Below are 112,325 nucleotides of genomic sequence, written 5' to 3'. Positions count from 1 at the left end.
CCTTATGTATGCTCCAAATTCAATACCAGACCATTTAATGGAAAGAAGTGAGATATACTGCTATTTTTCTTGCATGTCAATTTCTGATGCATATGGATAGGGAACCTAATTTTTGATCTCAGTGGGAAGAAATTTCAGATTTATTGTCAGAGTACATACATGACATCACATATAACCCTGAGATTCTTTCTCCTGCAGGCAAGGCAGAATTACTACTTATTGGTAGAGGAAAAAAACCTCTGACTCCATGTCCATATGTGAAGAAATAAAGAAATATAAACAAACTAACTGTACAATACAGAGAGAAAAAAAATCAATAAAGTGCACAAGTCTGGATGGTAGAGGAGTCTGATGGTAGAGGGGTAGCAGCTGTACATAAACCTGGTGGTCTGAGTCTTTCTTGATGGAAGCAGTGAGAACAGGGCAGGTGCTGGGTGGTGTGGATCCTTGATGATTGCTGCTGTTCTTCAACACCAGCGTTCTCAGTAGATGTTCTCAATGGTGGGGAGGGTTTTGCCTGCGATGTTCTGGGCTCTGTCCACTACCTTTTGCAGGGCTCCCCATTCAGGGCTATTGGTGTCCCCATACCAAGAGGGGGTGAAATCAGAGGTGATGGAAATGGGAGAGTAGGAGCAGAAACCATGGTGGTGGAAGATACCTTGGAAGAAGTGGCATGAAGAGTACCAGCATCAGAATGTACACAAAGGAGGTGGACAAACCGGGGAAATATACTGAATCCTTAAAGGATGGTGCATGTGATAAGTTGTGGTCAAGGTAGTTATTCGATTCTGTGGACTTGTATTAGATATTGGTTGCTAGAGTAGGTGCAAGAATGTTGGTGAAGGGTAGTGTGGAGTCAAATGACCAACTAAGAGAAAAAGCACAGTTGAAACTAGCAGTAAGGTAATGATGCTTTTGATTTTGTATGACTGCAAGAAAGAGCACCGATACCATCATCAATGTGTGAAGAAAGGTCTTGAGTCAGATTGAAACCTATCCCACATCTTCTACTTACTGAGCAAGGATCAGCCAGCTAATGAGGTGTTGGGGTGGAGATGGACAGGTTGGTCATTTGTTCAAAGAGGAAGCAGAGGTCATTCAGACCCATCTGGTGTAGAATGGAGCATTAGATGATCAGGAAATGGTGGGCTAGGGGATGAGTTGGCTGGAAGTTGCAGTGGACAGTTTTCCCCAGAGAAAAAAGAAATAACTGACTGTCTGGGAGTCAACGACCTGAAGATCTCTGTTAGGACCACCTCCACTTGTGACATCCAGTCTTTCTTCCTGTCAAAGGTTTTCACTCATTTCTAACTGCGTCTCCCTGCCCTGCTTGGTGCTAACCTTCCCTGGTTCTGATGAAAGTTAACAACTCGAACCATTGATCATGTTTCTCTGCTCATTGACGCTACCTGAGCATATTCAGCATTTTCTGTTTTTATTTAATATATATTTGAAATTATGTAGGATTCTCACTACATTTTCAAAGCCAGTGAGAATACTACATCATCAATTTGACAGGCTAAAACAATTTTAAGCAAAAGGTATTTTCAACATCAAAAAGATGTATAAAATACAATTAGCCTTTAGGTTTGATAAACAAAATTTGGCTGGGGTCAGAATAAGCAAAAACTTGGAACTGTGTTTGGGTTTCTCTGTCATTGTTTGTATTTGGTTGAGTTTCTATGGGACTTGCATTATTTTTATTATTGAACCCCAACAAACAGTGAAAATGCTTCTGAAAACTAGGACTTAAATCTCCTATCGACTCCTATATCTGAAGAAGTATCAAGCAAAGATGTGTAGGAGTGACACATAAAATACACACTATATTCTTGTTAAGAAAACTACAAAAGTTATAACATATCCAAATAAATATTGATGACTTCTACTCCATCTCTTTCAAAAAGCATTTCTCCTGCAGATGAGGTTGCCAGTGGATAGGAGGACAGGTGAGTTTCAGAGTAGATCTGTTGCTTTCGTTGCCTGTTCCCAATGCATAGTTTTGAGGTTCTCATTATCATCCTGAAAAGGATCCATTTTGTAAAGTGTGGAATGAAGGAGGCTGGTCAGTTGCACCAGAAAAGTTATATCTCAAATAAATTTGCATGATTCAGCGGCAGACAAGTTGAAGCAGGTAATCTTGGGGTGTTTAGGTAGACTTTGATTGCATGGCCGTGTCCTGGGAATCTCTTCAGGATTAAATATGACTTTCTGGATAGATGAAAATGGAATCAGTTTTAAATCCATTAGAAGAGGATGACGTGGCTAACCATGTCAATAGCCAGTGGTAGGCTGAGAAAGAAGAAAAGGGAGACATTACCTTTCTCTTTATCACATGGGCTGCTGCTGTGATTTTGGTAAAATTATGTTTGTATTGTGGTAGAGGCAGTGTGGAGGATCGGTGTAGATCCTCAATCCAGGATCTCAATTGGTAATCAACTCTCCTTGAGGAATAAAGGGCTCAGACTCTTCTTCTGCCAATTTCTTTATTTTGTAGGGGTGGAGTTCCGCCACCCCTGCAGAGGATCAAGGAGTTTCCCAGGCATACGTGTAGGGGACTTAACACTGCCATGATCTGACTTAACTAATCACAAAACAGTCTTCTTCCATGTGACAGGCATTACTCTATCAGCATTAAGATACATGCCATTTAACTACAGATTGCGTCATTTTGTGAACCAGTCACTCAAATGGGTTCCCCCTCACAGGTCATTTGGTCTAGGAAACTCCAGGCTAGTGGAACTTTATTAGGTCAGATAGGGTTGCCCAGCAATGCATGTCATGATCACATTACTCAATTTATGTCCATCTTCAGACTCTTCCTTCCACACTTAGTTGGATGGATTTAAGGAAACAGGTTTGGAAGGCATGAACTTGGGAAGTTTAAGGACTTTGGAGAGGGAAGAGACTTTGCAGGTAGGTTATAGTTTATGTGGTTGAGATGGTTGAAATTGTTTTTGAAGAGAATTTGGGTGACAGCAAATGTGAAGGAGAAGAGGATAGTGCTTAAAGAGAGACATTAACAATATCAGAAGGGAAGTTGCGTGGTCAGCAAATTTTGTGGGAATTGGACTGAGGGAACAGGATGCAAATCTTGTAAATGAGATGAGCTGAAGCAGGAGAGAAGTCAAAAGAAAATGTAAGATTGAAACAATGGAGGAAGTTGGTCCATTGTCCTCTGGAGAGGAAGGGAAGAGGCAGATAATATTAACCTTGGTAACAAAGTGAACTTCAGACTTCAAACAGAAACATTAGATCAAGTCTCCATAAAATGGGAATGGAAATTAGAGACCAAGGTACTTGGAAAACTGAAGAACAAGAGAGAGAGAGAGAGAGAGCAGTACCTTGGAGCACAAACGTATGACTACAGTCTTTTTTTACATATGCTGATATGATTTTCTGATATGTTCTCCTGGTTCCAAGTTGAGCATATTTCTAATTAAACTAATTGCCATGATTTAACCATTGGTATTTATTAATTCAAAGGTAAAGAAACAATCTGCTTCAATCATATCATCCTCAATTTGACATTTTTTGTTTGCCTTCTTTTTTTAAAAACTTTATTTATTCGTTCAAAAAACAAATAATATATGGCATATACAGCAATTAAATATGAACATGAATATTTTTTTATATATATAAAAAAAGAAAAAAAGAAAGAGAACCCCCCCCCTTCAGCCAACTCTCCTAAGGAGAGCCAAGAAAAAAGAAAGGATATTTTAAAAAAGTTAAATATACATATTAAAATCTAATCAATGTAAATTGAAGTGTAAATATTACAAATATAACAGCTACTTATTAATAAAAAAATTATAATAATCTTGCAAAACATATGTAATTTTTTTCCATTATTAAACAATATTTCATCTCATTATGCCATCTATTAATATCAATCATATTTGTATCTTTCCACGTACTTATGAAGTGAATCTGGCTCTATCTGTAGAAACTTTTAAGGGCGGCACGGTTAGTGTAGCGGTTAGTGCAACACTGTTAGAGAGCCAGCGACCTTGAATCTGGCACTGTCTGTAAAGAGTTTTAATGTTCTCCCCATGTCTGAGTGGGTTTCCTTTGCATTCTCTGGGTTCCTCCCATTCTTTAAAGCATACAAGGGTTGTTGGTCAAGTGGATGGCATGGTTTCATGGGCTGGAAAGCCCTGATAACTTGCTTTATGTCTAAATTTAAATTTAAATTAAGCATGTTTGAGATTGAGACTGATAGAACCTTAAAATAATTTGAAGCTTATTATATTTCATCTCAAGGTAGACATAAAAACATAAGTTATCATTACATGCCTTTGGGAAATTATAATTTCACCATGTATTCTCCTACTGTCCATTTCTTCCAAGGGCCATCCAGTCAGCTGTCTATTGGAAAATACCCCACCAAATCCAAGCAACGTTTTGATTATCATTGTCCAATATCTTATATAATGTGAATATATGCTGACAAGCAGAAGCAACATTTGGAAAATGACAAAGCTCTGCTGAGAACATGCTCATTTCAATGTCTGAAAAAAAGTTCAGTAAGTTTTTTTTTAATTTTTTTATTTTTCACACCATAAATCACATTAGCCATGATATACACTATTTCTTTTTCACACATATACAGTGACTTTTTCTCCCCCCCCCCCCCTTTCCTCCCAAACCACCCCCCCACCCCCCCTCTCATCCATTTTAGGTATACAATCTAGGTTGCATTAAGCCAGTCAGACAATGTTGTCATTCAACAAAATTACACCAGAAATTCTACTGAGTCCATTCTTTTCTTTCCTTCTCCTTCCATCAACTTAGGTAATGTTTGTCCCCGGTAGGTTTTCGCTATTGTATTTAATGTAAGGCTCCTATACTTGTTCGAATATTTCAATATTATTTCTTAACCAATATGTTATTTTTTCTAATGGAGTACATTTATTCATTTAAATTTGGTAGTTTCTTCCTTTTAATTTGGTTATGTATTCCATTAATATTTAAAGACATATAGTTCAGCGTAGCCCTTTTACATTTTGTTTATCTTCTCTTTCCGTTTTTCCATCATTACCTTTCCTCCTTTTCCATTTCTGTTTTCTTATTTTCAACTCTTTATAAGACAACATTCCTACAACATCTAACATTTTCCTTATTCTCCTATTTCTATCTTAAAAAAAGTTCAGTAAGTTTGAGCATGGTGACATCCCCAGTTTAATCAATGGACTGGGACAGAGATCAGAGAGCGTTAATTAGGTGAAAAAGTCCCAACTTCAGAATTACAACAAATAAAATATATTCAATAATATCAAGCAGTTAAATAAGCTCCAAGAAATACAGTAGTCAGAGAGACCATTCTTGATGCAAATTTGAGAACAACCTCAAGGGATGGGTGCAGGTCAGTGGAACTAAGCAGAATAGTTGTTTGGCACAGATAGAAGGGCCAAAGGGCATGCGTTTTTGTTCTGTATTTTTCTTTGATTCTACAGTTTCTTAGGCCTATCAATGTACATTGATCACAAGCATATAAATACATCACTGGCAGCCAACAACAGATCCTTTCACCAATGAGGACCTTCCCAGACTGAGTATTAATATTCAGATCGTTGTGTGAGATCTAGCTAAATATTCACTCTAATATAATTAGATCTGTACCATGACTGTTAAAATGTTTGGAAAAACTTATATTTTGCTAGCAGGGTTGCCATTAACTTCATGCTCCTTCAGGCAAAATGAAGAATTTTCAATGGGTCGACATACTGCTCTCCCATTTAACTCTGGATATCTTCATGTCAACAAAGCACAGCGGTGATGTCCAAAGGCTTTTATGGATGAAGAAAGTGTACTGGGCACATATATCATGCTTCAAAAATGACAATACAGATAACTTTTAAAACAATGCTTTTATATTCTTTTGTGACCGAAAATGTTAATGACATCTATATAAAAAAACACTTGCATTCAATGCTAATAGATGTTATGCAAGAACATGCTTCTCATGTGGCAGATGATTTATTTTCAAACTGCAATTACATATGCATATTATTACTGTACTTGTGCAACTGAAATGAACTGTTCATATAAACAATATTGTATATGTATATATTTTTATATATGTATTGGGTATGTGTCGTTCATCTAAATGTGTGTTATGTCTGGACGTGTTTTTGCACTGACTAGAGAATGCTGCTTTGTCGGGTTGTACTTGTACAAATCAGATGAAAATAAACTTGAACTTGAACTCAAAGAAGAACTCATATATGACTTTGTCAATCACCAGGCTAAATATTTCCCAAAATGCACCCAAAGATCCCTTTAAATAAAATGCAATTTAGTCAAATATTCGGTAATCTTTTTTATTTTAAATTTCAAAGTTTAAATTTAATTTTCAATTTAGACATCCAGCACAGAAACAGACCGTTTGCCCTAGTCTGTGCCACCCAATTTATACCCAATTAACCTGCACACCCTGGTATGTTTTGAAAGGTGGGAGGAAACTGAGCCCCTGGGGAAAACCCATGCAGACACAGACAGTGTGGGATTCGAATCCTGGTCCTGATCACTGGAGCTGTCAAGGCCTTGTGCTAACTGCAATGGCCACTGTGCCACCCCAGGGGCAGTTTCTTGCTCCAGCTACCATAAAATTAAACCTAGCATCCAAGACAATTCCATGATATTATCCTTTACTGGGGCTTCCTCAAGTACATTATGTCTGTGATATTGTTCATCTCTAAGGTATGTATAGTTAGATTCATCCTCTTAATAACTATCTTCATGTTTCCAACTGAAACCTGTAACTACAATCTTAAACACACATCAGCAAATGGAAGCAACCACCCACATGGCATATCTGTAACTTTACATTTTCTGCACACAGAATCCAATATCAAGAAAAAAAATCCTTCAGAGTTCTTGAGTGAAGACTGCGATAGATTATGTTGTGCTTGTTTTGTGTGTGTGTGTATATATATATATATATATATATATGTATGTTTTTGGGAGATAAATTGGGGCTGCTTTCTTCGTGTTTTTTTTTGACTGTTGGCGCTCATCAAACGGAATAAACGATGATTTTGACAGATTGCGAGAATTGATATTAAGTGAGGAAATTAAAAGGTGTGTTCCGAATGAGATTAAATTATACCTGGATGAGAGAGATGTGGGGTCGTGGTGACAAACAGCTAGATTAGCGGACAAATTTGCCCTAATTCACAAAAATACATTTCAGAATAGTGAGCCTGTTCAGAGGGTTCGTTGGCTTGGCTTCGCGGACGAAGATTTATGGAGGGGTAAATGTCCACGTCAGCTGCAGGCTCGTTTGTGGCTGACAAGTCCGATGCGGGACAGGCAGACACGGTTGCAGCGGTTGCAGGGGAAAATTGGTGGGTTGGGGTTGGGTGTTGGGTTTTTCCTCCTTTGCCTTTTGTCACTGAGGTGGGCTCTGCGGTCTTCTTCAAAGGAGGTTGCTGCCCGCCGAACTGTGAGGCGCCAAGTTGCACGTAAGCCTGAAATTAAGTCTGGGGAGAATGTTAAGATAAAAGATGAAGGTAAGGTGGGAAAAGATAAACCTTCTGGATTTGGATGTCATTTTTATAAGAAACTTGGTCATGTTATTGCAAATTGTCTAGAGTTGAAAAAGAGATGAGAAAAGGAAGTTTTACCAGAAGTGTGTATTCAGACAGTTGAATTTAAGGAGAGCAGATGTTCCAAACTTTTTGTGTCAGAGGGCTTGGTTTCAGTCAAGGAGGGAGAATCACAGGTTCCAGTTAAAATTCTTAGAGATACTGGGGCTACTCCATCACTGTTGTTGGAAAATGTTTTAACTCTGGATCAGAAGACTGACACGGGGAGACAACTTTGATTAGAGGTGTTGGAGATGAGGTAGAGGCAATATCTCTTCACAACATAGTGCTGAATTCAGAATTAGTTAAGGGATCAGTTATAGTAGGAGTAATTTCAAAGCGTCTTCTTTTTATTAGGGAATGATTTGGGAGAGGATAAAGTTGGGTCAGTTTTGAGATTAACAAATCGGCCTAGTAAGGATGAGGTTGAAGAGGATTGCGAGATATATCCTGCAAATGCTGTTACAAGGTCTTTGTCTAAGAAAATGATGAGAGCTGAAGATCCAATTGATAGAGACTTGCCCAGTGCTTCTGAAATAGTTTTGAAAAAGCAGGGTAATTGTGAGAGTAGGGATTTCTCTTTGTCAAGGAAAGAGTTAATTCAGCAACAAGAGACAGATACAGAACTTAATGACTTAAGGGACAAAGCAGTAAGTGAACAGGAGATTAAGGAAATGGTTTGTGGATATTACTTGAAGGGTGAATTGTTAATGAAACCTTATTCAGAGGAAAAAGGTAGTGGAGAACATTCTGTATCAGAGGTGTTAGTTGTTGACAGGGTTGAGGAAGTTATGGATCATAACATTATGGAAACAGAATCTTGTGAGGGTAACCTTAAAGAAACCATGGTTCTTGTGCACTGTCTAACTCAGCAATTTTGGAAAATTTGGAGGAAAAGTTAGGCTATTTTAAGTCACAAGAACAGATGCAATTGAAAGAATTAATTTTGAAATATATAAATTTGTTCCATGATGTGCCAAAAAGGACATCAGTGATTTATCATGATGTGGACGTGGGAGAAGCAAGTCCCATAAAACAACACCCATTCAGAAGAGTAAAATCATGGAGAAGGAGGTGAATATATGTTGAAAAATGATACTATTATACCTTTGAACTCGGATTGGAGTTCTCCTTGTATTCTGGTACCGAAACCAGATTACAGGAAGGTTAATTCAGTAACTAAAACAGATGCTTATCCTATTCTGAGAATAGATGACTGTATTGATAAAATTGGCAAAGCTAAATTTCTTACTAAATTGGATTTGTTGAAGGGTGACTGGTATGTGCCTCTAACTGAGAGAGGAAAGAATATTTCAGCTTTTGTAACTCCATCGGGTTTATATGAGTATAATGTGTTACCTTTTGGCATGAAAAATCCCCCTGCAATATTCCAAAGGATGATTAATTTGGTAATCCAAGGATTAACACATACAGATGCATATATTGACGACATGGGAAGAACATCTAAGGGAAATGGACAAATTGTTTGCAAGATTATCCAAAGCAAGCATAACTGTTAATTTAGCAAAAAGTCAATTTGCAAATGCCACTGTAACATACTTAGGTCATGTAGTTGGTCACGGCAAACTTGCACCTATTCAAGCTAAGGTGAATTCAATTTCTGAGTTTTCTATTCCCAATGGCAAGAAAACAGAGACAAGGTTTTTAGGAATGGCAGGATATTCTAGGAAAATTTTCCAGAAATTTTGCTGAAGTGGCTCTTCCTTTAACCAACCTTTTGAAGAAAGGGGAGAAATTTGTGTGGACTAAAATTTGTCAGACAGCTTTAGAAAATTTAAAGGAGATGCTATGCCATTACCCTATGTTAAAATCTCCTGATTTTGACAAACCATTTTCTTTAGCAGTGGATGCCAGTGAGGGAGCAGCCACAGTTTTATTACAAAAACTTAATGATATTGACCATTCAGTTGACTACTTTTCAAAAAAATTCAATGTTCATCAAAGGAACTAATCCTCTATTGAGAAAGTACTGTTGTCTATAATATTTGCTATGCAGAATTTTGATGTATATCTCGGTACCTCTCATGCAACAATTTATCTGGTGTTTTTGAATAAAATGAAGAATAAAAACAGAAGATTGTTAAACTGGAGTTTAATATTACAAGAATATAATCTTCAAATTAATCATATCAGAGGTACAAATAATGTGATAGCAGATTGTTTGTCAAGATATTAAAATTGCTCATGTTTCGAAATATATACTCTCAACATTGGGTTACTTTATTATAACATGTTATATATTGTATATTGTTATCTCTTTAGTGATTTTTAAAGACAGCTTAGTTATAACTAAATTTTAACTCAAGAGTTAAAATTCCTTTGTAGGAGAAAGTGTGACAGATTATGTTGTATTTGTTTTGTGTATGGATATCAGGAATCAGTTTTTGGGAGATAAATTGGGGAAGATTTTTAGTGTAGGTCAGAACAAACACTTTAAAACAGACCTTATTTAAAATTCTGGAGCTCTGCTCATGCTAGAGCGGCCCCTGAGCCTTTGCAAAAGCTTTGGAGAGTGTCCAAGAGACTTCACTAATGAATTGTTGTTTACAAAAAGGCCAGAGATGAAAGAGGGTCATGTGGTTTTGCAAGTAGAGAGAGTCAAACAGACTTTCTCTCAGAGAGAGCAAGAGACACAGAGATCAGTTCTACAGTGATACAGTTGGCAACAGCAGCTAGGACTGGAACAGGATAAGCTGGCAAGCTTGTGGAAAACCCAATTTGGAAGACGGGTTGTGAATGCTTAGTTCAGCCTGGTCAAAGCCCTTGTGGTTTTTGCAAGAGGAGAGGACTGGTTGTCTAATATTTCACTTGAGATACGAGAAACAAAAGGGAACTTTGTGGCGACCTGAAAGAAAGAGGTTATCATCTGGAAAACCCCGAGGGGGGCAAGTTTCTTCAACAAGACACTGAAGTGGCTGGTTAAAAAGGAATCAGTTGTGGGTGTCCAGCATAAAACAAATATCTCCCTGAAAACCGACAAGAACCTTCCTGAGTGGTAACCATTTAACTTTCAAGCACCAAAGCCTGGTGAACTTTATAAATGTTCAATTCTGTGTATAGTATAAGAATTGCCTGCAACCAGTGAACTTGGAAGCAGTGAGATAGAATGTGAATCAAAGAACATTTTTGAACTTACACAGACATTACATACAAGTGCACTTAGAATGAGAAGGGGGTTAAGATAGGTTAATGAAGTCAATAGTGATAAGTTTAAGTGTGATTCTGTTTTCACGTTTAAAGATAATTAAAAGCAACTTTTGTTTAAGTGACCATTTGTCTTGGTGAATATCTACTGCTGCTGGGTTTTGGCGTCCTCCGGGCTCGTAGCAAGACTAACACTTCTATCATATGTTTGTGTTACATTTTAATTAGTAAAGCGGTTTATACTTCTAAATGTACAGCGAAGTTACGTAATTCTGCTTAACGATGTGCAAATAATGGTGAATGGCAGGAATTAGAATATGCCTCGATCATTAGAAGAAAAGATGACTAATCTTATTTCATTATCATCTTGCGTTACAAGATTTTAATTTTGATCACGAATGCTAGTGTGGGGAATTGACGACCTTTCAGATATTCTGTGTCGGTTCAGATTGCTGATTACAAAATAAAGCTCCCACCACTCTACTCCACACTCAGATGTGTACTCCATCAGTAAGAGTCATAATTTATTGCCAGATGATTGATTTCTAAAGGGGATCCACATGCTCTTTAGCATTCTCACAACATGCTGAGAAAGAGACTTTGGCTCCATTAACCTGCCTTGGATTTAAGCACAGGGCCCAGAGGAGAAAGAATTAGTTTGAAATGTTTTATTTCTCCACAAATTGGCTTTCAGGGCAAGTGGCAGTAGTTGGAATGAATTATTTAATTGTTATAAAAATTAGAATAAAGGATTAAAATTTCATTCTACATAATTCCTTCTAATGTATTAAAATTAATGAAACTCAGCTTCATTTACCTTTAATGGATTTTTTTTATGATCAGAATTGATAATGAAATAAAGTGTAAGGGGCACAAGATAACTGGTTCAACTATGATGTATCTTATGTTTGCTGGCTTTGGTTGGTTTTATTTTAACCTGTAGTTTCTGCGGTTAAATTTCTTATAGTTTTTCCTCCATTATTCGTCTATTTTGGCCTAAATATGTTATTTCTTTATTTGACAAGAATGTATTGATCTTGGACAAAAAACCTTTTTTAAACACTGCAATCTTTCTAGTGAAGGTGCATCCATAATTTTCTTGAACAGGATGTTCCAGGAGTTAGATCCAGTGAAAATGAAGGATTCACAATACATTTCCAAGTGGTGGAGGATTTGGAGGGAGCATGCAGAGACCAGTGAGTCAGGAAGAAGATAACCAGAGACACAATGTTGGAATCTTGAGCAACCAAAGAGGAGCTGGAGATACTCAGACAATTGAGGCAGTGATCAATGGAGAGAAATAGACAGTCACCGTTTGGGGTCTGAATCCTTTTTCAAGTCCCAACAAGATGAGGACTGTCCATTTCTCTCTATGGACACTGCCTGCCTTGTTGAGGCCTTCCAGCTTCTCTTCATTTGCAATCAGAAGATGACGCTGTTTTCCAATTCAGATACTGCAAGAATTTATTCTGGAAAGCTTGAAGTATATTCAGGAGACTATCAAAAATCATTAGAATGAAAGTAAATGAACTATTCGGGAATTAGAATTTGAATGCACCTTTTAACATCCAGTTATTAAAGTAATAAATCATGTCTCAAAGCCTGAAAGATGTCCACTAATGACTCTGTCCAGTCATCCTGTTGATGCCCTTGAGATCTTGCTCCCTGATAAGCCGTGAACACCAAGGTTAACAGTGTTCTCTCAAAGTCTATAGGTTTGAGCTGCCCACTGTAATTGGTGAGTCTGTAAGTAAACCTTCTGATGTCAGTAATGTTCCTGGGGATGATTGTATTAAAAATAGCATTGAACTTCTTTCCTGCCCTCATTGACGAGAACTCTTCATCCTTCAGAGAACATTTAAGGTTGTCTTCAATGTTCAACCCATCCAGAAGAAACTAGAAATGTAACAGAGATATAAAAATATGATTAAAACAACAGGTAAATAATGTCTTGTAAGTCATAAACAATGATGAAGCAGAGGTTTAAAATTTATGGGAACCAATCAAATTAGCTTTTGAAACTCTTAAACAGTAAGAGGTTCAGCCATATAAATATCACATGTGAGGCTGGAATCTTGGGAAGGATCAGAAAAAGGCCTGCTTCTGGTTTGGTGGGTTAATCAGCCATTATAATCTGAGGCACCTGCAAGCTCACACCAAGACACAAGAGCAACTTGTCCGTGAACTACTCTTTGCAGACGATGCCGCTTTAGTTGCCCATTCAGAGCCAGCTCTTCAGTGCTTGACGTCCTGTTTTGTGGAAACTGCCAAAATGTTTGGCCTGGAAGTCAGCCTGAAGAAAACTGAGGTCCTCCATCAGCCAGCTCCCCACCATGACTACCAGCCCCCCCACATCTCCATCGGGCACACAAAACTCAAAAGGGTCAATCAGTTTACCTATCTCAGCTGCACCATTTCATCGGATGCAAGGATCGACAACGAGATAGACAACAGACTCGCCAAAGCAAATAGCGCCTTTGGAAGACTACACAAAAGAGTCTGGAAAAACAACCAACTGAAAAACCTCACAAAGATTAGCATATACAGAGCCGTTGTCATACCCACACTCCTGTTCGGCTCCGAATCATGGGTCCTCTACCGGCATCACCTACGGCTCCTAGAACGCTTCCACCAGTGTTGTCTCCGCTCCATCCTCAACATTCATTGGAGCGACTTCATCACCAACATTGAAGTACTCGAGATGGCAGAGGCCGACAGCATCGAATCCACGCTGCTGAAGATCCAACTGCGCAGGGTAGGTCACGTCTCCAGAATGGAGGACCATAGCCTTCCCAAGATCGTGTTATATGGCGAGCTCTCCACTGGCCACCAAGACAGAGGTGCACCAAAGAAGAGGTACAAGGACTGCCGAAAGAAATCTCTTGGTGCCTGCCACATTGACCACCGCCAGTGGGCTGATATCGCCTCAAACCGTGCATCTTGGCGCCTCACAGTTGGGCGGGCAGCAACCTCCTTTGAAGAAGACTGCAGAGCCCACCTCACTGACAAAAGACAAGGAGGAAAAACCCAACACCCAACCCCAACCCACCAATTTTCCCTCGCAACCGCTGCAACCGTGTCTGCCTGTCCCGCATCGGACTTGTCAGCCACAAACGAGCCTGCAGCTGACGTGGACATTACCCCTCCATAAATCTTCATCCGCGAAGCCAAGCCAAAGAAAGAAAGAAAAGAATAATTTACCCTAGTGTAGGTAGGTGGTTGGAGAATCAGCATGGTAGAAGTGGGAATGGGTTTTAGAGTGATGAGATGCTCCGAAAACCAGCATAGATGGGAAGAAAGCCCTCCTTTTATGTCACAGAAAACACATGAAACATATTCATATTGGCGTCCTTGGATTAGATTCAGGAAAAGCATGAATATAATCAGGACTTTGCTGTTTTCGGTGTCTGTAATTTCTGCCAGTTTAAATGATTAAATTTGTACCAAGGGCAGGATTAAGTTCTGATGTAGAACTCTTAACAACTGACTCATCTGCTGCATGGTTTGGTCAAGCTCACATGTGAAGACTGGAGATCACCCAGAACCTGGGAAATATCTCCTTGGCAAGAACAACAGTGTAGATTCAATTAGAACACAAAATGGATAAAACCTAGAGATTGATAATCTCCATTTGTTCAAAAAACAACATCTTGGAGACAATGCCATGGTTTGGAGTGGTGGTGTTAATGTATGAATGATCTTATATTCTGGGTTTGGATTTAAGTGACTGTATACAGTATTGCGAATCATCTCAATGTTGATCCTTAGTGCACATTGTAAAACAGCATTATTCTACTTGGATAAAAACTAACTTGCCTCCCCCCCCCCCCCCACCCCTCACCGTAACTTCTGAGATCCATCTTTTCTACCCTTCAAACCCCACCCTGCCTCCCCACTTAATCCCATAAAAAGGAAGACAGGGATAGGATATTTGGACATGTACACACATCCACAACAATAAGGACCAGTAAACGACTCTTCTCCATGCAGTCAAACCATTAAAGCGGTCACACTAAAAATAAACAAAGTTCTGGGTGTGAAATACATGTAAAGTTGCAAGTAACAAGGAATAAGAGATAGGAAAATCAGACATGATATCGAGGAATAAAATTTGTTTTAGTAATGTCAGGCATAATGCTGAAAGATTTAAGCTTAAATTTTTTTGGTGTCACATACTTGTCCTGTTCTTTTAGCTACATCATTCTATTTAAAACAGGTTTATTACAGTCATATTGCTAATAAATAAAGAGCAAAGTTGTATAAAACTTAGTCAATAATGAAAACCACATGACAGATTATAAGAGCCAAGCTTTGAGGGACTATTAATCGTCACTTACTTTTACCATCAGCTACAGAGGAACAAGATGCACGGAAGGAAATTATTTTGAATGTTTATTGTAAGTGAGCCGCATGCCAGGAATAGTAATTTTGAGGAACGCCACTTAAAAAGGTTAGTGCAAGAATTTCATTTGAAGAGGAGCAATATTTCTTGATCTTGATTATTGGAGACACTGAGTAATGCCATTATGATGGAGTCAAGAATCTAGTCATTGAAGAGTATTTACCATGAGAGGTCTGCTCACTGTAAAGGGTTATTATTAGGTTCTGTCATTCGTGAGGAGCCAAGCAAGGAACTTAATTATCAAGTATTAAGCCAAGTCATTGAGCAAAAATTACACAAGTGTTCATTTAATGGAACAAGTTCATAAAATGCAGAGGTTACGGAAACAGAGCATTTGCCTATCCTATCTGTGTTGACAAATAGACCCCGCCTTAATTTGACTCCCTCTCAATTACTTTCCTCCTTTCATTTATTCACCTAACCTTGGAGGCTCATAAAGTTTCCACCTCAACCACCAGCCCTGGAAATAAATTCAAAAGCCTCAAAAAATCCCAGTAGGAATGTTCCTTCGGTCATCTGCTACTGGTCACTTAAATTTAACATGTCAGTCTTCTACCTTGGTACCTAAGAATTGAAAGCTCTCTGAGCTCTCCAGTTATTGGACAATATTAGAGATGAATAATATCAAAAACAACTGGAAATCCCAATATAGAATAGTATAGTGTATCGTTTGGCATTTCACAATCAATCATGATGGAAAGCTTGTATTTCCTCGTCATTTGAAAATCTCAAGGTAACTATTTTTGTCAAGTTGGGGAACAATATTTTGATCACAGTGGGAAAAATAATGGGTTGAATTATAGCTGCTCTTGTAATTGGTTACATGCTTAAGTTATGTATTCATTTTATTACTTCTTTTGACCTTTTTTTTGAGTTAGAGATGTTTAAAGAGAGTTCATTTTACTGGATTAAAGAAGTTAGGAGAAGAGATGTCGTAAGATTTTGAGTAACTGAACTTTGGTGAAATGGTAATGGTTAATACATTTTAAAAAGAATTTGGAAGAGTTATCTTAGCAATATCTTGCAAAAGTATTGATAATTATATAGATTCAGAAATGGAAGCTGTTCATTACTGAGATGATTATTTTTGAGGTAGGAAATAGATATCCTATATATATTTTTGAAAATATGGAACCTATATTTGTGTTTTTTGGATCCATGACTTGAGAAAATTCAAATTCAAATTTAAAAAAAAGTCATGGATCCAAAATTCATGCACAGTATATTAATATTGCATGTTGCATGATGGCTTTTAAAACCCAAATCTAATCTGCCCTCCCCCAAATAGAAAGAAGATAAAGAATTCCCCAAAAAGAAATAAGAAGAGAACACAGAAAGAAAAATAGAAAGAACTATCATCCAAACTAGAAGAATCTATTTTTTTTTACTTTACCAGGTCCAGGTACGAATTTCATCAATACAAATTATATTATATCTCATCATCATTGCGCTTGATTTGACAATATCCTGCAGTTGTGTCCGGGGTGTTTTCCTTTCCCGGTGCTCTGGATCGATCAATTCTCTTTTTTTTAAATTTGAATTTGAATTTTCTCAAGAGAATTGATCGATCCAGAGCACCGGGAAAGGAAAACACCCCGGACCCAACTGCAGGAGTATGTTTTCAGTGATTCATCAAAAGCAAGAGTGAGTGGGGTGGAAGTGCTGCCCTTCTGCTTCACCAGAGGGTGCTGTAAGATCAATTATTTCCAATGATGCAGTTGCTAAATACTTTTTAAAACTTTTTTATTTTTCACACTATGAACCATATTGACCAAAATACACATAAACCTTTGAATACACACAGTGTCAGTTGCTAAATACTTGAAGTGAGTTTCTTCCCCTCTTTGTCAGAAACCATTCGGCTATGTCGAGAAGATGGATCACGTTCCATGACATTTTTTTAAGGCACTAAGCAGAAACTATTTTGCCTGGAGTAGATCACGATAGAAATCATTGGTAAAATCGCACCAATCACAAAATTGGCAAGTATTACTGGATATGCCCCATGTTAGTATATCTAAGCTATGGTTACTGATGTTACAGGCTGTCCCTTTCTACCTTCACTGACATAAATTGGAGCCATGTATCTGCCATGAAAGAGCATAATTCAAGCAAGCAGCACTTTGATGTGGTTTGTGTTTTAGGAAAACTCCGCTGACGTAAAGCCAGATTGAAGGGCGGCATGACTGGTGTAGCAGTTAGAGCAATGCCTTTACAGAGCCAGCAATCGGGACCAGAATGGGGTTCAAGTCCCGCGTTGTCTGTAAGGAGTTTGTACGTTTTCCCCGTGTCCAGGGGCTCCGGTTTATTCCCACCCTTCAAAACATACCAGGGGTATGGGTTAATGGGATGTAAATTGGGCAGCACAGACTTGTGGGCCAAAATGGCCTGTTACCTTGCTGTACGTTTAAACAAAATTTTAATACTCATCTTCAGAACTGAAACACTCCAAAGTCTACTGTGCATGTTAACAGGAGGTCTTTTCTCCAGCATTTAGCTGCTGATAGATAGTCACTTTCCATGGCTGACTGAGCAGCAAAGCTTTTAAACCTATGAGCAAAAAATGAAGTTGTGTGTCTCTCAGTGGAACATAATCCCACAATCCTCAGAGACACCAGAACTTACCCGGGCCTCAGTGGTGAACAATGTGTTTGCAAGCTCAGATCTTTCAAGCACATGATCTCTGAGATACTGGGCAGTCTGCAGGTAGACCTTCAGCTGGGCTGTTTGCTCGATGGATTTAAAATCATGTTGACTCTTAGTTTCCTTGATAAAAGATTTTTCCACAAAGCCACAGCAGTTCTCTGCCTTTTCTCCCAATATACTGTTCACTGTTGCGTGAGAGAAGTCATGTAAGAAATTATTTCATCTAAGTGGATTTCAGTGGTGAGCTGACAGCATCCCATACACCTTTGTTGATTTTCATGGGTTCACTCAGCCAATCACTGCAGCCATGTGGGCTTCCATTCACAACACAAGCCCATTTGTGAACAGGAACATTTTCATTTCCTTTAATGTGTAGGGCGTTGTGAACTGTGTAGAGAGCTTCCTCATGGCAATGCAGTGTGTCTGAGAAGCTAGCAGTCTCAGAAATTTTGCAGACCTGGACAGCTTCAGTGCAGGCAGCCAATGGCTACCTTCCATGTCGAGTGTTCAGCGCTCCAATTCAGGATCCGACCACAGTGGCAGCATTTCTTTTCAATGAAGGGCAATATACAAGCAACAGAATTATTGGCCTTCCAAAAATTAGATGTTATTGCCTAAGTGATTAAAAGATTGCCCTACAGAATATATCAGTGAGTGCAAAGACTTCATCCTGAAACTGACAGGTAGTGGAGGATGAAAATTAAGCAGAAAACACAAAGGCTGAAGGCCAGGAGGCAGAACCCAAAGCACCGAGAGCAGGAGGCATATGAGGACAAGGAGAGTGATAAGGAGGAAGCTATAGCTGTAGACTCACAGCCTCGGCTCCCGCAGCCTCAGGTTCCACAGCCTCATGAAGAGAGAGGAATTGTGAAAAAAAAAGTCATTCATGTGAATAAAAATTTCTCTGAGAACAAATCTACAAGAATTTGTGAGTTTTGCGAACTTTTGAACAATGGTTCTGAACATAGAACAATAGTACAGGCCCTTCGGCCCTTGATGTTATACTGACTCTGAGTTTCAACACAAAAGATTTCTAAGACTGAACTTTAAAAATTGACTTTTCAGAATTGTGCCTGAACTGTAATGGTTTGGGACCTGCCGTGCATGCGCGTACACACGACGCACGCACGCACGCGCGCACACACACACACACACACACACACACACACACACACACACACACACACACATATCTGTACATAGTGGGGTTAAGCTTAGAGTTAAGTAATAAGTGTTATGTTATTAATAGTTATTAGTAAAAATGATTGTTTTAGAAGATACTATTGTCTTGGTGAATATCTGTTGCTGCTGGTCTTGGTCATCACATTGGCCACTGGGAGGTCCCCAATATTGCAGCAGACACAGTGAAGATCCTCAGCAAAACAATCTCCCAGTCTACATAAAGTCTGAGGGTTTTCACAGCACAGCACACCAGATCATTCTGGTTGGCTACAGTAAACAGTGCAAAAAAATTACATGGAGTTCATGTACTTCATGTATTTCTGCTGTGATTCCCTGGTTTCAGCTCATCCATATGATGATGTCATCAACTTGCCCAGTGCTCATTAATTACTTACTGCTAGAAATTGAATCAGGTTAAAACTATATCATCTTAACTTTAAACAGATCAAGAAATGCAGCCAGCAGCAATTCATGCCTCGGAAAGTGTTCCTGCTCTGGCGATGATTTAATATTTTAAATCCCACACCCCTCCTCCCACAACATTATTATGTATTTTAAATCTCTTCTGCAGCACTGAGCAGAGATCAAAGAACCCATGCATTATGTCCTCAATTCACAGAAACCTCAGTCTGTGGCCCTGATGTTCCCTCTGCTGACTGAGTCCCAGAGAAACATGTGGTTAGGGAGTGAGATCGCCCTGCTCCTTGTAAACCCAACCACTGCTGGATACTGCCCCTTACCCCTCCCCTGGTTTTTTCACAACCCCCACTATTTGACACGGTTCCACCTCTGCTCTGTTTCTTTCATCTCCATGGCATGGGGTGGAGAGAATTCTTTAACAGAATGGAGCCAATTCCTGTAACTCAGCAGGCCATTGAGTTGGCAACTGCTTGTCCTATTGTGCAGGGCAGCTTTAAACGAGGCTTAAAGGGATAAAAACACAATAATTTTTTTTAAAGGCAGGATGTCTCAAATTAGTGATTTATTTGGAGGGTGACATTAGTCTTAGGGTAGGGCAAAAGCAAAGAATCATTAAGTACGTCACATATGTGTAAAATGAATTTTCAGGCAAGAACTTTTAGTGGGTTCAGCTCACTTTAATGTATCGTGTGAAATCATGAAACTTTCTTTGTTATTTTCCCCATGGTGTGGAGTTTTTGGTGCCTGAGGACTGATGCCTTGCCAACTCCAGTAGGCCCTGTGGTAGTGAGGGAAGAAAAAAAATAACCACAGCCCTCGGCCCACCCTCAAGCACACAAGATTTCCCTGTTGTCTCTACCTGTAAATCAGTGTGAAATTCCCCTCACCACTTTCTCCGCATGGCAGTGTGATGCTTCTGACTGCATTCTGACACCCTTCTCTCAATAGGTGCTTTTAAGCTGCAGCCCCCAGGGTAGCCCTCCTGGGATCCAGGCACGATTAGTGGGGCAAAGGTGCCTCCAGCGCCTTTTAAGCTGAGAGGGGATAGCCCCAGTAAATCGCCAACCCTTGATGACATGGTAAGTGATGCATCACGCAAACTAGTCTCTCCCATCCCTCCACCAGCTGTCAGTTTCCCTCCCACCATCAATTGTGCTCAAACTCACCCCCACGGCAGCCAACCCATCGTCCCTCCTCTCTGCTCCTGCAGCAGCCGACACCTCTCCTCACTGCCCCCACGGCAGCGACCACTCTCCCTTTGATTGTGGCATCCCCATCCCCCCGCAACATCAACCTCTCCCCCCATGGCAGCAACTTCACTCCCCACCCCCCGGGTGTAGTCCCCTGTCTCTCCACCTTGAGGCAGTGACCTCTTCCCCACCCCAACTTCCCAGGCCCTGGCAGCAAGTCGTCTCTCCCCACCCTCCTCCCCCTGATCACTTCAGACACTTCAACCAGGGTTTCCCTGTGATGCCAGCGCATAAGCAGTGACTTCACAGGAGTAACCGGGTCAGCCATTTTCCTGTTCAAGCCGCTGGTGGACGTGTTCTGGGTAAATTTAACTGGGTTCCCTGACTACCTCCAAGGTAGGGCAGGGACCCAGTTAACTTTGGACGATGCTGACTGAGTTGGACCCTTTCAAGCTGCCTTGTGAGTGGGGTGCTAACTGAGCAAATTGCCCGGTTCACCCCATTTTACAAGGCAGCTTGAAAGCACCTAATGTCTGAGGTGATACAACCATGACTATACTCCTACCAGCCTACTGCAGGGGGCAACCACTGTACCTGCAGGTAGGCAACCTGGGAGGCTGGCCCCACCTTGCCGGCTGTCAATCACCAGCCCATATAAAGCCGGCCCTTTCCTAAACTAGTCGGCCACATGGAACCAGAGGTTAAACAGACCTGGTGTTCACTTTGGTGTTGAACTTCAAGCTGATTAAATCCTGAAGTAGAGTCTTCTCGAGTTTTGTGTTTGTTTTTTGCACCACATTGTTGCAGTGTAAAGTGTCGGCAGCTGCGATAGATCCACCCTGGGACCTCCAGCGGATCCTTTTATTTAGCTGCGTGCAAACCAGTCTGAGGCTGTGCCAGTGATCTTTTTGACAAAGTCGGTGATCAATGGTTCAGGGGGACCTAGCACCACATCCCATGATGTTTTAGCACGCCATAAAATGGAGAAATCCAATTTTTGAGCTATATTGTGTACAGATCAAGATGAACAAATCCACTGAATGACCCATTTGGCTCAGCACACAGTTTTTGAGTGCTTATTCTGGAGTTTTTTTTTGGACATTCCTTTGCTGTGCCCCGTGTATCGAAGACCGAGATATGTCTGGATAATAATATAATACAGCTTTGCTTCCTTTTCTGGTTTTATTAAATCATCGTCCAACTCATGTCCAGCATTTCATGACTGATTACTCTCTTGGAAATTTGCCCTGTGTTAAAGGACTAGTCATTATTCTGTAGTTATGCTTGTCACAACACACTGAAGCAGGTGAGGATTTTATTGTGTGTTTGAAACACACTCCGATGAATTCAAATTCTGGTTTTGTTTCATCTAAGTGCAGGCAACTGCCTGTGAGGTTTCTTTTTGTAAATACCATATGTACTCGTGAAATTGTTGATACCGTGGTTTAGTCGACCCCTCCCCCCCCCCTCCCTTTTTGGTCCCAAAATTGGATGTTTTTGTCTGACACGTGCAAAAGTTGACCTCCCTATTTTTGACCTCAACCGCTCACTCATCCAAGCTCCCAACGCCATGAGAGTGGACCCTTGCCTCGGCCGCCCGCCCACTGGAACTCCAGACATCCCAGCCGCCTGTCCATCCGAGCTCTCAATGTCCTGACCGCCTTACCACCTGGTCCCAGCCATCCGAGCTCCCAGCGCCTTGAATGATGCAGGTACCTAACAAGGTCAAAAGTTTGACCCATGTAAAAGATTTTTATTTCACCCAAAAAAGTGATCTGAAAAATTAGATGATTACACAAGTAAATATGGTAGATGTTGCTTTTGAGTGTGAGTTGATATTCTTGCACTGCAAAATGGTATACTGGTCCAAAATTATTTGGTACACTCCACAGCACAGCATTGTTCGAGTGAAGAATGTTGATTTAGGACATTCTCTTCATGATATTGCAGGGAATCATGTTAATCCAGAACAAACTGCCACATTGTAAAATGTTGCAGGCTATCCATAGACGTTTGCACAATATTGTATCTCATGACAGTTAATAGCATCGACTTAGAAATTTTAAAAATGCACAAAATTATCATTAATAAGTTACTGTATTATAAAAGTGATGCAGTTTCTCTTCACCCAGAGTCAACAATGGTCAGTTCGTAAATGATTTATAATTGTTTGCATTGTGAAGCTTTGACTGCAAAGTGCTTTATTAACAATATGTTTGGCTTCTTCCAAATCAATTAAGCATTTAACAACATCTTACAAAAAAAAGTAAAGAAGCATGGGAGAAAGATCGAGAGAGAAACCTCATACAGCAGCTCCAAGTTCTTCTGTGACCTCTGGAACACAGGATTAACAGGAATGTCGGGATCTACATTTCTTTTTAGCCTCTGTGCAGATGGGAAGAGTACTGGAAGAAGGAAAGGGAAAGGAAATGTGGTCAATGAGAATAAAATAATTGCAAAATCAAGCACATTGATAAAACATCAACAGGAATATTAATGTTAAGAATAAAAATAAAATATTGGTGGGAAGCAGAACGAGAGAGACTGCACTAACACAGATGAATAAAGCATTTTATGCCACCCATTAGCTTAATATGAATACCTCAACTTGACCCCTTGGAAAGTGTGCATATCACCCGTGAACATTTTGTACAAACGTTTGTCTCATAATTTTTTAAGATGTATAATCATTGCTCATACTATTACCTTTATCTCTCTTTCATATGTATGGATAAATGTAATGGCTTTGACCCACAAAATAATATTTCCTTTTTAAAATGCAGAAATAGATCTGAGGCAAATTGATTTTGCCAAAATTTGAGACTAAAAGGAACAGCCAGAACTGTCACAGTGGGATTCAAAATGCACCTAAAATCTCAAAATTGAGGTAATGCCAGTTATTGAAAGGAAAGTCAGAGTGCAAATAGTGGAAGCATTCAAAGGGATCCAGAACAATTTTGCTCCCATTTAAAGAGGACAGCTCCCAATTCTGAACATCATGGATAAAAATTAAAAAACAGCTATCAAGAGCACAGCACCACGGAAAACATGGAGCAAAATAAGAGGTTCAGGGTGAAATTAAAAATGAAACTAGGAGAACAAGGAATGTGCATGAAAAACTATCAACATTTGTGATATACTATAAATATTTAAAAGTAAAGAGAATTAGAAAGCAAATAATGGAACTTCTAGAAACCAAAGTGCAAATTAAATGTGGAGAGTGTGAAAAGTTCTTTGAATCTTTTCATGATAAATGAAGAATGATATAGACTCGTGGAGTTCTTGCAAATGGCAAAAACAGAGAGACAAGATACATCAAGGATCCCGCGTCTAAGAAATTAGATAAAAGAGAAAATGCCTTTAAGGCTCACCCAGTCAGGCAGCATCTGTACAAAGAGAAGCTGAATTAATGATGCAGGTTGATGGCTCTTCATTGGAACTGGGAGAGAGAGAGAAAATGGGTATGTTTGAAGCGGCTGAGATGATGTGGACAGGGATGTAATCTCTGATAGAATGAGACTGCAGTTAAGATGGTGATAGCCTGTTGATGAGGCTAATCCGTTGATAGCTTAATGAAGCAAGTTAGAGAGAAAGAAAACAAATAACAGGCATTATAACAAACTAGTTTCCAGTCAAGTTAATATAATTGACCTTACATGTTAACCTTTTCTTTTTGTGGACACTGCTGACGTGAGTGTTTTCTAGCTTCTGAAACCAGAGAAATGCTGAAGGAACTCAGCCAGTCAAGCAGCAGTGCTTCAGTTCAAACATCCATCCATAGATATTGGCAAGTTCTGGTCAAGGGTCATCGTCCCAAAATGTTGCTTCCCTTTCTCCAGATGCAGTTGGACTCATTGAGTTCTTCCAGCATTTCTGTCTTTGTTTCAGATTTCTGACATCTGCAATATTTTTTCAAGGCGTAGAGAAGTGAAGACTACGGACAACTGGCGCAGGAGTGGAGCTGGGGCTTAGGGCAGATCAGCCACGACCATATCGAATGGCAGGGTAGGCTTTTGTAGCGAGAGTGTTAAGGTAAGAGCAGAAAAATTAGAGGGGAGTTGATGAGATATATTATTTTGCTCAGTGGCTGACAAAAGGGTGTTTGCAGTCAACTTTTCAAAAGGACAGAAGATGCTGAAATTCTCACGATATTTTTAAAAAGTATCTAAAGATAATAATTTAGAGACTTGCCGGTGAAAATCAGGCAGGTGGGGGATAAAATTTCCATTTTTGATCAGCAAAGATTAGGCTAAAACACCTCTATCCATACCTTAAATATATATAATTTTCACCATACACGTTACGTAAATAGTCTGTGTTTTACTTCGGAAGCCGAAGCTGAGTTTGTATAGGTCTGTGTGGCATCTGTGTGCAGTTACACTAGGAGTGAGATCTGAAGGAAATCTGTTCGTGCCTAACATACCAACATCTGCTTTCACTCATTAAAGTTCCAGAAAAGTGATTTCAAAACATTTAAGATCTGACCTTAAATCTCCTTTAACCGTTTATTTTCAATACTGATTTGGCTTTATATGCTTATATGCATAAATTTCTTTCTTTGGCTTGGCTTCGTGGACGAAGATTTATGGAGGGGGTAAAAAGTCCACGTCAGCTGCAGGCTCGTTTGTGGCTGACAAGTCCGATGCGGGACAGGCAGACACGATTGCAGCGGTTGCAGGGGAAAATTGGTTGGTTGGGGTTGCGTGTTGGGTTTTTCCTCCTTTGCCTTTTGTCAGTGAGGTGGGCTCTGCGGTCTTCTTCAAAGGAGGTTGCTGCCCGCCAAACTGTGAGGCGCCAAGATGCACGGTTTGAGGCGATATCAGCCCACTGGCTGATACACTCTTAACTACCCAGCTGGTTATGTGAATCAAGCCAAGAAGTCCAGCTCTTCCTCATATTATGGTTCTCGCAGCATTTGAGTTCAGTGTGATGAGCATTTATCTCTTGCTTAGAACCCATTGCCCTGTAGAGAGGTGTCAGGATAGTTCTCCACCTCATTCACCAGTGCTCTTCAGAGAAGGAAAGGTCTGGCCTACACGTGACTTCAGACCCACCATCAGCATTGGTTCTTAAATGGCCTCTGAAATATTGAGTTCGGGGGCAATTAAGATGGCCATTAAATGTTAACCTTGCCCTGACATCACGGGCGTATCTACGCAAAATAGCGCCTATGGCAGGTCAATGTGTCAAAATAGACAGTGACAAGGAGGTCTTGCGAGAGCTGGCCTTGGTGGCCGCCATGTTGTATTTGGCATTGTATAATTGAGAGTGAACACTAGGACAAGGAAGGAGGATGAGTGTGCCTAACGTAGAAGAGATAGGCGTGTGTTCCTTGTTTGAGGAGAGGGGAATGGGGTCGGGGATGTGGGGGGGCTTCGTTCAAGTGGTGCGTCCTCCCCCTTCCCCTTCAAGTGGCACCCCAGGCACATGCCATGTCTGCCATATCATGACATCCACAAAGCCTGAATGTGTAATTAAAAACCAAACCTACTGATGCCGCAGCATGAATAGGGTTAGCCCTTATATAGATTTGCAACCAGACTCTTTTCATCAAAGCCATGATTTGACTGCATCAGGCCTGAAAATGGTTAATGAGGGCTTTGTCCTGCAGCCAAGAAATTCAGTTAGTTAAATAGAAAGAGTTTCCTTTCACCAGGAACCAGGAACTGGAACAGCAATTGTTTGTCAGAATTACTTCTAAAAGAGGCTGTGGCTTTTCAGAACTTGGAAATCATTAAACAATGTCCATGCGTATATTTTGGTTGAATGATGTTTTGTTAGATAACATGAAATTGCACAAAATATAATCTATGCTTTCATGTCAGGGAATGATGCAATACAAACCTCATAGTATTTATTTAGAAATGAATACAGTCTTCAACTACTCTGGAGAACAATACACTAAAAATAGTTGATTTATCACTAATGAATAGATGGCTCCACAGGATTGATTCCATCAATTTCAATGAAAATGTTGTTGTGAGGTTGAAAGGAATGAATACCCTGTAGAATTCAAAGCATGGCTCATTTAAATGAGCTTCTCCTATGTAAAGTCTAACTAACAGGATGGGGCCCAAGGTCGAAAACCTGCTTATAGACCAACACTTAGCTGAGTTAAAAGATATATTTGTAGCAGGAAAGAGATCAAGAAGGTTGGTTGTGGTGGGTGTGATACCCATCCTAAAGTGGGATTTTATACTTATCAGGGAAGATTGGAAGTAAAGCAATTGGAGGTGAGGAGGGATGATGACTGGATAGTTGAGAGGGGTGTGGTTCCTTATTGCAGGCATGTTAGTTCTCTGATAATGGGATAATGGTCAAGCTCTGGTGGTGGTTTGTGAGTGAGCCCAATTGTACCAGGAGGATGAGGGGTTCAGGGTGAAAACAACCAGGAGGCGGACACAATTTTTTGCCCTTTCTCATCTGCTTGGAACTGCTGGTTTCTCAATGTTTGCAAAACCTGGCTGCCTTTGGTTCTAAAAAGAATGGCCATTAAAATGGATGAGGTGGTGAAATATTTAAATAAGCTATAGAACAGGATTGACATCTACACATTGTTTTATCTCCAAGTAACAACACTAGCAAATTTGTTCAAACTTCTGATCTTCACCAAATTAACTTCTGATCAACCTATAGATTTTTGGGAATTAAGAATCAACTAACGATATCTTTTTAGGTCACCGGATTAAAGCATGGAGAGCCAGAGTGTCAGGGGATCTGCTTTCTGAACCTTCAGCATTCAGAGCAGAGCCTTCTCCTCCTCTCATTTTACTATGATGGAGGAACTTCCTGTCACATCCCATGAAGTGAATTTCCCGTTGTAAATTGTCGGCAAGTTGTGGGATTTGGGCAAGTTGATGAAAATGTGGGAAGTCAATTTCTTAAAATTCTTAATGGACATATTCATTTATTCCTTTGGCCAAGGAAAGTTTCGAGAAATTCTATGGATAAATTGACCTGGGATCATCAATTGGGAGGGTTAAAATTGCCGGATTAAAAAAAAAATTATTTAGCTGCACAAATTTGTTTTGTTGCTGCTTTTTTTAGTGAGATGATTCCATCCTGGGTTATCATTGGGCTTGCACATGGTAGGAGAGGAGATGGCAGAAGAATTTATTTATAAATGGAATTTTAAATTAATTAAAAGGAAAACCCATTATTAAAACATGCAATTTATATTTGGAATAAAATTAAACAATCTGTGGAATTAAAAGAGGGATTATCCTCAAAGATGCCTCTATCTCAAAACAGTTGAATACCCATGACTTTGGGTGACAGAATCTTGGCAACCTGGTACTAACATGGAATCAGGTGCATTGAAGATTGTTATGTTTAACAGAGGCAATTTATGTCTTTTGAGGTACTTAAAAATAAATGTTATCTAACAACACATTCTTCTGTTACCTCCAATTGCAATCCTTTTTGAGGATAAAGTGGGGATTAATGGTCCTACCAATGTGCTCAGACATGGAAATTCTAATTCAAAAGGAGAAAGCAACCAAGTTTATCTCTAATGTAGATACTCTGATCCAAGATCAAAACCCAAAATCTGGACTACATAGATCAATGGAGAGATGGGAATCAGATTTGGGCATTGTAATCGATCCACAATGCTGGTTAGATCTATGTGGAGGTAAGACCTTAATTAATTAATTAATTAATGGACAGATTCATTATAATTTTCTGCACCAGTTGTATCTCACACTTCAAGAGGTACATAAAATAAACCAGAATTTTCTGATAGGTGTTTTAGGTGTGGTATAGATGTTAGAACCTTGTTACATTCCACCTGGTTATGCACAAAATTAAGACCCTTTTGGATAGAATTAGGGGAAGTGTTGACAAAAATTGTGGGGGTGAACTTCTCTCTAGACCTGGAATTGTTTCTTCTGGGGAATTTGGCAGTTATAGAAGTTAATTTGTCCAGATGTAAATCTAAATGTATTAAAATTGTGCTGTCAATAGCCAGGAAATGTATCGCAGTAACATAGAAATCTATTTCCCTACTTCATTGACAGTTAGAACATGGAAGTGCAAAATTGTATTCCCCTTGAGAAGTGTTAAGAATGGATATGGTATGTTCATCGAAATTTGGCAACCTTATTTAGATTACTTAAATGCCAAGATTGTATAATTTATTTTGATATTTGCCAATTAGTATACTCCTTATTAGAAATGTAATGCTTTTTAAATGATGTGATTCTGGGATGTCGAACCTTGCTTTTTCTTTTCTATTTTCTTTCTTTTTATCTCCCTCTATAACCTGCTGTCTGTCCCCCTTTCCTTTTGAATCTGAGGAGGGGGATGCTGGGAGAAGAGGGACTCTTCTTACCTTTTTTTTCAGACCTTATGAATGTTTTTCTATGATTTTATATCCAAATGTATTATTGTTATTATATAAATTGAGTCTTATATTCTGTATTTTCTTAAAACCAATAAAATATTCCCAAAAAAAATGTGGGGAGTCTCGCGCAGCATTTGTGTAAATGGATGCTTGATGATCAAAGTGGTGGAAGAGTTCTGTTTCCATGCTGTTTGACCATGGGTCTATCACTGAACTTATTGCAGTTAATGAGGGGAAGAACAGGGTAGAGGGAGGAACAGTGCTTATATTGGGCAGTAGCATTAGTCAAGCTTCCTCAGAATTATTTAATTTGACTAATTCCTTATTCCAACAATAGTCCATAAATGGAACAGAAGTTGAACAGAAGAAATGTTTGCATTCTGGGATTAATTGAGCAGTCCTGGCACGATCAAATTATTCAAATTGAGATTCGCTTCACTTTTACCTTTACTAGGCTCTTGTCCAGGTTTCGCTGCTGCCAAGATTGCCCTCGACCAATCATAATGCTGTTGTTAATTAGCAACAGCAAGGTTGGACGATGTGAAGTTTGGAGTATAATGGAATGCTTTTTATAATCCTTTGTAAAATGCTCAGGGTTAGCCCAGTATGTCATGAATCTCTCAGCAGCTATAACTTATACTGTGGCATTCCGCTTTACAGAGTCTGATTTCAATTTTTGGCAGATTGTTGGAAGCATCTTTCAACCCCGTTGTTGATGCATTGGCTCGTTACAGTAAATTGTTAGATCATTTAATCTTCCCAATAGTTTTATCTTAAATATATGTGATCTTCCCTCACCACTGGGTGCAGAATGTTCCCCAGAGTTTTAATTGCTCTATTAGTGTGGATCCTTCAACACCAGGGTAATCATTTTTTTTTTCCTTCTGAATTCAACAGAAGTAAACATTGGAAGAGAAGTAGAATTGATGTATAAAGATGCCTAACATCAGAATTATTCATCTGATTAGTGCATGCTAACAATTAATGACTTAGGTTTGGTGACACATTTTCCAACAGTCCTCTGTGAGGCTGAAATAAATGTATAAAATTCACAGACATGTGTCTTTTGCATTCCACTAATTTAGAAATGTCTTGTCACCACAATAATCACACGTGGACATAGATTCCGTGCTGTTTAGAGGAGCATCTAAACTTGAGGAACACGGTAGTTGTAGAAATGCTCATTCTATGAGCAAATGTTTCTCAGCCAGTTGCTTACAACAGTTGAATGTGTTTCTCTCCACACTGACCCCACCCCTGCACCAGCAGACCATTGGAATTCTGCCCATATAGCCTAGCCAAAATGGGAATCAAGAGCATGTTCATGTTTAACTTCAGCCTAACACAGACAAGAAGAAAAAAATAATGAGCAAACACAAATATTCACTTCAGTAAGTTCAGTGACAGTACCCTCATTTCAAACCTCAAAAACTATGGAGATACTCAGCAATATCCCTGACTCCTACATTAAGTTCTCATTGAGTATTCATGTCCCACCAGTGCCACCAACCCATCAGTAGTAATCTGATCTTCTAGGTGTGTGACTAGTCCTATGGAGTCCTTTAGAACAGTTTATTACTGAAATGCACTATCTGTTGTTTGTGATTTAACATGGCAGATTGGCAAAGAGGCTTATTTTCAAAAGCTTTCTGACCCACAGGAGTTTGTGCTGAAAAGGTTTCCTCTCTCATCCCTCCCTCTTTATTCACCAAAAGTAAAAGCATTAGATTCATATCCTGTATTTTCTGCAATGATTCAGTGAGTAAATGCAATAACTGACCTCAGCATGGCAATAGTGCAAACATTGTCCAAGTTCCCCTAAAACACCATGTAGTTCAATAGCTGGCATTCACACTTGCATTACTCAATGGCTTCATCTGGAAAATTATGCTCACTAGGCAAGGAAATTGACGAATTCAACAGTGATGCCTCTCTAAGCCCTAGTCATGGAGATCTGCCACATGGAAGAAGCTTACAGTGCCTGCAATACCACCTTCTGTCATAAACTTACAGTAAGGACATTTTTTTTTCATGAAACACCAAGAAGGAAACACTTACAAAGAGATTAAAATAGACCAAATAATTTTTTTCTTCTCAAATTGAAACATGTGATTCCTGACATTAAATGGTTCCAGTTGTGCCTGTTTGTGACATGAAAGTGTTGACTGTAAATGCATTTTAAACTAAATGCTCATGGATAAATATTGTTGAAATAAAATCCTGAGTTGCCTTCATTACTGGAAGCAGTCTCTGGTACACTCTCGTTCAAGATTAATCAATTTTCAACAGCTAAATATCCCAGAAGGCAATCAATATGAAAATTCCAAAATGGTACATGATTAATTCACAATCACTACAAACCGAAAATATCTATAGTAAATCATTCAGAAATATGGCTGCATATTAAGTGATGATATCAAATTCCAAACTTACATCAATAAAAGATTGTATTCATTTCACATCATGCAAGTTTGTGCCCTTAGGAAAATATAACTGTTGGTCTATTAGCATAAATTTAGGATGTTACCACATCTTGTGCCTAAGTGATAATGAATGATTCTAGGGAATAATGTGAAGTGATTTGTCTTCCCTGTGCATGTAATGGCCACCCAGCACTGATTTTAGGTCCAGTGTGATGAGCCAAGACATAAGGTCAATGATGCACATACTTCCAACAGGTCTGATACAAAACTACATCTTAATAAGGATGCTAAAGCTAAAAAAAATAAATTCTGGGAAGGTACAAACAGACAGGCAGCACCCGTGGAAAAAAATAGAGCCACAGTCATAGCTGAATGGCTTTTCAGTTGAAGTGGAAATGTTGGAGATAGAGAACCACAGGTTGGAGGGAAAAGAATAGCAGAGCAAGACTCTGATAAACTGAAATAATGGGGAGATTAAATGGAAAGAAGTCTGGTGGTGCAGGCTGTGATAGTACAGATCTATCACCAATGTACATAGTGTATATAGTTACTGTATCTAGACTGTGCTTACAGCGATTGGCTGAGAGCTAAGCCATGCCTATTGTCTGGGCCTTAAAGGGTTGTGTCCCTAGCCAGGTCGGATCATTCCGGACTGGTCGACCACCTGTGAAGAGCTCCTGTCTTTTGCTAATAAAAGCCTTGGTTTGGATCAACAAGTCTTTGATTCTTTCGACGAGCTCTACACAGGCAAAAGAGAGTGGCGAGGGAACAAGGAATGGGAATGGGTAGAGGAAGGACCACGTTATTTAAATCTATTGCTGAGCCCAGGCAGTTCTCATGTGCCTTTTTGAAAGGACAAGTTCAGTTCCTTGAACTTAAGGTCAGGTCCCAGGGAACAATCCCGGAGGCCAAGTTAATGTGGCCGAAGTGGAAATGGGTTGTCAAGCAACATCACGTACTTAAGGTCTTGATGTAAATGTTCTGCAATTTGTGTATGATCTCCCTGTTGTAGAGGGAGTGTATTGCGGGCAGTAAATAAAATCCAAGAAATTGAAAATGTTTCCCTGGGAACAGTTTCTCGGGCTAGAAGCTGTGGGGAGAGAGGGTGTAAAAGGGAAAGTGCTATATTTTCTTTGTTTGAATGGGGAAGTGCTAAAGAAACTGGAGAAAATATCAGGAGTGACATAAAGATGGGCCAAATTGACTCTCTCCGAAAACCCCAGCCCCACAAAGACATGTCAATCCCAAAAGACCTTGAATGTTTCATTAAGACCAATCTCTTATTCTTCTCGCTCCGTTTTGTCTGCTCTCCTCTGGCTTGAAAAGTACAAGTCTGCAGAGTTTAGTGGTACTATGTAATCTTGGAATACACAAATCATTGTCTAATAAGACCACTGTGGATGAAAAAACAAACAAACCAGGTTCTCAGGTTTATTTCCAGAGAATGGATAAAGAAGTAGAAATGTTATGCCAAGCTTGGGTTTATCCTTAGACAGAACACAATGGAAGTATTGTGCCGAATTCTGGGCAGCATATGATGAAAAAAGATATGGAGGCTCCAGAGAGGGTGCTGAAATGCATACAATACTCCAAATACGGCCGAACCAAATTTTTAATCCCGCTTTAATATAACTTCCCTAGTTTTATACTCAATACTCTGACCGTTGAAAACAAGGTTATAAGAGGAATGTGCTGAAACTGTTAGATAAATAAGGACAGGAGGAGGCTCAAAGTGAGCTTATACTCAACGTTGTTAACCTAAATGAACGGCTTCCATGCTGCATATTCTATTTAATTCTATGGATCTTTTCATGCCATATAATGCCTTGCCATCTCTCCCTCGCCCTCTTTCACCATCTTTCTCTCACTCATCATCCCTCTCTCCATCTTTTTCCTTTTCCTCTCACAACACTGATATGTCAATGAAAGCCCTCAATTCTGCAGATTCTGTCAGATTCTCAGATAGCTTCTTTGCTCAAAAACACTTAGCTCTGTGTGCTTGCTGTGTTATGATTGACTGTAGTAAATAAATTGGTTTACAAGCACCTGAGGCGGCATGGCCAGACTTAAGTCCTGCTGCGGCAAACCACGACGATAAGCATTGCCTTGAATTTGCAATGTCTTAAACATGACATAAATATTTCAGGACCGGCCCTGGAAAGTGAATAAGGGTCAAATGAAGGACAAGAGATGAAGTGACATGGATAGGATTCCATTATCATTATTGTGGAGATGTAGTGCACAGCCATATTTCATGCTGACTTACAAGCTAGAGTCATAGAGAAATAGCATTATATAGCACAGAAATAGTCCCCTGCACCCAAATATTCCATGCCGAGCAAGGTACCTACCTGGACTAGTCTCATTTGCTTACATTTGGTCAATGCTCCTCTCAATCCTTCCTTTCCATGTGTCTGCCCAATTATATTTGAAACATTGAAAGTGTACCTGACATTACCACATCCACTGGCAATTTATTCCACAAGCTCACCATCCTTTATATTAAAAACCTGCTCCTCAGCTCTCCTTAAAAACTTTCCTCTGTGAACATAAACTTATGTCTTCTAGATTTACATTCCCCTACCCTGGAAAATGACCGTGACCATCTACATTATTTATGCACTTCAAGATTTATAGATCTCTATAAGGTCCAGCCTCCTACACTCTGTGGAAAACTGTCCCAGCCACTAACAGTCTCTTCTTATGACTCAAGCCCTCCAATGCTGGCAATACCCTTGCGAATCTTGTCTGCACTATCTCTAGCTGAATCATATCGTTCTGATAGATCGGTGACCAGAACTGCATACAATACTCAGTGTGGTCTCATTGACATCTTGGACATCTGAAATTCATCAGTCCTCTGAGTTATGGGATTATTCCTTTTGTGCTAATAATATAAAATTAAATTGCTTTTCTTATCAAAATGTCACAGAGCAGACACTTAGCCACATAAAATTGTCCTCTGCTTCAATCTTAATTAATGTTACGCTCACATATCCAACAGGCATCTAATGCATCAGGTTGACTAATATCACTTACTTCTCTTTCCTGCTTACCAAAATAAGCTGTTCAAGGTCAAACCACCAAGCACCATTTCATGTCCTGCATACAATAATGCCGATGACGTGTTCTGTCAGAAGCCCTTTACAGACATGCTTGTGAGAAGATGTCGGTATTCACCTGTAAACTGCAGTAGAGCATGTGCTCTGCAGAGATATGGGTAAGTACAGAGGCCAAACACCAACATTGCACGAGGATGTGACAGAGAAAGATGGGGGGCGGGGGTGGGGGGCAAGAAAGCAGTTAATGTTAGTCAATCTGGTCCCTGAATGGAAATCTTGTCAATTTTTTAAAGGCTGATTTTAACAACTTTATTCTCATACACATATGCATAATGTACAGATGCATAGAAATTATTTGCTGCAGCCAAGCAGCTACTCACTGTAAAAAAAAATCAAATCCAATAATGTATACTAAATTACCCCAGTATGGAAAGAGAATAAATATCAAAAGTAAATGAGTAAGAAATATTCATAATTATTGGAGGGGAAAAAGTGGTGATTCAATAATGTAGATAGATCTTCTATGGTGATGGAATAGTTTATCTTTAGAGGGTAGTAGGAGGATTCAATAACCTGATAGGCGTTGGAAAGTAACTGTTCTGGACTCTAGAAGTGCTGGACTTCAAACTTCTGTACCTTTTTTTTTGAAGATAACAGCAAGAAGAGGTTGTGACCAGGGCAATGGGAGTCCTTATTGATGACACAGTACCTCATATACAGGTAGGTATCTTGAATGCAACCTAGTCCTACATTAGATCCTTCTAGATAATGTGAATGGTGTTCTCCCTGCCTGTCACCTGTCCATTGGACCTGTACGCATTGGGTTCATGATATGTCATATCCATTTTTTAAGTCACATTTTCCCCTTATCCCTAATTGGTTCTAAAGCGGTACAATAAAAATATTCCAAGATAATTAAGTCAACATTTCATTCCATTCAACTCTACTTTAAATGGCTTGTTCCATTTAAATCTGAGCAGGAATCCTTCAGCACTGCTGTTTGCCTTCTATAATGTCTCCCAGTGTTTCAGCAATAATCAAGGGGTGGGGGAAGGAATGGGGATGTAGAATTGTGGCGGCTGTGTTATATACACAGCCTGGATTCCCAATGTTGTCCCACCAGGACCACTCCATATCACTCCAGATCTAGAAGGACCACTCCAATGAGAGTCTTTGACCCTTATCCACTTTCCAGGACTGGTCCTGAAATATTTATGTCATGTTTAAGACATTACAAATTCAAGACGATGCTTATCGTCGCGGCTTGCCGCAGCACTTAAGCCTGGCCATGCTGCCTCAGGTGCTTGTAAACCAATTTATTTACTACAGTCAATCATGACACAGCAAGCATTGTGGCGGCTGTGTTATATACACAGGCTTTGTCCTGGATTCCCAATGTTGTTCCACCAGGACCACTCCATATCTAAGATAATCACTCCAAAGGTGAAACCTGCTCGAAGGCTTCAATCCATTTGGCAACCAAAGTCCACGGGTCAGTGTTCATGAGTTGAGTGCTTCTTCAACCGAGGAATGCTGCAGTGGGAGGGAAAAGGGATGACGAAGAAAGATATCAAAGTCCACTAGTGAACGGGAAAGGTTAATGCAGAACCTGAAACGCTAGCCTGGAATTTCATGTAATAGTGTAATTGACAATGTTCTCCAATCTGTATGCCAACCTCACTGTTAGAAATTTAGTCAAAAATCTTCTGCCTCTGTTCATTTGCAATTCACACCAGGCAAAACAATGGACTGTGAAAATTACAGCCACGAGCAAATTTTTGTTGAATGATAATCATTTTTAAATCCTTACAGATCTTCTGTTGTTCATCTACTTAAAATACTGTAACTATATTTCTGAAATCTAGCCTTATCTCTTCTGGACCACCTGGCTAAATATTTACAAACGAGCGACATAATCAAGCCCAAGGTAACTTTACAAATTAGTTTTTGAGAATTTAATAAACGACCCATTTAAAACCCATTCAAAATATGTCATTAGGTTTGCTCTTACACTTTTCTTCATTTATATACCATTTAAACCTAAGGAAAGAACATGAAAAGAACAGATTATGGCACAGACTAGGGGGCCAAAACGTCTGTTTTCTGTGGTGTAACATAGGGTGGCTATTCCAAAGGAGGACATGGTCATGTGGTCACCACATATACAGTGTGTTTGCATTTGTTGTTTTTGCAATACCATTTAATCCAGTTAGTTAGTTTGGTTGTTTGTTCATTTTCCCAATGATACACATCGTCAGTCTTTGGGAGAATAAAGTGCACCATTAACGACGGTTCTAATTTTCAAGTCGAGGAGGACACCAGTCTAATATAGGTTGGCTACCAAAATGTACAAGATCAATAGATAAACACTGTCCTGAATTGCTCTCTAAGTACTCACTGAGCCCGTTGTGATGCTTTTGGCTAAGAGGATGATAAATAATGGTACCTCGCCCTGGCCTCCAGTACAATTACATGGCAATGACGGTAATGGTAACTTCTCTTCTAGAGATAAGTATTCCATTAATTCTAATAACAGGACGAGCAGCAAACTTCTGTTTGGCTAACATTTATTGTGAAGTAGAATAACTTGCATAGAAATTTTGAGACGTGTACATTTAAAAAAATAGGTTGCATGGAAGTAAGTGGGGAAATGAATTTGATGAGATTTCTCCGTGAGTTAACGTGGACTCAATTGGCCCAAAAGCCTCCTTCACCGTCATAAGAAAGTTTGCATGATGATCTGAATATGTGCTTGCTGTACACATTATGCAGTGTACTATTAGACTGGCCTTTATTTTAGCAGCAGAGTCTGGGTCATTACAAAGAACTTTGCCCTGTTTTGGTAGAACACAATAAGAATATTTATTTCCTTTTTGATCCAATGTAGAGGAAGTAAACACTGGTACAAAGTAAATTATAAACTGATGTCAGCAGGTGCATCTTCCAGTGTGATCATTACCCACAGTGCTCTTTGGAATAGAATCCACATGCTTGATTTATTCAGAAGGAAATTAATTGATGCAAATTAAATACAGAGGGCTTAAAATTTGCTGTGTACAGTGTTTTTATGCATTACCCATAAGCTTTTAAATCTGAACAACAATTACTGGATGGGTTCAGCAATTTCCTTGCAGGCAAAGTACATTTAGTTAACTACAACGCAGTCTTCCACAGAGGGCTCCAAAGTGTGTACTGCACAGGGGAAGCGTTATTTGGTGTGCAATACATGACTGATGCGATTGTTCCAATAATATTGCTGTACTGTGCATCTCTCGCAAATTAAAGTTGAAGAGCTCACATCCATCTACTGTCAGTGAGTCTGACGGTTAGTCAAAGTTTTAATTCATCCCAAATGATTCTACAATTTTCCACCACAAAGTTAAACTGATTTTCTTTCTTGGTGGCATTTTCCAAAAATCATAATAAACCATAACAATTATTCCTGTTTTGGGCTCTGATTTGGACTGCTGGAGGCCAGGGCATCCATTTCCATCACCAGCAGACACCCCCACCCCCCCACCCCATCCAAAGGAAAATCCACTTTAGCCGATCACACTCCAATGTTTGTGCTTCTTCCACGACTTTGAAGCTAACTCAAGCTTTTCAGGTACGAACATTCAGAAGACTAGAATTCACGATTCTACTTCTGTCATATGCTTTAGAAAAGTATAGTTCTACAAGAAAACAACATGTTTACTTATGAAATGCTGATGCCACTGGCATTTATTGTCCATCCCTATTTCTTGCCAGAAGCTATTTTAGAGGGTAGTTGAAAGCCAACCTCATGGGAATTATATTTCAACAAATATGATGATTGCGATTTCCCTTCTTGAGTATATGAATTAAATTTAATTTTAATTTAGAGATACAGCACAGGAACATGCCCTTCTGGCCCATGAACCCCCACCACCCAGATACACCCACGTAACCAATTGACCTACAACCTCGTAAATCTTTGGAACATGGAAAGGAATTGGAGCACCCAGATGAAACCCAGAAAGGCACAGGGAAAATGTACAAACTCCTTACAGACAGTGACAGATTCAAACCTGGGTCACTGATTCTGTAATAACATTGAGCTAACCCCTACACTCTTCAACTAGATGACTTATCATGAGAATTCACGATTTTGAGGAATATCGTCACTGAGACCAGCTTTTTATTCCAGACGTGTGCAATTACTTAAATCTAATAGAGAGGATGGAATGAACAACAACTCCAGTGCTACTTTGAATTCTTCCCTGTTTGGTGGGAATGGAACATGGAAAAAATCAATACTTTTCCCATGTTTCTGTTGAAATGCAATTGAAAGTCATTGGCTTCAGTAAAGAAAGAACATGGGGATTCCATAATTATACAAGGTTCTGGGTGGAATTTTAATTCAATCCTGATCTGGGTGCCATCTCAACTTTGATCCTCAGATAAACCTATCAGGGAGATGGCAATACCCTATCCTGAGTAGATGGTGGAGAGCAGAAGTGTTCCTTTGAGCCCCACAGTAACCTACGCTGCCTAATAAGGAATGAAAATGCTCTTTCTCTTTTTGTTTTACATCGTAGGGGAATTAAGGGATGTGGGGAAAAGGCAGGTAGGTGGAGATGAATCTGTCATCAGATCAGCCATGATCTCATTGAATGGCAGAGTGGGCTTGACGGGCTGGATGGCTGACTCCTGCTCCTAGTTCTTGTGTTCTTATTTTCCTTGACCCACCAGGTTGAAGTTCCTTTTGTTAGTGGGAAGTAAACTTTGGGGTACCTCATTCTCTTACTTTCTTTTCAAAACCTATTCAAACTTTCCAATTTTTGTATTTATTATATCTTTCTGATTTAATTGAATGTATGCCATTGTTGGTGCTGTTTTTATTTTATGTAGTTCTTGTTTATCTGCAGCAAGTAAGAATTATGATGCAAAATACACATAAACATTGTAGAATATGTATGACAAAAAAAGCTGATTATCATTACCACCAGCTGACTGCACTTATTTGTTACATTCTGCCTGCTTCCCACTCACATTCCTGTCACTGTCATTGCTGCCTCCTACTGGCTTGCCTCAGGCATTTGTTCTTGCAGGGAAAGAGGCAGCTATGGGCTCTCCACACAATGACATAAGCCCCTTTTATAGTGAAAATTAGCGATCTGTAAAATCAGGTATCCTCTGCCTTTAAGACTCTCCACTTACTTGCGTAAAAGGTCCAAAGGTGGATTGGCTGTTCTAACTAGCTCCAGACTCCCTCCGCCTAAGGGGGAAGTGTCAGAGGTGGAGCAAATTCGCTCTACCCCCTGCGTAAAAGGATTGCCGCTGAAAGCGGTTCCAAACGGGAAGGTAAGATGTCATAGAGTGGCCGGTGGAGCTGTCAGGCTGTGCTCACTCACTCCGCCCTGCCCCTTTTCTGTCACGCCACCCACTCCCTTATGCCACTCCCCCACCTCGCTCTCTCAAGCTGCTCCCCCCACCTCGCTCTCTCACGCCGCCGATTCCTGACGGGGCAGTCAGGATGGAGCGGGGCGGTGGGAGGCTGATGGGGAGAGATGGGGCAAGAGGAAGGGGGAATGGAAGAGGTGGGGAGGGAGGGAAATGGAGATGGAGGAGAAAGGGTGCGGGGTGATGGGGCTGTCAGGCAGCGGGGCAATGGGGCTGTCAGGATGGAGCGGGGTGAAGGAATTGGTGTAGGGCTGATTGGAGGAAGATGGGGCAAGAGGAAGGGGGAATGGAAGAGAGAGGGAGGGGAATGGAGGAGGAAGGCAGTGGGGCTGTTAGGCATCGGGGCACTGGGTGAGTCACAGGGAAGCCACTGCTGTCTTCTACATTGCACCCCCCTTTGCCCTGGGAAGCTGGCGTACTGCTTTGGGCTACTTAAAAGGATGACACGTTCCACCTTTTCCGTCCTCTTCATAAAAGGTAAATTTGCCTTTTTTCAAACTTGAGCAGCTGATAAAGTGGCTTTTGTGCATACAAATCCCTATAGGACACCCATCTGGCAGATAATTCACAAGTATTTGTTTTTCTCAAGAATTTCTGGATGAGGATTATGCAATTTATGTGTTTCCAGAGCCATTTGTTTAAAGGGGAGGTGGCAGTTCAAGTCACTGGAACATTTGACAGATCTACATGTTAAAGGGTGGGGTGGGCAGAATTGTATGGATAGAAGCCCTATTCAGCTTTAGGTTTATAGAGATCACTCAAGTTTCTGTGTACTGGTCAAGGATTAAAGTTAAAGCTTCTTTTCATAGCTGTGGCAAGCAGCGTCGGCAGAGTTCCAGACTGTGCAATGATTCATTGTCACATGGCTGTCATCATCACCTGGAAACATAGTAGGTCACCAAGAAAAATAATCATGTGCAAGTCTGTAAAATATTCTCTGAGGTTTCTAATGTATGCCTACACCTAAAACTGCTCGTCCAGTGAATGATTTTGCTATTTAATCTTAAAGCTATGAAGAAATTGACGAAACCTTTCATCTGATGAAATGAAACAAAATAGGAGCACCAGCTACTCTATTTTGAAGGGAATAGGATAGTTTTTTAAATATAGTTAACAGATAGTTTAATGTGACATTGCAGCTCATCAATAGCACAGAAAGTAGTTAATACACATGCTTCACAGGCCAACTTTCATATGTAGAGCAGACATCAGAGTGATTATTACACCCCTTTCTTTTAAGATATTCTTAAGCTGATAGACAACTCATGATACTCTGTCTCATTCACTATATGAACACTTATTTAAAAATCTATTTTAAGATTTGATCACTTTCTTAAAATTATCTACTTAATCTTTAATGGCAGTAGGATCTGGGGGAATGTAAGAATGACAGGTGACTCAACATCACCCCATTGCTCTGACGATAAGGACCAGGAGAACTCAACACCAGCACAGGCAGATTGGGCACATGGTTACATACCTTTAATACCAACACTTCCAGGCATGCATATACGGACATACCAACAAACATGCAGTGAAAGAGACCACACAGACACACACATTGTCAACAAAAGCACAAATAAGCTGAGGACACAAGAAGATAACCCATGTGTGACAACACACAAGCATCAGCCATGGAGAGACGGCAGATCTGCACAATCAATGCACCAGCATAAAGTCAAACAACACAAGAGATCGGACACCATCTTGTGAGATTTACCTTGGTTGCTAAAACAGAACAGACTATTAAACATGAGTGACGTGGTTTAAATTATAATGCTGAACTGATGAAAAGTGGATTGCCAATTTACTATTGCTTGCTTTGTGCGAATCGCCAAGTTAAATTCCATTCCCAATAACTTCAAAGCCCTCATCGCAAACAGAGCTGTTCAAACCACTCGCATTACCCTTGAAGAACTTTCACAGCTCAGTTTCTTAATCAAATCATCCTTTTTATTATAGTCCACTGCTCTTACCTTTATTCCTTTTGGGAAGTACAGTTGCACAAACATTGGTGGAAAGTATCAGCAAGATCAGAGTCCTCCCCTGCATGTTCCCAAGGGGTTGATTAGTAAATGAGCTTGAACTAATGCAACGTTTTGGTGGCAATACAGGAAAGCACAGTGCAGCTCTGGAGAGTGCGGAAGTCTCTTAGAGCTTGTCTAGTGTGTTCAAACGCAATAGCTCTCTTTAAACTTGCCTTGACTCTCAAAAACATCTGGTAAACATCAGCAGCCTGCAATACGTATGCATGCTGTCACTCAGTCAACCAGCTGCTCTCTCTCACTTCACATACGCATTTTCATTCAATGTAATCATACATTTATAGCTACAAATACTCCAAACACCAGACAAGCAGATATGCCATACGTTACAACGGAGAGTTTTGCAGGCAATTTCTACATCTATATCTCATAGTGTATAGATGGAGCTATGGTCTTTACATTCCAGATCTTGGCAATGGTAAGCAATGCTCCACGTAAGGGACAATGCTTGAGACTTTTTTTTTAATCTCTTCTCACTTTCATAACATTCAGCGTGAACATACATTTTCAATCTTGTTTCAATCTCATAGATTTTTGTCTCATTTCTTATTTAATATGTAATCTGCTTCCCATCTTTTTCATCCAAAATGCTGCCATTACCACATAATGAACATTAGCCCACTTTTCTCACAGCTCCTTGTTGAAATCTGCTCAGGTTCGTGACGGTGCCCCAGCCCTCACTGTCCTGGCTGCAGAGGGCAGAAGTGGTGCCGTCTGTGACCAAAACTGCCGCACAGTCTATACCTGGTGCCCTGGAATTCGGCAAACAAATACAGGAAACTAACCTGATATTAGTGTTTGACCTAGAATTAACACAGAAAATGGATTTAATTCCAGCTTTAAGTATGGGGCACAGGAGAACCTGACGATGGGCTGAACATTTTGGCCTGTGGGCACTCTAGCTACTCTTGATGAATCCCTAACTGTCTATTATTCACAGGAAATGTGGGCGCATCAAGTCTTTGCTAAGTTAAGTGACTTCAACTGATGCTACATCTAACTTGAATTAAGACAAGGGAAATAAATTGTTCCTGATTCCTACTTTTGATCCCACTATAAACCAGTACCTTAAGTGGAAAAAAGAAAAGTGGATTTACTATCTAGATTTCAGAACAGGGAGCATTACTAGAAATAGTTAGCTTTGTATTGAGGCAACGGAAATAAGTTGGAATGAGCACAAAGACAGCATATTTTGTTTTCTCACACAATTCAACTACACTAAAGCCAACAATAATGAGAATCGGTCTGGATGACAAGCCCATGTGCCTGAAGGCAGAAACATTCAACTTTAATGGTTTAGGCAAATTTTTTCAAACTTCGACCCTACAGTGATAAGAATGAACAAATCCTGACACCAGAAATCTACAGGATTCAAGAACACTGAAAATAATTCTGCTTTCAGTTAAGTTTATAGAAACCATACTGACACATAACAAACATTCTTAGCTACAACTACCCAACCCCTCCCAGGAATACTTAAACATCTGAAGGTAACAACACATCACTGGGTCCAATAAAATAGACAACTCCATGATATTCATAAAAACACAATGCTGAAGAAACTCAGCAGGTCAAAGCAAGGTGCCTTGATGAAGGGCTCAAGCCCGAAATGTTGGTTATATATCTATATCTTTGCTCTATAAAGTGCACTATGTAACCTGCTGTGTTTCTCTAGCATTGTGTCTTGACTTCAGTCATGGTGTCTGCAGACTTTCATGTTTTACGTCCAACTCCATGATATAAAATGTGTGGATTTACTAAGGCTTAGAGATAGAGGATGCACCAAACAAGCTCTTGTTGGTTCTCTGTTATCAGGGGCTTTAAAATTTTTAAATTATTAATTTAGATATACAGTAACAGGACCTTACAGTCCACTAGCCCCTGCTGCCCAAATAACCTGATTAATGTATAATCCCTGTACATTTTGAAGGATGGGAGGAAACCGGAGCACCCCAACCCACACAGACATGGGGAGAATGTACAAAACTCCTTAGACACAACACGGATGAGAACCCTGGTCGCTGGCGCTGTAATAGCACTAAGCGCTACCATTCAACAGATAGTTTATGCCAATGACTGGGCAACGCTAGTTATGGAAGATTCCACAAGCAATGCTGCACCCCTGCCTCTGCATTAAGAGGAGCGTCTTTTGAAGCAACAACTACCCTTTGCTTCCATAACTCCTGATTCCCAGCTAGTCTGAAAATCTGCCCGTCTCGGCCTTGAATATAGTTAATGATTCCAGCTCTGCATCACTCTGCAGAAGAGAGTGCCATAGATTCATACTCCTCTGAGAAAAGAAAAATCCTCTTCAATTAAATGGGTGGCCCTTTATTCAGAGTCCATACCTCTTGGATTCCTTCATGAGGAAAACCACCTTCTCAGCATATAGCCTGTCAAGGCTCCTAACAAATTCAATAAATCACCTACTATTTTTCTAAACAATTTCCAATCTCCAATAAATGCCTTACCTGCTTAATCTTTTCTCATAATCCACTTCTAACCTCCCAAGGATTGGTGATTGAGAGTAGACCTGGCAGCAATTTGTTGAAGTTCAAGTTCAAGTACCCTTACTTGTCGCTTTAAAACATAGCCACAGTTAAAAAAAAGAGACAACGTGCTCTGAGACCTAAAGAACACGCAAGACTACAACACAGCAAAGTACAATAGCACCATATCCAAGAGGCCACTGCGAGCGACTTGAAACCACGGTTGCTACTAAATCCTTCAAGGAATTAAACATCGTACATTAAACTAGTTCTCATACACTTACAAACTACAATCACACAAACTCCTTAGAATATATAAAACAGTGATACAATACATTAATAGTCAAGAGACTTGGCAGCGGGCAAAGACAGGTTGCAATATCAATTACACTTCTAGATCTTAAAATGTCCTTTAGCTCAGATTGTAGTTAACGATCGCACTGGTCCGAAGAGGCCGCTGCGGCCTACTGTCGCGCCGTCATCTAAGGCCAGGATTCCCGGCATCTACTGGACCTCAGATGTTAAAAAGAGTCCTCCAGCTTGTAGTGAAACTGCCACCCAATTCTTAGTCCTTAAGCCTAGGCCCCATGATCCAGGCTAACACATCCACCAGGGATTCCCAAATTTGCACAAGGCCTGCCGCTCTGGACACCTCAGAATATCTCCTCCAACGCCATTTTATTGACTACTGGCAGCCACACCGCCAACTCCGATGCTGTAGAATACAGGTGACTGCACTGCTGACTATGACGCTGAAGGCTGCAGGCCCTGCTGACTCCAAAGCTTGAAGGTTGCAGGCCCCGCTGACTCCAACGCTTGAAGGTTGCAGGCCCCGCTGACTCCGACGCTGAAGGCTGCAGGCCCCGCTGACTCCGACGCTTGAAGGTTGCAGGCCCCGCTGACTCTGACGCTGAAGGCTGCAGGCCCCGCTGACTCCAACGCTTGAAGGTTGCAGGCCCCGCTGACTCCGACGCTGAAGGCCCCGCTAACTCCAACGCTTAAAGGTTGCAGGCCCCGCTGACTCCAACGCTTGAAGGTTGCAGGCCCAGCTGACTCCAACGCTAAAGACTGCAGTCCCACATCACCGGACCAGAGGCTTTGTCTCCTCAGCCATCAAGGCCGCAATGGATGCTCCACTCCCACAGCCATTGAGTCTGCCCAGCTTCTCAGCATCTTCAGAAGGCTTGCTTCTTGCTTGGCGATCTCTGACTTGCCACACCCATATCACGATGTTCCAGAGTCCAACCTTGACCCATCAATGGTTGTCCATAGCTCCTATTTGGTGAGTTGCTGTAACACCAGGCCTGGAGAGGCTGCTGAGGGCTGCTACCACGCCGCCATCTTGGATCTGATTCTTGAATTGGATTGTCATTTTACTGTGAACAGGGCGTACCTGTTATCTATTGGATGGCCAAGGAATTGCACTGAAACAGCTCAGCCAGAGATGTGGCCTGACCCAGATCACATTTTGGGGACTATATTCAGGGTGTTTCACCCTTTGCTACTGAGGACCATTTCAGCACTTCTTAGGGCCAAGAACAAAGCTAGCAAAATGACCCATCACCTGTCTCAAAGAAAGACAAGTTCAAAGTACAGGCAGAACTATGAGAAATGAGGTGGCAGAGAGAAGCAGAGCAGGTCGAACACTATGCAGATTTGCATGCCACCAGAGAGTTTTTCTGCACCATAAAGTCCGTTATTCGTCCTTCTAAATCAGGATGCTCCCCCTTGCTGTCATCAGATGGGTCGAGCCTGAGCAAACACCAGAAAGGACTGAAAAACCACTGGGCTGAATATTTTTCCAACCTAATCAATAGGCTGTCCACAGTTGATCCTGTTGTCTTACAGCATGTCCCTCAGTAGCCAGTCCTGGATGACCTAGACCTATTGCCCTCTACTGATAAGATCAATGAAGCGATCTCGCAGATGAATTCAAATAAAACAACAGGGCAGGATGGTCTTCCTGCTGAGACCTACAAAGCTCTAAGCCGAAACACATTACAGGCGTTCCAAGACATCCTGGAAGACATCTGGATCACAGAGGAGATGCCTGACAATTTCCACGATGCCCTCATCGTGGCTCTCTACAAAGGTAAGGGAAGCAAATCAAATTGCGGAAACAACAGGGGTATCTCACTGCTGTCCATCGCAACTGTCATCCCCTGGTCATTTGCACTCATTCTCATTCTCATCACTATGTGTTATATTATGTTGTCCTTGCCAAATTATCAAGAGTATGTTTGCCTTTCTTTAGGTCTATATAGTCACATTTTTAAAAAATGTCATGTAGATTTTTTAAATTACTTTCACTAGTATTATGCAAGTTTGATTATTGCTCTGTTCATGTTTATTTACCTACAAAACATTTGCTAAATTAAATTAATAAAAATATTGAAAAAGTTCTGTATAGTCACATACAGCTTTATTCTTAGAAATAATTAAGGGTAAGACATCCATTAAGATATATTACTTCCTTTGCATTACATTCCATGTGATGATCGGTAAGTGGTGTGACTTCCGAGGGTGGATTGTATTGTGATGGGTCGTTGCAGTCACATGTCAGCACTGCCCACGACCTGGTCAGAAGACACACCACCTGCTACTCAAGGTTTGGCCTGGCCCTACCTTGCCATGGGCCAATTTAAATTCCTTAGGCCTTGGACCATTGGCCTTTGTAATCAGCAAACCTTGCTGCCAGCAAGCCATTGGATCCCTCTAAATTACCTGGGCTGGACTCCCCAGCCCACCTATACTTGGCCTTGGGCTGTTGTAATTGAATTAACCTTGCTGGCACCGAGCTATTTTACCCTGTAAATGACCCCCTCAGCCCTCCAGCACTATAAAAGGTGCACATCTGCTTGGTTATTTCTCTTTTGACATCACCAAGGGACCACCCTGCTTCATTCTGGGCTGAGAACAGTGGAATGATCCTGGAGAAACTGTTGGTGAGTTGTGCACTGAATTGGGTTGGGACTGTTGACTCTTGTCCTGAACAGAGTCAAGGGGTGGTGGGCATTGTAGTGTATTGACTTTTCCCTTGGGTCTATGTGTTCCCATGTGATTTCTCCCATGTTTGTTATTAGTTGTCTTTGTGTCTTTTATTGCTGATCTGACTTTTCCCATGGCTGCTATAAATTGTGCATGTGCGTGTTGACATTTTCCCACATTTGCCTCCGTAAATAAAATCTTTTACTACCAAACTGTGAAATCTACTGAATCTGTTTCCTCACTTACAAAATAAGTGTAGTTCAACATGGAAGACCATGGATGCAGCAGCTAATGAAATGATAGAATTGGCAATCAATGTGTGGTGTCCTTACCATGAATGACTTGATGTTATGAGGTCTGGAATCACTGTGGAGGATTTCCAGGACTACACTCATCCTTCTGAACCATATGTTGTCCTTCAAACTTAGGCATACGGTACAGTAACAGGCCTTTCTAGTCCATGAGGCCTGTGCCACTCAAACACCCCAATTAACATGTATGTTTTGAAGGATGGATGGAAACTGGAGTAAACCTATGTGGAGAATGTAAAAACTCCTTATAGACAATGGTGGATTTGAATGTGGGAGGTCAGCATTGCTGTAATTGCTAAGCTAACCACAGCATCTGTACATTGAGGGAGTTTTCTTTGCCCTCTTCACTTGTTTTCTGTAATGATCGTTGGCACCATTTGCAAGATTAATAATGACCCAGTAAGACCATGGATTAGATTCGCACATTCAATCTATTCACTGCTTTGGGGCATATTATGCCTGTTTGTTGAGAGGCATCACTTGATAAGAACAGTTCTAAAGGCAGAAACAAGGAATATTTGGAGCAGGATGGGTATCTCGAATTAGATTTCCAAAAACCTCCTTTCCATTTTCCCGCAGACCACTTCTGTGCAGGTCAAAATCCAAGGGAATCCTCCTGAATTGTCTGTATAGATCTTGGCAGTTGATTTTCATACTATTATTAGTCCTGATTTTCAGTCATCAGGTAAAATATGTTAAATGATATGGCCTCAAAATTCATGGGCTTTGGACCTGCACAATCTGCAAGAGAGGGAGATAACAACAGGAGGGAGTGCATTCACCACATCAGATGGCAGCTCATTCCACAAACCCATCACTCTGAGTGAAGAACTTTCCCCTTATGTTCCCCCTAAACTTTCCCCTTTCAATTTAAAACTATGACTTTTTGCATTGATCTCCCCCAATCTAAATGGAAAAAAGCCTTCTCAATCCACTCTGTCTATACCTCTCATAATCTTACAAACTTCTATCAAATCTCCCCTCATTCTTCTCCACTCCAAGGAATAAAGTCCTAACTTGTTTAACCTTTCCCTGTAACTCAACTCTTGAAGACCTGGCAACATCAGAGTAAATCTTCTCTGCACCCTTTCAATCTTAATGATATCCTTCATGGAGTTAAGTGACCAGAACTGCACAATGTTTCAAATTTGACCTCACCTATGTCTTAAATAACTTCAACATAACACCCCAACTCCTGTACTCAATGCAGGATACTTTAACTTATAAAGGCTAAGATGCCAAAAGGTTTCTTTACAACCCTGTCCACCTGAGACGCCACCTTTAGATTCTTAGATCCCATTGTTCCTCCCCGCTTGTCAGTGCCCTTCCATTTACTATGTACGTCCTACCTTGATTTGCCCTTTCAAAATGACCTTCATCTTTCTTAGCTGCATTCAGAAATACAGGACTAACCGGTGGAGAGGACAGCTTAAAGAAATGTGCTGCAGCTGGTGGGTGGGAAAAATCTTTTGTTGCTTTATGCATTTTCCTGGAATGTTTTTAGTTTTTAATAAATCAATTTTTGAACTTCACATGGAAGCATTGCCAGTAAATATGCTTTCTGCACATTGCCTCTGAAGGCAACAAAGAATACACAATCAGAAGGACATAAAAGAGGAAGGTAAAACACTACCAGCCCTATCAATTGGGTAACATCAAAAATAACTCCTACCTTGTAGGAGACACCTTGTCATTGGATTCAGTAATCTTGAAGCTTTTTCTTTCTTTTTAAAATTTTTGTAGTTTTTAAAAAACTCTTTACAAAATGATGACATAAATCAAATCAACTTATACATATCACATTAGAAGCATAACTGTGATTATTATATTAACTTACTTCATTCAGGACATAAAATTATAATAATCAATTAAATCATAACTTTTACTAGGTCCAAAAATATTACTGAATACAAAAATTATACAAATAATACTCGTAAAATTCCCTTGTATATTTTATACTTCTCTGATGTGATCATGTTGTCTGAAGCTTTTTCTGTATCAATCTTTGGATTTATGCTGTGAGTATGGGAAGAGAAAAAAGTCGGCCTGCTTGATTGTTCTACAGCAATCTCTGCTAAAATAATTGCCTGCGTATTAATATTGGAATTGGAAGTAGCTCCAGTTGGGATCCTCCCAATGTAGACATAAGCCACACAGATTTGTTTAAAAAGTTAAATGTGAAGTATCAGAAGTTGCCAGTTCCCTATGAAAAGTATCTTAAAAGAAACCTGGACTATGATTTGTTTAAATGTTATATTAATTGACAATTTAGACAATACAGTAAAAGTAACAATTTGAAAATCAGTCTTGGATAAGCAGCTTTTAACCAGAAACACAGGGTCCATCACAACATGTGCTGATCTGGAGGTGAACTTGTCAATATGTTGTTATATTGGAAACACGTTTGACACACATGCTTATTGGAGCTCAACAAAAGCAGCTCCAATCATACCTGGATTTTTAAATTTTGAGTGTGAAATTTAAAGATCAGTATAATTTTCCCCTTTTCTTTCTGCACAACTTCTTGGGTGGAATCATTATTGTAAAGGAGCCATTATGATTTAATCTAGAATATTTATAAACATTTTGTAGTACCAATTCAGGTGACGCTTTAGGATAGTGAACCATTTGTGTAACACAACTGGAAACCATCACAAGGGAGCTTTCTTCAATTTGAAAATCAAACTCTATTTGGAATTCAGAAGCCTTTGGAATTCTGAGACATTACCAAGCAGTTGCTCTGTGAGCAAGTCAATCCCATGAGTGATAGATGATCTGGGTCATCCAAGGAACTAAAATTATAATAGCATAGTTTGTCACTCTTGCACGAAAATGTAATAGAAAACATTCTGCCAGTATCACCATGAATGTCATAAGGACAAAGGTGATTGTTATAATTATTGCTACAACTGTAGCATCCAAGCTATCTAAGCAGGCTCTTCACGAAACAAAACTCAAGAAATGAGAATGAAAAACCATTAGTGTGATTTAGCCAAACTTTAATGAGCATGCAAGTACATCAGTTACATAAATAACACAGCTTAATGAAATCAAAGATAGAATTAAGTAGTCTTTAAATAAAATCTGCTCTTCAATTTGAATTCTAAATTTACTGAAAAGATATTTCACGGAAATAAGGTCATCAGGATATCATTACTTTGATGCAGATATAGGTCTGCAAACTTAGACAGAAACTTGTGTGAAGAGGACAAAGGCAACTCATTTTCTCTTGGAAAGTCCTTTTCCAAAGAACTTGCACATTACACACAGCACCAACATATGGCTTCTTATGTGAACCATTTCTGTTTCAGATTATTTTTAGACCAGTATTTATGTTTTAAAACATTCTCCAGTTTCCAGTTAGTGAACGATGTCCCTCACCATCTGGTTGGTGCACCAGAAACCAGACTGGATTTACTCAAGTGGAAGCATGCCTCAGCACATAAAATTCTGACCTCAGTCACTGTCGAATTCTCACCATTGTTACAGTAGGGCCAAAACCAATCAGTATGCTTAGTTTTGAGATTCCAGGGTTTCAGGACCAACTCTGTCTGAGGCACATTTGATGTCATACTGACAGTTTTACCTATAATGTTCACCTGAAATCTATTACATTTTCAAGGGTCATATCCTTTGCAAATGTTTGCATCACATGTGTGCCTAGGTCAATGTGATTATGGCATAAATACAGTTGTGTGCTTAATATTGATCCTTACAGAATCCCATTGAATACTGCTCATTGTTTTCTTCCAACCAGTCTAAAAACATTCTCTCCTCTTCTGTGCTTTTTGTCCCTTTGTCAATTCCATACTCATGCTGTGTTGTTCTTTATTCAGAACAATTCCTTTTGCTAATAATTGTTTTCTGCTACTTTACCAAATACAAAATCAAAACAATATAGGAAACAAAAGCATATCCCAACACGGGACAGAAGTTTATTTAGCCACTCAAACATATTTCCCCACTCTCTGAGATTAATCCTGATCTGTGATATTACTTTACAATCATTTTTCCCAGAACAATAACTTTGGGTAACACAATCTATCATTCTAAAGTCGGCAACTTGACCTAACACTGATTGCCATTTTCAGCAGTAATTCAACCATAATTTTCATTATTTATCAAAGAACTTGATCAAGTTTCTCAAGCTGGATTTACTTTTAACAAATCTGACTTTCATTTATTATGCCATGTTCTTTCAAATTCCAATTCATTTTATTCCATGATAACTGGACAAATGCTCCCTCCACCAATGTTTGGTACAGTGGCCTGGATTTTCCAGATTTACTTCTCTCCCCTCTTATCACTGGGAATGCAATATGTTTAATCCAGAACTCGAAAATTGTGTATGTCTGAAAAGTAACAGGAGAAACAAATGTGGGAATGTGATTGACAGGATTACTGTGAAATCTAGCATGGACTCCATTCCTATTCAGGTTGGCATTGTACTCTAACTTATTATGAGCCTCAGCAATATGTTTAATCCAGAACTCGAAAATTGTGTATGTCTGAAAAGTAACAGGAGAAACAAATGTGGGAATGTGATTGACAGGATTACTGTGAAATCTAGCATGGACTCCATTCCTATTCAGGTTGGCATTGTACTCTAACTTATTATGAGCCTCAGCAATATGTTTAATCCAGAACTCGAAAATTGTGTATGTCTGAAAAGTAACAGGAGAAACAAATGTGGGAATGTGATTGACAGGATTACTGTGAAATCTAGCATGGACTCCATTCCTATTCAGGTTGGCATTGTACTCTAACTTATTATGAGCCTTATTCTGTCTAATTTTGACAATATTATTTTGTAATTCAAGGAGTTTGAGCATTGACTGCTTTAGCTTCCTCAATCATGGGAATAAATCTCCTCTCTACCTGCTCTCTCTTATTTTTGCCCGGCTCCACCAATTATTTTTTATTTACATAGAGCGCAAAACACTTTGAAATACAAAATTAAGTCTCAGTAAACATGCGATTAAGTGCAGACCATGCCTAAGGTAATAACCTAGTTTATCCGAACGTGGGTAGTGGTCCCAATCTCATTCTCACCCTGTGCCTTTATCACTTTTTTCCCCTTCCTCAATCTGGGAACCAGAGGTCAACTAAAGTATTCCCACTTTGTATTTTAAAAAATATATAATTCAACATATTTCCACTCACCTCATTTAACACAAACTTAAAATGGAATGTGAAGATTCTCATGTTCACATGACAGCTGAATGAAATGAAGAAACAGTGAAAACACTGAGCTTAATGAGCTAAGTTCTCTCCCACTGGATGTGTTTTCCCCATCCTAGAAATTATTAAACCAGCAAATGTAAAGAGGTGGGTGTGGAAAACCACAAGGCAAGAACCTTGAACTATGCTTTTGTTTTCAGAGCACTGAAGAGCAAGTTATAATTCACAAGGGAATTAATAAAGGTAAATCTGAGCTAAATCTAAGACAAATTATTCACATCAGAAGCTAATAGACCAGCCTATACTATATGATAACAATAAAGAAATATAGTTAAAGTGCCAGGGCAGTAATGTGGGCATGTTCCAGATAGCCATGGTCATGAGGCTGATCACATGCTCAAACCAGAGAACAATTAAATAACAAAATTATGAAGGGATAGATAAGGTAGAGGCAGGAAAGTTGTATCCTCTGATAGGTGATACTAGAACTAAGGAACATCATCACAACATTTGGTGGAGAGGATTTAGGATGGAGATGAGTAGTAAGTGAATCTGTGGAATTCTATGTTCAAGCCACAGAGGCTACCTCATTAAATATATTTTAAAGCAAGAGTAAGGTAGATTTTTGCATAATAGGAGAATTATGGAGATAAAGCAGGTAGGTGGAGCTGAGTCCATGGACAGATCAACCATGATCTTGTTGCAGAGCAGGTTCAACAGGCCTGACATGTAATCCTATTTCTTGTGTACTTGCGTTCTTGGAGCAAGAGGTATGAACTTTGGTATTTCAGTCACAAGAGTTGACCTGGTCAATTGAAAGTATGTTTGGACAAGAATGACAATTTGAGGAATGATTCATGCATTGCAATAAGATGGACCTGTCGGTGCAAGGTGTGGGATTGTAACAGTAGTAAAAGTATGGAGATTATTTGTAATTCAGGGATGTTTTTGGTTAAGGAATCTGTCATCTGCCTTCTTTACGGACAGGAGTCTCGGGGGGGAGGAGGAGAGAGGTGGGGGGGGGAGGGGGGAGAGAGGGGGGGAGGGTGGGAGAGAGGGGGGGGAAATCCAATCCTGCACTTTGCCACTTGTACCAGTTCAGAAAAGGCTCTTCTTGCTATCCACTAAAGCCAAGCAAAACTACAATCTGTATCAGCATGCTTGCTACATGATGCCCATTTATATTTCAGTTTATATTAGAGAATGAAAACATTACTTATTTTCCACTTTTCTCTGGGAAAGTTCCTCAAGTTAGTTTTGTCTAAATGACTCCTTGTTTCAGAAGAAAGATCATTGACTTGACACATTAACTCTGTTTCTAGCAACCATAGTGTCTCACTTCTGCTTAAATATCTTTTTTTGTCATTAAAATTCCATCACTGTTACTAATCCCTATTTTTGATCCTTCAGTTCTATTTCATAATTTTCTGTATTATTTTGATTCACTTGATCCTCTAACTGGAAAAATGTTTGCTATGTGGTAAAGGAAATCATGGCTCTCTTTCAGTATTTGCTGCCAAGACCTAATCTTTCAAGACTTGCATTTGGTTCGGTTCCTGAAGGCAGAAAAGAGAAAGAAAAAATTGCTCTCAATCTGGTTTGTTTTTGTGTTCAGATACATTTATTTACCATCTCTTTACATTTTTAAATTTAGATTAAAAAAAGGCGACTAATGCAAATACTTGAATTCTGACTCATGGGACAGTGACATTAGATGCTCACACTGTAGGTCAGAGATATTTCTAATGCAAGTTATGTGGATTGGTCATGTGAAGAAAGCTAGATGGAAGAGCTACTAATTAGAATTTTTTGTATGATGCCTTTTGTATTCTTTGGTTATCAAAATTCATTTCACAATCATTTTGAGACCTTTGATTTTTTTAAAACCTAATTTCCACACATCAATAGATGAATAAAATTTTCTGTGATTATTCTTGGTGGCATTGCTTGTATGACTGTCCTAACCGCACCTCAATTAATACGGCACTTAATCGACTTACTGTGAATACTTAACATTTCCTGGTTTGCTTTCATATTTCTAGTATTTGTTTTTTCAAAAATGCTTTTGACAGAAGCTGATCTGCCTTCTGTCACTGGTTCTTGTAAATGCTCTTAGGGAAAATGTGCCATATTTTATCCATGGCAACATAATTGTATGTTCACTTTTACTTTACTTTATTCAATTTATCGTATGAGGAAAAAAAGTACAAATCTTTGAGTTTCTACTTGAGAAAATGGGCACAAATTTTCCTGGATATCTGATCTCAAAATGTTGTATGGAGAGTAGGAAGTGAAGGGGAGGGGGTGGGGGGGGAAAGTTACAACTATGTACCAAAAATATGCATCTGTATAAAGAGCTAATAAGTCGATACTCATTTATACATCTTCAGCAAAACAAAAGACACTCTAACTGTCCTTAATCCTTGTGAATATGAGAGAATATTCACAAGAGATGTGTTGTAATATCTCCATGTCCTTTGATGAAGACAAAAAACCTCACAGGGAAGAGCACCTCCTCTGGGCTGATGGACAACAATTATGGAAAAGAAGGAATTAGTTTTATTCATAATAACATTATATGGTGTGAACAAAGATGTTTAATGTTCATCTGGCAGAATTTATTTGTACCACACTTTTCATAACTGAACCCGTTCAGTTGGACAAGCACGAATCTAACTGCGTGATTATTGATGCGTGGATCATTGTGAAAGAAGCAAATGAGGTTTCACCGAAAACCCCTTAAACAGTATCATCAGTAAAGTTTCTGCTGAGGGACCCATTGTTCTGAATTATGACCTCTTGCTTGGGTTGTATCATCAGCTGTAAACGCTAGAACAAGGCAGGAGGAGGAAGAGGGAGAAAGAGGGGATGTTAAGAAAATAAATAATTCAGCCATTGAGTTCTGGTAAAGTAACACAAACATTAAGACAGTCTATATTAGGAAATGAAAACATGCTACTTTTCTTTAATTGACTTGGTATGATTTAAAAAAAACAAAATTATTGACATTTCAGTCAAGATCAGTGCATGCCCTTAAAATATAATTATTTTTATACATAAACAGTCATTTTTAAAAAAATTAAAATGCTAGGAATAGAGAGTTTGCTCATTATGCACTTCCTTGGCTTCCATTTCATATGAATGTACATAGTGGAAGAGTGAACCTGCAAATATATCACTGAGATGGGTTTCTTTAAATCCTGAATAATAATTGACTATCATTTTTTTAAAAAGTGCAAGTTTTCCAGCATTAGGTTGCAATCCAGAAATATTAGGGCAGTAGCCCTAATAGGGCTTCACCTATTGAACTGTGCACACAACTGCTTCCCTAAATCAGGATCACTGAGTCAGTCTTTGTCAAGTCAACTGTCTGCACTCATAGATTAGCTACATAACCACTTCAAATGATTAGCACACCACCATGCATTTTTGGTTGGCTTGAATTCTGCCTGCTTATTCTCTTCTTGTCATTTAATACCTGTGATAGTACAGATTCTATCACCAATGTGTATATGTACAGAGGGTAGTGTAGGATGACTGTGATTGGCTGAGAGTGTAGCCACACCGACTGGCAGGTCTTAAAGGATTGCTCCTAGCCAGACCAGGTCATTCTGGACTGGTCGACCTACTTGGAATATGCTCCAGTCTTTTAGTTAATAAAAGCCTTGGTTTGGATCAACAAGTCTTTGGTTCTTTCGACGCGCATTACAAGACCAATAGGCACAAAGCCCTAGTCAAGTTTAAGTAGCTTTCAAATACTTGAAAAAGCAGTTGACTTGAATTTTCTTTTAATAAAATTAATGTGATAACCAGAGTTAGTGAAAGTATGAAGTATGGTGCTGTATTCCAGATAGTTTCTCCATACCTGTATGAGAGTTCCTTTGGTGGTGAAAAGCATATAGACCATGTATCCAGGGATAAAGAGCATAGAGGAGAGTGCCATGAACCAACCAATCCCCTGTCCCCATTTGGGATAGATGTAATCCCCAAGGGTCAATGGTGACATTTCAACAGCACTGAAGATAAATACTCCCTAGAAAACAGGAACAAAACAGTATTCAGAAATGAATTCATCACACCATGATCTAAGTATCAATATAGAGGATATGCTTTTTGCAAGTCAATTGGATCAGTGCTTGTATTATGGGCTCTGTGCCTGGTTTTGATTTCAGATTTATTGTCAGAGTGCATACATATCATCACATAGCACCCTGAGATTCTTTCTCCTGCAGGTCAACTAGAATTGCCACTCATTGGTAGTACAAAAATACTGTACTCAACAAACACATGTAAACAAATAAAGAAATCTAAACAAATTGATGGTGCAATACAGAGAGGAAAAAAATAGTGAACAAGTAAGAGTCCTTAAATGAGTCCCTGGTTGAGTTTGTTGTTGAGGAGTCTGATGGTGGAGGGGGAGCAGCTGTTCGTGAACCTGATGGTGTGAGTCTTGTGGCACCTGAATCTCTTTCCTGATGTAGTAGCGAGAACAGAGCGGATGCTGGGTGGTGTGGATCCTTGATGATTAGTTCTGCTCTCCGACGGCAGCATTCCCTATAGATTTTTTGAGAGTGGAGAGGGTTTCGCATGTGATATTCCGGGCTGTGTCCAGTATCTTTTGGAGGGCTTTATGCTCAGGTAGGTGTCCCCATACCAGACCGTGATGCATCTGTGGAAATTACCCGGATTTCCGATGTCATTCCAAACCTCCACAAACTCCTGAGGAAGTAGAGGCGCTCACGTCTTTCTTCATGATGCCATTAGTGTGTTGAGACCAGGAAAGATATTCCAATATAGTGACTCCCAATAACATAAATTTGCTCACCTTTTCCACCTCTAATCCCACAATGATCGCTGGATTATTGAACATTATTATTTAAGGAGAGATATAAGAGTTGCACTAGAAAAATGGTACCTTTTCAAATAGAATTTAAATTAGGGCCCATTTGCCCTGTCAGTTAAATGAGTCCATTCTATTGGAAATAGTAAAAGATGTGAGGAAGAATTCTTCCAGTATTAACACTGCACTCCATTTCTGAAACTCAAGTTATTAACTTTAATGGAACTGAATTATGAGCTAATGCAAAATGCACTGCTGTTACTATATAGCATGCTTTGAGCTGCATCAGATGGATATAAAATTGCTGGTAAAATCTGGCCACTTTTACCTGCTGTGGGATCTTGCTATTTTAACACTGATGGTAACATTTTCTGGATTACAACAAATCCACACAGAAGTAGATTAATGAAAATTAAACACTCTGGGAGTAATAAAAACATTTTAAAATTAAGATTCTCCTTTTACTTATTGGCTTATCAAGTAACACAGAGAAGAGGATGGTATGTCTGAAGGAAACTAGAGGAGCTCATCTCTCTCAGGTCAGTTAGCCTCAGACTTAGAAAATCTGGTGTGAGCTGAGTGACAAATGCTCCAGCACATGGTTGCTCTTCACCACTTGTACTTACTCTCCCTGGAATCCAGTGGTGGAGCCCAGTGATGCTGAAATTCTCCAGCATTACACTGGAGAATCCATCTTTCCAGTTCTAGCCCTGACAGACCTGATGTGGGAGCAGGAGCCCCATTTATTTAAATTGGGATCCTTGTTCTGGAGATTAGATAGAAAAAGATTAAATTACTTTTAATGTTATAATTATTACTGTGTTTTAATTACTACAAATTATTAATTTAAAAAAAATTATTTTCATATTATTTAAAGCAGGGTGGCCAACCTTTTAATTTTAATTTAGACATACAGCAAGATAACAGGCCATTTTGGCCCATGGGTCTACGCCACCCGATTAACCTACACCCCCGGTATGTACTCTTGGGCTGAAATGGCCTGTTACCCATGAAGCAAACTTAAATTTCATAAGTGAGTCAGAGTATCATAAAATGCCTTAAAGAGCATTGACAGGAGATGATCTCCACTCTATGCCTTGTCTCACATCACATGCTATCAGGGCAATCTGTAGATGGGTGTTAAGACTGAGGTCTCCTCACTTCTGAGACCTCGAGTTTCATTTGACATCTTCTAATGCAGGGAACTCTTCATCTGATTTCACCTAGGTATTTGTAGGCGGATGAGACTTAGATGGTCGGCCAAGTCCAGCAATTTTCAATTTACTGACTCAACAGTATGCTCACTGGCACTTTTGGGTGAGCAAATAATTTCTAGAAAAGAAGATTTTAGAGGACCAGGCACGTGACTCGTGAAATTAAATATAATCAGAGCACGTGCGACAACGTGTGAAGAACATTGCCAAGGAATTAGATGAAGATTAAAAAAAGGAAGTGATCAAGGATCCTTTGCTCATATCAGGACTAATGGTAGAAAGATGGAAGTGAAGTCACTTTTGATGGTTGTCTATGCAAGAGTGCAATCAAACAAATGAGTATTCACACACATCAAAAGCTGTAGACAAGGAGGATGAGGAAGGTTTGATAGTTTAGTCATTAGTAGCTTTGATCAGGCTTGTTTTGAGATTGTGGTGGGGGGTGCGGTGGGGAAGTGAGGGGGCTGAACCCCAGGTGATGGAATTTAAATAAGGTATTCTGGGAAGATGAACAGTTTCCTTCTTGATATGTTAAAGCAATTCAATTCTGTGAGATTAACCTGTCAGTTCTTTCATAGATCAATCATGATTGTTTTTTCTCTCTAGTCCAGGAACAAACTGGACTAAGAATATTGATGCTGGACTGTCCTACAAAGATGGTCCAGGATTTGAATGGGGAACATCTTGATGAGAAATAAAGCATATTTATTTGCTTTCTGTTCTGCAAGGAGTATTCCATTACTTTCTGGTTCATGACAAAAAGTAAGTTGAGCTGTGTAGGTCAGGTGACAAAAAATGTGGTGTATGGGTTAGAGGCATGTATTTTGTCTATTACATTAAAATATGTTTTTAGAAGAGAGGTCTTTCTCTTACCAGAATTATAATAGGTGTAAAGTATACCCAACAAAGCTTCCACCAAATGCAAGGCTTGTACCCAATCATTTCTTCAATGTTTTTATAAAACTTGTTAACTCCTGTAAAAAAAAAATGTAACAAAAAATTCCATTTATATTACCCATCGGTTTCAATTTCCTTTCACATGGATCACTTTTTATTGAAGATCTTATTGTGTCTGAGTGATTATCATATATTTAACTCTCAGGGCTCACTGCAGAAAGTTATCCAATGTTATAAATGTAGAAGGTAGATTTAGATATAACAACACTATGAAGATGACCATTCAATTCTCTTTTGGATCTCGATCAGATCTGTTAGGTCTGCTTTGTTCATGAATGAGTGAGACAAACACCAGACTGAGTCGAAATCAGGGTTCTTTGTTCTTTATTACCGGATTGTAACACTTGCGACTAACAAAGTTAGTCGGAGAATGCATTCTGCCGTTATCAGCAAAATGGTGATTTTTTATACCCTTGGATACATGCTTAGAACATCATCATATCATTACTTGTCCAATGACTAAAACTGTTGCTATCCTTTCCCTGCTAGCTTCCTGCCTCTCAATCCATCAATGTCTCTCTTATCTTGTAAGTACAAGGATGCATTCACATCTTGTTACAGCCCTGTACATTCCCATCTCATGATGTTTTACCTAACAGGAGTACAAGGACACCTCCCCTTCTTGTTACTGCCCTGTACAGGGTAACTCCCTACACATTCCCATCTCATGATGTTTTACCTTACAGATCCCAAACATTTGTTGTAACATTGAAGCATAGGAACAGAAGGCTCTCAAACCTTTTCCATCATTTAATGGAATCAAGACTGCTACCAGCGCCCAACCAGTTTTTTCAAGAAATGAAATCTATTGAACCTCTTATGGGCTATGTTTGATACAACTTCCTAACTCAATACAAGGGCTAATATGGATTGTTATAAATTCAGACCTTGCCTCCAATCCCCATCTCCCAGGAGCTATTGAAAAAGAAATCTATCCTAAATCTACATTTCTGGCATATCCTATTAATACATTTGGTTTTCTACATGGTTATCTGATCACTACATTTCCATATTGCAAACTTCCATAACTGTTCTACCCTAAAAGTCTCCTCCACCTGTTGACCGCCTGTTATGTCATTTTCTATAAAGTTATTTACCATATATATCACCATATAAGATGACTCGTGTATAGGACGACCCTGAATTTACACCTAAAATGTAGGTTTTGAGCTACATTTGCTGTATATGGCTACTCCAAGTTTGATACTTATTGCTGACCAGTGGAGTGATGTTGCTAGGCACATTTAATATACTACTTCACAATATTTTAAAAGCAAATTACCCATTAAAGGTTTACATTTTATTAGCATATTTTAAAATAAACCATCGTCAGCTCCATTAACAGGCCATTTAAAGCCTGTGCAGAGCCAACGTCAGTCAGACTGGGCAGATGGACCCCATGGGGGGGGTGGGGGGGGGAGACTGCTGTTAAGGTTCAGATTTTATATTTGGCATTTAAGATGACCCTGGTTTTGGGGTGACATTTTTAAAGTTCAAGGACAATCATGTACACCAACATATACTGTCATTGTTAACTACTGCTCTATTTTCATATTGCCTGACTTCAATGTAGATTTAATAACCTTCTTTATTTAATTCCAAGCCAGAACTACCTATAAAACCTGCCTTGGTTCATGACCATGCCATCATTCAGTTTTCCCTTTATTAAGCATGGAATTGAAATCCTTTCTTGTATGTACAAGCATACATACAACAATATATGTTGTACTCCTTTCTATTAAAGTCAGTTGAATTTCAGAATGGTGTATATAAGTCATATACTATGTGGGCTTTCGTAACCTGATCTGCCCTGCCTCTTTAATGTTTTGCTCTAGTACATTTCAATTATTGCATGTTTACTGCATAATGGAATAAAATATCATGTTGCATACATAAAATGTAACTTTACTGTAGAAATATTGCATGATATTCATAATCATTTTGCAATCACCCCCCACCCCTCCCCGAAGCATTTTTATGGGCAGCAAGTAGGCTGTAGATCCATGCTGTGCAAACGCTATTGTTGAAATGCATGAAGTCAGCACCAATTTCCAGTGAAGGAATGTAGAGGGAACCCAGCTGAGTTCTCTCTCAATAGGCATGTTCTTACTTACCTCTTTGTTGCTAGAGTTTGTTTAAAAAAAAGCCTGTTCTATTTTATGCCCAAATAGAAACGATATACAAGTACAACTTGTACTTGAGAGTCTTAGACATGCAAATGGATGGAAGAAATATAGAGGATTGCAGGGTAGGAAAGGTCTCAATTTTTAAAAAAAATGGATATGTGGGTTGGCACAACACCACAGGCTAAAGGACCTGTACTGTGCAGTAGTGTTATATGTTCTACGCTCTATGTTAACTACTTCATAGTGAAGGGAGCCCATAAACCTTGAGCTGGGTTTACTGGGCAAGTGTAAAATGACAGACCTCACAAGTACCATGGTGTTACAAATTTCACTGGTTTATTGATAAAATTAGAGATCCAGAGTGGGGAAAAAAAAGATAAAATTTGATTTCTTTTCCTCTGAACTTTTCCGACATTCCTTTTGGGACAGCAAGTCGGAAGCCTTTTCCCAAGCTTTAAGCAATGCTATCTTTGTTTTTTAATCCCTGGGTGGTCAAGAACAGGAATCTAGGGATGACTCTAAATTTTCTTTCTATTGAGCTGCCTTCTCACTGCTGAGGCCCTCTGAAGTGTGGTGTATGAAGTTAAAAATGGAAGAATCTCACCAATTGTACTGAATGTGTTCTCGCTTTGATAAATTAGTATGCCCATTCCAAAAGGAGGACATTGTTTGCATTTATTGTTTTTGCAATACCGTTTAAATCTCGTATAAAAAAATATATATATTTTTCTTTAAACACTGTATATAGCGTATTTTGGAATGGCCACCCTAGAACTTGTTGTTTTAAAAGCAATATTATTGATACAGATTTCTGCTACATTAATTTTGCCATTTAAATGTGATTTTTATTTTTCTCATAGTTAACCGCAGGATAGAATAATAAAATGGATCACATGCAAATATATATTTGGCGGTTAGGGTTAGGGTTAAGGGTTAGGGTTAAGGGTTAGGGTTAAGGGTTAGGGTTAAGGGTTAGGGTTAAGGGTTAGGGTTAAGGGTTAGGGTTAAGGGTTAGGGTTAAGGGTTAGGGTTAAGGGTTAGGGTTAAGGTTAAGGGTTAAGGGTTAGGGTTAAGGGTTAGGGTTAAGGGTTAGGGTTAAGGGTAAGGGTTAAGGGTTAAGGGTTAAGGGTTAAGGGTTAAGGGTTAAGGGTTAAGGGTTAGGGTTAAGGGTTAGGGTTAAGGGTTAGGGTTAAGGGTTAGGGTTAAGGGTTAGGGTTAAGGGTTAGGGTTAAGGGTTAGGGTTAAGGGTTAGGGTTAAGGGTTAGGGTTAAGGTTTAGGGTTAGGGTTAAGGGTTAGGGTTAAGGGTTAGGGTTAAGGGTTAGGGTTAAGGGTTAAGGGTTAGGGTTAAGGGTTAGGGTTAAGGGTTAGGGTTAAGGGTTAGGGTTAAGGGTTAAGGGTTAGGGTTAAGGGTTAGGGTTAAGGGTTAGGGTTAAGGGTTAGGGTTAAGGGTTAGGGTTAAGGGTTAGGGTTAAGGGTTAGGGTTAAGGGTTAGGGTTAAGGGTTAGGGTTAAGGGTTAGGGTTAAGGGTTAGGGTTAAGGGTTAGGGTTAAGGGTTAGGGTTAAGGGTTAGGGTTAAGGGTTAAGGGTTAGGGTTAAGGGTTAGGGTTAAGGGTTAGGGTTAAGGGTTAGGGTTAAGGGTTAAGGGTTAAGGCTTAAGGGTTAGGCTTAAGGGTTAGGCTTAAGGGTTAGGCTTAAGGGTTAGGCTTAAGGGTTAGGCTTAAGGGTTAGGCTTAAGGGTTAGGCTTAAGGGTTAGGGTCAAGGGTTAGGGTCAAGGGTTAGGGTCAAGGGTTAGGGTCAAGGGTTAGGGTCAAGGGTTAGGGTCAAGGGTTAGGGTCAAGGGTTAGGGTCAAGGGTTAGGGTCAAGGGTTAGGGTCAAGGGTTAGGGTCAAGGGTTAGGGTCAAGGGTTAGGGTCAAGGGTTAGGGTCAAGGGTTAGGGTCAAGGGTTAGGGTCAAGGGTTAGGGTCAAGGGTTAGGGTCAAGGGTTAGGGTCAAGGGTTAGGGTCGTTAGGGTCAAGGGTCAAGGGTCAAGGGTCAAGGGTCAAGGGTCAAGGGTCAAGGGTTGGGTTAGGCTTAAGGGTTAGGCTTAAGGGTTAGGCTTAAGGGTTAGGCTTAAGGGTTAGGCTTAAGGGTTAGGCTTAAGGGTTAGGCTTAAGGGTTAGGCTTAAGGGTTAGGGTTAAGGGTTAAGGGTTAAGGGTTAAGGGTTAAGGGTTAAGGGTTAAGGGTCAGGGTTAAGGGTCAGGGTTAAGGGTCAGGGTTAAGGGTCAGGGTTAAGGGTCAGGGTTAAGGGTCAGGGTTAAGGGTCAGGGTTAAGGGTCAGGGTTAAGGGTCAGGGTTAAGGGTCAGGGTTAAGGGTCAGGGTTAAGGGTCAGGGTTAAGGGTCAGGGTTAAGGGTCAGGGTTAAGGGTCAGGGTTAAGGGTCAGGGTTAAGGGTCAGGGTTAAGGGTCAGGGTTAAGGGTCAGGGTTAAGGGTCAGGGTTAAGGGTTAGGGTTAAGGGTTAGGGTTAAGGGTCAGGGTTAAGGGTCAGGGTTAGGGTCTGTTTCTTAATAATTGGAGATTGAGGTAATATTTTCATCAGGAAACTAACCATAAAACCAAGATATTGAGATAGTTTCAAAGAAAACCAGAAAGAGAAGTGTCATCCCACTGGCAGAATAATAATCGAACAGCTTGAACACGTACAGACCACCCTGTATCCACAAACAGAAACAACAGTCAGAAATATAAGGGGTAAAAAAACATACAAATTCAGTTAGAAATCATCGCCTTGGCTTATTATATGTAAAGCAGCCCAGAATGCAAAAGTCAGTGATGTGGTTGGACAGCAAATTTAACAATTGGTAAAGGCTGACCAAAATTAACACCGACTCGTTGACATAGATCATTGGAAACAGCACCGAAACCTACTAACACTGGAGAAACCCACCAATTAAACGTCATGCAAAGAAACCTGGATGCAGTAGCTGGAACATAACCATTCCAGGAATATGAATATACTTCTTTACACTTGCCCAGTAAACCCAGCATCAGCAATGGTAGTCCATTGATTCATCTTGCACAACTATAACTCACTTGCTTTCCCAATGAAATGGAATAGAGCAGCTAATCTCAAACTTTTTTTTGGCTATGGCCCCCTTAGTATTCTGCTCAAGGTTTATGGGCCCCCTTCACTGTGAAGTAATTAGTCACGTCTCCAGAATGGAGGACCATCGCCTTCCCAAGATCGTGTTATATGGCGAACTCTCCACTGGCCACCGTGACAGAGGAGCACCAAAGAAAAGGTACAAGGACTGCCTAAAGAAATCTCTTGGTGCCTGCCGCATTGACCACCGCCAGTGGGCTGATATCGCCTCAAACCGTGCATCTTGGCGCCTCACAGTTTGGCGGGCAGCAACCTCCTTTGAAGAAGACCGCAGAGCCCACCTCACTGACAAAAGGCAAAGGAGGAAAAACCCAACACCCAACCCCAACCAACCAATTTTCCCCTGCAGCCGCTGCAACCGTGTCTGCCTGTCCCACATCGGACTTGTCAGCCACAAACGAGCCTGCAGCTGACGTGGACTTTTACCCCCTCCATAAATCTTCGTCCGCGAAGCCAAGCCAAAGAAGAAGAAGAAGAAGATCATATAACACTACTGCACAGTGCAGGTCCTTTAGCCTGTGATGTTGTGTCAACCCACATATCCCTTTTTAAAAAAAAATTGAGACCTTTCCTACCCTGTAACCCTCTATATTTCTTCCATCCATTTGCATGTCTAAGACTCTTAAATGCCCCTTATGTTTCAGCCTCCACCAGCATCCCCTTCAAGGGATTCCAGGCACCCATAACTTTTTTTTAAAAACCTGATGTCTCCCCTAAACTTCCCTCCCTTCACTTTATACACATGTCCTTTGGTGTTTGCTATTCCTGTCCTGGGAAACAGGTGATGGCTGTCTACCCTATCTATGTCTCTCATAATCCTGTAGACCTCAATCTTGATTTTTTTAAGAAGATCCAACTCCTCCTATTCCTTAATCTCAACACTGTCAAGCACACAAGCTATTCTGACATCTGCTTGATCGAGGTCCTTTTCTCTTGTGAGTTTGAGTAAAACATGAAAGTCTGCAGACACTGTGGTTGAAGTAAAATCTCAATGCTGGTGAAACTCAGCAGGTCAAATGGTGCACTTTAGAGAGCAAATATAAAGATACATAACCAACAATGAAGGTCTCAAGCCTGAATCATTGGTTATGTGTCCTTATCTGTGCTCTCTAAAGTACACTGTTTGACCTGGTGAGATTTTCCAGCTTTGTGCTTTAAAGCAGTCATGTTTGGTTGGTTTCTTCTGTACTTCTCTCCTACCAACTACATTAAAAAAAATATTTTATGATTTCAGTCCATGGCCCCACTTAAATGTACAGTGGCCCCTGGGAGACCTTATGGCCTCCAGGGTGACCGTATTGTCCATGCTGAGAATTGCTGGTATAGAGCAAAATGATAGTAAAGTGTCAGAAGACTTGGTTAGTTTATAGATTTGAAATCCAATAAATTATAATTAGTAAATTGTTAATTCTTTAGGTTTTTAATATGCACATAGTACATATCTTTTTCCCCTTATAATGATCTTTGCCATTTGATATTGGTTCAAAAACAAATTAATTATTGAGTGACAAAGAATTATGACTGGCATATTTTGAGTGATTGTTCTACTTACCATGAGGAGATGTTCTAAGTGGGTAGTATAATATCATATTGAATTTACTGCGGGTTACTGCAGTCAATTAATTTTATTTCAACTGATTGTTTCTGGTTCTAAGTAAACTGCCTTAAGCACCTACAAATAGATCCTTGTCTACAGCTCAAATTTGGCAATAATTTATCATGTTGCCACAAAATTATAACCTCATTTTAAAAACAGGTTGATGCACCAAATGCAAAATACTTGAGCTGCAGAGAAACCCACAACTGCTTAAGTTATAATGTTTACACTTCCAGTGTAGAATTTGCGGAGCACAATATAAATGTGTCTGAGGATATTATCTCAAAGTACCTGAGTAACGTTACACAATCCAATGATGTATGAAATGCTGCATACCACTGCAATAAACAATTTTTTATGAGTTCGTAGGATCTGAGGATATTCATCCATTAGGGCAGTAACAAAACCTTCCACTGTGCAGAACTGAAAGAAAGAGTCAATAGATCACAACAATATGAAGAATATAAAAATGATATAAACACTGGAATCAGGAAAAATTATATCATTGTTTTGATTAGATTTCTGGATCAGGAATTTGTACAGTGATAAATACACAAGTCTAAAGGAAATAACAAAGAAATACTTTTGAATTTAAAAAAAATAGACATACAGCATGGTAACAGGCCATTTCGGCCCACGAGTCCATGCCGCTCAATGAACCTCCAACTGCTGGTACACTTTGAACGGTGAGAGGAAACTGGCACCCCCCAGGGAAACCCACCAGACATGGGGAGAATGTACAAACTCTTTACAGGCAGTGTGGAATTCGAACCCCGGTCCTGATCGCTGGTGCTGTAAAGGCATTGTGCCAACTGCTTTGCCAACCGTGCCACCAATTACTTATTCTTCAATTTGTGCACCACTGTTGGTTTCGGATAATTGATGAGAAACTTCAAGCTTATTTTGACTGGCAAAGGAGAGCTTCAATATACACAGCCATTTTTACCTGATGTTGATGGAAAAGTTTGAGATATGCAGACGACGAAACTACAGAAAATGGCAAAGTATATCTCTGATAGGATGTTTAAAATGGCTTAGCACAATGGTAATACAATCAACGTGATAAAGCTTGTCCTCAATATGAAAACAGAATCTGGTTTTCTCAAGTGTTTGTATGTACAGATACATTGGTATAGACAAAGTTAATTCTCCATTATCCAGAATTTAAGTCACTGGCAGCCTCAAGCAACTGGCATAAATAATTGCAGAAAATAAATAGGTTAAAAAAATACAAAAGTTTAAAATTGGCACCCCTAGTGGTTAGTTCACCAATCCAGAAAACACACAATCTCAAGCAATTTATTCACTTATCTGACAACTGCCAATCCCCAAAGGTAATAGATACTGGGGGTTTTACTAGAAATTATTCACATGTGGTTTTCCTTGCGATGTGGTGATGTTACTGAATTACTCTTGTGGGTGGAGATTGTTGGGCATCCCCCACTCAACTTGTGTTCTGTGGTGTTTTATTCAGGGACAATGATAGAAAAACTTGGTATGTATATTGGTCATTGAACATGATTACATATGATATTTGATTACTTTGTAGCACAACTTTCCCATCTTTGACACAAGTCCCAAGATGAGAATCTGAGACTATCGTGATGTGGGACTGGACCTACATTTATATCAGACCAGGTAAGGATTCCTGATTACCTGCAAAAGGATATTAAATGTTTTATGACCATCTATTACTCTAACGGATGCTAGATTTTATCCAAAATGTAGCTGGAATTTTAAAAGTTTATTCTAAATCTGCTGGTTGGCTGTGGTAAGAGGTGAACTCGCACCTTTGGATTAATATCCAGAAACTACAACAACCCCAATGACTTACATCAAGGTCATGCTCGTGCAAAATTTGACTATGAGCCAGACAGAAAGCTGTCAAGATATCAAGCTAAAAATTTGATCAAAGAGATTTTCAGGAGAGCGAACAGAGGGAGGTAAAAAGCTCAAAAGTTTTAGGGAATGTATCCTGGAGTTTAACGGCCAAATTGTTGGGCCTAGCCATCAATGGTGGAGTGAAAATACTCATGCAACAAGTCAGGCGAGAAGGAATATGGAGACGTGAAGCATCCCAATCTTGATCATTAGCTGAGGACTCCTGGTATTTAAAGCATGCACCTGAATATTAAGTAATGACTTGTTCAACTTTATGCGTTTCAGAATGAGAACTCACCATCCTGCTCTCACAAATGATTAAAAGTCGTAAGTTAATATTCCAGAGCAGAAAACAAAAGCATCATCAGAACAACAAAGTTTGAAAGTGAAATAACAAAAATAATTTTAATTCAGAATTCATTACTTTCTTTTCCCCCTTTGATGCCTGAATGTTACTGACATCGTGTCAGAAATGACTGTTACTAACTTTACGTAATGTCAGTACTAACCTGTGAATCCAGGCCAAGCATCAGTAGCATGGAGAAGAAGAGAATAGCCCACAGTGATGATGGGTGCAGCTGCGTCACAGCCTGTGGATAAGCTAGAAATGCTAGCCCAGGGCCTGTGCAAGGAATCACAAGGCCATTTAAACTGATGCTCCAGAACTACAGGTTGTAGATCGACTAATTAAAAAAACATATATTCCACAGAAAACATTGGTACGTTGAAGTAGAAATCCTGCCTGTCAGTCTAGATCCTAAGATGGGGTCAGGAAGATGAGGACAGAACACACCAGCAGTTCCATGCTGTGGCACAGCATGAGCCACTGGAGAAATTTTCAGAACACCTGTCTTCTTAAATAATAGGTGAAGTTCCATGCTTATCAAGGAGTTGGGTGTGTCTCTGGGCTATCTGATCTCTTTCCCCTTTACAATGATGGCAGTTTCATGAATGGATAATATGCTCGAGTAGGGATGAAATAATTTCTTCTTGGGGACTACATAGTGATTAATTTTACCCACTAAAGTTAGATGTCCACTCACTCATTACTGCCATACATGCAGCTTTTAGCTACTCATAATCATTCCTGTTTGATCAGAATATGTTTCTAATTATTTTTTCAACCCCTAATAGCATGGGCAGTTACCGTGTATGAAAGCCTTAACAGAGCTGATAAAATAAATAGTATTTGATCAAGTTATTGACATCAGTAATGAAGTCAGAAGTCCTTCCTATTATAGATTTTCAGTAATCTGGTTGACGAATGGAGCAAGGAAGCAATTTGGATGTAACTAGGCAGCATGGGCTGAAAGGGCCTGTTACTGTGCAGAATGTCTAAATTTTTTTTTAAAAATTAAAAACTCGGTAATACCCACTGGAAACCCAATATGAAAATCAAGCCACAAACCTAAATATCTCTTCAGTTATACAAATACAGTAAAATCCCTGGTATCTGGAATTCAAGCAAATGTCTGCCTCAAACAATCAGCAAAAAAAATTGAGGAAAATAAATTTTAAAAATTAAAACAAATAAGAATAAAATCATAGATGAAAATAGTGTAAAAATTTAAAAAAATTACATATAAACATTTGGTGAAGATGGGAACAAATATTCAGCCAGCGGAGTGCCTTGGTCATGCTTTGCTCATAGCAGCTGTTTGAATAAAGTTACTGATGCAATGGCATCACTCAGGATGAAGAACTAGTTGATGCTGCTCGCCGTTGGGGTGACTCTCTTAAAATGTCTTACTAAGAGTCACCTCAGTCAGGTTTTATCTGTAAACTTTGTGGGGGGAGGGAAGAGGAGGAGGGAGGAATTAATTATCTATAATCTTATTGTTCATCTTTCGTGGAGGAGGAACCTGTAGATGGTTAAATGCTTTCAAATAAAGTAAAATACTTTACCATTTTTATATTAATGCAAGTGAAGTTTGTTCAGTGTAGGTTCAGGTTGGTATTTTTGTCTCTTTTCTTTTAAATGGTTTATTCTCAATGCAGTTAGGCATTATAAGTCTCAAGTAACCAGGAAATACACTTATACAACATCTACCAATACCCATAGGTGCCGCATAGGATACCAGGGGTTTTTACTAGGATCTCTGTTCTTACCTGATGATGCAAGTTCACTTATTGGTTTATTTGTGACATGGGACATGAATCCAATTACAGAAAAGATGACTAATCCAGCAAATATGCTGGTACAGGAGTTTATACTGCACACTGTGAGGCAATCTCTGGAAGGTAAAGCAGACAAAAAGACTTAATTTCGGGAGTCTTGAATTAAATTAATCTTGCTTCAGGAGTGACTGATAAAGAGCTAATCTTGATGTATTTGTTAAGTTGGAAAATAATGTTAGATCCTCAAAAATCCTTTCTATTGTATTTCATTCTTATTGTCCCAATGCCTTTCAATCACTGATTTTTGTGTGTTCCAATGAGCATGCAGGCAACCTGTTCTCTGGCAATACCTTTGACTGCTTTCTAACCAAGCTGCCAAACAGAGCATTAAGCTCTCTCAAAAAAGGCTTATGAAAATATGGAGTGATAGAATCTGTAAAATATTTAGTACCTTTATAAATACTGTGACAATGGAAAAGAAATGCTGTACTAATATCCTCCCTAGAATTCTCTTATGCAATCACATTTTGGATCAATCCTCAGAGTTCTGGGAAGGTCAATTTTTTTTAAATTAGTGTAGAGCACATTAGCCTAAAAATTCTATTAAGTAGAGCAATGTTTTCATGTACTATATAATGGAATCTTGCAAATATTTCAAAAACATATTTTGTGTGTGTCTGTGTGTGTGTGTGTGTGTGTGTGTGTGTGTGTGTGTGTGTGTGTGTGTGTGTGTATGTGTGAGTGAGAGAGAAATGTTTTACTGTTGTGTCAAACTAGGGCAATCATATTCAATCTCTAATCCTACAACAGCATCCATACTTCTTAAGTATTTCAATTATTTCCTGAAAAAAATGGGAAAGGTTCTATACCAATTCTAGACCTTGTTCATCATTTTATTTCCTCTAACCAACAAGGATGTCATTGCCTTTCACTGTAATCTAGGTTAAATAATTTTCTGTAAAGCTTATATCAGTGGTTGTAAAATGTCTTGCAGCAATAATTGAAATTCCACACCACAAGGGAACACATTTAACCAAGTGTCACAATGGATTAATTATGCATTAACACGTTAGCTACCAGAAATTGAAAGCTTTCTTTCTGACTTCTGTTTGTATGGATAGGAAATATGTAACTACTATATCAAGCCATAGATCAGTAAAGCTCAGTTTCACAAAAGGTGGAATCTGCAAAGTATTCTCACTGGAATAGACTGCATTAACAACAAAGTGATTTACCTGTACACATTGTTGTGGAAATTATTATAACTTCCCAAAGCAATAAGTGATCCCAGACCCAGTCCATAGGAGAAAAAGATTTGTGTAGCTGCATCCAGCCAGACCTATTCAAAGAAAACACACATTCATCATGGGTAATTATCAATGGTTCATCAAAAGCAAGTACTTACAAAACAACATGCAGTATTTATTTTAGTTAGAAGTGAAAAGGAAAATAATAGACTTCAAAAAACATAGACAGGTGGTAATAGGCAGATAAGTGGCAGGTTAAATATAAATTTAACTTTAAAAATTTAGACATACAGCATGGTAACATGCCCTTTTGGCCCATAAGTCCCTACCATCCAAATGATCTGCAACCCACAATACGTTTTGAAGGGTGGGAGGAAACTGGAGCACCCGGAGAAAACACAAACAGACACGGGAAGAACGTTCAAACTCCTTACAGACAGCATGGGATTTGAACCCTGGTCCCGGTCTCTGGTGCTGTGACAGTGATGTGTTAACTGTTATGCCAGGCTGCAGGAACAGAGCAATCTAAGGCTAGATATGCCCAAATTGTTGGAAATGGTTGAAAAGTGATTTAAAAAAAAAGGAATCCTGAATCTCACAACAGAAGCATAGAATAACAATGCAAAAAAAAATCATGATCAAGTTAAGCAGGAACACACAAAAGTGCTGGAGAAACTCAGCAGGTCACACAGCATCTATAAGAAGTAAAGGGTAACCAATATTTTTGGTATGACCCCTTCTTCAAGATATCAGCAAAAACCAGGCAGGAACATGAATTAAAGGATTGGGGGAGGAGACAAGGGAGGAAGGGGCATGGTGGGAGGTGCACAAGCTAACAGGTAAGAGGACATGGTAGATATGGGTGGGAGGGCAGAAGAGAAAAAAAGCTAAGAAGTGATAGGTGGAGGGGTTGATCTGAATGGAAAGGGGTGAGGAGCTGAAGGAAAGGAGATAGAGAAATAGGAAGAAAGTCTTGCGCAAGGGAGCTTTAATGGAGGCTGTTATTATCAACTCATTGGAAATTGCCCACACAGAATATTAAGTGCTGTTCTTACAATTCCGGTTTGGCAGTGCATGAGGCTATGGTTAGATATATCAGTGTGTGAATCGGCTGTGAAATTAAAATGATTGGCCCACTAGGAAGTCTCTGTTATTGCAGCAAGCAGGGTGGAGATGCTCAATGAAATGATCCGATGTAGAGGAGACCGCAACAGGAGCACCGGACACAGTAGATGATGCCTACAGATTCACATGAAGTATTGCTTCACGTGGAAGAATTCTTTGGGGCCCTGCATGGTGGAGAGGGAGAAGTTGACAGATGTGAGGGAAATAGAGGAGATGTGGGTAAGAGTTGAGGTAATGACAGTTGTTGGGAAGCCATATTTTCTGAAGAAGGAGGGCATCTTGGATGATCTGGAATGGAAGATCCAGGTAGCTCTATTCATGAGGCATTAACTGCTGCAGCTCAGTGCTACTAATGTTACTAATTGTAATAGAGCAAGGAAATGCATTCACATGTGAAGGAAGAAATTCTTCCTATGATAAATCAATCCTGCTTTTTATAAACCAGGTCAGAACAATCTTCAGCATTGGAATATAAATGTTAAAAATCTATCCAAATAATTAAAAAAATTAAAATTTGATCTCATTCTGATAAAAAAATGGTGCTGTATTCCTGTCGTTGATATCCATTCCTGAGATCTGTTGTCAAACTCCATGTGGTACTGAAGAAGGGCGTCTGCCATAAACTCTCTACTCGTTTACCAGAATGCATAAAATCTAAACTCTCTATCCCTCACAACCCTCTTTGAGTCGATGTGCTTTCAATGTATTTCCTTTGAATCCGCTGTAGAAGATTGAATAGTTTCCTTCTGCATGAGTCTATAGAAAGGAAGAAGGTTGAAGGTTATTCACCAAGTCAATTTTTTGATTCAATAAACCTATCAAATAACTTCTTATGAAATATGCACTGACAAGACTCTGTGCAGTTTTGGAAGGTGTAAGTCCATACCTTCTGCTTCACTCAAGGCTATGAGCAGATATAGTGAGTTTGCATCATATTGTTCCGTTGAAAATTCATATTTTACTTACTTGAGAACTTGCGAGTTTGTTGAAATTGGGAGTTAAATAAAACAAAATCCCTTCCTTTGCTCCGGGGAGAGTCACTCCCCGGAAGAATAAAATCATCAACATGATGTAAGGGTAAGTGGCAGAAAAGTACACAACCTGGTGAAGGAAAATTAGAGAACAAACATAGAATTAGAATTTTGAATCCAAGACACGATAGAATATTCTTCAACAAAGCCTGTATCGTTATCATGAGGTGAGGCATCCAATCTCTAGGAATTAAAGATTCATCATCTGCATTACACTGTATTTGTTTTCCTTTAATCTCCTGGATATGGTTATGTGTAGTGCAGGACATAAATGAAGGCAACTAAAACATTTCTGCTTGGACAGGCAGGTAAAACACTTGTATTCCTTTTTTTTCTAAAACTAACAAAAATTTACTTAGATCAATTACGTTAAATGGGACCCATTTTGTTGACTTTTCTGAAGGTAAAATGAAATAGGAACGTATCGGTCCTACCTTTCCTGTCCACTCCACACCTTTCCAGATTGAGAAGTAAACTAGAATCCAAGAGAAGGCCAGTGTGCCAGCCAGAGGCCATCGCAAACTCCCTGGTTCATCTAGACCATTGGTAATTTGGTGCATATTTCGCCTGAATATACATGAAATATAGCATATGGTGCATGTTCATTTTCTCACAGCAACATGTACATCTCCCTGTTCTTTTATCCGTAAAGGCTTCATCCTCAGATGTGTCCTCGCATCTTTAAACTCAGATGTCACACATTACATAATTACAGTTAAACAACATATATTACTTCTAATATATTTAACTTCTAGCTATATATTTAGTTGCTGATAACATTGCCCACTCCAATTCATGACTCAGAATTAGCACCACTTACTCCCAAAATTCCATCACTGCACTGGTCATGTTGGTGGTATCTACCAGAGAGTAGTTAGAGAAGCATGTCTTTGTGTTCCAATCATTGTCACAGCTTTGCCAAGGAAGTACCTGAAGGAAAGATTTATTAACCCCCTTTAATCAATATTTTTAATTAATTAATTACATTGAGTAGAGCTGTTAGCAGACAACTGAATTCAAATCCGGCATTGCCTATAAGGAGTTTGTATGTTTTCCCCGAGTCTGCATGGGTTTCCTCCCACCCTTCAAAACTTACCAGGCTCAAAGGTTAATTGGGATATTTGGATGGTTAGGGCTTGTGGCCAGAAGGGCCTGTTACCGTGCTGTAAGTTTAAATTAAAATTAAAATTAGAGGGAGGAAAAAAATCCAAAGTCTTTCTTTTGCCACTCAGCAGTTCTTTAGGGTCAGCGATTCAATGCAAGTTCAATGCTCCCTTCAGTATTTGTGGGCAACTCCTAACATCACCCACAAGAAACAGATTCACCTCAACACAACATACAATGCATCCCCTCTGCCTTCTTCAGGAACTGTAGATTTTCTCTAGCTCCATGTCCAGCTTGAAGACTTATGAGAGACTAAACCTTCTTAAATGATGTAATAGCTAAATAACTCCAAAACTTGACTCCAGCAATCTCCTTGGCTGCACTTCATAATACAAAAGAATGAAATTATTCCACATTTGCTCAGCTGCCAGGAATTCTAGGTCTGGAATTTATTCGTAAACTTCCTTGCTTTTCTTATCCTTTTTAAGATGCTCCTTTAAAACTCCTTTGCCACAAACCCATCATCATTTTCCCTTTTATATTTCAGAGTTAAATTTTGCTGAGTAATCCTTTTATATTAAAGATACTAGATATACGCAAAAGTCAGTTGTTATGGGAATTTTTCATGCAGTCAAACATCACACTGAAGTTAACTCCAATGCACAAGAAGACCATTATTAATTGCTAAATTTTCTACTTTGCATGATGAACAAATTTTAAACTTTGACACGTTGAAGGTCAGCTTCTATTAAACTTTCTAAAACAATTCCTTTTTCTAGTCTACTTCTAGCTGTCCATAAAATAATTGACCATGAATTGATGTTCAGCCACAATATCTACTGCAGATATGGGTACAGGATAAAACTTCCTCCACATATCCCTCCAAATACAGTATAGCTCTTATCAAAAACTTTCCTCTACATGACATAATTAACTATTACTTGAATAGCAAGTGTTCAAATTGAGGCAATGCAGTGTTGGTGGGTCACTGTAAATTCTCATGAGTGTAGATGAATGGTAAAGTCAATGGAAATGCAAGTTTACAGGGAGGATTAGTCAGGAATAGGATTGCTTTGTGAATTGGCATTAGACTTGAAGAGCTAAATACTACTTCTATGTCAAATAGAACAATGGAAAGCAAAATAAAACTCCTTGCCAACTGCAAGATAATTTTAGACCTGCTAAAGTTGATTAAAGTGCATTTATAAAAATGATACACCTACCATTTCTTTAATGTTTCCACAGTCCTATTAGTGAGATCAGAAGAACTCCCCCAATGAACTTTCTGATATGATACCTGAGTACTGAAGCTCACCATTGTAAAAGAGCTGAAGAGGTAGTAGAGAGCCCATGCTATGATCACAATGTAGTAAACGTTAAGCCAAAATGACAAGATGACAGCAGCAATTCCAACTCCTGTCAAGAACGAGAGTACATTTTATTGTGGATAGACTTCCATCATCCATCACCAAGTATCTCAGTCAGCCTATTAAAAATTGCACACAAGTCCAAACTGTGAATACAAACCACATTCAATAAATAGGGATAAAGCAAATCATTGATATGGAGCCTGTAATCCAATGGTTCTCAACCTTTTCCTTACCATTCACATACCACTTTACATATTCTCTATGCCATGGGTGCTCTGTGATTAGTAAGGGATTGCTTAAGAAAAAGCTTGAAAAACCACTGTTTTAATCGTACCTCATTGACTCGTTATGTGCACTGTTTCATAACTGCAAAGGAAATGGGCCAGTGACAATTTTTCTCAGGCAAAATATTTCAGTAATAAGTGGGTCTAGAGCAGTGATTCTTGACCTTCCCTTCCCACTCACACAACCACCTTAAGTCATCCTTTACTAATCACAGAGCACCGATGGCATTGGGATGGCTTAAAGTGGTACACAAGAGGAAAGAAAAAGGTCGAGAAGCACTGGCGTAATTCATTAAGACGTTCTGGTCTTGAAACAATGATTAAATTCTGTTCAGTTTATGATTCTTTTTGTGCAGCAAACACATGGAACTTCTGTATTGGCAGTGCCATCTTACAACTGGATGCAAAATTATGCATCAGAAAGATAACAGTCCAGTCTATAAGCACAGTGGTAGCAGCGCCTTATTAAAGTTGTTTGAAAAACAAGAAATACACTATAAACTGCCTGAGAATTGTTTTTAATTGATTTCCGATTGCTTTACATTGCCATTGAAGGACTTTGTTGTGACCTCAAAGCTTTGGTACAAGCCATTTATTCCCAGACGTGGTTGGATTTGACAGTGAGAGGGTGAGGAAGGTAAATAGAGGTGATAAACTGCTGGAAGAGGGATGAAGGAGGAAGAGGAGTGCTTTCGGTCAGAGGCCACTCTGTCATCAAAAGTATTCTTGGCTCTGATATGCAACAAATGTCTGGATAGAAAGCATGCCCAAAACAAACACAATGTTGCTGTAAGAACTATAATAGAGCAGATGATTTCTTCCCTAAAACAAAAATGATTCTGCAGACTGAACCATTCTGGGGTACATAAAAGGCTTGAGGAAGATTTGTGATAGCGTGCGGCATGAGGCAGAATTTCATTTTTGTGAGGAAACAGCCCACGAAGTCTCATATTGAGCAGGAATGAGGGAACAGCAGGAAGAAGAAGTGGAAGAAGAAGGGAGGAGGCAACCTCCGCAGGCTAGGCAGTCTGCATACATCTCTCTAATTGTGAGAGCAATACGCAGGTGCAAATCAATGGTCACCAACAGTCCTCATGAACAACAAATGTACTTATTTTTAATGCTTTGGGATATGTGCTTGCTGGCAAATCCACCATCTATCACAAACTGGTTCTGGGAGTGAGTTGATTAGTGTAATTTAGCAGATGTGTTCCAACACCTTATCATTATAAGCTAGGACCTATTTAGAGAGCGATAAAGGAGACTCTGTGGCTCAGATCAACAACAACACCATCTACAAATTCATTGACCACGCCACAGTAGTGGGTTGTATAAAAAGGGGCGATGAATCAGCATACAAGAGGGAGATTGAAAACTTGGCTGAATGCTGCCCGAACAACAACCTCATGTTCACTGTCACCAATATTAAGGAGCTGACTGTTGACTTCAGGAAGAGTGTGTACGATCCAGTGATCATTGGGGAAAAGAGGTGGAGAAGGTGAGCAAATTTAAGTCCTTGAGAGTCACTACCTCGGAGGATCTTTTCTGGATCCACACGCTAATGGCATCATGAAGAAAGCACGTCAGTGCCTCCACTTCTTCAGGAGTTTGCAGTGGTTTGGTATGACAATGGAAACCTGATAAATTTCTATGGATGTGCAGTAGAAAATGTGATGTCCGGCTGTATCATGGTCTGGTGTAGGGATACCAATACCCCTGAGCATAAAGCCCTGCAAAAGGTAGTGGACACAGCCCAGAACATCACAGGCTAAACCCTCCCCACTATCAGAACATCTACAGGGAGAGGAGCAGCAATCATCAAGCATTCACATCACCCAGCACACGCTCTGTTCTCGCTGCTACTATCAGGACAGAGGTATAGGTGGCACAAGACTTGCACCACCAGGTTCAGGAACAGCTGTGACGCCGCCACCATCAGACATCAACAACACTCTCAGTCAGGGACTCATTTAAGGACTCTTACTTTTGTACTTCATGGATTTTTTTTTCCCTTTCTGTATTGTTTGTTTACATGTGGATGTTGAGTACGGTTCTATTTTTCACGACCAATAAGTGGTGATTCTGCCTCATCTGCAGGAAAAGAATCTCAGGGTTGTATGTGATGTCATGTATGTATCTGAAATCTACCCTATCTAGTCTTAGGAGGGGCTGATTAGGGTAATTTTGGAGACATGTCAGAATGCCTTATCATTATAAGATGAGACATGTTTAGACAGAGATGCGGGGTATTCAACCAACTTTAGATCTCAGAAGGCAATAAATTATATTTCAATCATTACACCCATCAGTCTCCCATTATTTCTCCATATGGAGGGATATGAATCAAGTACAAGCAGCAGAGATGTAGTTTGATTTGGACATGATATTCAGCACAGACACATGGGCTAAGGGGCTTGTTCCTGTGCTGTAATGTTTGAAGAAGGCAAAATCTTAATATTATTCAAATATTCTTTTTCTTTGGCTTGGCTTCGCAGACAAAGATTTATGGAGGGGGTAAATGTCCACGTCAGCTGCAGGCTCGTTTGTGGCTGACAAGTCCGATGCGGGACAGGCAGACACGGTTGCAGCGGTTGCAGGGGAAAATTGGTTGGTTGGGGTTGGGTGTTGGGATTTTCCTCTTTTGCCTTTTGTCAGTGAGGTGGGCTCTGCGGCCTTCTTCAAAGGAGGTTGCTGCCCGCCAAACTGTGAGGTGCCAAGATGCACGGTTTGAGGTGATATCAGCCCACTTACATTCAAATATTATTACATTACTATTATTCTGCTTTGCTTTCAGAACCATAAAATCTTTCAGCCAAACATTCCAGACATTTTAGAAGATGCACTTTAATTGATAAAATTTAAAAAAGGGCTCCAAAGTAAACATTAAAAAAATACAGACCTTTAAACATGGGAGCAAGCTTCCACACGCCAAGGCCTCCGACGGACATGAACTGACCTAGAGCTGTTTCCAGGAGGAACAAAGGGATCCCAGCAAATATCAGGGTCATAAAGTAAGGGATGAGGAAGGCTCCTGAAATACAAACACATGGGATATTTATTGCAAAAAAAGGGACCGGATTTTGAAAAAAAATTATGCATCCAAATAAATAATAAAATTAGTTTGATCTGTATGAATATATAATTTAAATGATTGAACCCAGCTTGCTTTCAATTTTGTCTGCTCATGGCATTGCTTCTCACACGTTTAGCAGGCACTAATTACAAGCATCACATGACGCAGGAAATCAAAGAAGAGGGAAACTTGCTGGGGAGCAGGATCCGAGTTTTGGCAGTGGGTGGGGTGTGAGATCCTGGACCTGGCAATGAATGAATTGACATCTAAACTTTCAAGGACATATTTAATCTCCCTATCAATCATTGCATGGAATATAGGAGTTGGGAGGTGATGTTGAGATTGTATAAGGTGATGTTGAGATTGTATAAGACGTTGGTGCGGCCTAATTTGGAGTTCTGTGTGCAGTTCTGGTCGCCTAATTATAGGAAGGATATAAACAGAGTGGAGAGAGTGCAGAGAAGGTTTACCAGAATGTTACCTGGGTTTAAGCATCTAGAGTACAGGGAGAGATTGAACAGATTAGGTCTTTATTCTTTGGAGCGTAGAAGGTTGAGAGGGGATTTGATAGAAGTATTTAAGATTATGAAAGGGATAGACAGAGTGGATGTGGATAGACTATTTCCGTTAAGAGGAGGAAAGATTAAAACAAGAGGACATGAGTTAAGAATTGAGGGGCAGAGGTTTAGAGGTAACATGAGGGGGAACTTCTTTACTCAGAGAGTGGTAGCCGTGTGGAATGAGCTTCCGGGAGAAATAGTGGCGGCGGAGTCAATTGTATTATTTAAGAAAAGGTTGGACAGGTATATGGATGAGAAGAAGATGGAGGGTTATGGGCATTGTGCGGGGAGGTGGGACTAGAAAGGGGTGTTTGGTTCAGTGCGGACTAGAAGGGCCTAATGGCCTGTTTCTGTGCTGTAATTGTTATGTTATGTTATGTTATCTTCAGAGGAATACACCAGCAATACTTTGTGACCTGCTGAATTTGGCCAGCATGTTGGCATATTGCATCTGACTCCAGCTTAACGCTGATTGATGACTTGGCTGTGTTTGTTACATGGGGTGAGATTAATTTCAATTTTATTGAAATTAAAAATAAATACTTACAGGACTTCACAGGGTAAAAACAGAGTTGCTGCGCGTGGCCTGAGGTCAGACTCAAAATGAGAGGTCAGTGTTTGAAGAATGGGGTTAGAAGACCAGATAACAGAGAATCTTTGGAATGTTCTACCCAAAATAAGTTATGGAAACTCAGCCACAAGGTGAAATTCAAGATTTTGTTAGATCTTAAAGGAAAATGACACTAAGGTCAGCCATGTTCTTAGAGAATGGCAGATCATCCTGGGGGGATGAATTGCCGACTCCTATGCCGACTTATTTTATTTTACAATAAATATTGCAGAAACAGCAGTTGTACTCAATTACTGACACAAAATTTAATGACATATAAGTTACAGTAATTGTTAATATTGAAAACATAAATTCATCCAACATTTCAAATGAATTCAGCAGTGGGTCTGCAAACAAGGCAAGAGCTCAATTTATGATCAGCACAGATGCAGTTATCAGGCTCTGGGGCCTACTTGATACCATCAATTTTAAGGACATTTTATCTACATTCAACTTAATGTGTGATTGTTTAACAACTATTTACCTGCAAATAACAGCCTTAAATGTAGCAATTTGAGTGTCAGAGGAAGGGAGGGCATTGAGTTCCAGAGTCGGATATAGTGGGAACAGGTGTCTCTGAATCAGTATTGAGAGAAGGGAATATTAATTCCTCCACAAAAAGATTTCCTTGCCACCATCTCTAGGACCTCCATGCACTCTATTGCCGTCCCTGGAGCCCTGTACTTCCCACGGCTGAGGAGTGATAATTCTGCCCCGCCCACAGGAAAAAGAACCTCAGGGCTCTATGTGATTGTACTCTAATTTTTAAAAAACTGAAATCTGAATCTACCACACCCAAATAGATTTATAATGAGAGCGCTAATGTGCCCTGAGGTGGGAGATGAAGGAATACCAGCTTGAGTCAGAGAAGAGAGGTAGCTTGGGCACAGCAGTTTCTGCTGAGGCAATTAAAATATGTGAGGATTGGAAAAGAGTGATGAGTGGTATTATCAGCAGAGTGAGAAGAGCAGTGATATGGACAAGAAGATAACACTAACTTTGATCCAGGTGAGTACCAACGTGATCAGAGAAAGAAAAAGGAGTGCCCACAGTAATGCACAGTGTAGACCAGGCACCTGTCTTTACTGGTGGGATGGAGGTGTACAGGGTTAGTATCTTCAAGTGCCTGGATGTTCATGGATGTCTCCTGAAGCTAGCACATCAAATCAACCATGAAGAATGCTCACCCACACCTCTACTTTCTAAGGAGTCTGCGAAGATTCAGCATGTAACCAAATATGCTATTGAACTTTCACAGGTGTACTTTGGAAAGTATACTGACTGGCTGCATTATGGCTGGGTTTGGAAACTTGAGTGTTACCCTTTTCCTTTTCTACATTGACACATAATATGATAATGAGAAATGGGTTGAGTATATGGGCTAATTAGAAAGTTTTTGGTTATAATAGTTTTTCTCTTGCTAGTCCCATTATAGATAACCATCTTTTTCAGCTGTCTGTATTAGACACAGGTTTTAAGGAATGGTATAGATTAGATATCAAAAGTTATAAAGATCTATTTATTTGAAATAACTTTGCCTCTTTTGAACAATTATCAGCTAAATTTAATCTTCCTAATAGACCTTTTTTTTTTGATATTTACAAGTAAGGCATTTTGTTCAGTCCAATCTTTGTAATTTTCCTCAATCTCAAATATTCTCTATTTATTTTTTAATTTACAGTTCATTCGCAGTGAATTAACATCATGTATTTATAACTACTTATTGGATTTAAGATCACCTCAATGGCTGGGATTAAGAATGATTGGGAACATGATTTGAATATAACATTTTCAGATGAAGATTGGCACTCTCCTCTCAGCTGGATTAATGATCCCTCATTTTGAGCAAGGCATTGTTTCTTACAATTTAATATAGAATACATATGTCCAAACTCAATTATCTAATTTTTATGCAAATGTTGATCCACAATGTGAGAAGTGTAAAATTTTTGAAGCTTCATTGATTCATATGTTTTGGGATTGCCCCAATTTAGGAAGATTTTAGAAATCATTTTCCAAACTTTATCAATGATTTTTAAGATCAAAATAGAACCATGCCCTTTAATTGCCTTGTTTGGTATTTCTCATGAATCAGAGATATACCTCTGTCCACATCCCATGAGAATCATGTTGATAGCCAGATGAACAATTTCAATGAAATGGAAAGATAACTCTTCACCTACTCATACACAGTGGTTACATAATGTAATGTCCTATTTAGGTTTGGAGAAAATTAGATACAATATTATAGATAGAAAGTTACAATTTGAAAAGATGTTGGCTCATTCATAGAATATTATCATGATTGGAAGGTTTTAGAAATTTGGAAGGTCTGGTGATTCTTTATCTCATGTCTGAAGGTGGCTATTTGATCCATATCTTTACATCTTTTTTTCTAAGGTAACCTTGATTAGAGGGAGAGGTTCGATTAGATATAGTTCTTGGTTTTTTTTGGTTCATTTTTAGATTAACTTATTAAATTAGACAGAATTTTTCCTTTGTTTAGGCCAAGGGATTGGTTTCTATCCACAATTATTTTGTTAAATAAACAAAATGGATAGGTTTTTCCATTCACATTTATATTAATTTGTGATATGTGGATGATATGACCTGTTATTTGTTATATTAGTAAACTTTATATGTTGGATTTATATGTGAAATTCAATTGAAATATTTTAAAAAGATAGAAACAAGTGCTCTGGAATGCAGAAAGCTATAAAAAGTGGCAAAATTAGCCAAGTCTACCACAGGCTCTGACACCACCCTCCCCCATTCATTGAAGATATCTATGTGAGGTGCTGTCTCAAGAAGGCAGCCAATAAAGATTCCCATCACCCTGGTTATTGTCTCTTCCTGCTGCTGCCTTCAAGCAGAAGGCACAGAAATGTGAAGTTCAGCGGCTCTAGGTTCACTCCCCCTGCCAATAATACCCTAATTCTGACCATAATCTATTTCAGGAACAAAAAGCTTTCTGCACGATCGAAACATCACTTTTTTGTATCAACTGCAACTCTGAATATGTATTTATCTATCCTTTTACATCCTTTATCTCATTTTATTATTTCATGGCACTTTGAGGTAGTTTAATTTACACAATTGTTGTAGAATTTTGGTACTTGTATATGACAATAAACTCTAATGTCCTGTCATAGAGGCAGAGAGAATACAGTGTGAGCAGTGGGATGAGAAGGAAGTAAAAATAAACAAGGGATAGTATGAAGTGAGGCAATTGAGGGAGATGTGTACAAAAGGTTGCTAAAACACCTGTATGAAGTGAGAAGGCAAAACATTTGGTCTGAGTGGTGGGGAGATGACTTTGATCCACAAGGGCTGGAACAGAGCAGTGCACCAACAGGAGGTGGGAAAATGAGTGAAGAGACCCCACTGACTAAGAGTTGGGACAACCAAAACATTCTCGCTTCACTCGGGAGAAGTGAAGATTGCAGTCACATTTGGTATAGCAACATAAGGGTGGTCCTTCATCACAGCCTTCTTTGTCAAAGTGCTTTAAGGAAAACAATGTAATACTAATCTTAGCTGCGTTGAGATAATGTCCTATTTACACAAATATCGTGAAGTGTCATTCTATAATGTAACCTACCTCCACCATTTTTTCCACAGAGATAAGGGAATCTCCAGACATTTCCAAGTCCAATAGCATACCCCACACAGGAAAGAAGAAAGTCAAATTTTCCTTTCCAGCTTCCTCTATCATGTAGGGGTTCATTTTCTGCAGCCCAACTGTCCAGAGTCTCAGCTGTTTCCTCCGACTGGGGATGCTTTGAACCTGGGAGAAAGCTGATCTCCAGTGAACCTTGTTCCATCTTCCTCTTCACCAGAAACTTTCATTCACTTTACATGGATTTCAGGCTTAAAGACTCCCGGCATTAATAGCTGTCAGTTTGTGACTGCAATCAAATGCTTTTCCTTAAGGTTTCACTTGTCACTGTAAGTTTGAAAAAAAGTTATTATTAGTGCAAATTATATTTTGTTAACCTCACCAAAGCCTTCAACACCGTGAGCAGGAAAGGGCTTTGGCAAATACTAGAGCACCTCGGATGCCCCCCAAAGTTCCTCAACATGGTTATCCAACTGCTCGAAAACCAACAAGGTCGGGTCAGATACAGCAATGAGCTCTCTGAACCCTTCTCCATTAACAATGGCGTGAAGCAAGGCTGCGTTCTCGCACCAACCCTCTTTTCAATCTTCTTCAGCATGATGCTGAAACAAGCCATGAAAGACCTCAACAATGAAGACGCTGTTTACATCTGGTACCGCACGGATGGCAGTCTCTTCAATCTGAGGTGCCTGCAAGCTCACACCAAGACACAAGAGCAACTTGTCCGTGAATTACTCTTTGCAGACGATGCCACTTTAGTTGCCCATTCAGAGCCAGCTTTTCAGCGCTTGACGTCCTGTTTTGCGGAAACTGCCAAAATGTTTGGCCTGGGAGTCAGCCTGAAGAAAACTGAGGTCCTCCATCAGCCAGCCCCCCCACATCTCCATCGGGCACACAAAACTCAAAACAGTCAACCAGTTTACCTATCTCGGCTGCACCATTTCATCGGATGCAAGGATCGACAACGAGATAGACAACAGACTCGCCAAGGCAAATAGCGCCTTTGGAAGACTACACAAAAGAGTCCTGAAAAACAACCAACTGAAAAACCTCACAAAGATTAGTCTATACAGAGCCGTTGTCATACCCACACTCCTGTTCGGCTCCGAATCATGGGTCCTCTACCGGCATCACCTACGGCTCCTAGAACGCTTCCACCAGCGTTGTCTCCGCTCCATCCTCAACATTCATTGGAGTGACTTCATCCCTAACATCGAAGTACTCGAGATGGCAGAGGCCGACTGCATCGAATCCACGCTGCTGAAGATCCAACTGCGCTGGGTAGGTCACGTCTCCAGAATGAAGGACCATCGCCTTCCCAAGATCGTGTTATATGGCGAGCTCTCCACTGGCCACCGTGACAGAGGTGCACCAAAGAAGAGGTACAAGGACTGCCTAAAGAAATCTCTTGGTGCCTGCCACATTGACCACCGCCAGTGGGCTGATCTCGCCTCAAACCGTGCATCTTGGCGCCTCACAGTCGGCGGGCAGCAACCTCCTTTGAAGAAGACCGCAGAGCCCACCTCACTGACAAAAGACAAAGGAGGAAAAACCCAACACCCAACCCACCAATTTTCCCCTGCAACCGCTGCAACCATGTCTGCCTGTCCCGCATCGGACTTGTCAGCCACAAACGAGCCTGCAGCTGACGTGGACATTAACCCTCCATAAATTTTCGTCTGCGAAGCCAAGCCAAAGAACATTGGTGGAGGGACATGAACATATATTTTCGCAAATAGGCCCAGGTATTTATTTTTAACATCTCAGCCCCACATGAGGGTGGGTGAATTATAATCCTACCAGACTGTAACTAACATTTGGCTTCAAATGAAATGTCAAAAAAAATAAATAACTGGGCTGCAGTAAAATTGATTTCAAACCCAATGTAACACATCAGACAACTCATCCTCACAGGGACTTGTAAACTGCCAATATTGTGGCAGGTTTTTGTTTAACTTGACAACTGTAGGAGTAATAGAGACAGTACTGTTGTTATAAAGGGGCTAGATTGGCATCAGAAACAAAAACAATTGTTAACCCATGAAGTTGTTGAGACAAGTAGTGCGAAAAAACTCAGTTTACATCTACAGGTCATGGGCCTAACATCTTCAGTTGGGACTTCACTGAATCATCGATGTAACTCCTCTCAACCTGTTTACAGGAAAAAAAACCCTGCCATAAAAACAACTTTACCACCCTGTCCAATCCAAGCTTTTAATTGTCTTCCTTTGCGATCAGGTATGTACACCATTAATTTCTTCATATTCCTAAACCAGCTTACCTCTTCTCCTGTCATAACAATCCAATACTATCAGTTTTCTGAATTAAAAAAAGCAGAAACAAATATAATTGATCTTACAATGAATAACATAAACAATCCAAGAAAGCAAAAATTGTATTTTTGAAACCAAAACAGAAAATGTTGGAACCGCAAATCAGGCAGTATCTGTGCGAAATAGGGTTAACATTTTAGGTCTAAGACCCTTGAAAGACCTGCTGAGCTTTTCCAACATTTTCCATTTTTTATTTCAGATTTACAGCATCTGCAGTTTTAGGATTTTCATTTCTTATTTTTGAAGCTGGTTTCCATAACCATATTATTTAATACGCATTCCTACAGTATCCTGAGGACACAAGAAATAGGACCAGGAGTAGGCCATCTGGCATGTCGAGCTTGCACTGCCATCCAACAAGGTCATGTCTAATCTATCCGTAGTCTCAGTTCCACATATCATCTGTTCACCATTCCTTTAATATCTCTATTCTTTAGGTATCCATCTGTGCTTTAAATACATTCCATGAGGCAGCCTCAACTGCTTCCTTGAGCAGAGAATTCCACAGATTCACTACTCTGGAAAAAAATAGATACTCCTCTCTCTATCTTCTTTCTTTTGCTTCTTTCTTTTAGTGTAAGGGGCGTCGAACAACATTAACAGCAATTCTTTGGAGGATTAATGGAAATTTTGTGTAATATTACATGTTCAGTTTTATATATGATAAAAGAATCTTAACATACTCTTTTCTTTCCAAAATGGATGACTTCACATTTACTGATGTTGTAATCCACCTGTCAGATCATTACCCATGCATATAATCACTCTGCAGACTCTATGTTCTCAGAACATTTTGCTTTTCTGCTTAATTTAGTATCATCAGGCAAACTTATATTTTTTTTGCTATGGTTCTGTGCTAGTTTGTGGCACTTGACCTAAGGATCGTAGGCAAGTAGAAATGTTTGTGCTGTATTCAAGACACTAGTCTGCATTCTTTTTTCAAGTGAAAATTTCAGCTGTTTCTGGTAGAAAGCATCTTGTATAAAAAATAAATGCTACATGAAATTATCTCTCTCTCTCATCATAAAAAGGGGTGATATCACAGATATATATTAATTACATTTCTGAGAGGCAAAGGTATCCAGGTGTCCTGGTGCATGATTCATGAAAGACAAGCTGCCACAGCAAGTAATTGAGGAAACTGACAGAATGTTATTGTTTATTGCTGTGAGAATTGAAAATAATAGCAGGGAGGTTATGCTTCATTTTCTTCTGAGGCAGTCCTATGGGATTGATTCCACTCTGTATTTCTATGTTCTGAAGTGGCCGATAATGCCAGTAGGGGAACCACAAACTCTTCTACAGATGGAGTAGGAGGGTACCTGAGAGGATTCGCAGCTTGCAAGATGATCCACTCCTTCCACAGCTTACACAGGGTTTTGTGTACTCCCAGTACATGGCCTCGACATTCTCAGAGCCATACCAAGATTCAAGATTTGTTAATTCTCATATAATAAAAACAGTAGAATATTACACAGAATTTACTTTTATCTGCCTTAAGGCAGAAAGATTCACCATTGGCAATAATTGTCTGAAATGCTTCTTAGTCAGAGAAAGAGAAGCAAAAGAGAGGCCCCTCCCCAGTGTCATTGTGTCCATGGATTCACCTCCAGTGTGGCCACAGCCACGCAGACTCCAGTGCAAACCATCAGTAGCCCGAGCTCCACTTGCAAGCATCTGACATGATCAGGGAGCCTTCAGCACCCTCAGCACCCTCTCACATCCTGGTTTCAATACCTGGTACCCCTTCAGCCGGTCTTGAGCAAGTCTCCAGCAGCCCACCACCTGGTGTAAATCCCTCGACCATAGTCACCAGCAGCCTGTGTATTCTTCAGCCTCAGAACCCCTCACTGACGAGGTTACCATCCTATGGGTCATCTACCCTGCTTTTCCTTCTCAAATAGGTTTATTCTTCCCATTTTCTGGTGCCCTGCACCAGTCCTGTGCTTCGCTGGAGTCTGCAACCCTTGTGGCTGCTGCCAATCATAGGCGCTGCCATCTTGGGAGCAGACCCTTCCTTGGCAGAATTTTTAAGTAAAGCCACCATCGGCACTATAAATAGGCCATTAAAAGCTGGTGACAGTTGAACTGGGCAGTTGGACCCTGCAAGAGCGCTGTGTCTCCACTCTTGCTCTCCACTGGTCCACACCAATGCTGCCATTGCAGCAACTCTGGGAGTGTTAGGATTTTTTTGATGTTCCAATGGAATGAGATATTAATGAGGCAATTTCTCAGATATTGTGCTAATAATTAACTGCTTTTTTAAGGAAAGAGTATTAATGCATTGATTGCCATTCAGAGAAATTTTACTGGACCAATACGTGGAATAAGCAAGTTGCCTTGTGAGGACTGAGTGGCCAGTCTAAGCTTGTATCTAATAGCGCTGAGGCAAGTTAGATGTGACTTGATTGAAGCATGTGAAATCCTGAGAGGTCTTGTTAGAGTGGATAGAATGTTTCCTCTTGTGTGAGAATCTGGAACTAGGGGTCTTCGTTTAAAAATACATTGTCACCCCTTTAAGATAGAGATGAGCGAATTTTTCTCACTCAGATGTTTGAGAATCTTTCAAACATTCTTTCAGAAATCAGAGTCTCTGGATAATCTTACTTCAGAGTTTTGTCAAACAAAAGGGTTTAAAGTTTACTAGGGGTTACTGAGATGGTGCAGTTGAAGTCACAAGCAGATCAGGCATGACCTCGTTAAATGGCAGAGTGGACAAATGTTCCTGATCTTTTTTTTTGCATGTAATTCTCCCTCTGCTGAGCATATTCATTAGAGGATTTCTCCAGAGATAGGTTTTCCATTAAAAGCAGAAGTCTGGGACTGTCATAGAGCCTCATCTCTCCTCTGGCAACTGACAGCCTTTTTCAAAGATAATTGAGGAATTGTTTCCACACAATCCACCCCAGTCAAGATTATTTTTGGGTGTTTGCTACAAAGGAACAATTAGAGTCACATTGTGAACTGGTTCCATATCAATGGTTTTTTAAGTACTCTGCTGTGCCAATATCTTCCTGTGTACTCAGCTATTCATGCACCATTACATAATTTGCAAATAAATGTCACCAATTATTTTAGCCATTGTTTTATTTTGATAACATATTAACCTCTATTTTTCAAAAGTGATGCAAGAATGTGATAAACATCCTATATATTCCTTGGAATCTCTTTTAATTGTTAAACGTGGAAGAGCTCGCCAATACACAGTACGAGTAAGATTGTAAATTTAATTTCATTAAAATTTCAAACTGCTTAACAAAACAATCTCCTATCTACCAAGCTGAGAACATGAGCAAATATCCAGGTTGTAAATGTGCTAATTCTTATCTTCACCATTTTATGATCAACTTTAAAACTATCGCAAGCAGTTAAGATCAAATGTGTATCAGTAACAAAGTTAACATCAGTTTAAGAAATAATTTCTGGTCACAGTGTCAGTTAGAAATTTAATAAAATGACTGTCATCTCCTACAAGGTTGGAGTTTAAACCTTTCTAACACTAATTTTCTTCCAGACTTAACCTGTTTTAATTGTGACCCAGAAGATGTAAGGCAATATCAAAAAGCTTTACAGTATATCTAAACTGATTATTCCTGAGCTGAGAATGATCAATGCTGACACCATATCTTCTATTACCAGTGTGACAACAGATTTGAGCTCAAAATCTGACCCTATGTCGCTGCCTACTGCAAAAAGTAAAACTGTTTACATACTATTCCCACAGATGCTGCAGAAGATTTTCTATTTCTCAAAACTAAACAAACTTTAACAAATAAAATCTTACCTTTTTTTATTTATAATTGCAATAACTTTGTATTCATGAAAGATCACCATACTACACGGTAATCAACTGTGAGTACAGAAATGTCACGCCTTTCACCCTTCTCTTCCGAATCTACTTTCTCCCAACCCATTTCATTCTATTTTAAGATGCATTTAATGAGCTTTGATTTGCTTGTCGATTCAGATTATTACCCAGTCTTGTTAGGATTCTGCATGATTAGAGAATCAATACCTGATATTTTCATGACTTTAGAGAGCTTGTGTTTGAACCACAATCAATCTTCTTTCTCATCTGAAGTGAAGTGCCAGAGTAATAACTCCCATGATTTGATGAGAATGGCCAGGAGTTCAGAAAGCTAATTAAACCTAAATTTACAGAGATTCCAGCTCAGAATCTCCAGCATTCCTAAAGGGAAAATAAATATCTCTATGGACATCTGAAGGCAAAACCTGTGACACCAAAAAAAAGATGCTGGGGAGAGAGCAGCAGGCTCAGAATTTGGCTGACATTCATAGCATGCAAAAGTTCTTTTGCCTTGTCAAGTCTAAATACAGCTAAAATACTAAGGACCCACCCCACTGAGTAGCAACCTAGAATTAGTCAGAGTCCACCAGAAGGAATACTTCTGTCCTTGATCTATGTGCCGTTCACTTTCTTCCATGGCAAACTGTTCAGCCCATCCTTGGCACCACACTTGATTGACAAGATGCCCACACAGATCTTCTAAAGCTCAGCAGTGAAGAACTTCAGTCACAAATTCACAATCAATTGCCCAGGTAAGAAAACAAAATACTGGGAGCTTCAAAGATGCGTTGGTCATCTTCAAGAAAGCAGATGTATGAATGTAATAATTACAGAGGGTCTCCCTGCTGTTTGCCACACGGAAACTCACCATCAGGGGCCTCCTCATCACCTCCTCCCAGTGGTCAAAGATCTGCTCCCCAAATCACAGTGTGGAATCCATCCATTTTGAGGCATGTTGGACCTGCAGAGACTAGCACCAACTGCTGAGCATCCACTTTCACAAAAGTCTTTGATGCAATCATTTGGGAGGGATTATGAAGCACCCTCATGAACCCTTCAACATTCCAGTTCATTTTCTTTAATCTGTGATCCTAATCTAAAGATCTACTACAAAGTTAGTTTCAATATAGATCAGTATTAAACAAGGCTATATCATTGCACCAACATGATTTATATTCTTTATCACCACAATGTTTTAACTCACCTCCAGTAAGTTTCGTACTAGAGTGAAAATGATTTATAGAATTAATGGGAAACAGTCTATCCTACACTGAATATAACCTTAACCAAGGTTACACAATCTCTGTAATTGAGTTATAGTATGCAGAGAATGCAAACATTTGCATCTACATTGAGCTCAATGCCATCGATGACTTATTCACTGAAACATAAGAAAGGATGAGCCTTACACTCAACATCCGCAAGACAAAGTTCTTGTACCCTGTCCCCACTTTACAATACCTTCAAACATTGCATGTCTCTTGACAAGATCCTGTAAAATATGCACCATTTCTCATAACATCAAGACCATGCTTAGTCCCCTATTCTATTCCCTCTACACAATTGCATAGCAAGTTTGGCTCAAAGCAATCCATAAATTCATTGATGCTGCCGCCATTGTTGTCTGAGTAACAGGTAAAGACAAGTCAGAATGTAGATCGAGGATCAGGAAGTGTGGTGCCAGAACATCTTTGCTCTTCGATCAGTAAGATCAAAGAGCTTATTGTGGAATTTTGGAAGGGAACACCATTGGGCACCACAGCTGTCTTCATTGGTAGGATAGGGGTGGAGTGGGTCAGCATCTTCAAATCATCTTGGTCATCCCCAAATTGGAGGATGTCTTCTGGGACAAGAATCAGAATTTATTGTCATGAACATGTCTCGAAATTTGTTGTTTGCAGCAGCGTTACAGGTACAAAAATTGTGATAATTATATTTTTAAACTAATTAAATTCATGCAAAAGAAGAAAAAAGGTAAGAGTTATATGTGGATTGCGGAGGGTCACATGACCTCTATCTGAAACTTATTCAGAAGTCGCATCACCTGCCACCCATTGGACCCCGGCCACCCATTAGTGCACACCTTACCGCTGGCTCATCTAAATGAGTGTCTTCATTGGCCAAACGCCCATCTCAGAACAGTATAAAACATCGATATACACATCTCTTTCTCTCTGCCTCTTGGTCCAAGCCCCAGACTTTGCTCCACGTCAGGTTGCTACTGCGTATATCGCTGGATGAGTCATGGGTAAGGTGTGCACTACACTGAGTTGAGCCATAGAACTGCAATAGATCAGTGTTGCACACCCATTGGTACAGGTAATCGGGAGTGTTTGAAACTCCGTCTGTGAAGTGTGTACATGTGCGTGAGACCGTGGTAGGGTAAGCAGCTACCAGTATCAGAATCCCTTGTGCTTGATGTGTCTGCTTGCACCATTATAGTTTTTGTCTTGTACCACATAGAAGATAGGCGGCCATTGGTATCGGAGTCCAACCTGGGTCTGATGCGAATGTCTATAAACTTATCTAGTAATAGAGTAACTAAGTATCGGTTGACATCTTCCCCAGTTTGTCTCCCATGTGTTCAATAAAGTTACCTTTGATCATTGGGTGTTAATGTCTTCAGACTCCTATACCTCCTACCTTATGGTAGCAGTGAGAAGAGCGCATGGCCTGGGTGGTGAGGGTCCTTGATGCTTTCTTGAGACTAATAGAGTGAACACTAGTGCCCATGATGGCACTGGCTGAGTTCACAACTCTCTGTAGCCTCTTCCTGTCCTGTGCATTGGTACCTCCATATCAAACAGTGTTGCAACCTGTCAGAATGCTCTCCACGGTACACCAAAAAGTGATACTAAACTCAAGTTCTGCTGGGAAACCTCCTGAATGGTTCTACAATCTGGACTGGCTTTAGTAGGCATCTCAAGGCACAGGAAAGATACCACCAATGCTGTCTCCACAAAATCTTCTAATCTGCAGGAAATAAAAGTGAACCGACATTGACATGCTCTTTGACCAAATCTCCAGTGTTTAGCTTATATACTCAGCTGGAGGAACTCAATGGATAAAACAGAATCAACATGAGAAAGATAATGATCAATGCTTTTTTTTAAAAAATGGAGACTGGAAATATGTAGGATAAGCCGTGTCGAGATGACAGGGGCCCCACATGCCATTGGAAAACCAGGTGAAGATAAAACATGACAGAGGCAGAGGAAGTAGATTGGCATATGCTGGATGACCAGGTTCCACTGGATACATTCACCACATGATTTAAACTCGGGTAACACGAGTAGCTAATTTCTAGTTTATAGAAAAGCAGCCATTAATACAGAGCAGTCAGCAGTTAATTTGGGAGGTGAAGTCAGAGACCTCATCTCCCAGTGTTTGGGGCTAACATGTGTTGGCTTTCATCTGGTAAGTGATCCTTCTGGCCTTCTACTGTCTTTGCTTGTGGGTCCTATGTCGGCAGATGACACATCCTCCTCCACAAGCCACTGAGTGGATTGGTAAAGCTCTATGGACATCTCATCGAATTACCTGTCTGAACCCTTGTTTTGCTCCTCCTGAACCACATGCTACATAAATACTGATTCTGTCTTCGTAGCAGGACATAGATAGACCCTCATCAGTGCAGCTGCAGGTTGCTCCACAATCCAATGTTGCTGATGCAATTTTCCATCACACTGCATTGTGATTACTGTATAATTGGATGTCATTTTTATTTACATGCCCAACCAGATGAGTGGAATACTGCCCTTGGCTACAGCAAAAACATCAAGTGAAGACCAAATTGCACAACGAAAAGAGCTGGAACACACAGCTGGCAGCACAGAGGACCTAACATAGAGCAGAAGGGCACAAAGTACACACAACTCAGGAAAGAATGTGGGGCATGCAACATACATCAAGGAGCATATCCTTACAATGAATAGATCAATGAACCACAAATAACCTGACAACTAACAATGTTACTGGGGCTTCAACCGAGCCTTACTCTTGTCTATTTTTATTAAGAAAAAATATTAATTTCTCTTTGCATTACATTCGACAACTGCATATATTTTGTGATATTTTTTCCATCCCAATTTTTTTGTTAACAATTAAAATAATGAGCTAGTTATTGATACAATAAAGACTCTGGTAAAAGTTGCTTGAGGAAACTTGCCTCACCATTCCAAAAAGTCCAAGGACTTAGCAAAATTTTATGAAGTTTCCACACTGTGCCAGAAAGTCTTAGCAACAAGTTCTGACTCTCCTATTTAGTCCTTTAATTAAAATAATTGAATTGTTTGAGTTCTTACTACTAATTTATAATGGTGTGCTATCAGATTGCTGGAAAACTAGAGATGTATGATCCAGTAATCAATGGAGGGTCAGAGATGGAGAGACCACCTCAGAGGATGTTTTCTGAACATAACACACAAATGGCATCGTGAAAAAAGCCCGTCAGCACCTCTTTTCTTCAGGAGTTTGAGGTTTGGTATGACATCACAAACCCTGGCAAGTTTCTATAGATGTGTGGTGAAACGAGTGCTGATCGACTGCATTACTGTCTGGTATTGGGACACTAATACTCCTGAGCATATAGCAAATTGTAGAGAACACAGCCCAGGACATCACAGGTAAAAAAAAAACCTCTCTACCATCGAGAACATCTATAGGGAACATTGCTGTCGGAGCAGCAATCATCAAGGATCCACATCACCCAGCACATGCTCTGTTCCCACTGGTACCATCAGGGAAGAGATATACAGTATATGTGCCACAAGATTTGCACTATGAGGTTCAGGAACAGCTGCTACCCCTCCACCATCAGAATCTTCAACAACAAACTCAATAAGGGACTATTTAAAGACTTACTTCTGCACTTTGTTGATTTTTTTTCTCTCTTTATTACAGTCAGTTTTTTTTTAACATTTCTTTTATTTGTTTACATGTGTATGTCATGTATGTATGTCATTTTTTGGTGGTAATTCTGCTTCATCTGCAGGATAAAGAATCTCAGGGTTGAATGTGATGACATACATGTACTCTGACATTAAATCTGAAATAATTTTTGGCACAAAAGGTGTACCGATCATGAATAAGTGATTTAGAAATTATGGGTAATAAAAATGGTATACAAAATTATAGAATTGGTCATGAAATTCCTTCAAAGTGATCGAGGGGGTTTAGAGGGTAACTGGATCCTTCCAAATCCCATAATTAGTATCTCAAATTTATCCCAGTGCTGCAGGTTAACTATTAAAAGTTTTGTTAAAACAGGGTCCATTTAACTTTGGAATATTTTGAGATGTATGTAATACAATTGTAGAAGTGACAGAAATCAATTCAGAATCACCTGCTTTTGAATGAGTGCTTGGTTAGCAATGACAGGAGCATGCTACCCTCTGGTGGATTATAAAATGTCACACCAATATTTCAGGAACTAATTTGTAATCCAGGACACTGTGTGACTGATGGGTGACATCAACAATAGGTTTTGTATTTTCCTTCAAATACAAAACCAATTAATATTTTTGCTGGCAAAAATTAATTATTATCGATGAGTAATTACTGTTTGCCTTGTATTCAACCAGGCAGCAGCAACAAGTTGATTATTCACATTGGGAAGAGCTACATCACATTATGACTCATTTATGTTACTAATACATTTATTTTCAACCAGATTTGATATTCTCACAATCCAAAGAGTGGCAATCAAATATTTTGACTCATGAAATGCCAGTGCCCACACTTAAGAAAAATGAATGGTGTTTCCTTTTATGATTGAAGTGAATACACGTGGACACTAGATGGCAAGAAGGTATTAGTTTTAATACTCCAGTCATATAAGACTATAAGACATAGAAGCAGAAATAGGCTACTCGGCTCATCGAGTCTGCCCCACCATTTAATCATGAGCTGATCTATTTTCCCACTCAGCCCCATTACCCAGCCTTCTCCCATAACCTTTGATGCCCTGGTTAATCAAGAATCTATCAATCTCTGCCTGAAGTGCACCCAATGACAGCCTCCACAACCACCTGTGGCAACAAATTCCAAGAGATTTACCACCCTCTGGATAAAAAAAATTCCTTAGTTACATGTGTACGCCCTCCAATATAGTTCACTGGCTGTAAGAATTTAAGTTGCGTGTGGGGTTAAATGCATCCACCTGGCACTACCCTGCTTGGGGCCATCATTATACATGGAAACCTACTCCCCTTCTTTCTCGTTCTAATCTACCTGCTGATGCAGGACGACAGATCTTCAACCTAATCTGTTGATTGTGGGATTACTAAACTCTGTTAAAGATTGCTGCTTCGCTGTTTAGCATACATGTGCTTCTTTGTTGCAGTTTTTTCTGTAAATATTACATATATTTATATATTAATACATATATTAATATATATATTTATATATATTACATATATATATTACATATCTTTTTTGTAGTCTTCCAAAGGCGCTATTTGCCTTGGCGAGTCTGTTGTCTATCTCATTGTCGATCCTTGCATCTGATGAAATGGTGCAGCCGAGATAGGTAAACTGGTTGACCGTTTTGAGTTTTGTGTGCCCGATGGAGATGTGGGGGGGCTGGTAGTCATGGTGGGGAGCTGGCTGATGGAGGACCTCAGTTTTCTTCAGGCTGACTTCCAGGCCAAACATTTTGGCAGTTTCTGCAAAGCAGGACGTCAAGCGCTGAAGAGCTGGCTCTGAATGGGCAACTAAAGCGGCATCATCTGCAAAGAGTAGTTCACGGACAAGTTTCTCTTGTGTCTTGGTGTGAGCTTGCAGGCGCCTCAGATTGAAGAGACTGCCATCCGTGCGGTACCGGATGTAAACAGCGTCTTCATTGTTGGGGTCTTTCATGGCTTGGTTCAGCATCATGCTGAAGAAGATTGAAAAGAGGGTTGGTGCGAGAACACAGCCTTGCTTCACGCCATTGTTAATGGAGAAGGGTTCAGAGAGCTCATTGCTGTATCTGACCCGACCGAGTCTGGAAAAACAACCAACTGAAAAACCTCACAAAGATAAGCGTATACAGAGCCGTTGTCATACCCACACTCCTGTTCGGCTCCGAATCATGGGTCCTCTACCGGCACCACCTACGGCTCCTAGAACGCTTCCACCAGCGTTGTCTCCGCTCCATCCTCAACATCCATTGGAGCGCTCACACCCCTAACGTCGAGGTACTCGAGATGGCAGAGGTCGACAGCATCGAGTCCACGCTGCTGAAGATCCAGCTGCGCTGGATGGGTCACGTCTCCAGAATGGAGGACCATCGCCTTCCCAAGATCGTATTATATGGCGAGCTCTCCACTGGCCACCGTGACAGAGGTGCACCAAAGAAAAGGTACAAGGACTGCCTAAAGAAATCTCTTGGTGCCTGCCACATTGACCACCGCCAGTGGGCTGATAACGCCTCAAACCGTGCATCTTGGCGCCTCACAGTTTGGCGGGCAGCAGCCTCCTTTGAAGAAGACCGCAGAGCCCACCTCACTGACAAAAGGCAAAGGAGGAAAAACCCAACACCCAACCCCAACCAACCAATTTTCCCTTGCAACCGCTGCAATCGTGTCTGCCTGTCCCGCATCGGACTGGTCAGCCACAAACGAGCCTGCAGCTGACGTGGACTTTTTACCCCCTCCATAAATCTTCGTCCGCGAAGCCAAGCCAAAGATATTACATATACACAAAACGTACTGTTCCAAGCATTCCTTTCAGACTCTCTTCACCAAACCTCAGTTTGATACCTAGTTTTTATTGTAAGGGTAGAGAAAATATAATGGGACAGTTACATAGTTGAGTTGAATATATCCTGCTGTTGCTGGGGGTAAACTCCTTGAATGTCTGGTTTTAAGTTATCAGATCAGTTTTCAACTGTTACGCATACTTGTATATGCCAGTGTATAGGATGACCTCGGAATTTCCACCTAAATTGTAGGCGCTTAATTCTGACCAGTGGATACTGTTAAAAGCAAATCACAATATTTTAATACCAAATTACCCGAGAAAGGTTTTAATTTTATTAGCATATTTTAAAATAAACCACCATCGGCCTGTACAGAGCCAACAGCAGGCGAACTGGGCAGATGGACTGAGACTTTGTTGATAACTAACAGGACATGCTCAAGATTGTGTTGGAGCCAGTGGTTTTGAGGTTGCACTGTCAAGGGTTGGATTTTAAGACTCTGCCTAGAAGATGACCCCTGATTTTGAGGTGACATTTTAAATTTAGAGGACTGTCCTCTACACAGGCATGTACGGTAATGATAATGTTACACATTCTTCTGTGAAAAGATAGAGCATCTTATCTTATTCCCTTAATATAAAACACATGTTGAGAATATAGCAAACTAGATTGCCCATTTGAGCTGATTCTCTCACCACCTGCCACAATCCCAATCTGACAGATTATCTTTTGACGATTAATTCATCTTCTTGAATGGAAGCTGAAGTCTGATAAATAGTATGATCAATGCCTTCACTGGTTCTACCATTCCACAAGGCATGTAACCCACTTTATAAAGAATCTCACTATTGATCAGTCCCCAGACAGTGCAAACCCTGTTCAGAATTGGGTGCATATAACATAAAACATCATTAATCTCCTCACATTAATTGTGTCTTCTCTGAAAAGCAGCAACAATGGATGGTCCTGCAGATTTAGCAAAATATTTGACAAAGTTCAAATCATATTTCCTGAAATAGTGACAGAATTTTCTCTGGTCTTGCATCTATACATTCCCATTTATGAAGGGAAAGTGAAAAAAAAATCAAATAGTGAGTCACACTTGATACATTACCAGTATCTCTTAGTTTGAGGTTAGGAACACAAGTAATTACAATATATTAATCATCAAGTCATAAATAATGTTGACAAGTCTTTATTGGCCTTTAAGAAGATACTGAAACCATCAATTCTGCCCACGAAATTGAGTCCTGTCAAAAATTAAATGAGTTCCACCACTAGCAGAATCAAACGCCAACAGAAACCAATGCAATAAAATTATAGGCAAAGAATTGCTGGAGGAACTGATCAGATAACTTCCATAGGCAGAAATGGTCAGCCAACATTTTATATTTGAATGCCCCCCCCCCCCCCCACCCCACCAAGACGAAGATTAAAAAAAGTGAAATTACATGTACAAGGGTGGAAAGAAGTTGTGGAGGTGACCAAAGGGGTATTGGATTGGATGTGTGGGAGGTGAATGGACAGGTGGTGGTAAAAACCATTGGCAACAGGGGATGGGGAAGAAATGGTAGAGAAAGAGTGAAGAGAAAAATTAAGAAGAATAGGTAAAGAAGAAATGGAAACAATGGAATTAGATGGGAGTGTGGGTTACCTAAAAATTAGAAAGATCAATCTTCATCCCATTAAGTTTAATGTATTGTTCCTCAAATTTACCCTGACAAGGACAGATACTTTACCGTAGGAATGGAAGCTCAAGTTGAGAAATCCGGAAGAGCAGATGTTCAGGGAAGGAGTCACCCCATCTGCATTAGCCTGACCAGGTACACCTGTCAGTAATTAGGATCCAAGCCTTGCTTGGAAGGAGTGTTTTTGCCCTGGAGGTGAGTGAGGAGGCAGATGTAGGGACGATTTTCACTTTGTGTGCTTACCATGGAAAGTATCTAAGGAATTGGAATGATGGGTGGGGAGGGAAGAGCAGACATAAATTACATACGGGATGGGAAGGAAAGATCACATCTTCCAATACCCGATTACCTCTGGGTCCCTCCCCCAGCTCCCCCCCCCCTCTTTTATATATGTAACTACTTCTTTTCATCTTAGCCTTGATAAAGGGTTCAAACTCAAAATATTGACAGACCATTTCTTCCCATGGATTTTGTCTGATGTACTGAGTTCCTCCAGCCGTTCTTTGTCTGTTCAAGAGTCCAGCATCTGCAGTTTTTGTATTTCTCTTTAGTAAAAATTATAGATTCCAGTAATAACAACACTGGTGACTTTTGAGTTAAACTACTTTTTAATCAGTGCTAAATAAATATAACTGCTGATGTGGCCCCATTCTATTTGGTACTCAATGAATACGGTGTATTTAGCACAAATAACTGAATGCTAATCTTATCCATAGGTTGCACGCATCACGATCGATCATCTGGAGGCTTTTTTCGAGCCTCAGCATCCTTTTTGAATTCTTCAAACTTCTTGTAGATGTTCGGAATCTAAAAAAAAATCAAAAGATCAAGAGATAAACTCTCTATATCCTTAGTAAATTTCAAAACTTGCCAAGGAAAACCTGAAGATAAAACTAATTGTTTGTTTTATTGGGACTCCTTCCAAGGAGAATGAATAACAACAGATCCTAGCTTTAGCAAGTTCATTGTCCACAAAAAAATTTAGCATAAATGCCTGTTGGTCATGAAATATATCTGGTCATGAAAAGGTAATATTAAAATGAAGCTAATATATTTAAATCTTACATTTAATATCACAAAAATATCAGATCCCGACACTAGTCAAAGTTCAAGAATTTTCCCACATCTCAGCCATCTCGTGGTTGGCAATTATGATTTTCTTGCTAACGTAGCAGGAAAATTATTGTCTGAACCTGTGGTAAAATGCAGGCAAATTACATTACATTCAACCTTTGGATGAGAGTTCATGGCACACAAAATAATCAAAAACTGGACTGGTGAGCCACTTCACCTATTTTTAAGATGATCTCCATGACATTCACATCACTTGTAGTCTTGCTTCTAGAAATCACGGGGATGAGATTGTCACAACCTCAAGAGCTTCATATAATTCCATTCTGAATCCTGCTGAGTTTGGATCATTTGTCTTTTGAAAGTGGCAAATGGATCACACACTGTGTTCAACAGAAGCTATTAATTTGTTTTGATAATGTACCTCCACTTGCTTAGTTTTACCTCTTTGTTAAGCTTCAAGTACTTACGGTCAACTCCATCTCTAGAACTTGGATGTATTTTTGATAGTTGTAGATATAAAAGCATTTGTTTAAAAAAAATCACTTTGATATGAAACCTATTGTACCTGGTGAAATCAACCTGATGCAAGTTTTCAATTAATTTATGAAATAAGTTTCCGAGCCACAACCATGACAAACCAGTGTCATTCCTTGAAATTCACTGATTTCACACCTGAGCTTCTCAGACTGACATGCCTGAGGATCAAATTTGATACACTATAACCTGCCAATACCACCTTGACCTTTCTAACTTTTGTCATCTGAATAGGCTGTCCGCATAAGCATTGGACTCTTGCCACAGCCTTTTTAAATTGTAACCAAATTGCAGCTCAAGTTCTTTAGTGATCTTATTGAGAGATGGGTATAATGTGAACTGACAAATACTACACCATTGTAATAGAACATATCCTGCATAGCTGTGATAAGAAATGAGCCAGACCCAATTCTGACAGTGAAAATATTAAATTCCATTTTCACTTTTGAACACTTTAGAATACTGTACTCAAGAAGAGGTCACCCATTATTTATCTTGACCGGAAAAAAATCACATGAAATATGAAATTTAGCCAATACTAGGTTACAATAATATACCATTATACCATTTAGAAACAATGCTATAATCATAAAATACATATAAAAGTTTAAATATTTCAACTTATACAAAGATCCTTGAAATACATAGCCTTTATAAACATACCTGATAATTTTGGGCCAGGTACATTCCCACCACATTTCCAAGAGTAAATCCAACCTAAAAATGAATACAAATGCACTCATCATATGTTCCTTTATGTTTATAAATAATGCTTGATACGAGTTCCAAACATGCCAAAAAGACAAATATGAAGAAGCAAAAATCTGCAGGATTAACGCAGAGCAAAGCGGTATCTGCGGAGGCAAAGGGATAGTTGACATTTGAGTACTAAGAGTGAATCACAAGATGGAGTCTTGGAAGCTGATAAATGGCACCAGATAAGGAAGGAATGAAGGGCAAGGGAACCATTTCAGGGAAGAGTAATGGGTTTCGGTAATGAGGGAGAGATGGATGAAAAAGGGAACCTGGGCGGATTGGTGAACAAGGGAAAGAAACTCAGGATGTGTGCGGAATGCCCTGCAAAATGTCATGGACACAACTCAAGATATCACAGACAAAACCCTCCCCACAATTGAAAATATCTACAGGAATGCTGCCGTCAGAGCAGCAGCAATCATCAAAGATCCACATCACCCAGGGAATGAAACTCAGGACGTGTGGGTTGCCTGAAACATTCATGTGGTTGGATTATAGGCAGCCAAGGTAGAACTATTGGGTGCAGGATCATGACTTGAAACATCAGTAATTCCTTTCCCCTCCCCCCTGAAGATTCTGCTTAAAAAGAGAGCTTGGTGAAGACAGCTAAAGCCTCAAAATTAAAGAATTTGTAAAGGGGAGCAAATTAAACAAATATTTAAGTTCAATTTGATCAGACAGAATCAACTCCTGAGAAATGATGGGGAATGCAGGGTAACACAGTTGGCATAGCAGTTAGGGCAATGCCTTTATAGCGCCAGCGATCAGGACCGGACTGGGGTTAGAGCCACACGCTGTCTGTAAGGAGCTTGTACTTTCTCTCCGTGTCTGTGTGGGTTTTCTCCAGGGGCTCTGGTTTCCTCCCACTGCTCAAACTGTACCGGGGGTGTGGTTTAATGGGCTGTTACCATGTGTTATTTATGTCTAAATTGAAAATTTAAATCTAATCAAATTGAAAAATTATTTATTGTTATCAGTGATGAAAAACAAAGGGACTAAAAACCAATAAATTCCAAGGGTCTGATTACCTGAGTATCAAAGAACTAGGTTTCAAATTTCAGATTTATTGTTAGAGTACATGCATGACCTCGCATACAACCCTAAGATTCTTTTTTTCCTGCAGGCGAGACAGAATTATCACTAATTGGTAGTGGAAAAAATAAAGTATGTAAACAAAGAACTGCAAACAAACTGCAATACAGAGAGAAAAAAAACAGAAAATCAATAAAGTCCACAAGTAAAATTCCTAAAATGAGTCTGATTGTGTTTGTCGTTAAGCAGTCTGATGGTGGAGGGGTGGCAGCTCTTCCTGAACTTGGTGGTACACGTCTTGCGACATCGATACCTCTTTCCTGATGGTAGCAGTGAAACAGAGCGTGTGCTGGGTGATGTGGATCTTTGATGATTCTGCTGCTCTGACGGCAGCATTCCTGTAGATGTTTTCAATTGTGGGGAGGGTTTTGTCTATGATATCTTGAGTTGTGTCCATGACATTTTGCAGGGCTTTCCGCTCAGGGGAATTGGTGTCCCCATACCAGACCGTGATGCACCCTGTCATCACATTTTCTACCACTCATCCGTAGAAATTTATCAGGTTTCCACTGTCATACCAAACCTCCGCAAACTCCTGAGGAAGTAGAGGCACTGGTGTGCTTTCTTCATGATGCCATTAGCGTTTTGGATCCAGAAAAGATCCTCCGAGATAATGACTCTCAAGAACTTAAATTTGCTCACCTTCTCCACCTCTTTTCCCCACACATCTGCAGAAATTTGCCAGAGTTTGTGATGTCATACAAAACCTCTGCAAACTCCTAACGAAGTAGAGGCGCTGACGTGCTTTCTTCACAATGGCATTAGTATGTTGGGTCCAGGAAAGACTGTCAAAAACTTAAATTTGTTCACACTTTCCAGCTCTGATCACCCAATGATCCTTGAATTGTACAACTCTGGTTTTCCCATCCTGAAGTCAACAATCAGCTCCTTGGTTTTGTTGATATTGAGTGTGATTATTGTTTGTGCACCTTTCGGCCAAGATAAGGTAATGGGAGATGTATTGATTGTCATCTCCCAAACTCCTCTGGCTAAAATGGAGCGACTTAACATGGATCAAAAGGCCAGTTTGCCTAAGATCACTTGTGGGGAAAATGTTAAGAGTCCTTTTTGCTTGTCAAAGTTACTGGAATTCTTTGAGGATGTAAATAGTAGAATCGTTAAGAACGAATGAGTGGATGTGATGTATTTGAATTTCCAGATGGTTTTTCATGCAGTATCATGTAAGGAAAGAGTATGCAAAATTCATGTTCATGGAATTTGGGATTGGAAACTGACATTGATGGAAACTTGACTGACAGGAAACAACAGGAAAAAATGGCCCATTTTTAGGTTAGCACAAGGATTGGTAATTGGGCTCAGCTGTTCACAATACAAATCGACAATCACTCAGGTATTCAATCATAACCAGTACTCTCCTCTTGCCCCATCACTGCCATCTCTGTGCCTAAGCAACATCAGACATAGTCAGTGAATCACCTTACCAATATCGATGGCATCCATCCCTACGAACCCATCACTTCCCCCAACCTCTTTCACTGCCTCCACTGTGAAATGACTTGACAAATGCAATTTTCTCCAGTTCAATGGATAGAAAGATTGAGTTCATTATTTGTTCCCTCCTACAAAAACAAATTCAACCTGCTTTCCAGGAGATCTGTGCAAGCAAACAATGTTTCTTGGTATCCATAATTTGTTTGAAGCTATCATTATGATCACATACCTTCAGAGTCATTGTCTCCCTTTCATTGTTGCCACTTCTAATCCAAACCTGCTTTCCAAACAATGCTACTCTACCAACTCCATCTTCTTGAATATATTCATCACTTTTGGTAGCCCACATCTCCTGCAGTTTAGGGATCATGCTCCAGCCCTCAACTCCTCTGCATCCCACTCATTTCCTCCAGGGAACTTTTTAAAAAACAAATTATTTAACTACTTTATTTAGCTAACCATTTGCCTTTTGTTTAATTATAACTGTTATTTAATAATATAAGCACTAATGTGAAAATGCCAAGGGAAAAGTCTTATTCTTTCTTCAACATACTCATTACATCTTTTCCCCTGACAAACTGCTGACATGCTATATGGAGAGAAAGAAATATATATATCTATATAGGATTTTTGATGCTTCCAAAGATATGTTATAATACATTTAATGATTATTGTATTAATCTCTAAAATTCTGGAAACATTTGGCAAAATTCTTTTGTAAGCAAGAGGCCCATTGCGTCTGATAATGTTTAGTCCAACAACAATTCAATATCACTGTGTGCTCGAAGCCTGTACTTGAGGAACACCTCTTTCACCTCACTTCCCCAAATCTCCTTCACCCCACCTCCCCAAACAATGTTGGCCACTGTGCCTTCAGGTGGCTCAGCCTTAAGCGTTGGAATTCCTTCCATATACCTTGTTTTTTACTCTCATTTAAGATGCTTCTTGAAACTATTTGACCATATTCCCTAACCTTATAATTCATGAGGCACCCATTAAATAATTTCCCATAATGCTCTTTGGATATTTAGCCATGTTCAATGACTCAAATAAATGACTGGGTAGATGCAAGTCAAATATTTAATTTTTTTTCCCTCTAATTTATATCAGCTGTTTAAGATTAATGGGTCTCTGTACTACGCCTAATGATAAACACACTGCGTGCTGAGTCATAACTAAGGGTGGAGAACAAGTTGCACTGGAAAATATTTTTTAAACTCTCAAGCCAAGATTTAAAAATTTTTTTACAACTCATTGGAAGCTGATTCCAGTCATTGAGACCCGTGCCACACAATTAACCTACAACCCTGTACATTTTGGAGGATGGGAGGAAACCAGAGCACCCAGAGAAAACTTGCACAGATCACAGAGAGAACATACAAACTCCTTACAGACAGTGCCGTATTCAAACCTGAGTTGCTGGCATTGTAATAGCACTAACATGGCAAATGAGAAATGACAGAGGAGAGTATGCATTTATTATTTGTACATGTACAAATTATAACATATAATGACTGTCAAAAGGAGCAAACTTATTGTCGTGTTTATGTTTTCTGACACCTTCAAAAGTAGTGAGTTCACTAGCTTTGACAAGGGCCGGAAGATGTATGGTAGTATTTTCTCGATAAAGCAAAAATTTCTTCCACAAATATGGTGTGCTTCCGTCAAAGCATATATTTGTCCACCTATACATATTTGGATAATGTTCAAATCCTTTAATGTTGTAGCAGAATACACCTCTTGGATCTCCTTGCCTTTTTACTGTATATTGAGTACACCGTTGAGTAGAATGGGTCTATATTCATTAGAGCGTAGAAGGTTGAGGAGGGATTTGATAGAGGTCTACAAAATTATGAGAGGAATAGATAGAGTAGATGTCAATAGACTCTTCCCCTTGTGGGTAGGAGAGATTGGAACGAGGGGTCATAAGTTAAGGGTTAGGGGACAAAACTTTAGAAGTAACATAAGAGGAAGCTTCTTCACTCAGAGAATGGTGGCTGAGTGGAATGTCCTTCCGGAATAGGTGGTTGCAGCAGGGTCAATTTTGTCATTTAAGAGGAGGATGGATGAGTACATGGATGTGAGGGGGTTGGAGGGTTATGGGCAGGGAACAGGTAGGTGGAACTAGTGGAGTTTCACTTAAATCTGTGCGGACTATAAGTGCCAATATGGCCTGTTTCCGTACTGTAATTGTTATATGGTTTTATATATGTTGGCATATAAGACACAGTCCTTGAACTTTAAAAAATGTCATCCCAAGACCAAGGGTCCTCTTATGCACCAAGATGAAAATCTGAACATTAACAGTGAAGTCGCAGCACTCCCCCACGATCCATCGACTCTGTTTGACTGCTGTTGGGTCTGTACAGGCTTTAAACGGCCTGTTAAGGGAGCCAACTGTGGTTTATTTTAAAATATGCTATTAAAATGTAAACTTTTACTGGGCATTTTGCTTTTCAAATATTGTGAATTAGTTTATCAAATGTGCCCAGTTGCATCAGTCCATTGGTCAGCAGTAAGTGCCACAGTTGGGGTAGCGTTATACAGTGAGTATAGCTCAAAACCTACATTTAAGGTGGAAATTCAAAGGGTCATCTTAGACGGGATTTGTTTTTAGACATTGCTGACCATTATGAACATTGATATGTGTCCTGCCGCCGGATCTTAAATTCACATTCGAGACTTCTCCAGGAAACATACAGTAAATTGGGGAACACCTGCTGGGAGGAATATAGAATTTCCCTTCAAGGGCAATGCTATTTCTTCAGAAATGTTAAAAGTTAAAAGTTATATCAACTTTTAAAAAGCAGGGAGAGGATGAAAGAGCAAGAAGGGAAGGACTGTAGTGGAGACAGGAAGAGATCAAATGACAAATGAGATGATAATGGAATAAGTAAAGAAAAGGAAGGGTCAAAGGATACACAAGGAAGAATAGCAGAATCATTATCTGAATTTACTGAACTCGATATTGAGTCCGGAAGACTGTAACAAACCTAGAAGAAAGATGAGATGCTGTTCCCCAAGCTTATATTGATCTTAATTAGAACTGGAATAAAGAGGTGTTAAAGTAACAGTAGGATAGAGAACCTACACGAAAATGACTGATAACTCAGTGTCACACATTAATAACAGTGAAGCTCAGAGCTGACATTTATTCCAAACCCAATAACTCCCACAGCTTCCTAGATTACAGTGCCTCTTGTGCGGATGCTATAACTTTCTCTCAGTTACTCGGTCTTCACTGGATCTGCTCTGAAGACCTTCCATTCCAGGACATCTGAAATGTCCTCCTTTTTCAAGAATTGTGGTTCTTCCAATCATTTTTCAGACTTCTCTTTTCATCCTCCCACCAAACAGATCGGAAAGTTCTCCTTTGTCCTCACCTAGCTTCTGCACTCAGAACATCATCCTTTGTCATTTTTTGGCAGATTCTATGGGATCGGGGGACCAACCCCATTATCCACTCCCATCACTTCCCATCTTCCAAAGGAACCACTTTCTCTTTGATTTCCTGGTGTGCTCATTCCTCTCTACTCACCCCTCCATGACTCCAAGCACTTTCATCTGCAATTAAGAGAATTGCAACCCTTCACCACCATCCAGGGATGTGGATAGACCTTCCAATTTATGCAAAAATTCACATGCACCTCCTCCAACCTAATCTACTGCAATTGATGCTCCCATTGTGGTTACCTCTATATAAGGAAGACCAAACATAGACTAGGCCAACAATTCAGAGAGCAACTTCACTGTTTTGCATAGACAGTCAATATGTGAAGTGTGCAGGAGGGTGGGAATCATTGGTTCTTAGTCCACAGCAACTTTGAAGACCGTAGACTGCATTGTAGGACATATTCAGAATCAGAATTTATTGTCATGAACAAGTCATGAAATTTGGTATTTTGTGTCAGCATCACAGTGCAAACATACATATTACAACCATATTATGACATTATGATTAAAAAAAATAGTGCATAAAAGTAAGGCAGTGTCTTCCATTATCAATTCTCTCATTACCAATATCTCCGTTCTAGCGAGGGGACAGTATTGGATCTCCTATTAGGGAACGAGATCGGTCAGGTGACAGAGGTTTGTGTTGGGGAACACTTTGGGTCTAGTGATCATAATACTATTGGCTTTAGGTTAATAATGGAGAAGGATAGGGCTGGGCCTAAGTTGAGATTCTTGATTGGAATAAGGCAAATTTCGATGAGATGCAAAAGGATTTAGACGGTGTGGATTTTGGATAATTTATTTTCAGGGTTGGATATAACAGCTAAGTGGAGGATATTCATAAGGGGAAATTTGGAGAGTACAGAGTCAGTATGCCCTGTGAAGATTAAAGGAAAGGTTAAAAAATATAGGGAGCCTTGGTTTTCAAAGGATATTGGAATTTGGTGTGGAGGAAGAGGGATGTGGACAACAGGTATAGACAGCGGGGAATACATGAGGTACTTGAGGAATACAAGGAGTGTAAAAAAAAGCTTAAGAAATTAGAAAGGCTAAAAGGAGATACGAGACTGCTTTGGCAGTCAAGGTAAAAATAAATCCAAAGGGTTTCTACAGGTACATTAAAAGTAAAAGAAAAGTGAGGGATAAAATTGGGCTCCTGAGGATCAGAGGGGTAGGTAATGTGAGAAGTCAAAAGAAATGGGGTTTTTTTAAATAATTATTTTTCTTCCGTATTCATTAAGGAAAGGAATATTGAGCGAAGTGAAGTAAGGAAATCTGTAGTGAGGTCAATATACAGATTAATGAGGATTGACTATTTTAAAGAGAATGAAGGTGGATAAATCTCTGCGTCCTGACAAGATATTCCCTAGGACCCTGAGGGAAGTTAGTGTACAAATAGTTGGGACTCTGACAGAAATATTTAAAATGTCACTGGTCATGGGGGAGGTGCCAGAGGATTGGAGGGTAGCTCATGTTGTTCTGCTGTTTAAAAAAAGGCTCCATAAGTAAACCTGGTAATTATAGGCATTTGAGTCTGATGTTGGTGGTGGGTAAATTAATGGAAAGTGTTCTTAGAGGTGACATATACAATTATTTGGAAAGACTGATCAAGAGTAGTCAACACTGTTTTATACATGGTGGATCATGTTTAACAAATCTTAAGAGTTTTTCAAGGAGTTACTAAGAAGGTTGATATGGGGAAGGCTATGGATGTTGTCTATATGGACTTAGTAAGGCTTCTGACAAGGTTCTGCATAAGAGGTTAGTTTGGAAGGTTCAAGCATTAGGTATTAATGTTGAAATAGTGAAATAGATTCAACAATGGTTGGATGGGAGATGCCAGAGAGTAGTAGTGGAAAATTGTTTGTCAAATTAGAGGCTAGTGACAAGTGGAGTGCCTCAGGGATCGGTACTGGGTCCATTGTTGTTTTTCATATATAAATGATCTATATGATAAGGTGTTACAAAGATTGTGCTGTTGTGGACAGTGAAAAAGATTATCAAAGTTTGCAGTTGGATATTGGAGAGTTAGATGAGTGGGCTGAAAGATGGCAGATGGAGTTTAATACAGATAAATGTGAAGTGCTACATTTTGGCAAAACTAATCAGCAAAAGTCATACACGTTAAATGGTAGACAATTGAGGAGTGCAATAGAACAAAGGGATTTAGGAATTCTGGTACATAATTCCCTGAAAGTTGAGTCACATGTAGATAAGGTGGTGAAGAAAGCATTTGGTAATGTTGACCTTCATTAATCAGACTGTTGAAGACAGGAGCTGGGAAGTCATGTTGAAGTTGTACAAGGCATTGGTGAGACCAAATGTGGAATATTGTGAGCAGTTTTGGTTGCTGAATTATAGTAGGGATGCAAACAGAATAGAGAGCGCAGAGGAGATTTGCAAGAAAGTTACCTGAGTTTCAGATTTGGGTTACAGGGAAAGGTTGAGCAGGCAGGAACTTTATTCCCTGAAGACTGAGGGATGATTTGATAAGACATATTTAAAATTATTAGGGGGACAGATAGAATCAATGTTGTCAGGCTTTTTCCATTGAGAGTGGGGGAGATTCAAATAAGAGGTCATGGATTGAGATTGAAAGGGAAAAAGTTTAGGGGAAACATAATTGGAAATTTCTTCACTCAGAAGATGGTGAGAGTGTGGAATGAGCTTCCGGCCGAAGTGGAAGATGTGGGTTCGATTTTAATATTTACGAAAAAGTTGGATAGGTATATGGACAAGAGAGATGCGGAGGGTTATGGGCTGGGTGCAGGTCAATGGGACTAGGTGGGAGTAGGTGTTCGGCATGGACTAGAAGGGCCAAACTGGCCTACTTCTGTGCTGTAATTGTTGTATGGTTATTTGGCAAGATGTAAAAAAGTGGCCTACATTTTATTAGGTGTCATCAGGCCCCTTTATTATTGTGAAGTGAGGTAGGTTGATGGGAGAATATTTGTTTAGAGAAATTTAATGGAAGGCATATTCTCTCCTATATTTCAGATGAACGAGTTGCCACTGACTTAGAGTTCCGCCTCTGCAAATACATAACTATTGGCTGCATACTGCAGCTCAATGTCCGAGGTTGGAGTGACCTTAGTTCGTTCTCAAGTGCAGAAACCTTCTCTCTCAACACAACAAAAATTGGTTCACCAAAAAACATTACCCTTGTCAGCAGGTTTAATGAAAGTATCAAGAATTGACTTTTCTAAATAACCTTGAAAATTCAGTGGAGGATAAATTAAAGTGAAAAGTGCAGAAATTATTCCAATCAATATTGCCACCAGTTTCCAATGTTTGAGCTTTCAAAATGACAGGAATCATGAGACATCAGAATATTACCAAAAAAAAAGATGATGTCAAAAAATAAACAAACACATTTTGAATAGCACAAGGGCCAAATGGCCAAACATTTGTCCTGTTTATATTTCTATTATATTCAGAAAGTATAAGGTCAATAATAGGGCAAATATGGAATAAGAATTCATAAAACAGCTTCCATTTAGTTTAGATAGCAATTTTTACAAAAAAATCCCAAGATAATTCACTAGAATATCAGCAAATAAAAATATTGATGCTAGATTTTAGGACCTTGTCTATTTAAAACATTTGTGACATATGAGGCATGTGAAGTTCAAGAGGCCAAGGCTGTAGGAGCACAGACACCTCATGATTGTTATCGAGCAGGATATTTAGGAG

At 39.7% G+C, this 112,325-nt stretch overlaps 2 protein-coding genes across 5 annotated transcripts; both read right to left on the bottom strand.

The window, feature by feature from the left end:
• Positions 1-9,741: 9,741 nt before the first annotated feature.
• LOC138746022 (protein FAM180A) lies at positions 9,742-52,933 on the bottom strand. 4 transcript variants are annotated; one of them, XM_069903706.1, is made up of 3 exons: positions 41,824-42,011; positions 22,896-22,999; positions 9,742-12,650 (listed from the first exon to the last, which is right to left on the bottom strand). In XM_069903706.1, the coding sequence occupies exons 1-3, from the start codon at positions 41,897-41,899 to the stop codon at positions 12,330-12,332; spliced, it is 501 nt and encodes a 166-aa protein (XP_069759807.1). In that variant the 5' UTR covers positions 41,900-42,011; the 3' UTR covers positions 9,742-12,329. The 4 variants fall into 4 exon arrangements, 1 of the variants encoding a protein (XP_069759807.1); XR_011346655.1 differs by lacking the exons at positions 9,742-12,650; positions 41,824-42,011 and adding exons at positions 35,874-35,956; positions 52,844-52,917 and having other exon boundaries at positions 22,398-22,999; XR_011346656.1 differs by lacking the exon at positions 9,742-12,650 and adding an exon at positions 35,874-35,956 and having other exon boundaries at positions 22,398-22,999.
• Positions 52,934-55,452: 2,519 nt separating this feature from the next.
• LOC138746021 (sodium- and chloride-dependent GABA transporter 1-like) lies at positions 55,453-85,072 on the bottom strand. The gene is made up of 14 exons (XM_069903704.1): positions 84,744-85,072; positions 79,799-79,930; positions 76,561-76,661; positions 74,962-75,071; positions 74,576-74,708; positions 74,077-74,211; positions 71,974-72,077; positions 70,730-70,854; positions 69,130-69,242; positions 67,031-67,162; positions 64,588-64,690; positions 59,789-59,889; positions 56,727-56,894; positions 55,453-55,690 (listed from the first exon to the last, which is right to left on the bottom strand). Exons 1-14 carry the CDS (start codon positions 84,964-84,966, stop codon positions 55,601-55,603), a joined length of 1,770 nt encoding a protein of 589 aa, XP_069759805.1. The 5' UTR covers positions 84,967-85,072; the 3' UTR covers positions 55,453-55,600.
• Positions 85,073-112,325: the final 27,253 nt, after the last annotated feature.

Source organism: Narcine bancroftii, chromosome 11, assembly GCF_036971445.1.
Source record: "Narcine bancroftii isolate sNarBan1 chromosome 11, sNarBan1.hap1, whole genome shotgun sequence".
NCBI lineage: Eukaryota > Metazoa > Chordata > Chondrichthyes > Torpediniformes > Narcinidae > Narcine > Narcine bancroftii.
The sequence above is the reverse complement of the archived record's forward strand: the minus strand, read 5'-3'. Positions and strand labels throughout refer to the sequence as shown.

Bases quoted from the DNA above. Each gene is read 5' to 3' on its own strand.
- LOC138746022 (XM_069903706.1), bottom strand. From the start codon at position 41,899: ATGCAGGGGAGGACTCTGATCTTGCTGATACTTTCCACCAATGTTTGT. The intron at 23,000-41,823 runs GTAAGAGCAGTG...TCCTTCTTCCAG, and splicing joins ACTTCCCAAAAGGAATAAAG to TACTCTTCCCATCTGCACAG. The intron at 12,651-22,895 runs GTTTCTCTCTCG...TTACATTTCTAG, and splicing joins ACTTGGAGCTGCTGTATGAG to TTTCTTCTGGATGGGTTGAA.
- LOC138746021 (XM_069903704.1), bottom strand. From the start codon at position 84,966: ATGGAACAAGGTTCACTGGAGATCAGCTTTCTCCCAGGTTCAAAGCAT. The intron at 79,931-84,743 runs GTAGGTTACATT...TTTGTATTTCAG, and splicing joins CTGTGGAAAAAATGGTGGAG to GAGCCTTCCTCATCCCTTAC. The intron at 76,662-79,798 runs GTCTGTATTTTT...CGTTCTTGACAG, and splicing joins GCTTGCTCCCATGTTTAAAG to GAGTTGGAATTGCTGCTGTC.